Source organism: Lagopus muta, chromosome 6 (assembly GCF_023343835.1).
Source record: "Lagopus muta isolate bLagMut1 chromosome 6, bLagMut1 primary, whole genome shotgun sequence".
Lineage (NCBI taxonomy): Eukaryota > Metazoa > Chordata > Aves > Galliformes > Phasianidae > Lagopus > Lagopus muta.
Genome location: NC_064438.1, coordinates 19,634,564 through 19,778,742, shown reverse-complemented (window position 1 = coordinate 19,778,742; position 144,179 = coordinate 19,634,564).

Below are 144,179 nucleotides of genomic sequence, written 5' to 3'. Positions count from 1 at the left end.
ATCTTCCCGTATTTATTCACTATTTTTTATCTCCTAATTACCTGAGTGGCAGCAAAATACATTGATGTGTGTGAATCCTGCCATGCTCTGAATCAACAGTGGCTCTGTTATAGGACACTTCCAAAATAATTATTGCAATAACATTCCCAAAATTTGCCCTTTATAAGAGCAGCTACAGAATTCTTCATAATTAGAGAAAGAAATTAAAGATAGGAGCCTCTCAGTTAGGTAGTCCAGAGACATCTCATCTTCAGAGAAGGCAAATAAAATCTATTGTCTGAAGTGTTAGAAGTCTCCTTTACCATCTATCCTTTTAGAGTGAAAATCTTTAATTTAAAGATATCACAACAGCCCACTGAGGAAGTAATTTGAACTTTTCAACAACAGTGAAATAATACCACCAAGTTTCTCTGAAGTGCTGTAGTGGAGAACTTTCCAAAAGTATGAGAAATTCTATCAAAAGGACCTTAAGTCATCAGTAGGACATCCTTATGTAGAAAATGGAATTTATGGTCTACTGTCAGAAAAATCTTAACATAAATCAGAAGATATCAATGTTTTGAATCCATGTACTTCCTTTTCATGTTGCTGAGTAATGCATGCAAATACGGAGAGAAAGGGCAGGAATCATTCTGGTGGGCTGGAAAGAAGGTCTTAAATTTCATGTTTTCCATATCATAGAAAACACATCATAGTATTGAAAGAGACAAAGAAAAATACATAGATTTGCAGCCAAGCAATATATTAGTTTTCAGATGGAAAAGGCAATAAAGGATAAATAAAAGTGTTTGGCAAATATGTTACTTTTTTTAATGCTTCCACTTCAAATAGAGAATTCCTCTGTGATATTATTATAAGTCTCCTCACCATGGCTCTTAATTTGGGAATTTTACATTTTTTTTACAGCTCTGAAAAATCTGTAGGTCATTTTTATGCCAAATACATCTCTACAGATTTTTTCAGGAAGGTTAAGGGAATTTGATTCTTACATTTGAATTATATCAGAGAGGAAATGAGATAGAAGTCTAACTAGAAAGTGCTGCTGTGAGCTAAAAGCAAAAGGTGTAATCATTTTTCTGATACTTATAATTATTACATTTTTCGTTTTTACAACTCTTCTTGATTAGTTCCATGTACCTCTATGGTACTTTTCAGTACTGTCTGTGATGAAAATATTTAAAGAAAAAATCAGTTTGAATACTCATAGCTTAGCACAGTGTATTTTAAATTCTGCAGAACCCAGTTTTATAAAATCTTTAATAATAATAATAATATTCTTGCAGGGAGTCTCTAGCAAATAATTTTTCACTTTTGTGTAGCACTTGTTATCTCAGAAATTCACAGCACATTAATTAAGCCTAACAATATTCCACTGCGTCAAATAAATATTTTCATATGCAGTAAAATATTTTTACATTAGGCAGATATTATCAGGTTCCTTTGGTGGGTCAATAATGAGATTGAATATAAGCACAGTGAAGTTTAGATTCTCAGTGTCTTTGCATAATTCCCTCTCATTTTAATACTGTGGAAGCATTTTTACATTATAGGAAAACAAATGAGGCTTTATCCCATCCTAGAAATGCAAAAAAAAAAAAAAAAAATTACTATGAATTTGTACTTGGCTGCAGCTGCAGAGGCTGGAATGCTTAGGAATACATAAATTGTCTCCAGCCTGAGAACTTTAAAGAAGCATTAATAGTCCAGTTACTGTGTAAAATTGTAGGTTAGTACAAAACATGCAAAAGAAAATTAGATTCCAAAAAAGAAAAATTGATTTGAGTAAGGAATATCCAGTGTTGAACCAGAAAGGCTACCTAGATGCTATAGGATAAAAAAAATAGTGAAAATTTAGTGTATGGGAAGATATAAGTGCATTGAGAAATCAATTTCAGAACTTCAGAATATTAAATTGGAAAAAGTCAAGTTGTTTAGTTTGTATTTCAACACTCAATATTAGAACCAGATGCAGTGAAAACACTACTGCTGTAGTAAGTGTGAACAAGGGCCTACACATCTCTCAGGTAAAATTGTAAACTGTTGAAGTATGTTGTATTGGAAATGCTAAGTCATGGCTTAAAACGGTGATTGAGCACCTGGTGGGAAGGCGGGCCAACCCAGGGGAGCTCAGCTGCATGCAATGCATCTGAGTGATCAGAAGAGGTGGAGCCAGGATCCAAAAAGTAAGTTTTGTTTGTTTGTTTGTTTGTTTGTTTGTTTGTTTGTTTGTTTCCCATTGTTTCTGTGCTTATTGCTGTTGCATTTGAGTGGATTCTCTCTTGCTATAGTCTGGGTTTTTACTGTTCTGCTCTCTTGTTGCAAATGCAAGTACAAACAGAATAATATTTCTGAATTCTAACTGATATGGAATAGGCTGCTGTCTAGGCTGGAATAAACTGGAATAGTCAGGTTTTAGCTTCAAAGAAAACATTCGGTATGTTAATAGTATTCACTATTCATAACAATAATAGATGTTAAATTAAATTTAGATGGCTGGTGTGAAATGATCACTTGTTTTTAATAATGCTAGTGTTGTTTACTGACTTCATTCAAGAAATGATGAATCTGGTTTGAAATTAATAATCAATTTTATTTATATTTTTTTTGCTGGATTACAAGTCTCCCAGTATCTACTTCCTAACACAGCATCCCTTCTAAATAATAAAAAAATTCTGTGTAGACTGATCTTATCTTTTTTGAAGTTTATAAAATAAATGAAACTATGCTGAAAGTAATGTGATTTTGATGTTTCCATAAGACTTGCTTGAACGTATTCTGGATGTGAAAACCATGGCTGGAAGGTGATGGGTGGTGGGCTATTTTTCTCCTGATGTCTATGGTTGATTATTAAATATGCTTAGTACAGTGAGTTTCTATAGAAAGTGGAGACGATTTCTGTTCTAATTTTTGCCCTCTAAACAGTAATCTTTAATCAGTTCTTGCATTAACTCCAACAAAAATACATCCCTGTCTCTCAGACACCAGTAGTGTTGCAATTCATTTCCTTGGCTTCTGGAAAATGTTACTGAGGGGAACTGTAAGGTCACAGCTGGATCTGATTATTGAGCATGTGGTGAGGGGGTGTGGTTGGCCCAGGGAGTACAGGCAAATTGTTTATACCCATATGACCAGAAGCGTTGGACCCAGGATCCACTGAAGGGAGAGCATCTCTTGGACCTTGGCTTTTTCTTGAGAATTGCTGCATAGCCTAAGAGTCCCTTCACCAATTGGATGAGTTCAACTCTTCTTTTCTTTTGGTGTATGACTATTGGCCTAATTTTGAATGCTTTATAGGCTCTTGGCAATACCAATTTTGTTTTTTGTATGAGCAGAACTGGTACCAAAACAGCAACAGTAGTATTAATATCATTCTTTGTCTTTTTTTAATTATTTGATAGAAAATTGTTGCAAGTAATCTGAATGCCACACAACAACCTGCATTAGAGATTTGCTTTAGCTACATATTTGTAAGCTGTGCAAGTAGAGAAAGTAATAGTTCTGAATGGTTTGCTTGCAGCATTATAAAATATTTTAGTAGAAAGATACGAGGTTGGTTGACCTCTTCTCCTTCAGAAAATAAACATCATTATTCACTGATTCTGAACATGCACTGAAAAAATTGCAGCAGTTCAGAAATGCTTATCTACCAAGATTATCTTACTGCTTTGTCTGCCCTAATTGGAGTAGCCACTTTTCAGAAAATTCATCAACTCTTCTTTGTCTCACTAGTATAGGAGCTTTACATTGAAACAAATTCTGTTCTGAGACTGGACCTGTTGTTGGTACTCTCAATTCTTGTGTCAAACGTTTCAGGGAATAAAACATGGGAAAAATCATTTGGAATTCATTCTCCATTTCCAAAATTATTTTTTTATTGCTGGATTGAGACAAGGATGGATGCAGAGGAGAATAAGAAGGTAAATAATATGCCAGAGAAAATTGCAGACTAATCAAAAAACAAAATAGAGGCTATGCAATGCAGAAAAACTGAGAACAAAAATATGGTTTCACATTCTGACCACACAAACAACATATTGTGCAGGTGCCAAAACTGATATTCAACCTTGTTTTTGTTAATAAATGGATACAGGATGTTGAATCCTTGATTTTTATCTCAGAACTCTTTCTGATGCTTCCATCTCTTCTAGCTTCCCAGTTCTTAGTTGAAAGTAGTTCCTTCCTACAAACTATCATAATAATACTATCATAATCAAACTTGTCAAAGTTAATAGGTGCATAAATATTTAGTAGATAATACAAGAGGCATTTTGTCTGAATCAGGAGGAAATCCTGATGGAGAACTTCTTCACTATTTCTTTACTAGAGGGAGATGTGCTGATTTGGGAAACACAGTCTGATTTGACAGCAGTTCCTTTCAAAATTTACTAGTATCCTGTGGGCTTCAGACAAAAGTTCTTCTCTTTTGTCCAATAACAGAGATATGACCTCTGCATTATTCTGTTTTTTATATAGTGATGGCATATTCTCAGCATCTCCTCTAAGACCAGCTGAAGAGCTGTGTACTGCGAAGCAGTGAGCAGTATAATATATACCTTGAATGGCTCTATGAAGAGGATGTTGCTGTTGTCACACAACCAACATTCTTGATAAGAAGATTGGCTCTAATAATTTTGTTTTGCTTTGTTTTGTTTTAAATGAACCAATAAAAAAAACCAAACATAGTCATGAACCTGTTGCCACCATTCAAAGCAATATTCAGAAAACAAAAAATATTATTGAAGAGTAACTTAGTGGACTGTGCTGTTATCTTATTATGGGATTAATGCTTTAAACTTGTCCAAAATCCTGCCTGGAGAGGCCATATTCATGAATCTATAACTTTCATTTTGTTCTAGTACTGCTGTCTCTAAAATGCATATCTCTCCATCTCTAAACTTAGATCTTTTCTTGCTTCAATGTCTCCATGTTTTTGTCCTTACATATTTTGCCATTTGCCATTACATGACTTTGTTTACCAGAATCTAAATTTCATGACCTAAACATGGAAAAATTGATAAGAGTTCATTTTAGGAAAAAAAAAAAAAGAGATTGAGTAATTAATAAATTGGAAAATGTTAAAATATATTTCTATGGATCTCTTGTATACTGGAATCTGGAAATCTAATGGTGAACTCTGTCAATTTTACCACATGGTCCCTCATAGAAATATGGAATGATTTGGGTTGGGAAGGACCGTCAAGATTACCTAGTTCCAACCCCACTGCTATAAACAGGGACACCTCCTTCTAGACCACTTTGCTCAAAGCTCCATCCAGCCTGTTCTTGAATGCTTGTAGAGAGGGAACATTCACAGTCTCACTGGGCAACTTGTGCCAGTGTCTCACCACCCCCACAGTAAGGAATTTCTTCCTAATATCTAATCTAAATCAACCCTCTTTCTGTTTAAAATCATTTCCCCTTGTCCTGTTGCTACATGCTAAAATGCTCTCCCTAGCTTTCCTGTAGGCCCCCTTCAGGCACAGGAAGGCTGCTATAAGGTTTTCTTGGAGCTTTCTCTTTTTCAGGCTGAAGAGCCCCAGTTCTCTGCCTGTCCTGATAGAGGAGGTGCTCCAGCCCTCTGATCATTTTTGTTTATCTCTGGACCTGCTCCAACAATGTTCTTCTTGTGTTCAGGGGTTCAGAACTGGACAGAAAGATATAAAAACAACTAAATCAAATGGGATATTCAAAAATCCTGTTCTTGTTATGCACCTCATATAAACAAACAGCACAAGTTAGATCACAAATATTATGCTCATATCATTGTTCCTCACAGACCTTTATTTACATGCATAGATGTTAAGATTCCCTGAAAATGAATCAGCGACAAATCTAGTAGATTCACATCTTGTCATTCAATCCTTTACACTGTCCTCTGGACCATGCTGACTACTTGACATTTATTCAAGCAAAGAAAGACCTTTTTAAGATGATGAAGGCATTGTTTGCCTTAAGCCTGTTCTGGTAAGCATGTAAGGTCCTTCCAAGTTGCAGACAAACCTACAAAATAAATTTGTATGATTAATAGCTCTAGTAGAAGCACTAGAAGAAGACTTTACATTGCTAAGGGGATAACAATCGTTATGCATCATGGGGGGGGGGGGGGAGGGGGTGAGTGGGGCAGGGAACAATGCAAGAAAATAAGTTCTTTCTTTGATGATATTGTAAATCCTATCAGTTTAAAGACAGCCATGCAGGCATACAAACCAATTTCTGCAGATTTTATGAAATCAATTGAGTAGGAGAGTGTTCCTATCAGACAATGGCATTTTGAAGCTGTGATAGACTCTCTAATTCTTCACATGCAGCAGAATTCAGCAGCACCTTTGGAAGCACTGTATGACAATTTATAGTGAAGGTACTCTTTCAGCAGCTGGAAAGGTTTATTTTTTCCTTGAAATGGACCGTTTACAAAGAGGTAATAACAAAAAGGGATTAATTGGAAATGCTTTTAAAATCTCATTGGCTTAGCTATCAGAAATATGCAACTTTAGAATATTTGAAAAGTAGCTGTCTTGCTAAAAAAGCAATTTAAATAGCCTACCAGAAGTTACCCCTGTGTATATTTCTCGTATGTCAGTGCATGGTGTACATGGAAGTTATTTATTTCATTAAGAATATGATGTTCATTGCATTGCTTGCAATAAAATGTTTTAAGTAGTTCATATGTTTGAGAACTTGGATTTCCCTGTGGATGTTTTTAATATTTTGACAAGGGACAAGAAGTTTTTTTAAAAAAGGTATAAGAAATCCCTTGTGTTTCAATTGGTAGTCTCTTTACTTTCTGCTCACCCTTGTACTATATTTATTCAAAAATTTGAGTGGAATCAGCTGTTTAGCTGCTGTGCTCAAAATCTTTAAAGAAGATTAAACTACTTATTTCTCATTAGTAAGAAATCAGCATTCCTTGCTATGTTTCTTAAGCAATCTCAGGTAGAAGTATGAGTAGACTCTCAACTAAATTATTATCTTGGATCTATTGAAAAGAATAAAACAAAAACAAAGTACAAAAAATTCTGTAAGTGCATTATCTATCTTTAATCAAATACAGGGGTACAAATAATAAATCAAAAGGCTGTGGGGGTCTTTCCCTAAATTTTATTTCATGGGAAGTTTAAAAAAAATCTGGAAAAATCTTAAAAGGCAGCTAAAATACTGGTGCAGGCATATAATGATCTGTAATATGTTATAGTGCAATTAAGGTTTTGAAAAATATCCTCCAAATGTTTCATCATAAATATTACAGAAAACAGAATTTTTTCTGTAAAATTCTGTAAAAAAAAAAAAAACTCTTCTGCTGAGAGTTTTACGTATTTAAATAAAATAAAAATAAAAATAAATAACAAAAAATGGAGAAAACTGTTCTAAATAAGGGATTTAATAAGCAGGTAGAGACAAAGAGCTGCATCTGCCAGTGCAGTGGGTTTTTTTTGACCCCATTTAGCAAAACCATTGGTCAGGTACTCGTCTTTGTTGAGGTAAGGTTTGATCAGTTTCAACACAAGACTCTCTTAACAAAACCGAGCTCTACTGTCAAATCAAAGTCTCATTTCTGTAATTTCAGGGTAATCCAACATGTCTATATTTTTAAGACATTTTAAAAACTTAAGATTTTAAAAGAGGATTTAGTACTTAAACACCTTTTAATCCGTAAAGCAACTAATACACAAACATCTTTAAGGAGATAAAAATGGTTTTGTTTCTTAACTGCCACATGTTTAGGTGTTTTTGCTTTTAAACCTTGTACAATGGTTTATATGCTAAAACACGGATACCTGTATTCCTGCTGAAAAAGTCTATGGCCTTGGGCATGACCCTTGCACTACATACCTGTTTATTTACCTGCTAAGTGGAAATAAGAACATTATAAATATAGTTTTGAATAACCAGTTGCTAACTGCACAGGAATATAAATATTGGAAAAATAAGCCTTAAAATATGTGATGGTTTGGCAAAACAAGAAATTAGTGATCAACAGATCAGAATGAAATCAGCATAAATAGCATTGGAAGCCATTTCCCAGCAAATGACAAGAGTTCAGTAATGTTAAATCAGTATGTATGTACAGTTTCTTGCCTTGTACAAAGTAATGATGAACACTAATAATTCTGTGAAACAAAGTTTCCAGGATGAATTATACCTCTGAATATATTATGAGTACTCCCTCAAAAGATTTCTTCCAGTTTTAAGCCTGTCTTTCACTTGCTTTTATTGCAAGAAAGCACCTTGCTGTTTTCAATAGTTTTATTCTTTTCCTGTGAGATATGATCATGACATGAAAATGATGTCCTAAGCCCAATGACTTATTGCTGGGGAATTTAAGGTCAATATAATTATCTTGAAAACAGGCTAATACACATGTATTAACTATTTTGTGTTGTTTCATGTTTTGTTTTGTTTGTTTGTTTGTTTGCTTGCTTGCTTGTTTGTTTTCATAGAAAACCCTACTGGAACTTGGTTTGTAAAACAAAAGGAAAAAGAGGTGTGTTTTTCTAAGGTTCTGCTTACAGAGCTTAGAGATGACAGTTCTTAGAAAGATTGGCACTGTAGCACTTTATTCAGTAACTTTTCGAGAAAGAGGGAGAAGCAGACAATGTAATGCTGAGAGACAGGTGAAGTGACTTTTGGTAATCAAAGTTAAAATAAATAAATAAATAAAAATTTCTGCTTGACAGAATCCCAGCAGAAAGACATTTGTTTTCTGAGATACCTGATGAGTTTTTGCAGTGTTACAGTGATTGAGTTTTATTCCGTATGATATTCACCAAGTGACATGGTGACCCTCTTCTCACCCAAGATGTTAGCACTTCTCTATGGCAAAGTAATTCTTTTGCTGTCATACTGGAGATGAACTCATGAATCAGTGATATGAGTAGGGGTGGCAGTCCACATAGTGCTCTGAAATCTATACATTCTTTAAAAAACACAGTTTTTCTGCTGCCAGCAGTTATCACGTTCCTATCAGCATCTTCATCCTGAAACACTGGGTGGTCTGGACTTGAGTATTAAAAGGACAAAAGCTTGCAGTACGAGCACACTAGATGATGAGAAAATTGGCAACAAGTCCCATCTGCTTTCATCTGCACTTTCTAGTTAGTAGTGATCACTGGTCCAGTAAATGCTGCATTTCCTTTAAGTCATAACATTCAATCCCATCTAGCAGAAGGTATCATAAAGTTTTAAGGGAACAAAATATTGTATTTTTTCCCCTATCTTGCCTTAACTGTAGATTCACATGCAATATATACCATGAAAGGTCACTTCAAACAAACAGCTTTCAAATCTCTGTATACATAAAACTCATTTAAATCAATAAATCCTCATGGACTTGTTTGTGCAAGAGTGAGTAAGAGGGAATGTATGATGAACTGTTCATGATGATCTGCTGTGGAAACTGTTTGCTTGCCTCTTTAAGTTGTAATCTTTGGAAATTTCATAGCTATCACAGTGGGTCAGTGGAGCTTGATGGGATCATAGAATTTTTTTTAACAACTTTTATTTGATTGTTGATTAACTTTTTCAAGGCTGTTAACCGGTTTTATATTCCCTGTAAGATTTTTTAAAATACTTAGAAGAGAAACTACTGTGTAGTTTTCTATTGAATTTAGTCTGCAGAAATGAGAGTATAAGGGGAGGTTTTGCAGCAATGTACATTCCATTAAAATTACTTTAAAAATCAATTTCCTAGCCATTTAGCATAGGTAAGATTTCCAATATAGTATGGATGACTAATGTTTATTAAAAAAATAGGTTACTAGCAGGCTAGAAATGAAAGGGAATGTTACGGTAAATGGAAAGAGAATGAGTTTTCACCACTTTCCTTAAGGACTCAGGAAATTAAATGGAAAAAATGCCTACTTGTGGTGCTGCATAAGTTTAAAATATTTTATAAACTACTTAGAAGAAAATGGGAAAAATAAACTTCTCTAACAGGGATATAAGGAGCACAACAACATCCATCTTAAATGCATTATTTGTGGCAAAGACAATTAGAAGGTGGAGCTTCATGAAACTATTGCAGTTCTTGCAGTACAAAAAGTCTGTTCAGGATACCTCACCCTCAAAAGACTTCTCACTCCGTACCCTTGAGCTAAAGACAGGCTGTACTTACTCAAGGGGCAATATGGGCAGTGTTTTGCAAATATGTTTTTTTACGGGCTTTGATTTTTTAAAGGTTATGTCAAGTATGACAACAAGGATGCAAACTGCCTATGCATTATTAGCTGCCAAGAAGGAAGAAAGGGTGGACTTTATCCCCAAAAATGGATGTCATGAATGGAAGCTGGTTAGCAAACAGTTTGTGACTAAAACTGGAAACAATCAGGAGATTGAAATTCAGCTACTGTCTCTGTCAGCAGCATGTTTCAGAAAGCCAAACTTATAGCAGGTTTCTCAATCTGGATACCTGAAAGGTGTATCCCCCTGGGATGAATATCCTTTGCTAATGCAAAAATATGCCTTTGGGATTGGCTGTGACCCAAAGGCTTTATTCTGTTTTCATTCTAATGTACCATCAAACCCCATGAAATATTTATAAATGCAGAAACTTTCAAATTATGTTCTATTTATAACAGTAATAAAATGACATAGTTCTAAGTACATTTCCTTTAAATTTTTAAGTCATGTCATACACCAAGGCTAAGATGATAAATTAAAGACTGTTCCACAACTTATGAGAAACAATGAATAATATTCAGCTGAATAACAGTTCTGATTCCTTATCACATCTTAAAATATTTATTTCCCCTTTCAATTATTCTAGTGCACTCTTCTCTGCCAGTGATATGATGTTTGACTCATAATTTTGATGTTTTGCTGTTTCTCTGTTGTAGTTGAAACCTTTTACCATTCAGCTTAATGTCTCTGCTTTTGTTCTATGTGTGTATAATGACTCTATAAGCATGATTCAGTTATATCCTTAAAGAGTACAAAGAATAATGCATAGTTCCTCAGTTATGGAAGGCTTCAATCTTCCAAAAAAATTGGAGTAGTGAAACCATGAAAGGAAACCAGTTTCAGTAGAACCATCAACTGGTGAAAACCAAAGCAAACCTTCAGTCCAAGTATCAGCACTTAAAATTTGCCAGTAGGAATGAAAGATGGCAGCACACTGGCAGACTGTGGAGGCAGAGATGTACTATTTATTAGTAGTAAATCTGTCCTTCTTGGATTGCTGAGATTTATCCCCATTTGAGAACTTGTCATTTGAACTAATGAATTGGAAAAATACTGAACAAAATTGTTCCAGTTAAACTTCTAACATTGAGCCAGGTAGGAGCAGTTGCAATTTACCAACAGAGATACCAGAGGGAAGGGTGAGAGAATATGCACTGCAAATGTGCTTTTCAAGTTACATGAGATGCAATCATATGTCTATTAGCTTTAATCTACTTTATTATTTGAGAGAAACAACATAATGACAAGCTCTCAACAGAGCCAGGACCATTAAGATTTACAATATATTTACAAATACTAATAATGAGATGATTCTCAAGAACATCCTAACTGAGAATGAACAAACTCATGTTGTGCTTATTATGATTAATGCTCTGCACTATAATGCTGGTGACCCCAGTTAGGTTTCTTGTCCTCATCCATGTCAAAGAGACCCATTATTGTAAGAGTAACATTTATGATTGAGTAAGGATTTTACCTTTTAAAGTGTATGGGGAATCTGCTTTGTAAATGTTGATGTTCAAGCATCTACACTAAATGACCAAAATAGGAAGCAATTGTTCATGAAATCATGAAGATTAAGAAAAAAAAAAAAAAGCAGGATTTTGCCCAGTGCTACTCACCTCTAGCTCCCAGTGCTACACAGAAGTGTAGCAGTAACCAGTGAAAAGATTCAGTGAGGGAAGATAAATGTGAATTTAACAGAGAGTTGCTTTTCACTATACAGGACATGCCAACAGAAATAATTTGAGTTCATCAAGTTTCATAAGAGAGCTGAGGAAGCTTCTAACACTGTTTTTATAGGACAGAAGTAGTTTTGATTGAGAACATTTATAAGGAGGTTGATATTGTGAAAAGAAAAAACCTTATGTGATATTCACCTCTGTAAATACTATTGAATTATCTCTAGTAGTCTCAATTTTTTTTCTCATCGATATGTATAGTCATTATCACACATTTATTACAGTAATGTTATTCACAGGCAGAAGCAAGCAGTACTCAAAGTGCCAAACAATTCACTTACTTTGCTTCTGTTCTTTTCATGCTAAGGCAAACTCTTTTGAACTCAGTGATAGGAAATAAAATAAAAAACAGATGCAGAAATTGGTACCTAACAAAGCACGACGAATCTCCAAACAAAATGTAGACCTATTTTCTAAGATGTACAAACAAGAATTCTACCTTAGCTTTTCAAGAGCTGACATTTTACACAAAATAATGCTATGAATATCCATTAGTTTCATACCAGCCTTCATTCTAATTTGTTTTATGTGACATAGTAGCCACTAGATCTTACTTTGCTTTTCTTGATGTTTAGATTTTGCTGTTGTAAGTTGTCTTATTTTGAGAGGAATCTTTTAACCAGAACTAAATTCAGCTCAATTCCATGTATAATTCCAGAACAATTATAACAATACTTCCAGGAAATCTACTATCCACTGATATTTGTCCAGTGCTACTTGGGAAAACTCGTTCCCAGGTCACAATTACCACTAAGATTCTACCAGCTTACGTTTAGTGTTTTCACTGCTGGTATTGACAGCTCCTATTGAAAACCAACAGGGAACTGCTTATGTTCAGCACTTCTGAAATCATGGATTTACTCAGAAAAAAAGCAAAGTATTACACCTACACATTTTCTTTACTTAGTGACTGTTGCCTGTGCAACATGCACAGAATAGGCTTTCAGCAGGAGCTTTTTCTTCCAGTGAGTTTATTTTATTAATGGAAAATTTTGCTGAAAAAACTCACCCTCTCTGACCTCTTATGGAGTGTAATGTGCTAGTCTTGCGTGGGTTATTGAAAACTCTTGAGCTTCATCCTGTATTTATTAATGCTAACTCAACATTCTACAAAGGGCTGTTTTTAGGGTAAGCAGTGAAAGCGGGATAGAGGGCAACGGCAGTAAAGAGTCTGTAATTATTTGCAGAAATAAAAGACAGAGCTCTTGCACAAGAAAGAATTCTCATAGAGATATGAACAGTCATGACAAGACTCCATGTAAAGTTTTTTCAAAGTTTTATAAGGAAGAAAGGGGATTGGAATAGGAATTAGCGAGAGCTGAAACAGCTTCTATTCATTAGTTAAGAGCAATAAGAGACAGTAAGTTATCTGCACTAGCTAGTCTAGTCTGTAACGCAATGAAATAGACAGCCTCTTCCTTGATAGTTAATGATTTTCTATCTCTGATTTAGTCTTTATACTATAATAACACAGATATTTAAACAAGATATGTTAGACAAAGAAATGAGTAAAAATATGTTTTAAATGTGAATGTAAAATACTGGCTATGTTCAAAACAGGAATAAGTACAAGCCAGCTAAAATAGAGATATACCCTTATGTTTTTCTTTACTAGAAATAAAAACGTGTGTATAGTAAAGTTGCAAGACCTGATGAATAATGCATTTAGGGAAGGTTTGAATCAACTCTGGTCACTTCACCTTGCTGCTTTCTCCTCTGAAAAATTCTCAACATCTCTCTTGCTCTGCTGACTGTATAAACTTTGATACATGTGTCGTTTGACCAAGAGACTTTGAACAACATAAGTTGGTAAAAAAAAGTAGTACACCTTCACCTAAAGCCTGATATACTAAAATAGAGCAAGTAATGATAACAAAGGAGTAATTATGCATATCATATGAATGCTTGCAGTGATAGTGCATGTCTATGCACAGATATTTCACTACAAATTCCTGCAGGATAGACCTGTTTGTGCACACTGTTTTTTTTTTGTTTTTGTTTTTGTTTTTTTTTTTAAGTGATATTGCCCATTGCATCACTGTTCATCAAAGGAAATGTCTATTTTACTCCAATTCAGCATGATAAGAGGTGATTGTATATTTCTTCTTCATCAAATTACAAGATTTTAGAAAAACAAATTATTTTATCATAGTGTTGTACTGCAGTATTTCATTTAGAGTTTTAAATTCAAATATATTTTTATATAAAATAATTGCATATTTCAAAATACAGTGTTTAAAATTGTCTTGAATATTTTTTATAGCATTGGTTACAAGCTTGTAACTATATAAATGTTGAGGGGTTTGTTAAAGACATTTAATTATACATACAGATCTTGAACTCAAAAGATCAGAAAACACATAGCTTAATGACCTTAAAAAAATATGATGAAAATACTTCTTAACAATATAGCTTTCATGAAGAAAAAAATAACTCAAATTTTACAAAATCGACTGCTGCATCAGCGTTTCTTTTGCCTAGACAGAAAATCTTAAAATGCTTCAACATACGATATTGCTTATTGCTGTGTTGTATTAAGGCAAGGTGTGATTATAATCACAGATGGATTCATGACAGTGTCTCTATACTACAGTATTAAGGTCTCAAGCTGCATCAGTTTCAACAAGAACTGGAGCTGGCATACAATTTGCTGTGTTGCTTTAATATTCAATCTGTATACATTCTAATCTGTGTCTTCATAAGCATCAAATGTTTTTTTATTTAATATAGTTTCCATTTTTGTACCATTCATATGTGTCGTGTCACTTTGACTCTCTTCTTGCTGAGAGAACTAAAATGGGCTTCTACTAAAGTTAGGTTAGTGCCATTTCTGATCAGCCTGTGCTGTGAAATGATGCAAGGCTAACACCTTCTCTTGGAAGCTGAGGTCACTGCCAAGAGCAAAGACTTCTTTTGTACTAAAAAGCAAAGCTGACACCTTTTCTCCTCTTTTCACTGTTTCCATCAAAGAGTGAAAAAGGTTTTCCACAAATGAAACAAACCATCTTCTTTCTCAGGTCATGCACAAATAACACTTTTACCCTATGGGGACACTAAAGGTATTTGTCTGTGTGCTTTTACAACAGATCCAATAAACTTTATAATAGAAAAAATGGGAAAAGATTAGTGGAACTGCTACTAATACCTATTTTTTTTCTTTTTCCCCGTAGAATCTTGACTATCTTAAATTAATGAGTGTATTTTGTTTAATTCCACTTCTTTCTGTAAGAATGTCAAGAAGAGATCATAATTTAAAGTCAGCAATAAATTTTCTACTTTTAAGTTATTTCCCATGTACTAAGATGTTTCATGTCATCTTCTACCCAAGAATCTCAGAAGACATTTTAAAACTAGACTGGGATTCTGATCTAGAAGATAAACGTTCAAGCTAGTATTGCATGTAATGCAACAGAGGTAGGAAAGAGGCTATAGACCTATACTAAAGTTATCTGTGGCCTGCCAGACAACAAATTTTTTTACTGATAGACATGCATTTTCCTTGACATGTCTTGGAAAAGGTCGTTTTCACTATGATCACTGCAATATCACTCAATATCTTCTCTATACTTCTTTTTTTAGAGTTTGGAAGCAAGCAGGGAAGAGTTTTTGCAAAAGATCTCTGGCAGGATTTATACTGTCTTACATATGATATGACTTTGGAAGATTAATCAGTTCTGAAATAATGTATCTCTTCCTCACTGCCAGAAAATCAGTTATTTGATTTTGATTCTTTTAATCTCCCAGATAAATTCTGTTCCAGGAGGCAATTTAATATCCAAATAACTTTTGAGTTCATGTTTGATGTAGCACTAAAGGAAGCAATCAACCAATATTTCCGTGGGAGGAAGGCTGAGGCAACAAATATATTCTTCAGGTTTGACTTTCTTTAGTAGTGTCTTTGAGCATGTAGCCTTAAACCTTTGTGTTCACTAGAGGTGTGACAGTGTCTGTATTTACAAGTATTCTGGTACAACAGCAGAGTGAAAGGACTGGAGTTGAGAATGCAACTTGGGCACACACTTGGGCTGAGGGCAAGATTCTGGGAATTTATTTTCACTGCCATTGCATTCATCCCTAAGACTAGAAGACTAGAAGCAGTTGGTTCATTTGTTTCTGTTTGATTACACCAAAGGTAATAGAGCTCAGATTAGTCTGTGATGCAAATCATAGCATATGATGTGATGACAACTTTGAGGTTGCTTAGAAAACACATTTTTTACCTGAAAACTGCAAAGTAGAGGCAACATAAAGAAATGAGAAGCAAGCTATTCAATTTCCCTGCATAGGATGAAAACAAAGATTGCAAATCAATTTTAAACAGTGCATTAACAATATACATTTTCAGAGATGTTTATTACGGGGATACAGCAGATGCAATATTTATGAAAAAATCTATTTCTTCAACTGCTATGAAATAATATCATATTTTCTTAAAGGTTTCTCTTCAGTCCCTCTGTTTCCAGTGCATTCCAAGTCTGAACATAAGTGCAGGTTTCAAACTTCAGCTTTTAAAACTTCAGATTTTTCCAGTTCTGTTGACCTTTGCTTCCTATCTCTGGATGGTTAAATGCTCCTATACAGTCTTACCAGCAACAAGTCATTTGTACAGCAATAAGAGAACATTGTAGTTTTACAGAACATACTTGCTCCTGAACTAGAGGGTAGTGGCTAATGATTACCTTCTCTGTAACGTTTCTTAAATTGCCATTTGGCTTTGCAGTTTTTAAGTGGAATCAGGTTAAATGTGGCTAACCTTGGGCAGTTAGGCAAAAGGAAGAAAGACAATGCAGATAATTGGAACAAGATTGCTCTTTTACCCTTCTTAATATGTCAATGAACTCATCCTACTTCCTAGAAGGCATTTTTGTGGTGCAGATACAGTATTTCAAAATTTCACATTGTCACAAAGAAAAAAATAGGAGCAAAGCCTGAAGATTCAGGCTCTCATTAAGGACACAGATACTCTACCTTGTTCTAGAAGTGTAATTGCAATGTGGGTTTCATCTGCTTCCTCTTTCATGTATTTTTAGTCTATAAGAGTATTATGAAATATTTTCCAGTAGTGCTTGATCTATGATCCGGTGCCTGATTTGTGGTTTGGCAACTAGGGATTAGAGCTAGGTGATCTTAAAGGTCCTTTCTAACATTCAATGATTCTTTGATAAATTCACCAAGACTTCATCTGCCTTTATTTTTAAAGATTTAAAGAGTGTAACATGTCATGAAGTGTTTAGAATTAAAAAATCAACTAGTTTTATATTAGTCAGGATGGAAGGTGAGACATAGTGGTCTATCAGTGTTGATAACTCCAAAGATTTCTTTTCATGAGCTGATATGCATCATCCAAGCCTGACTGTGATACTCTATGCAGAAGTATCCCCTGGTTTATCAGTATACCAGTGGAGGTGTTTAGTTTATGTAGATATCTTGCACATATACATATATTGATGTATGCAAATGTGTATGTGCTTAGATGTATAAACATGCCCTACTCTTGTCTAAGAAGTAACAACTGTTCTGCTGACATTAGTTCAAAGACTGATGAAGCACATCAGCACATCATCTATGTGTGACTAATATTATATCTGATCATTCGGGAAATAAAAGACATAGATTTCTATTACAATTTAAATGGGGCAAGAGGTACTGCAACCCCCCAACCAACAATTTTGTTCTAAGAATTCTTTATTACACCTCACTGTATACTATTGCTCTGATGATAGATTGGCAGATTGTGAACTTAGTAAAGATGTATACGAAATGTAATTTGGATGCTGGTACAAAAGATTAGAGAATTGCCAACAGAGATAGAGGAAGAAGCTCTAATTAATGTCTGATCCTAAGCTGCATCAGTATGTTTCAGTTTTCATGTGAAAGAGACTTTGCTCAAATGAGGTAGAGAAATTATGGGATCGTGAAATTATTGGTGAGCTCTGCATGCTCATTACAGAATGTGAGTGAGAGGATATTTTACTTCCATTTAAGGAGATACTTGATAGCATGTAGCATCTAGATGTAGCAGCTTCCTTTTTTTTTTTTTTTGTGAGAAATGTCAAGTTTAGTTTTTGTTTTCTTTCAATAACTTACTTTGAGTAGTTCATCAATTTTCTTTGAAAATATCTTAACTTAAAATTGTTATTAGTACAGTATCATAGTGCTGAAACACACTGAGTGAAAACTTTTGCTGATGGCACTGGATGAGACAGCAAAGTGATAATGGTATTTTTACACTTCTAGAGGGAAAGTTCAGACATTAGTCCTGAAATTAAAATTATCCTGCCAATTTTATTTCTAACTTCAGAGCTGAAAGAACGACAGACAAGCTTCATTAAAGACTAGCACTTTCACATATAACTTCTTGGTAGAAAGGGGCTCATGTGACTGTCCTGTCTTTATGTTACTTCTACCGGTAGAATTCCACAAGGAAGGTGTGATGCTGTGCAGAGACTAGATTAGTTTCTTCTCCTGAAGGTAATTCTGCCACAAACTGTGAACACCTTTCACAATGAACATAGAAAACTCCCAAATTACCACTACTGTATTCCTACCTGAGTATAAAAAATAATCTATCTTCTACCAGATTGCTTTATTCTCAATCCCTTTTTACCATCACAAAATGACTTTTTAGCTTAAGAAATAAATTCATACTGCAACTGAAAGATGTATCATTGTACTGACAAAAATGCATAAAACCTCTCAATATGTACACAGTACAAAATATATTTTTTCAGTTGTTTAAAAAACTAGCTTTTTATTAAGACAGTTGCAATGGAAAACTTACTAAATGCATTTCTAAAAAAAAGGTAAAAACACCTTCTGCCTATCTGTAAACATATTACCTAATGTTGTTGGCAGCTGCCAATTTAAAGGTAAAAGCTTGTTGGGAAAAAATATTATATACATGTAACAAGGTTGGGTTAGACAGATTCTTATGTTAGATTGGTTCATTTGTGGAGGCTGCTGAGATTGTCAGAGAGATGGAAGTTTCTGAATAGGTTAAAATAGCACCTATAGAGCTACGGAAAAATTCAGAGTGCTTCTTCAAACTCCAATCTCTGTAATTTCAGTAGGGAATGTTTATATAGTGCTTTAAATGTATAAAGTGCTTTTCATGAAGAATTGTTGTTTACTTAGCATACATAGTATAATACTGGAGTTTTCAAGGAGAATACATTTAAAGACTGAGTAAGCAAAAATGTTTGAAGAGGCAAGAGGAGGAGACACGCTAAGTTTCTTTCTCAAAAGGAATAAACCACAGCCCTAATTGTCCAAAGAAATAATTATGAGCTATTAAGCTTACATTGACTCTAACCAAAGGAAAGATTTTTTTTTAATTAGCAATGTTATTTTTGAATAAAATCGGTATGGTCCTCATTCTTCTGCCTGAAAACTTTGAAAATAATGTATTTATTTTCTTCTTTCTATACAACATTCAGTTTTTATTTGTTATGGCGCTGAAATAAACTCCATCCATTTATATATCTTGCATTCTTCCTTCTGTCATGTGGATCGTAGCTGTTCTGCAACCTATAAGAAAAAAATACCTCCTGGTACTGGGAAGTTTCACTAGGTACGATATTAGTCTGTGAGTGAGAATGCTGATAAATATTTACATTTCAATAACCACCATGGAATTTGGCCAGTAGGTGGGATGCATTTCTAATAGATAGCCTATAGCACAGTTGGAAATGTGATCTTGTGCATGGAATAAAATTCTAGGGTTGTTTTTTGTTTATACAACAACATTGAAGAAGTTATTGCTAAAATTTCACCTTTCTGCCTGCTTTTATGATTTATTTTTTTCTTTTCTGGTGTTAGGAAAGGGAGATGGTAATGGATAAAGGATTATATTTGTTTGCTCAACTAATAATGTGATTGCATTATTCTTTGTCTCTATTTCTGAGCATCTTCTAATCAATCTTCTATCTCAAAACAAAAAATCACTTATGTAAAGCGATGAAAATAAATGGGGGAAAATTGATTCTCTTCAGAAGAATAAAAGGTTATCAACTACTGTGTTGCCCTCTTGAACAAATTCTGATGAGGATGCTTTAAACAAGATTCTCCTTGAAACTCCAACTGGGTGTAGTAATCGTCACTTTTTCTCCAAATGTGCATAGAGATGCAAGTTGTAGAAGGTATTAAACATCTGTTATCTTCCACCCAATTCCAAGTAAACTTTAGTGCTTCAGGAGTACTGATAAAATTGAGTTATGGCTGTTAGTTTTGTGGTTTAGTTTTTTGCTGTGTTTTTTTCCCTACAAATGCAACAGAAGTGCCAGGTCACAATGAAGCATTCCAGTGGTCAGTTTGTTGCATTTGGTTGAGCACAAAGACTCTCCAAGCAGAATATACAGAAATTAAAGGTATCAACCAATTATTTATTGGCTAACGTACAGCTGATGAGGACTTACAAATCATCTGAGTTAAGCATTAGTGGAATCATTTCCTCTTCTAGAAAACCTGAAAAATCTTTATTGGCCAGGCATTCCAGCCAAGTATGAAAGGACTAGACTCTGCAGTTCATGTGAATTAGCTCCTCCAAGTTCCTGAGATGTAACTTACTACCAGCTTGTTAGCATGTGTGATGCTGATGAACTCGACACAATAACTCAATAATCTAAGTCCCTCTATGGGTTGTGGCTCCCTATGTGTGAAAGTTAAGTGAAGGTCTTAGCCTTCCAGTGGTGATTTAAGTGAACGCATGGAAGGACTTTTATTACTACTGACCTAGGGAGTACAGATATCCAATTTTTGCATTATTAAATGCTTTTTATGCTCAAATATACTTTGACAGTAGTTCCAATTTAGATATTGAAGGGTTTATTAGGAAGATACAACTTATTCTAGTTTAAGCATCATGTAATCTTTGTCAAGCTCTGTGCAGGGATTCTCACTGGTGTCATTAGACCACAGTGATATAACTTTGCAGTAGCATCAACTTTGCTTGCAACCTAAATAGATGCAACATGTTAAAATTCAAGTCACACTTACAACTGAGACAAACTCAGGAATTGGGCTCACTTGAAAGCAAAGGGCCCTCTTTCCTGGTGAACTGAAAATGACTTCTACGTTTTATACTTATTGAACAGAAGTTGTTGCTGAGAAACAACAGGAGGACATAAAGCAAGACTCATCAACACTGCTTCTGTGCATAGAGATCTTCACTGGAAAGCAAGCCCTACATATGCTGTGTGGAAATTTAACTTTGTATCATGTTACACTGTTTAGGCATTGCATTCACTTAATTCTCCTTGAATCTCTGATTGTAATTGAATTTCTCCTGATGTTCTCTGAAGAGGGTAATAAATAGAGATGACAAGCCTAAAGGGAACATCTATTCCAAAAGCCCCAAAATGCATAGCTGACACTGGTCACAATAAGTTACTCTCTAAAAAGTTACATGGGCAGCTCTTTGTCTGCCAGCTTAGTCCTAACGCTCTGGCTTGGACTGGATCTGGGCAACTGGCAAAGAGGAAACCTACATGCAGAGTGTCAGAAATAGTGTTTTCAGTGCTCTTGACGAAGGAAAGCAGTCATTTTTCAGAGTCAGTTGAACAACTTACACACACACACACACACACACACAAGAATTTTAAATTTTCGTATTTAAAATGCAGTGTAACAAAGACTATAATGTTCCTTAACTCATATATTCTTTAATTCATATTTCTCTTCTGCTTTCTCCACTAAGTTCATTATGTTACTTGCTTGGTTTGTAGTCTTGAATATTATCTTTAAGAAAAAATAGAACCAATACTCATCACTCTCAAAAGTGTTTTCCTCCATCTGTGTGACAACTCTTACAATTTTGCTCCTTGAAAAAAAAAAAACTGATTCTGTCTTTTTGTCATTCTCCCAGGAGAATCTCAGGTCACTTTGCCAAGGCCTTAATTCAATAGATTTTTTTTTTTTATTTTTTTTTTTAGTTTAGTATTACTTCTTTATCCTTTTGGTCTTGCTTTGCTTTTGCCATTAATACAAAAAGATGTTTTCTTTTCTACATAGTAGTTGCTGCTTTTTTTTTTTTTCTTTTTTTCCCGCAGAAATTAATTTTCTTAAAAGTTAGAAACCATCCATTGTATACCTTAAATAAATATAAATAGACTATAAGTATATATATTTGCCAAAATTGTCCTTAAGATTTAATAGCCTTATTGCCTTTCTTGTTCTTTCATCCCCTGATGAACTGATAGAGAATGATAAACACTCCTTTCCTCTCTCTGGACTAAACAGGCCAAACATTTTTATTATCCTAAGTCAGAGTCCCAAACTACCTATTTATCTTTGAAGTGTTCTGTTGCATACATTCTTTTATAAATTCATCTTTCTTGAATGACATGTCAGGCTGAATATTAGCAAGCAAGAGTTCCAGAAACTCTCAACTGTAGCACACGTGGGTATTTGCTTAAATTAAAGGATGTAAGTTTCCACCTTCAGTGGAAATGTTGCAAGATTAAAATTAAACAGTCCTCAAACGTTTTGGGAAGTGGGAATCTGTATTAGAACAATTTTCTGTTGATGTTTTCTCATCATTCATTTCAATCTCAATCCTATTTACTTATTTTTAATAATACACAGTTGTTCAGATTTTTGAGGCATAATTGAGTCTGTTAATTAAGTGGTTTTGACTTCAAGCATGCCAATTTTTAGTACATATGACTTTCCAATTCAATGAAGTACTCATCTTTTTTTTTGTTAAACAAGCAACCTCCTAAAAATGTGTGTACTGCTTTTGCATAGGCATCTGAAATGCAGTTTTAAGACAACAAACCAATCCATCTTTTGTAGCTGGACAATGAAGACTTCAAGTATTGTTGTGCAGGTGGAAAATAAAGACTTGAACAATTGTTATACAGGCCTTTCTGGGTCATCCCTGATTGCTTATGCTAAAGACACTACAGTTTTCAAAAAGCCCTGGTTACAATATTCATCCATTTTTTTTTGTTCAGATTTTTTTTTATATAAATGTCATCATCTCCTTTCCTGTCAACGCTAGTAGAAGGGATCATTGTGCTGAGATTTGAGAACAAACCATATAAACTGTTTCAGAGTGAAATCAGGCAGGTAATTATACTCAAGAGTAAGACAGACAATTCAAAGACCAAACAGCCTTGTTTAGACATATTGCATGGTTATATATATACACAGTAGAGATTCTCCTTTGCAAATCCAAAACATTACTCCAGTGCAGCAGAAGCAGAGGTGATTTGATAATTCTAGCAAGGTAGAAAAATGTAAAGCTCTCTACTCTGTTTTATTAAATGATCCTATTAAATATTGTACGGGGGCCTTTATTTGAGCAAGAACATTATGCTATGCTGTCAGCTCCTTTTCTTTTTTTTTTTACTGATTTGTCTTGTAAACATGAAAACCTACAAAAAGTGTTCTGAGCACAAGACATACCAAAACTTTCCTTTTCCTTGTCTTACTGATACACAAAATCACATAACTGCTCAAGACTAATAGATCTGAGGTAATGTAAATTAAGGAAAAAAAAGCATTTTAATATCTTTTCTCTTTTGAGCTTCATTTTCTTTTTTCTATTATTCCATTAAGTAATGAATGTGCATCACAAGAATGAAATCTGTTTTTCAGCAATGTATGTACATAATTTAATCACTGGTACTTCCTATTCAGCTTTGAAAATCAGTGTTTTTTGAAGATATTTCTCTTGAGAAAAAAGGCTCCTCTGATTTGGATGGGGGAAAATACATTCTTTTAATCCTTTTCACATTAGAAAAATTACTTAATGCATTTTTTTTAATTGGAATTAGTTTTCATCATATGAGTCTGCCCTTTTCACTGGTATCACTGTTTTTTATCTAGTTCTCTTAAAAAATAAAAACTCTACAATATAGAAATGTTAATACATGTGGTACAAATATTATTCTGAACCCTATTTGGATTTTACAAAAAAAAAAAAATCAACCTTGAGTGTATGGGCTGTCATATGAATATACTCCAATCTCCAGAAATAAATGTGTACAGCTTCATATTTACAAACTTATTTTTCTTTTTAAGAGGCAGAAGCCAGATGAGTTGTGAATACTCAGGGGAACTTCTCTTAGATCTCAAGCTGAAGATGTACCCATAAAGCACTTCGAAGAAGTGTTAATTACTTTATGGCTTTTTAGAAGCTGAACATGTCAGATACACCCACAAGCTATTTCACAGTGATGAAATCAATACAGTTCATACTTTATTTTCATTTTATATGTTGAATGACTTAGGCCTTCAGGCATACAAATACCAAAACAGTAGTTCATTTGCCATTGTTGAAACTGTTGACCCTTAAAAGGTAGAGGAAAGGCAGGGGATTTTCAAGGTCTTGGTGTAACTTGCCAAAGTTGTAAAGCGAGAGTACTTTATGAACTGTCTTCATAAATAGCCAAGTGTGTTTCTAAGGTAATTTTGTTAAAATTCATCCAAAAAAAAAAAAAAAAAAAATCAGCTACTTGCTACAGCCTAAAAGAAAAGGGTTATAATTCTTTTCCAGTGGTTGTAATGCTGTCCCATAACAGAGTATGGATAAAACATCTATATCAACAACTTGAAGCAAAGAGACATACAAATAATGTAGTTTTGTGCAAGTCAGTGTAAATAAAATATCACAATGTGCACACACATTCTCTCCCCGGAGTTCAACAGGAAGGTTACCTTAGATTTAAACATTTGTTCAACTAGCAATAAGGAGGGAGTGTTACCAATATTTTTTTCTGTGAAAATTCATAGATACTAATTTTTTACTTTGTACTATATTCAGCATATGCAGGATTGGTTTTTGTGTCCCATCTCTGCATTGTATACAATTGATGGTAGTTTAAAGGATGGTTTAAAGGAAAATTTTGAGAGGTTTTGTAAAAAGACCCTTTACCAAACACATCTTTACTGTCAGCAAGGACTACCACAAAAATAATAAATTACAAACAGGTCTGTAAATTCTCATAATCTGGTAGTTTTAACCCACTGATTCATCTGCACTTTGTCCATCAGAATTCACAGTGTTTTCATTAGGCTTAGAATCAGGATTCATGAAAGATTTTGCTGAGGAGAAGGAAAGGTTCTATTCTGGACCAGTAGCAAGCTGTCTTTCAGAATCCTAACCCATGAAGATGCTTGGCAAGTTTCTGGCAAGAGGTCAGCATTATTCAGATAAAGGTCTACATACAGCTAAAAAATGAAATCATCACTGTGACCTGAGCTGAAAATGATAGCTTAAATAACTAAAGAGGCAATAACAGGATACTTTGTTTAGATGCTCACTTCAGCACACCAGCCCATGTGCTAGCTTATATTTTTGGAACCTAAATGGCACACTGCTCTGGGCCTTTGCAGTAATTCTTTTCTTTCAAAGGAAAGAAAACCTGTCTGTGACTAACTGCCCAGTCACTTCCATATAGAGCTCACAGGGATAATCTGCAAATCTGACATGTCTTGTGGAATTGGAAGGTACAGCTAGACACTTACATTTGGATATTTGCACTCACTTCAACCAAATTCCATTAGCTTTTGAGTTTAATGGGTGTTTTTCTTATGCTTACCCAATCTGTTACTAGAGGGAAACTCCAATTCTATGGAGAAAAACAAAGTGGCATACACCCTTATGCATGATCAGGAATCTTATTGTCAGACATAAAGAATATGAAGTCAGAACAGGGAACTTTACAGGGGAAAACGTTTGAGAGCTTACATATTATTAAAGCTTAAATTTCTTATATTTAGACAGTAGATAAGCCAGTCTAGTAAAAATACCATTTTTTCATTTATTTCCTATTTATTTTCTAAGGATCTTCATACTTATTAAAAATGAAATGTCTCTGCTGTAATGTACATATATAAAAGCCTTTAACCTGATATCCTCATATCTAGTTTATCATAGTCTAATTTATGGCTGAATGCTATAGTTAGAGTGTCTTGCAAGATATCTGTATCACAATACATATGCTGTATTTCTGTGAAGCAAAGAAGGATTTGGCTTCCGCCTCTGGTGGCTGTATCACTTAGTAGATGGACATATCACGAAGCCTTCTCTGAGCGGACTAAAAACTTATTCATAGAAACACTGAGGAGTAATATCACTAAAAATATGAAGTAGGGCTTGATTACTGTTAACAAACAGTCAAGAACAAACTTAGAGATTTCTAGTTCCCAGACTGAAGTTCATCTTGATCCAACAGTCAAATATTTTGACAAGTGTTTAATAGAAATCAACATACAGAAAATTCCCTGAAGGTCATCTACAACAACCTTTATCAGTTTGGGGAAGTGCTAAATGTTCCTTTAGGTTTTAACTGTGCTGATGCCTTGTGCGTGCATGCTTTTTCCTGCATCATCAATCACAGTTTCCAGTGACAAATGTCATTTCACAAAAACCACATCCAGAGAATTAAGAGAGTGTTATCATTTGAGCCTGAATATATAAATATTGATGTGAGGCTTGGTGACAGCTCTGTAAACATATACAAGTATCTGCATTAAACTTGTCAGGAAGATGCTTTCAACTTTCAGCAATGTCTTTGTCCACTCAGTGGAGCAGACTGCATTATTACTGTTGAAATGCTGTTATCCATTTATCAAAATGATAACATCAGGACACCTTTTGAACAAATACTCTCACTAAACTTAATTATATTTCCTAGGTTTTCTAAGATTTTTAATTTTCTGAATCAACTGCATTCAGCCTCTCTTGTAAAGCATGTTTAATACAACCATAGAACCATTCTTGTATGGAGTGGGTTGAGCAGGTCACTTTCACAGGTTAGCTGTGACCCTGGTTCCAAAACCTCAGTGTGTGATCTTATTTCTACAGTGGTAACGAGTCGAATATTAACTTCCATTTCTAGTTTTAATTAACAAAACTCTTGATTAAGAGAGCAGTTGAAGTAAACAGTACATTTCCAATGATACCTAAATAACTCATAGCAGCAGCTGCCTCTCTTGTTTGGGCTGAACACTGGACTGACAGACATGTTTCCTGTGCTGATTTACTAACTCCTTGCAGAAACAGACATAGCTGGGGCTAACACTGAGGACTTCTGTTGATATTTCCCCTCCCCCCCAGAAAATGAACAGATTGGTTCAGAAAAATCAGTTTTAATCATTCACAGTCAGGATGTTGAGATTGTCCTTTGCCAGTCTTGTGGTTCAGGTAACATTGTTCTGGCTGCCACAGCGCAGAGCCTAGACTCACAACTCTACAAATTTAATGTCTCTATTAAACCTTTACTTTGCTTGTGACTGATGGCATTTTCCAGTCAGTCCATTTATTTCCATTTATTTCCATTTATTGTGGAAAGGAAATGGTCACAGTGAATGTAAACACCAAATTTCATTATTTTTTTCCATTATTACTTCAAAAAAAAAAAAAAAAATAGTCACTGTTAAAGAGGACAAAGCAAATCTGGATTTTTGCTCTTAGAAATTAAGATACCCACTAGATCACCAAAGAATCTTTTTTCTCTTCAGAATATCTCCCGAGACTATACTTAAGGAGCAAGCTATAAATTAGGCAGCAAAAGTGCTAATATCATATCTACTGAGGGTAGGGCTCCAGTAAAAAGAAATATGCATAGTCAAAACTGTTACATCAATCAATCATCTTGATATGTGCCACATTCCACGTGTATCTGAAGGAATGGAGTTTGTTTAGCATTGAGAGCATTAGCAATTTTGCTACTTAACATTTTAAATTTTAAAGAATAGGAGAGGGAGGGTTCCTGAGACCGATCAAACCTGAAAAGCTTAGTATGGCTAGGAAAGCACCCTCCAACACCCCCTGCAAGGCAGTAAGAGACGGCCCAACCAGGAAGAGCCGGATTCCGTGACTTCTGTGAAGTACAGGGACAGGTACCTGGAACTGGAGCATCAACACTTTAATTCCCAGTCCAATACAAGATGTTATCGTGTGGAATATCAAAAACCAAAAATCACAAAACCACAACAGTTTTCTTAAGGAAAAAACTTTGTTAAGGATTTCATGAATTGGAGTCATAAGAATTGTAACCTATTGACTAGTTCCACTGACTTAGAATTTTTCAGTGTAATGTTTTTTCAGATTCAGACTTCTAAGTATTTTATGCATTGATATTCCATAAAATTGCAGGAAGGAAACTTATTAAGAACAAATGCAATGAATAACTCTTATTATAAAAGCTTTGATGAGGCTTGTATTTTAGATTCCTCAAGATGCTCACTGTAAATCAGAAATATTCATCATTGCATCCCAAATGTCCCGCTTATTACTACATTCTCAGATTATTGTTGGATTCATTCCTGGGTATCATTCTCAGGCAAAATTTTTTCAATCTAGATATCTAGAAAATTGAATTGATTAAGGCATATCAGGGGACTGGAGATTTTTGTATCTATTTTGCTGCTCTGGAACAAAATTCCCTGTATGGCCTTCAGTTCTTCTTTGCAAAATGATTTCTTTAACTCAATTTCTAGTAATCAATTTTTAGATATAAACTCCTTTTGTAAAAGGAGGATGATAGTATTACTGCTCTTAAATTAATTGATAGCAATAAATCAACACCAGAGTGGGGTAATTCTGAGTATCTGAGAGTAAGTGAGTCCCAAAGGCAAAATACTATTGAAATACCAGAGGCGGCTTAAAAATTCTCAAAAGTGCAGCATCTTAAATATTCCCCTCAGAAAATATTGCTTTGGTTCTAAGATATAACGGTACTTTGTTTTTTGCTAACGATGAATCTATTTTCCTGAATCAAGATTTTCCCTTTCCTTCAGAAATGTGCAGCAATTCACAAATAGAATGCCATAACTCTAAAGAAGATAATTTTATCTGGAAGTGCCTAAGGTTTTTAGAAATTTGTTTCATTTTGAATCAAAGCAATTTTTGTACAATTTGAAGTATAACATACAGATTAAGGTAATTTATGACAACAGGATTTTTTTATTACATTCACATTTTACAGTGTTCTCAAATTTATTGTGGAGCACACTTTTAAAATGTTAGGGAACCTTTCTCAGTAGAAAAAAAGATGAGGTTTTAATTCTTTTTCTAAGATATTTGAATTAAGATGTCTCAGTACTGACAAACTTATTGTTTCCTCTTCAGTAAAAAAAGTTCTAGTAGAAGGTGTACTATATGCAGAGAAATCTGTCTTTCTCTTTTAACTTTTTATCAATGTTTCCATCCTCAATTTCTTTATAACATGATAAGAATGTGAGAAGTCATATTAGTTTTGAAATTTTCACTGATAAAAGCTTATCTGTAGAAAGACAGTTCTTTCATTTGTGTGCAGAGCATATGTGGGCTTTTTACCCCATATTCTGATATTATTTTTCTAGGATATGTATTGCACAGTGCAGTATCTTAAATTATTCTCTATCACTCTGAAATATCCTGTATCCATAATAGAAAAGGAACCATTCTTATTAATGCAGTAGTGTACCTTGAACATCATGTACATCCTTTTATTTAAGAAGGTCTGCTTGTTTCCCATGGTATAGCTGCTTACATAGCGTGTGCTTCTATATGACAGCAATGATACCAAAGAACCCAGACGAGAAGTTGTGTGAGCTCTCTTATAGATAGATTTGTGTTTGTGTTCTGATTTAAAGTAAACTAGAATTTCTGAGCTCCAATAACAAGTAGACAATAGGCAAAATAATGCAGAAAAAATCAGATTTTACCCTTGTTTCACATCCATGAAAGTAATAAAATCTATCTATTCCAAATATAATTTTTCCACATGGCTAATGATTTTTTCACAATTAAGGGAAAAGTATGTGGACAACTGATTTGTGTCAGTCTAAATTGGTAATTTTTTAGCTCCTCCTAACCCTCTTACTAGATCTTCTTTTAATTACTACCATCCCAAGGGGTTTTGTTTGCTTGATTGTTTTTCTAAAGTACTGATAAATGCTGTAGAGGGTCTATATAAATAGTTGTATGGAATTTCTAGACACAAAACAGGCAGTGTTACAAGTCATTCATACACATTACAGATAATTTCACACAAGTCAGCAGGCCAGAATGCCTCTTACGCAGAGCTTTCAAATAACCTAAATATTACATAGAAAGTGTGCATGATATCTGTACAGGTGCACAGTACACATGACCCACAGGCATTCAACCTGGCTTCCTGCAGGCTGGGGTGGGAAAGCACTGGCCTGCTGTGCTGGGCAGAATCCCCAGAAGGTGCTGTGCAAAGATACCCAAACTGCAGCAAGCAAATTTCACATCTATTTGTTATCACAGGCTGTTCACAGATAGTAACCGTGTTTGTTGTACAAATTGCAGCCAAATTTCTCTATGGCTCATTTAATTAAGAGGAAATCAGAGGCACAGCAGCATCCGTGTGAAACAGTGCCCTCTCCTGTTCCTTCAGGTAGTGGCTCATCCTGAAAAATACCTTGTTTCCTTTGTAGATAAATGTTTCAAATGAGCACTCAGAAAGATACATAAACCTCAGCAGCTCATGCCTAAAGAATACACGAAAATGCTTTAAACAAAATTTTCCACAAAGTAGACATCATTTGTGGGTTTTAAATGGTTGCATCCATTATGACTACCATAACACGCAGAGACAGTGACCTGATCATTGGGATAGGGACTTTGGGTCATCACTTTTACCTTGTAAAAGAAAACTCTCTTTAAATAAAAAGCAATATAAACCTGCAGATTAGAATTGTCTTTGTATTGCTTTCACTCTGTTTTGATTCTTTGATAATAATTTTGAAAGCCTTAGCTGCTGTGCTTTTTACACAAAGCAGTAGTCACACTTCTTGAATTCCTGGGCAATCACAGGACTAGCAGTTGATAGGCTCTTACACCTTTTCACTGAGACTCTGACAGTACTTCTTGGAATTATTCCTTCAAAATGCTTTTGATTCAAGAATCAACAAGAGCAACCAAAAATCTATAGTAGAAATGGTTGAGGGACAAGGCTGGTAAGGGTGAGATTGCAGCCTACTCTTGTCTAATAGTTACCTGACTCCAGTTCTGAAGCAAATGAATGCATTTATCAAAAGGTCAGAACTTCATCTGGGTGATTTTTTCCCCAGAATAATTTGCATTTCTTCTTGTAGTTTTTAATTTCTCACTTATGTGGATTAATGTAGCAAAGACAGTATTGTGTGTTGGGTGGTGGGGAGAAATTCTACAGAATTTGAAGAGGAGCTGTTGAAAAAATAAAAAAAAAAACCAAAAAAACAAAAAACCCTGCTGCTTTAGAGCACATACACACCCAGAAGGAACCTGACGCTAGGAAATCCTAGTATTGCTAATCTTTAGCTGCATCCATTCTGTCACTGTTACTGGATAATGACTCTCATCTCCTAAGAATATCTCTAATATCAGGCAATGAGGACTTTGTTCTGGACAAAAATTAGAAAAAGGAGCACACCTTGTATTTAAGGCAGCCTGAAAAGCTATTGCAAGTCCTAGTTTGATTTCAAGGGAGAGAATGTATTGCATCAATCCTGAGACAGCTCCTCATTTCCTAATATTTTGCCCTTTGTTTTGTCAGCTGAGATCTGCCTTCTTTGTCTTCTTGACTTTAGTTGCTTGTTTCTTAATGTATTTGTTTCAAAACAGATCTCATTGTCTTTAGCTATAGACCAGAATATAGTATGGCAAAAGTTGAAGGTAATGTTTTACTCAGTGCACCAAGCATAGCTACCAGAAGCTTATGTAGATTTTTTAACAGAAACAATATCAAACAGTACTAAAAGTGTGATGTTCATACATTTTTCTTAAAAAGATCTAGCATTATTTCATTCTGTGTATATATAGTGAAAATCCTCCTATAGATGTCAGATATATAATCAGAATACCTTATCTGTGTTCTAAGTCCAACTCTGGCAATAATTCATTGCAAAATATCTTATTTTATTGAGGGGATATTATTATTATTATTATTTATTGAGTTCTTTCTTTCCCCTTTCTTTGTCTTAATAATAACTACTTGGGCAAGATAGTTAACAAGCAAGAAGTAACTGATTTATCTTGCTAATTGTGTGGCATTTAATTCTGAGCCCTTCTGACTAGATTTTGCTCCTGTTCTGCAAAATTCTCAGTGGACTCGAGGATAAGAGTTTTGGAAATCGCTCAGCAGTTGTTTTGTAAAAATTGATGGGTGACCTTGAAGGTGGTTATGCAGCTTCTTTATTCGTCTATGTGGATAAATATGTATTTAGGCTTTCATTCTTTTTTTTTTTTTTTTTTTTTTAATTTATTTTTTTTTTTTATTTTTTTATTTTCCCTCCAGAATTTCTCTGTTGATTTTTCTGGACTTTTAGGGTAGGCTGGTTTTATGTTGTTGTCGTTGTTGTTCTTGCTGCTTGTTTCATTGTTTGATTTTGATCTGTTCTTCCTATCCTTATTTCAAGTTGAATGTTTTTCATGGTTGGTGCTCAGCATATTAGGTTTCATTATTATTTAGTATTGCTTCATTCTAAGTGAATGAAATAACCATGGGACTGCTTGGACTATGAATATTTGTGATATGCAAGTAAGTCATCACAGGTGCCCAAGTATATAATACAATATTCATATATCCACATGTATTCCCATTTCTGGACATAAAAGCTTGTTTTTCACAATTTGTAACTAATGTGAAGCAGTTTCTTCAAGTACAATACGATATATTCAGTGAGATCTCAACCCCCTGTAGACAAAATGAAGTAGCTGTGGTTTTTTTTTTTTTCCCAGTTTTGTTTTGAATAATTCAAATCTTCATATAATGTTTTCGTCAGTAAGCACTAGAAGTGGATTCATTTACACCAAAGTCAACCTATTGATAAAAACAGGGTTACTTCTAAGGCTTTCTGTTTTTTTTCTCTCTGGCTGCCTGCGGACAAGAAATATTGATAATTTTGTTCCAGTACAGGCTATAATGAATTCTGAATTTAAAATTCTTCTGTCTAAGAGGTAGCAGTTGTATTTTGAAGACTTTAGACATTTGGTAGAACTGTCCATAAATGTAACTCTCCAAAGACACATCTTTAAATCTGTGTAATTTCCACTCAAGCTCAGTCTGAAACTCGATCTTTAGAAGAAAAATGTCTTAAAATGCCTTGAAAAGGCAAAACAATAATACATACACTGAACACCATACTCTATAATATCACTCTGTTTTCTTGATTATGCTTTCAAGTACCTATCTAATTATTGAATAGGAAAGGGAAAAATCCCATGTGGTGTAGACAATTGAGATGTGATACTGAGATAGATTTGAAGAGCTCTTCACTTATATCAGATTTATTGCTGCCATCTTGTTAACCTTTGTCCTCAGTCACTGACCATTTTGTTTCACACTCAGACACAGGCTTCACATTTATGGCTTTTTTAAAGTGCACTTGTCAGCTTCCACTATAAATCCTAACATTCCTATCATCTCAGTAGCTTGATACAAAATGCTATGAATACAGCTGTGAGTACCCCGCATGGTATCACAGGTATAAAAAAGCATTTCACAACTATAAGAAGCTATTATCAGTGTCCTTTGCTAATTATCAATGGAGCAAATGGAATTAGATTAACATGGCACAAGGCAAACATTGCAGCTTTTCAGACTGGAAAAACAAATTGTGCTTTAAAATGCTTGTTATTTAGAGATAACCCTTGGAGGACTTCTGGCAGCATCATTTTTAAGCAAAATTGAGAGAATGAAAATAAAAGGCTGTTCCTACCCATAGAGGACCACAAGAAGAAAGTGAATTTTTCATTCAACTGTTTATCATAACACAAAAAATGTGTTCCTCTGTAAAAATGGTCAGTCCAGAACCCAAAATTTTATATGTGAAATTGGAATATTTTTATTCCCATGTGCATCACTTTAAAATCCCCCACAGTAGATTTCATATGCTATTTTCATTATTCAGTCAGTCTTCTACAGTCCTGTAGCAGTGCTTCATGGTCTGCCCTTATCTTTTCCATCTTGAGTAAATTCTCATCAAAACCAATCTTTGTCAGCTTCCTTCTCCCCCATTTTCCACATCCTTTCTTAAAGTGTTAAGCAGCACAGACTGTGAGACAACATCTTGCAGAACTTTACCAGTGACCTCCTTTTGTACCAACAGTTGACTAACTATTATTGTTTCTGTCTTCTATTTTTGGAGCAGTTATTTGCCCCTTGCAGGTTTTTCTTTCTTAGCCCATCATTGCCTGTTTTCTTCAAAATCATCCAAAAGACAAACACTGAGGTATAAAAAGAACTGAGGGTGAAGGAAAGGAAGCTGGTGCCTGTTTCAGGTTTCAGGCAGTGAGTTCCCTACCTTGGAGTCCTGGCCTTTCAAATTTATTCTTTTTTTTTTTTTTTTTTTTTTTTTTTTTTTTTTTTTTTCCGTAAACTTTGCCATTGAAAAGATGATTTACAGTCAGATAGACAGGAAGAGATAAGAGAAGTTAGAATATAAGTACAGATGGAAAATTAGAGTAGCAAATAATATTTGCCTTCTATTGCTACTTTCGCAAGGGTTGAAGTTGTTTGAGAGTTCTGCACTTTTCACTGTCTGAAGTGTTCATTAGCAGAGGAAGTAATTGATTATTAGTCAGGGTTTTTAAAGTCCTTTCACTGCTTTCACTCTGCAAAAGCTTCTGCCCTAATTTGTTCTTGCATCACCTCTGTCCATCCTACTCTCATTTCTGCCCGCTCCATTCACTTGACTCTTCACCACACTATTTCCCATATTTATATTTTCTCCTACCAATGACTTTCCATTTTCTTCATCTTCTTTCTTACAGCTTCTTGGTTTCATGTCTCTGTTGTTTTTTTTTTCTACAAACCACTACCGTTCAATTTAGTCTTCCGGGTGCAATGTTCTAAGTAATTCAGTATTCCACATAACACATTGAAATAAAGTTTCTACTTGAAACAAATGTAACCACAAGACTCTTCTGAGTACATTTCAGGATGTTCTTCTCTGTTCCTCAGAAGGCTGTGCTTGTAGCTACTTAGGATGACTTCAATGAAGACTGAATGCTGAGTTTGGTGTTATCTGTATAAGATACTACAGCCTAGGAAAAGCATATGGAGCTCAAAGCTAAGTTCACCTTCATCTACCTGAGAATTTAAACTGGTTCTTAATTTAGACTTTGTTCTTAACAAGCTTCTTTCTTGGAAGGAAATAAATTATCTAGGCTTCTGAAGAAAATCATATATAATTTATTTGTTCTTAAGATACGTGGAGGAGTTTCTAAACTGCTTTGACCTTATATTAACCACTTGAGTGGTCAAAAGTAGTGTAATAACTGTAAATCAAAACCACTCTGGAACAGAATGTTTTGTAAATATCAGATGCAGTGACATAAGATATGCAAGATATAACCCATTTTATTTTGTTCTCTGAAAGGTACACATCATACTGTTACTCTTTCATCAAACTACACAACTGTGACTGTTTTCATTCTGATGAAAATTAGTAGTTTTATTTTTCAAAATTTCCCAGTGCAACTGCATTTTCTTATAAAAGCAACATAATTGGAACGTGTAAAATGAAGATTGAGGTATTCATAACCAAACATTTAAATATCACAGTATTAAGATCTGCCCCATTAGATCAACTGAACAAATTCAGGAAAAGAGAAGTTATCCCTCCAAATTCTTGTATTTGGGTGCTGTAAAAATCTTAGTGATAATAAGCTTGCAGTTAGGGACATTGCACTGAGAATAAACTGCTGCTCACCCCCACTGAATTAAAAATAAACAAACAAACAAATAAATAAAAGTAGGCAGACTGCTGAATCCCCATTAGGCACAGATGCCTAATAGAAATGCAGAGGTCTTTGGAATCAAAAAGGCTTAACCTATTTAAGGTTTTATAGCTAAGAACTGTGACCTTCAAATGGATACAGATCTGTAATGAACATTAATTTAATGATGAAGTAATGAGTTCATATGGTAGAGAGGAGGTTGTTTTGTGTTTTTTTTGTTCTTATTTTTCTTTCTCAGAGCAGCTTGCTGAATTTTGTTATTTTTATTTCTGGAAAGTATTATGTGAATTTAAGGATGGGATTATCTGAGTGTTATTTAATATATCAACCTCCTGCTATTTCACTCTTCAAAAATGTTTTTCAGATTTTCTGTTGAAAAATCTAAAACTTTAGTATTCGGTTTCACTCCCTTTAAATGATAGTGAAAACTGTTGAGAAAATCACTATTTTTACACAATTTATGTTGTAAAAATTGTGCTTAGGTAATAATACTGTTCTGGGAAAGAAAAAAGGGAAAGAAAAAAAAAAAAAAGATTTTCCAGATCTATACTTATTTTGCAACTTTATATCATCCTTTGCATTAGAAAGCATTAATATAGAGCCTTCTTTTAACAGTCTGTCTACTCTGTTGCCCATAAGTAATTTCCTGTAATTAGCACTGAAACTGGAATTGTATTTTCAGTCCCAACTAGGCTGATTCTTAGTGAGTCCAGAATGCTACAAGTCCCAACATGGGATGGCAAAGAAGTATTTTCACCAGCAGCATCTTACAATTTCAAAACTGTGGGGATCTAGAGCTAGTTTCAGGCTCTACTATCCCAATCCAATGTAACTTAAAATAGTTTTTTATCAGTTTTCTTCTCCAATTTCCTATCTATCAGGAATGTCTTCAGAAGTTAGTGAAGAGTTAATGCTTAGCTGACATTTATAAAGTCTGAAATCAGAAACTAAAAAGTTCAATTAAATGTTAAAAGTGAGAAAGAATATTGAATTGTTCACAACTGTCTTGGCACACACCAGTGTTTCTGTGAGAACTGCTTTCTATCCCAAAGACCAGCTCTTCTATAAACAAAAGCATTAGGCTTGCTTTGAATTTAAGAGATGTTAACAGTATATACTTTCTTCCACAGAAGAATATATTTCTTAATATATATATTTACTGCCCTGATTATCCTCCTTCTTCTCTGTATCTCTGTATAGCCTTTCACAGTGTTTAAATTGGCTTGTAATTGATTTTTGTATAGTCACAGGTGTCAACAGAAAATACTTGAGACAAAGAAAGTTTTCATTTCTTGTATGTAAAACTAAGAAGATAAGAAGAACTGAAGAACACAGCATTTCATGCTTAAAAACAATAATTCTGAGCCAAGAGATAGTCTTGCACATTAGAAAGGCCAAACAATTAGATTTCAGAGTTAAGCTAATTGATGGTTGGAATCCTTCCTTAATTTTGATCATCACATTATACAAAGTGACTTGGGTTGCAAGGGACCTCAAAGGTCATTTAGTTCTATATGTATGTATGCTTATAGATACAGAGACTTAAGCTCTATAGATACTTCCTTAAAATCTTATCAATCAAATCAGGAAAAGCATCAACTTTCTCTTGTCTGCTTCTTAACTACTGCTTTCAGAACAAGGCAAGAGCTGTGCTTAAGGCCCAAAGCTGTTAAAAAAAGACAACAAACAAACAAAAAAGAAAAAACAAAACAAAACAAAAAAAAACCCAAAGCTATTAAAAAGCAGTGTATTCACATCTGAGCAAGGCACGAGGGTAAAGCCCCTAGTAAGGTCTAGATGGAATTTACACCCGTATTCCTACTGATGGCATGAAACCATTGAATTTCAAGTTCAGTACACAGATTAAATAAGGTGTTTCTTTCAACAGTATCCCACTTTTGTTTTGAAAAATTTAACTGAGATACAGGTCACAACCTATTCTATGTGAAAAATCTGAGTGGGCTGTTGCTCCCAATGACTTTCTGAAATGAATATGCAGTTAACCAGTGGTGCAAAATGAGCAATACTCATGTGGCCAATATCCACTTTAAGGCACCTGATTAAATTTCCCTGGATCATAAAGCAAAGGATAAAAGTAATCCTAAGTGGTTATCACAGTTATAAACATTTTGCATTAATTTCTAGTCTCTTATATTTATGAAAACTAAATTTTTAATAAAAAATCAACAGTGTAAGAAAATGAATTTCATACTAAAAATCCAATATCTTAAAAATAGTTTTTGAAATCTAAAGACTAGCAATTCTAAAACTTTGTGTGTGTGTGTTATTTTCATATTTTAGAAAATAAGATTGGGAATAGTTATTTCAGCTGAAGAAAGAAAAGTACTTTTAATTTTTATTTGGGCAAATACATTAACATTTACAGAATATCCCAGTGTGTGGTAGTATGCTTCTCCCTCTCCATGACCTCCTCCTTTGTCCTGGCTATTACACCTTCATGTAGAATAATCCCTTCCTCCAAAGAATTTGCCATAAGCCAAGAGATATCTATAAATGTTTTAAATTCTGCTGAACAGATCTTGTTTACAGTTAAAGTAATTACCACAAAATATTCTGTTAACGATTTCCATTGCATCTTCTGCTGTTCAGTTCATTGCAAGACATTTGCACAGTTCCGCAAATTTGAATGGACATCAGAAACATACTGATAAATTTATATGTCCCTGTCAGTCCTAATAACAGTATGTGATTAGTAACCCAAAATATTACTGATTGCAGCGGGCTCACTTCTGTGTAATTCTAGGCAGCCTCCAAGTTGGTGTGCTGACTTTCAGGACTCCTGGATACCAGGAAAGGAACCGCCCATGTGAACATAAGAGGTGACTCCCAGGGAAGTGTCTGCCCAAAATGATAATCACACACTCTTCAATACCATAATTGGTGCTGGAAAGAAAGTAGAATGATCCATTTAAGATCTGAGGCACAGAACTTTCTTCATTTTGAGGATACTGATTGAAGAATTTTTTTGATACTGAGTTCTGACATGCAACAAAACATTTGTTCAGTTATAAACTGCAAATGAAGTCAGAAATTTCAGAAGAAATGATTTTAAAAATGAAGAAGAATTAAGTTGATGTAAGATAACAATTAAAAATGTTTTGAATATACTCTTCTTTGAAAACACAGAACTCTAATTGTCACTATTTCTTGTTCAGTAAAACAGCTTGAATACTTGGTACTATTCAAACAAAAACAATGTTTCAGCTAATGTGGAGTGAGCTTTGTAAACTTCAGCCTCTCCTCTATTTAACATCGACTATTTTCATGTTCATTTCTAATATTTATTAATATCTACATTCAGTTTGCAGCCCAAAAGTCTTAAAAACTAGAAATAACCAGCCAAATAACTGTCGGGCAGCTGTGAGAAAAGAAAATTTGATTACCTATTCAGCGAAGGCATCCTGGCTGAAGCACTGTTAAGCTGTTTTTCATTTAATGGGCAATAATTAGTAAGGCTAGAGTCCTGATCTAATGCCAAGTTTAATATATATATATATTTTTTTTCAGTATTGCAAACACCAAAAAGAAAGCATTGATTCTATAACAGTTGATGACCTCATATGAAGACAAATCTATTTCTGACAGAAAATATTTAACCACACAAGTGTCACATATTTGATAAAACCAGTTTCTTGAATGAGTAGAAGACCAATTGGCTATCAAATTTGAGGACTGGTCAAAAATAAAGACTTTGATTAGGTGATCCTAACACAAACTTCTTGAACTGAAGAGGTAAAGAAGTCTTTTTAGCTTTTCTTAGTTTGTCTTCAAGTTTTAGGTTCTTATATTACACCCATATCACTAGCCTTTTGCAATAAACCAGTTGCCACTAGAAGAAATCTTGAATATAGATATAAGTTTTGTTCACAACTTTGAAGATAAAGCTGTTCACTTCAGCAGTCTTTTATGCTTTGCTCATTGTCCTCCATTATATATCTGTAACTGAAAAAGATAAGTGATCTTGCTACATTACTTGGTACAGCTATTTAAATGATTTATACTCATGTGTATTGACAGAATCTCCTTTTAGATTTCCTCACAGCATTTGTCAGATTTGCCTATCAGACCTGCTATCAAGGTCCCATTTATCTGTACACCACATTCGCAGTTCTTAGTAAAATTGCCTGATTTTTCAATGCCATTTTATTGTCGCTATAATTCTTCTAGTTTGAAATCCATTCTATTTCAAGACTTTTGTTTCAAGTCTTGTGTGCTACTGAAGTATCACCTGAGCTTTCAAAATAAGGCTTTCTGCTGATACATATGCATACTGTCGCCATAGCTATTTTTTTTTCTCTCTCTCCTTTTTCATTCTTAGTAAACAGCTTTTATCTCAACCCAAATTCTAGGTTTTTTGTTTGTTTGTTTGTTTGTTTTTGTTGTTTTTTTTTTCCCCCCAGTAGTGTCCTTGGACTAGTCTTAGTACTAGTTCCCCAGTACTACTCCTTTTAGGGAGTGGAAGTGAAGGATGAGTGAACAGCTGTGTTGTTCTTAGCTGACCAACAGCTTAAAGCACAACATGGATAAGTAGGATTCCAACCTCTGAAGCTATCTGTCATTTCTTATTAACTATTTTATAATTCAATTTAAAAATCCTTGGAAAAAAATTCTATGTATTTTGTTTACTAAAAAAATGTCCCAACAATTATCTACTTGTTATTCAGAAATTAAATATTTATGTCAGGACCTGTGGATCTTGTAATAAAGTGATGCTAATGAAAACACCTGGAAATCTAATTGCCTAAACAAAAAGCTGTATTGAGTTGGAAGAACCCAACCTCTACTAACCATGATATAGGCATTTTCAGTAGAAATTAAAAAGAGGTTCTCCATAAGGGACTAGATATTCCTGTTTCATAATACACCCTAGTTGTTGGTTTATTTTTTATTTTTTATTTTTTACTTTTCTTAACATATGTTTATTTTGTTTGAAATTAAATTTATTTGACTAAAAAGGGTTAAATAAAAAAATTTCACCATACAAGTAAAACATATTAATTCCATTTATAAGGACTACAATAGATATAGCTTTGAAAACTTATGTAAACATTCCTCCAAAACTGGGATTCATTTTCTCTTTGTCAGACTCTTACTCTGTTCTTCAGTTACAAAGTCAATTAGAAAGAAAACAGTAGCTTAGATTTTCCCTCATTTACTGTGTGATTCAGAGATTTAGTGTTCACTTATTCTAACATAAGATGGAAAACATTCTATTTTTCATTGCATGAGATTTTCTATTAGCTATCTCTCAGTTCTCCCAGATAAATCATTGGTGTTTATGCCCATGGATTTTGTCTCCCAATCAACAGATAATTGAAAAGACGAATCATAAAGAGCACACAAGCAAGAGATATCAAAATTGTAATTTGAACAGACTATATTTCACTTAATTTATGCATACATGCTTATATTCCAGAGTCGCTCACCTTCAACACACACACACCTATTTCTTGAGACTGACTTCTAAGTTTAGGATTGAAAAGTTTAGTAGTATAGTCTTCCTATAGAAATGATTTTGTCCAGAGGACTAGCATTACTTTTAATTTACATCTATCAGATCTTGAGTTAAATATTGGACATATATATGTTATTTCTTATTTTAACTAAACTTGACCAATTTATCATGTATTTTCCAGTGTAGATTTTACACAGTATTTTACCTTGTTGCAAATACATCCTTACAGTTAATGTGTTGAACAGTGTAAAATTTGTTGAATAAATCAGAAAGTTCCACACAGTTCACTGTGCACTTAGCTATTACAATTAGTGGTTGATATGTTACTGAGAACTAATAAATATTTAGATGCTTTAAGTAATTATCATTAGCTACTTTGACAGTACTGTTGAGATGCTTAGAATATATTACAATAATAACTTTTATCATGCATCATTTTTCTTATTGTCTTATAATTGCTATGTAGTCGTCCTTCAAAAAAAAAAATTCACTAAAGAGAGGCAACAAAATAAATACCAGTGATAACTGATAAACCTATTATTTCCCTCACTTTAGCAGTCACTAACTAACATACTTGGAATCCCTTGATAGTTGAACAAATGAAGGTACAAGAATGAGGGAAAACACAAAAAAGACATTAGATGCCAGAGTAGAGGAGAAGATTGTGAAAACACTGGGTACAACTATTTAATATAGGGACAAACATATCAAGAAAGGTATCAGGTTTTTTTTGTTTTGTTTTGTTTTGTTTTGTTTTTTGTAACATTTAAATGGCATAAATTTTCTGAAATAGCATTCAACCAGGCGATATACTACTGTGCTTGTCTGCTATGTGTTAGAATCAGCTTTTTCAGCGAACAAACTTCAACCTGATTTGATACTAGTTCTACTCATTATGAGTCACTTTTTGAAGCACTGCTCACCTAAATCCATTATTTTTATTTTTCACTGATAATAAAATAGAGCAGCACACTACTATAAACAGTTACGTTTATATATTTTGCATACTGACCTTTGCAAGCCAATGTGCTTTGTAAAAATGTTACTTTATGGGGAATTTTGCATAAATTTATGTTAATATTACATTAGTATAGCAATTGTATAAACAAGGACAGAATTATTTAAGTGAATGTAAAATTTATCTGAATGTTATGTATATTTATATATATGGCCCTCACCATACAAGAGCTATATGTATTTATTTTAATAAGAATGAGCAGTTTGCTTCAACATGAATGCATTTCTTATTGAAGGACATCTACCTGAAGACTCCTTTGGCTATCGCATAAAATATTCACAGAGTGTTTTTATCATTAATTCTCTTAGAATACTTGAAATTCTTTCTCTTCTATTTGGGATATAAGATCAGAAATACAGATCTAGACAAAATAAAAAATGTTGCTGAAAGAATAATGTTAGAGATAAGAAATTGAATCCAGTTTCCCTGTGTCACATATAAACCCTTCTTATTTTCAACAAAATGTTTTCTATTGTTTGTTTGTTTTCTGATTCCTGGTTGTGGTAAGGCATTATTAATTAAAGATATGAGATACCATATTAAATAATTGGCCTTGCCCATTTTCTGAGACTGAGAGTCAGCTCTAATCTCAAAATTATCTATCTCTCTGTCCTTTGCAAAGGCAAGTTAGAGTTATGGATGTACTCACTTTATTTTGCCCAAAAGCTGCAGTGAAGTTTCCAAACTTTCAAATCACGTCCAAACTCAGAATCTTTTAGTGCTGATCCCAATTCTACTATAAACAATTACTTTAATCACACAATATATACTTGAAATTTCCTGCAGTGTCAGTGTTTGATTCCCCAAAAATTTCAGAAATGAGAGTAAAGGTACTCTATCATTTATTTCTGTGTGTAAGTTTGCTGTGTCCTTTCCAAAGTTTTCAAGGGGTATTTTGCACATCTCTGAAGGGGCTAATCTTGAGGTAAATTGACCCCTTCATTAAATTTGTTGGTTTTTTTTTTTCAAGCTGTGTATTACATCTTGTTGTGTCATCAACCAGAGCATCAAGAGCATTACTGCACTTGACTTTCCTTATTTTCTCTTGACAGTATCCTCAGGGTTGATAAATGATCCTGCTTTTATGTAGAAGACAATGTATTTATTTCAATCCTATTTATAAGTTTACAAAATCACGACATTTTGAAACAGTAACTGAAACAGCAAGCAAAGGCTATGATCTCAGTTAACCTGTAGGGGACAATCGCTGGTATCTGATCTCATGTCATTAACTCCTTTGAAGTCTGAAATTGTGTATTTATAATGACAAATTGCAATACAACAGTTTCTAGAGAAGGGCCAATATTACTGCTATGGAAACTTATATGTAATATACATATATGTATATTGCCTGTATTTTAAAGAGTGTAGAATGGCATATATGTTTCTGGAAGTAAATATGGAAGAAAAATGTTGCTTATTATGTCAGGAGAGAGAATTGGAACCACAGAAGTTAGTATCAGTTTTAGATCTCACTTGCTTTTATCCTGCACATTAAGCTTACTTCAGCTAGAATCAGTATCTCAGTGATTATTCAGAGAATCAGAAGATGAGCTTCAGGGAGTGTAAAGACTGGATTGCCTGCAGTAGCCTTTGAAACAGTTTTCATTTAACTGCAATTCTCAGGTCTAACTCACAAAAACTGCTAAATTGATACTGCATGTCAAGTGAAGCTGAAGTTAATGGCAAAGAGGGCATCATTATTTCGAAGTCATAAGAGCATGAATTCCAATCATTTTGTCTCCCCATTCAGCCTTGTGCCAGGGCTGCTGATCATCCCTAGCCAGCCTTTCAGACCCTCTTTGCTACTTGAGATACAGCAGTCATGCTGTCACACATCTCCATACATCAGTTCTTTTGTTGCTCAAATGTCCATTTCCTGCCAATGTCAGTCCATTCAATGGTCACTTAAAAAACAGCCATAGAATACACTGTATTGTGAGCTCTTGGAACAGGGAGAAGCTCTTTCTAAATCAGTTCCTAGACTGTAGACAAGAAATCGCTAACCTATCTTGCATTACAATAGGAATGACAAGTGCTTCTAATAAATGGAAGCACATTTATTTTACAGATGCCAAATTTGCATCTGTGTGTCCCAAACAGATGGGTTCACAAATCAATTGGCTGCAGTTCTGGAGGAACACTGGAAGGTTATCCTATGGAGAGCTTGTGTAGAGCCCAGGCCTCTCACAGGAGCACCCCAAGGTGCTGCCCTGTAGCTGTTCTCGCTTCACCTCTTGCAGAAGTGGGCCAGAAGCATGGAGCAATTGGGCTGGAAATCAGCATGGGCTCCTCACCCACTTCTGCTGCTACCAGGGATCGAATGCTTTAGATTACTCCCTAACCAGGGAATTTGTGCTGATTACTGATGCCATGCCAAATGTGTGCTTACTAACTCTTCATCTTTTACTATAACCAAATTAGGAAATACATTTTTATTTGTGGTGTCACTTTATTATGTGCAGTAATTGAGTTTCATGTGATATGTCACCCAGGGGGTTATTTGTACATAAAAGGAGAGATGTTGAACTCAATCTCTCCTATCGTGTTTGCTAATGAAATTAAACCACAGCAAATAAATTGATGTAATTTGCCAGCACACATAAATTTACATATTGGGATTGCTGAGGAGTAGAATGTGCTAACATGTACAGTTAAGAAATGATCAAATGTTACTTTTTTGGATGGCCTCTGAAGAAGTATAAGTGATTAAACAGAGTCTTAAATAACTTCTGAAATATTTTGGAAAAGCTGCTACATTATGCATAGGAAGCAGTACAATTCAATTCAGTTATTATTTCTAAAGTTGTTGTCATTTCAGGGCATATACCAGTAGTTCAGGTTATTTGTAACTAAGAAGTTCATATGGCATATTCCTTTAGTAGTCATCTGTAAAAATAAGTTGATCCTCTCTTTTGCTTTTGTAACACAAGCAGCAGCCTCAGTAAATTTGCTGGGAAAAATTCCTTGTGCTCATGGATTTGTTCAATCAATTGAATAGCCCTGTTTGACGCTGCCAGCAGATGCTGTCATACGTATAGTATAACAATTGTTCTACTGAAGTCCCCTCTGATTTTGACTCTGAACATTTTGAATATAGACTGAATAGATACATTATAGTTACAGAATTCATCCACTTACATGCCAGCTACTATTAGTCCTTTTCTTCTGCTCTTCCCTTTTACTCCTGTTCTATGTTTTTATTCACTATTGACAAATAGTGGGATCTGTCTGCAGGTTATTTTCTCCTTTTTTTTTTTTTTAATTTGCAGAAAAAAAAAAGGAATTCTTAGATTTGTTTGGTTTCTGTAATTTTTTATCAGCCTGGTTGACAGTTGCTTTGTAATAGAAATGAAATTCTATTTCACCTCTTGGTGATATAAATCTTTTGGCAATACAACACAAATTCACTTTTGCCTGTCCACAAAGGAAATGTGCTGCCCACACCCGATGCCTCAATGTCCTTGATTCATTGCATGTCGTGGTGCATTCGCTGCCTGGATGGCCTGGCTGTTTGCTCATTCCTCTGTGTCAAATGTAAGCCTGTGGGAAACTGCCTTAGCTGTTCCAAACTGGAAACTTATTTGTCAGCCAACACTTCTGTACAGCCTGTTCTCCATATATATGTCACTCATTGGAGTCAAGTACTGAGAAGGATTTTTTTCAGTACAAACAAAATGTTGATAGCTGTTAGTGGTATCATGCAATGGAATTTATACTTCAGTTTTACACTGAAAAACACAAGGGGTCTAATTAAGGCATAATCTAGATGTCAATGGATCTAAATGTAACTATCGCAATAAATATTGATAAGGAGCTAGAAAAAATCATAGATTACGCTAATTAAACACATGGTCCATGGACCAAGGAGTGGAAGAAAGACTTTGTTAAGATGGCTTTGGTTCAGTCTCTAAGAATATCTTGGATCAGAGAGAAAATGTAAGAATTTGTGTATGCAGCTTTATTTTCATACAGAAATCAAAGGAAATACCTCATGGTATTGGACTGCTTCAGGCATAGGACAGTGTTAGAAAGAAAGCAAAGCTTTATGCTGCCAAGGCTGCAGACAAACACATTTAACCTGAGAAGCAGTGGTGTGAAAATGCCAGCTACTTGTTTAATTGCTAGCAATGTCTGCCAAACTCCCTTTCGCATCCCCAGAAGTCAGAAAATGAATAACAGAGATTAAGCACTCATATTAAGTGCTAAAATCAAATGTCAGACATCTACTGAAAACTGTAGTATGCTTATTCCCTTGAATGTGACTTCCTGAAATTTCTGCAAATGCTAAACAAACCTGCCATTTCTTAGCAATGTGGATGTGAGAAGTCATTGTATTGCTGTACTGGAAGAGTATATTTGTTTTCAAGTTGACTAAGCAATTAAAAAAATGTTCATTAGTGCTTCCAGCTATAAACAGCATCTGACAGGGTCTGTAGTGTTTGTCTTATACAAACTAGTGTTGTATTAAGTAGGCTGTTCTGAAAGTAATGCCTTCTACTTATTTCCATCGAAACTACAGCACATAATAAGAACACGGTACATGGGTATGATAAAGGTACAAAACACTATTTTTCAATACAGTCATCACAATTAGCTGATTCATGTGAATGAGCTGATCAAGAATGCTCTTCATTTTGTGGGACAACAAATATGTATGTCCATCCAGAATGTGGCTTGTCCTTCACAATGCTGTTGCCGCTGCTGAGACACTACCCACTGCCTCACTGTGTTCACATCCTCTGTTTGATCTCCAAAAATTAGGAAGCATCAATGAATGTCAATGGATGCAATTTTTTTTTCTGCATGGAGGAACTGTGAGGATGCTGGAACAGGTTGCTCATGAATGTTGTGGATATCCTCTCCCTGGAGGTGTTCAAGGCCAGGCTGGTTAGGGCCTTGAGCAACCTGGTCTAGTGGGAAGCATCCCTGCCAGGGGATACTGCAGGAGGATTGGAAATGGATGATCTTAAAGGTGTCTCTCGATCAAAAACATTCTATGATTCTGTGAGTCTATGGTGATTCTATAAATTCAATTCTACTCCTTTGCTTCATCTGCACTTCCATGTCAGATGTCATTTTGTCATACCGCCCCTCTGCTGCCAGCTGCTGCACAGCAAGCAAATGTAACAGAATACTGGTGGGAAGGTTCAGCCTCTGCTGCCATACCACCAGCATCTGCCTCTGACATGGGCCAATATAATAAAATAAGAGCCATTACTGTCAGATCAGCTCTTATATCTACACATTAAAAACTATCATCAATTTATGGTCTTCTATAGTAAAATTAAAAATATTTCGTATGCAGACAGATTTATATAATAAAACCCTTGGCCAACAGGCCTTATGTTCAAACACACAAAGCTTAAGTATGGTTTTAAAACATTCAAAGTTATTTGATATGGTAAGCTCCAGGAACTGAGTCATGGCAGCCTTGGGTGCAGATATTTAAAAAGGAGGGAATAGTTTATACTTCTTTCATCTTGGCTTCTGTCATTCAAAACCACGTCATCTTAGCGTATATGTTTCAACAGATATCACATTTCTTTGCTTGTGAGATACAGATAGGATTTCCAATTTAAAATACAGAATATAAAATGTTAACAATACACAATTTCATTAGTTTGACTTGGAAAATGAGGCAAAAATATGTATACTGCGACGATCCCGATCCCATAAGGAAATTTTTTTTCCCAGTGGCCTTCTGATTGTTGCAGTAACAGCTGGCTAAGGAAAAAAATTTACACAGGCTGTAAATAACAGCTTTGAGAGGATATACTTCCAAAAAATCATGCAACTTCGTCACCAAATGTCAAAAATATATATTAATTTAATATTGCTTATGTATACAGGATGACAGTATTGACATTCAATTGCTTTTTAAAGCATGAGATAATCATCAGGGGAATTACTTTAAATGCTTTTTAAGAGTCAAAGAAATACAAATAATTCTCAAGAGATGCAATTACTAGTATTACAATCACTGAATTACAAAATACTGTATTTTCTTCTTTCTTATTACTGTATTCATAGGATGTACTCTTTATAAACGTAGAGCAGACAACATCCTGAGACTGTTTGGCTGCTTGCAACCCTGTTTATTCTATGGACTAATTTAGGACCTCATGAGGTTTGAGCTAAGTATATAGCCACTTCCAAATGCATCATGTATTTTATTGTGCTTTAAGACTTACCTGTTGACAAGATGCTAACTGTCAGGTTTCATCAGGTTAGTATCCCAGTATCCCACAATAATTTGTATGCTTTTTATGTTTTACTGCTTTGCATGAAATAGACTTACGTGTTGTACTAAGACATCTTTCAAAACATGAACAAAAGTGTAATCAGTGAAATGTGACTCAGATTCTTACTCATCAATAAGTTTAAATAAAATTTAGAGATACTTTACATGCTATGACAAGTCTATCTAGGGAGCAAATTGCAAGCAGTGCACTGCAATACAAAGAAAATTAGAAATTCCTAGCTGTGGCCACCTCAGTTCCATGTATCATGCATTATCACCAGACTTCCTAAATTCTAGCCACTGGAAAATTGCTAAATAATCCAGTTTTGGTAGTACACAGCTCACATGTGCCTAATTAGAACTTCCAAACCTAAAGACTATGGCTAGAATCATATTTCTCTACATAACTCATATTCAGCTAAAAATACTCGTTCATTAACTGATAGTCATTTGTTGTCTCAGTCAATTTTGTGCCTGATTTGGTCAGAAGAGGGTCTATCAGGTAGTTGTCACATGCATATGGGTCAGAGGCTGATACACCTCCTGTGCATCTCCTACAACCAGAATCTCTCTTCTAGTTGGCTCCATACATTAGAAATTCACCAGCAACTACATCTGTTTTACCCACTGCACAACACATATTGTAAGAATGAAATAAATTCATATCAAACCTGTTTGTCCTTTGTTCCCTGTCTGAATTGAAGTTCCATAATTTATTCCAGAGATATGAAGTATTGAAAAAATGTTGGCACAAAATATGCCATCATTATTTACACACCAGGCACTTAAAGAAAAAATATTAAACGAATTGAAAGACAAAATGGAGGCACTGATTTATGAGCAGGTTAATTCACGCATTAAACTTGCATAACAGTAGCACTGATGTGAAACTAAAAGCAAGTAAACTTTTAAATGCAGTGTGGATGAGCATTAGAGTAAAAATTTTTTTCTGTCCATTGTGTATGAGAAGAATAAAATCAGAAAAAGACTTTGGTATCCCTTCTAATGGCATAACTCCTTAATGAGAAGATACGAAGAAAGAAAGCTGTTCAGGGCAAATTTTTTGTCATCTTCTTTGTAGCAGTATATTGCATTAAATTACAAATTTCCTATATTACAAGTTATTTTCCTGTGTAAATAGAGATAGAACTCGAGGGAATGGCCTCAAGTTGTACTAAAAGAAGCTGGCTATTTGGAAAAATTTCTTCTCCACAAGAGTGGCCAGTGCTGGAACAGGCTGCTTGGGGTTGTGGTTGAGTGACTATCCCTGGAGGTGTTCAAGAAACTTCTAGATGTTGTATTAAGGAACATGGTTTCATGGGGAAATATTGGTGGCAGATGGATGGTTGGACTGAATGATCTTGGTGATCTTTTCCAACCTTGGTGATTCTATGATTCTAAATACATAACAACAGAGAGTAAACAGTGATTTATCCCAAGTCATCCATCAAGCAGAATGGGGAGACTCATTTGTCAAGTAGCCAATCAGTGGCTGCTGCTTGCTCAGACCTCTCCCTCCCTAACAAGTGCAGTAATTTTAGGCAGCAACATTCCCACTAAATTGTCTCTAACCATAGCTCTTGCTTCGAGTCTGTCTTGCCCTTAGATCTCGAATATGACTCTTGATCCTGCCTTTGTCATCACAGACCAACTTGCTCAGTCTTGATCTGCCTGCCTGTTCCTTGCCTCAGATTATGTCTCTTTTGTATAAGCTCTTCATTCAGGACTTCAGTCTGACCACGATGATGCTCTTATCTACGTCTCTAGGCTTGGTGTACATAGGTGGTCTGCTTTTAGATCCTCAACCAAAACTCCAGTGATATTCTTGCTATTTCCCTTGAATAAAATGTTAGTCAGTTTTTCTAGCCCCTAAACTCCTGATGCAGGTGATCATCATTATAGCACCTGGGTTAGGCCTACGCATCTGCAGGTGTCAAATGATATCTATGGTCCTAAATGGCCATATGAACCATCAAGATTTATTTAGTGCATTTACAAAATTAATGTCCTTATGATTTTTCAATTGTCATTTAATTGCTTTTTATATTAATACATTAGAGACCCTACTTGCATTCCCTGGGTGTTCATCTCATATACTACTTTTACAAATATATCAAACTGTTTTTCTCGAGAGTCAAGCTTGCAGCTACAACAAAGGCTCCATTGCTTAAACTTGGAGCTCTCTGCTTATACTAGCAGTATAGTAGCTAAACTGCACTGCAATCAAGTGAAGGCTGTAGTTTTTGCAGACACTGACGTCTGAACAATCTTGAGCTGAGCTGAAAAGTGTCTGTTTTCAGAAACCTCACAATGAGTGTAGGGTTTTAAAAACGATCTTTTCTGGACTTATTCCCTTTTGTGAAGAAGGAAGCAAAAGACTCTGTGATAGACTATTGCAGAATAAGACCAAAAGTAATAAAAACAAATTTTATATTATAAGTATGTTGGGAAAGGCAATGTTTTAAAAAATAATTTCCTTGTGCAGCTTTCTTCAGTAAACATATGTTTAGAAATCCTGTTAGCCACTGCAACCACAAACAACAGGCAAAAGCCAGAATAACTGTGGAAAGATTTGCCCTTTAGTATAACAGTTCATCAATTCATTTTGTCTAGCCAGTTGGTGAATAATAGAGGGTAAAGTTCAAAGATTTAAGAGCTTGTTGTGCATTAAATTGGAGATTTCACACCACTGGAATGTTGCTGAAGTTATGTAATAGTAAGCAGGCGAACACTGCCAAATGTAAGTGTAAACAAATTTGTAGGGGATTAAATATTTTGAACTGTTTACATACAAACATGAACATGTATGTATTTATAATCAATCTTGCTTAGATTTAACAAATCATAATATATTTATTCTCAATCTCTTTTTCTTTGATAGCAAAGAGATGCAAATCAGTAAAAGCGATACGTAAAAACTATGATGCAATGTAAATTAAAGGTACAAATAATATTACAATGAACAGGATAGATAGTATCTGACTAAACTATGTAAGTATAGTCAATTAAATATTATTTATAATTTAACTTTGAAGCAAAAACCCAATAAAAAGAGAATCTGAGCACAACACAGGTGGTACCTGTAGGCTGAAAAACATTTCACCATTCTATATGAATTTCCTGTGTCTTGTAGCCTAGACAGTAACCAGAAAGGCCAATAGCAAGAGGTTACGTAGCATGCATTGCTTCATTACCTTATATTATTTAATCAGTCAGTAATTGAATACCCGTATACTGCCATTAATACTAAACTGATCAGGGGTCTTAATTATTTCTTGTCCACCAATAACCATTGTTTATCACAGCTATGACAAAAAGAAAACAAAAAAAGAAATAACCCTCATAATTGAAGAAAAACTTCGTTTTTGAAAAATACATGCTTATCAATTAATCTCAGGATAATGCATGCTGATTATTTTTGCAAGAGGAAGACTGGGATTTTAAACCCAGTGATCGCATATGCTGACTGAAGCGTAATAAATACTATACTTACACAAAATCTGCATTACCCACCTCATCACACTGTTCTGTTCCCAGTCATGCTTCAGTACCATTAAAAAAGCAAGAGGAAGAATCGTCTTGAACACTGGTGGAGATCTGAGGAGGTTGATACTCAACATAAAACACTTCCTCCTTTTTTAACTGAGAGTCAGTTCTGAGAAGTATGACTGTAGGAAACATTCATTTTCCCACAGACTTAGAGTACTTGTTTTATTAAATACACCCCTAATATGTACATGCTTTTAGTACTTTTAATTTTCAAAATCCAGATGACTCATCTCAGGATTAATATTCCCTCTCATGTGAAAATAGTTCATCACTAAGTAAGCATCATATTTTTTCATCTGGAAGACAGTTTTACCAAGAATGAATATTTGCTTGTAAATGACAGCAATAAACTTTTCAGACAAAAACAGACGCAGCATGTCTTAGAATTTCATTTTAAGTAAATAGAACTTACATGCCCTTAGTGAAATGAATGAGCTTTTTGCTTTATTGCCTTTTGAGAAAGCTGTAGAGACAAACACATTTGCTGAAGCAGCAAAAAAATGTTAAAAGTTAGTTCCAACATGAATTATATTGCATTTGGTAAATCACTCAAAATGTAATATTGTTTTCTCATATTAAATACACACTGTAATTTTAACTAAAATGTTCAAATGAGTCCTATCATACCTGAGCAAACTTTAAAATTCTCAGTGACTTGATAAATTAATGTTATATTGTCACCTATTTGCACAATGCTTCTCTCACATCAACACTTATTATAATGCCTTGAACTCTAAGCACACTCCATCCCTTAATTTACTCTCCTAATCTTTCCAGACCTAATGGTAATATCTATGTCCACTGATTAAGACCTCACACTTTGTGTATCACAACTAGTTGACAAATTATAATCTTACAAGTTCAGTAAGGTATAAATCAGAAAATAAGAGTAAGAAATAATATTAAAACAAGTAATTTGCAGGCTGGATGAAAAGGAAAAGGAGGAAGTTTAAAACATGTCAGAAGTTACACCTAAATGTTCAGAAACTCAAAAGAAACAGAAATTATCTAATGTTGTTTCAGCTGATGGTTGTAAGCTAATTTCATAATTTATTCATAAAGACATGAAATGGCAAGTTTTCATAATGCTGCATCTTAGTTACAGTCAACATTTTAAAACTCTTGGACAATAAAAATGGCCGTCAATCAGTTTTTATTTCCTTTCTAGTAAGCTTTATTTCTATTATATATTTTATATATAGTAAATTATAATAAGCCAAAGTAAAAATGATGCTGTTTTTGAATGTGCATAATTAAATACATGATATCTCTCTTACACACACTCCATACACACATACATAAGGAGGCACACTCTTTTAACAAGTAGTTATAAATTTATTAATTATTATGAATTAGAATACATTTTACAACATTGTATTTCTATGTTCAAATGGAATTTTCTTGGTTATATGTTTATTGTTGTCCCAAATATATTTTTGCAAGGCTTTGTTTACTTAGGATTTTTCGAAGTGTTTGTAGGCTTTTTCTTTAAAAAAAAAAAACAACAGAACAAAAAACGAAAAACAAACCAACCAAACAAAAAAATCTGGGTTTTTTCATTTCCTTGACAGCCTGAAGGAATAAAGGATTATGTTAGCCAATAAATAATTATATTGTCAGATACAAGGGAGCAGACAACAGAAAAACATTTGGCGCATCCTGAATCTGGGCCATGTGGCAGAGTTAAGGAGCTTCTGTGTTTCACACAGAATCATAGAATATCTTGAATTTGAAAAGGCTCACAAGTGTGGTTGAGTCCAACTCCTAGCTGTGATACTTCTTCCTGGCACCTGAGTGTTTCAGATAAACACTGAATCTGTGTATGCTGACATGTCAGTGTGATAAAGAGATTCCAAAAGACTAAAGATATTTGAATTCCATTGGCCTAAAATGGAATTTGAAAGCTGTATCTCAGAGCATGCATCTGCCTGCTTGCTTTTCTTATCCCCAGCCTGAACATTTATAAATATTCCACTTGTGGATTCACTGCTGGAAGATTTAATTTTCTTGTCTATGAACTGTAAATGTTTTTAAGGAAACTGTTAGCCTTTTGATGCAACAAAAAATGCATCAAAAAAAGTGTTTTCTGGAGAAATGGTAATTCCAAACTTGCCTACAAAGAGTTTAATTCTCCTTCATTTGGTAATTCTGTAACACATCTGGTGAATGACACATTTGGATATTGTATTCTGTGATCAGAAAACCAAAACAAGCTTGAAGACAAACCTTTCTGATGACTTATCAGATTGCAAATAATGGGAAATCAAAGCAGTCTGCAGAACTGTAACAGATGTCTTGCTTCCCTGATAGAAATGTAGAGTGGGATGAATTGCAAAAATAATGGACAAATGAATAAAATACTGTTTGTATTGCATTAACAGACCAAAATATTCCCAAAATTTTTATCCATGTGCTGCTCACCTCAAGTTTGAATTCTGTTTTGTTTCTTTATTCTTCAGACTAATAATAATAATAATAATAATAATAATAATAATAATAATAAAAATAATAAAATTTGATTTTAAGGGCTAAGAGGGCTGGAGTTTTTCAGCATTGAAAAGAGAAGGCTCTGGGGGGACCTCACTGAGGTTTTCCAGTAGTTACAGTGGACTTTTTACATGGGAAATTAATGATGTGACAAGGGGGAATGGTTTTAAACTGAGACAGGGAAGGTTTAAGTTAGATATTAGGAGGAAGTTTTTCACGCAGAGGGTGGTGATGCACTGGAACAGGTTGCCCAAGGAGGTTGTGGATGTCCCATCCCTGAAGGCATTCAAGGCCAGGCTGGATGTGGCTCTGGGCAGCCTGGTGTGGTGGTTGGCGACCCAGCTCATAGCAGGGGGGTTGAAACTCGATGAGCTTTGTGGTCCTTTTCAACCCAGGCCTTTCTATGATTCTAGCTATAACTACAATTTCCTAACGTGTTAAATTTCTTTAGAACAGCTAGTTATCACAAATTTAAAAATATGAGGACTCAGTAACTCTCAGGAAACTTTTATGTGAGGTGCACTTAAATTTATTTTTTAATAGAGTAAGTGGAAATTTTTCCAGTGATTCCGGATGGTACTATAAAACCATACACCACAATGATTCCTCTTACCTTTGCAATAATCTGTTTCATACATACATACTCTAGAAATTGCTCTGCATTTGTGACTTTTTTATAAATTCAGGAAGCTGTGTTACTTAGATGCAGAGTAATTAAGCTATACGGTCTTTGTAATTAAATTATATTGTCTTTAGAAGAACAGAAAATTTCTGTTCTCAGTGTGCGTGTAGTTTCAAAATCCACATTTTGCAATTTCTGGTCACTCAGCCTCATAAAGAAATGTCAGCATATTTTATTACATACAGCATTTCCAGTGAAGGAAGTACGACACAACCAAATAGTCAGTGGTGCTCATGTGAAAAACTAATTTTATCAACTAATTACAGCCAAAGACTTATTTTATCGTCTTCCCTGCAACCAACCCCTTTCCAGCAGTGTCATCAACATGCATGGCCCTACCACAGCACATAATTATAACAGGCTGTAAGGGTAAGATATGAGAGGTATTCTGCTACAGGTAACATATGGCTCTGCAGAGCATCCCACCTGTGGTGGCTTCAGCAATTGCAGGCTGTCACATGAAAGGCTTCCAAGCTGCTCAGCAGCTTTGAGACTACATCCTGTTTTCTTACATCCCCTCATCCTGATTTCTAGTTTCATGCAGTTTTGATTCAAAGCAATCTGCGTTCTGTTTCACAAGCCATTCAACAACAGTAAAACAGGCACTTAGAAAATGGTACCTGTACTTGTTCTGAATGTAGATTGAAATGCTCAGAGCTCAACTTCAACTTTCTCCTACACTATTACTCACACTTTTCATTATATTTACTATTATATTTCACTATTTGTCTCATTACAAAGGAAAGAGACTACACTGTTATATTTCATGCTCTATTTTTTTTTAGGCAAAAAATTATTTCAACTGCCTCTTTACAAGATGTGATGACCTCTTCACTTTTTAGATAACAATGTGAACAATCTCATGAATGATTGTTTTAAACTTTCACTCGTATTACTGCATGGAGACAAAGACTAGAAGAGGTGTTCAGCTTTCCCTAGACCTACTATTTTATATGAAAAACTAGACATTTCTAGCCATGTACGTGCACTATTCAGTGCAAATAGTTTTCTCTTGCTCAGTTCTTGCCCACACTGAAAAGCCAGCCCATGACACTGGCACATAAGGAGCACTAGCAAGGGACAGCTTGTTCTTCCTTTCTGTCCTGGTTTTATCAGAATTCCCTGTCATGGCATCATGCAGCAGACTGATACTTAAGCACAGTGCTGGGTGCACTTCCTGCATTCTGTGCTGTGCTTCTAGCAGTCAGCTATTTCATGTATGTTCCAGCCCTGGAAGACATGATCTTCAAATTCCGGGTGAGGGGGAACTGTTCTCATCCTTTCCAGGAGGCCTTGGGTGAGGGCCTGCCAATAAAGACTCAGACTGACTCTCCTCCTGTTTATTTTTTGTTTGTTTGATTTATTATTCTTAATTATTCTGTATTATCTTGCATTCCTTTTAATAAATTAGTTTCTCTTACCCCAGTTGGGTCTCTTCCCCTTCCTCCTCCTCCTGAGGGGAGGGAGGACTGTTGCGTGATTAACTCTTCAAACTGTGGCTCTACATTGGCACGCAACATGGGGCAATGACCTTACTGAGATTAGGAGATTTGCTGCTCTGATTAGCATAACAGGTTTCCTGAACTTGCATTAAAACCTCCGTTAAAGTTTTTTGGTCCTGTGCCAAGTTATGTTTGTTTGGTTTTTTCCTTTGTAAAGAGACAAAAATGAAAATTTTTACTTTTAAAACAGCTCTTTAAGATACTGTATTCCATCATGTTCCAGATTTTAGTACCTATAACATAGTGAATCTTCATTAAGTCTGCCACTACGCTCCTTGGATTTATATGTATACATAAAAAATTAGAAGCACTGGTGGAAACACCTATCTAGTGCCTGCATACAGTGTGGTTTGTCTTGAACATTGAAAGTTAGGCCTCAGAGGGAGTTACCAATTTTACAAAACTTTCAAACAGGCTTCCATTTTCTCCCTTGGATCTCTCAGAAGTTTTTGGAATATTCAGTTGATAATTATGTTGTTAATACAAATACTCAGTATTTATATTTACAATATCGGAATGAACCCTTCCCCAAAGCCAGAAAATACTGAGTGGCAGGGAGTGTGCAGGGACATTGGTGAGACCTGAGAGAAATGAGTCCCCTCGGTGTTGTGGAATTACTCTACTGAACACCTGCAAAACCCTGAAAACTTAGGCAAGTATTGAAGGGGGGATGTTTGCAACCCTGGCAGATCTAAGGAAGGCACGAATTACTTTGGGCCTGAGTTGTGCTTACCAAGCCTTATTCAACATTATTCCAGAAAAGGAGAGAGTCTCCAAAACTGAGCAAGAGATTATCTAAGTCAAAAGTGAGTCTCCAAACTGGGGTGGAGAGTCTGAACTGAGAAGGCGACTCTTAAAGTTAAGAGATTCTTTTAATCAGGAAAGAGAATCTCTGAACCAAGGGTGAGAGTCTCTGAGCTGACAAAGAAAATCTCCAAGGCAAAAGGGAAAGTCTCTGAGCCAAGGGATAGAAAGTCCAAACTAAGAAAGAGAATCTCCAAACTGAGCTAGAGAGAATCTGTGAACTGAGGGAGAGGATCTCTGAGCCAAGAAAAAAAGCCTCCAAGCCAAAAGGGAAAATCTCCAAGCTGAGGGAGAGAGTCCCTCCTGAGAGAGAATCTCTGTTTCTCTTCCAAAATATCAGTCATAATTTCTTGCAAGGTAGATTTTCATACATATTAGATATTTATTCCACTTTAATTTCAGTAGCAAGTCACATAAATGATATTATAAGTAATTATGAATGGTTACATTCATCTCTCTTTTAAGAAGCTAAGAGACATGTTTTTCTATCTCCTGCTTCTATTATCAAAGACTGCCTGAAACACAAACTGGACAGCTTTGAAAACATTATATTCCTTATAACTGCCATAGATCTGGAAGTCAGATTTGGCTCTGATGACCGCAAAGAATCCGCGGAGATCACATTCACCTCTTTCACTTGTTTTCTCTTCTTTTTGTTGATTTTATTCTTTGTTTATTCTTGTTCAGTACTTTGACAAAAGTTTCTCTTCTTGTTTCCTACCACAATGATTGAGGTACAACCTGATTTCCTGTGGAAATATTATCTCAGAAGATTGAACAATTAGTCCGCTATGAAATACTTTTATCCTTTTTTATCAGTAATATTTTACTATTTAGAGTTTATACTTACATTGAGTCAGAAAATAGCCTTTCAAGGCCATTCAATGTCTTCCAGGTTACGTAACTAGACATAGTACATTTTAAAATTCTATGTATAATTCCAAGATGTCAGAAGTGAGCAATTGAAACAGAATATACTTTACAAATGCTGGTTTATTTTGAAAATTGAACAATTTTAAAGATTTTATTGAAGAGATAAATAACAGGACTCTAAAATTACAGGGCATCATATTATGTAGTTTTTTGGTGATTAAATATTTATTTATAACCACTGTAGGTTGAATTGTAAACATCATCAAATTACAGGTATAATAACATTATTTCTTCATCTCCACTGGATAGATATAGTTTTTCAAAGTTAAGTCTGACATCAGGACTAGGATGAAAGTTGTCAAGAACTTTAATGCTTGCCAATGTCTCTGGCAATAAAATATTATGCTGCACAATTGTAGATCAAAATGGGAAGTAAAACCTTGTGTGTCTTTAGTGCAAGCTACTGTACTGAATGTTTTCAATAAACCCAAGTTTGATTTTCCCCTTTTATAGAAATATGTGGCTTTATTAACTGTATAAATTGTGTTGTATCAGATGTAGACTCCATGTCCTGATACTGCGAACGCATCCTGGCTTTTTTTCACCTTTTACTTTAGGATTGACTAATCCCCTTGGAAAGCTTAGACTGCTAGTTTAAAAGGAAGATGTAAAAGACTTCTGAAACATCCTTCTTTTCTTCCCACTTCAGCTGATGACTTAGACCAACACAGTACCTCTCCAAATCTATTTTCAGTTAGCATTTTCTCATTTGTAAGAAAAAAAAATTAAAACACACAAAATTACCTTCTACTTCCCTGTGCAAATCTCAGACTAATAAACTGCAGCTGAGATCTTTTTTGGAGATCAAGTTTCTCTCTGAGATGAGGACACAATCACAGCTGTAATTGCCATCATACAGAAGGCAAAAGAGAGTGTGCGTGCCATAACAGGGGCCTCTCACTAGCAGTTCTGTGTACAAAGCAGAGGTGGGATCAGACAAGCATAAAGGTGAGATCAGCAAGTCTGGTACTCTGTGCATCCAACAGCTTGCAAACATCTTTGTCGTTCCTCACTGAGGTAAAGGAGTCAGAAAAATGAACCAGAAACTCCCTGCAAAAGCACTTCCCTTGTAACTCTCAGTATTATGCGTGCCAGGGAGGAATCTGAAATTTTTAGAGAAATGTGCTTATTCACATAGCACAGATGTGGTCACTAAATCTCTGCCCTACATGTCTCAGTAAGGAATTCTGATTTCTTCAGCCCTAGGATATAGGGATATATGCAAGTAAAACCATCAATATGCAAGCAGTGCAACTCTACTCCATAAGCTTTACTGTAGCCAATGGTTACACCAGCAGCTGCTGCCAAAGTAATCCTTCCTACACAGCTACTTTTCCCCTTGGTTATGGATGTTATTGGACCATTGTTCATATCAGTATCTACTCCAGGCATTATTTCAGCTCACATTGCCTATGAAAGAAGAGCCCTGCATATCATAACACCTAACACAGTCAGAGAGACTTAGACATCCTTTTAATACTCATCTATGCGGTATCTCAATTAAGGCTCAAAAAAGTTAAAAGCTCACCTATATGTATAATTGAAACGGACACGGACTACAAGTTCCCACAGTGCCACAACAAATAGATGTGCAGAATGGCTTGAAAGGAATCTTTTATTCATTTTCCTGCTTAGTTCCTCAAGATTCACTTGCTCTTGCAGAAGGAGTACAGTAGCATTAACTCTTATTCTTGTTTGGCCAGTGGCCCACTGTAATGAGTATCCTACCTCTTTCCTTACTGTCACTTTCCAACTGGATTGCTCTTTCCCATTTGCCTTTTACCATCTTTAGCTTTTTCAGCATCAGCCTTTACAGTAGTGTTTCTTCGAAACAAAGGGTTGAATAGCAAATATAAAATCCCAACTCAAGTCACAACACTGTGTATGAAATGTAGCACTTCCAAACCATGCACAGCATCAAAATTATGCTTTGTGTTAGATTCATCAAGTTCATCAGAGAGAAAGCCAAGATAGGAAAAAAAGTTTTGAAGACAGTCAACTAATTAAGCAGCTTTTTTCTGGAATGATTGTAAAACAGACTGCCTTCAGGCACTGCAAGTTGAAAATAATTTGTAAAAAGTTCTGATACAACACAGTCTGCAAATAAAGCAAAATGTACTGGAAATTAGCATGTTAATAAATACAAATGACATACTAAATCTCTACAAAAATATGAATGGGTTTTAATGAGTGTTCTAGAATAACCAGAAATAAACCTTTGTGCTTTTAAAATGAGAAATATTTGGCCATGGTACAGACTACTGTCTTGCTGTATATTTGTTTTCTCTCAGTCCTATCCCCCTACCTCTCTGTCGAATGACTTTCACATCCGTTAATAAATGTTGAAGAAATCTGGTATAACAGTAGGGCTCTCCAAAGATAACTCAGTCACTTGTGTTTCCTGAAATAGATCTATCAATACAAACTTGATGCTTTGATTTCCTCACGTGAATGATTGAAATGCAAAAAAAAATGTTGTCCTGAAGATTCATACTGTATTAGGCACCAAGCAGTTCACAGGAGAGAGAGGGAAAGAACTTGTAAACACTCAAACTATGGAAAATGCTTCAGAGGGACCTACAAAGCAACCACAGAACACATGTGAATGAAATCAGGGTTCATTAGAAAATTCCATATTCAAACAAGGATATCAGAAAGAAGAGGGGGAGACAAAGGGAACTGTAGAGATTGAATCAGTGGAAACAAGGAAACCAAGTCTTAAAAACCAACTGTGAGAAAGAACAACTCAGAATGGAAGGCATAAAAAAAAGAAAGTTAAAAATATATTTTGGGAATGTTATAGTGACAACAGTAGAAAGTAATTGTAGCGATTAATAATGGAGTTCCAGACAGCACAAAACAATAGGGAAACAAAATTAAAGATTTCAGTTATCAGCTTTATTTTTAAGATGTTATGCAAAGGAGAAATTTAAGGAGACTAGAGAAGTGCTATAAGGATGCAGGGAAAAGATCAGGAGAGCAGCACCACACAGTATGATCCTCAATTATGGGCATGGTTGTTAACCCAACTAAGCATGGTCTACCTTTTGTGATCTAACTGGTGTCTTTCATATTATCTTTATAGAGCTTAAGAATAAAATTTTAAATTACATCAAAGCCCAGAAAACTATTAAGGTTCTTACATTTTGCTCACTATTAATACAGGAAAATTGAAAATTTGTAAGTAGTGTAACATTCCCTCACTAACTGGCAGGCTTTGGAAAAAGATACCTACTATTTAATGAACAAAATGACATGCCCTTCAGTTAGTACAGTTGAAGAGAAACTTCAGATGTATGAGAACAGAGCATAGTCAGCCTAAAATGACATGCTGTGGGAGAGAGACAGCAAGGAAACAAGACTGCTCTTTGATTTACAAATGCTTCTCAGCAATGAATTCATTTCAGGAGCAGAAGGCAATCTCTTCTGGAGAAACAAATAAGCAAAAAGCAAAACAGAATAAAGAGTCAGAATGTAAACTAAACACTTGGCTGGCTCAGAGCCTCCAATTTGATGTCTCAGGTTATAAATAATCGAGGGCACTTGTATTATCCATGTTGTAGAGCACTGGTATTCATGAATACTTAAAAATCCTTTGACAACTGGTAATGTTTCATCAACCAGAAAGTACAAAAGGCAAATTAGTGTTGTTTTTTCATCACTCTTTTTGGGCAGAAAGATCAAAGAGTTTTTCATACTGGCATAGACCTTGCCAGTCATTTTCCCTGCTTATACATAAAGATGTATTTCTGCAACATGACAACGAAAGCTGGCAGATGTTAAAAGGAAAGTCACCCCCTACAGAAACTGCAACTTCAGGAAATGAAGTCTCTTATGAGTATTTTATAAAAAGATTTAGTCTTATTTCATGTTTATTTTATTATTTCATACCAAGAACTGGACAAGATTTATTTATTTATTTATTTATTTATTTATTTATTTATCTATCTATCTATCTATCTATTTATTTAGAGAATTTTGCTTCTGGCATCTTTCATTATTTTGTTTTTTAACATAAGAATGGAAAATTACTAGCTCTAGCGCAGAACAGTTCTCCAAAATGTAACATTTTATATGCAATATTTAATAGAATTACAATACTAATTTAATTACAATATCAAGTATAGCAAAATGCAGCAGAATTGAAGTTTGTCTTCAAACTGCAAATCTTCATATGCCCATGCCTCCCATGGAAAGCACTTCAAATTACAATTTCCCTCCTAAGAAAATTTATGCGCATTTTTTTTCTTTTAACTCAGATCTTCAGAACTATGTGTTAGTGATCATTATGACCACTAAAGAGATAAGGAGGAAATGTAAAACCATACTAGCAGCACAATGTCTGTTGTACTACAGTCATTTTCTCTCTTCGAGTCTATCCACTTTCTTCAGCTGCTGTCTCAAAATATGCACATGCCAATGCATGCATACCTTAAAGACTCAGATGGAAAAAGTGACCTTCACTTTCTGCTTACAACCATCCAAAGGAGAAAGTAGCCCTGAATCAATACCTATCTCCATCACTTGTTTGGGGCTGCAGCTGTGTGTGAAAGTAGGGGTTTTCTACGGCCATTTCTATGGGATATTTATCTGCTGTGTGCTGGGTGTGTGTAGCCTGGGGTGGCATGAATGTGCTCCCATGTCTACAGCTTGCTTGAGCCTGCTGCCTCAGGACCTCGGTACACAGTCCTGACAGGGACAGTTGTTTTCAGGCCTCATCTCACCGTCTGAAACCAAAGCTGCACCCTGCCTGAAACAAAGGTGTGGCAGGATCTATGAGCTGTACTTTGAACAGTTCCTTACTCAAACAGGAACAGACTACGCTATAAAGTAGGATTAGATGATGCATTAGATGGTTTTGTGGAAGCCATCAGACAAGTATCCACTCTACCTTGTATTTAACATTCATCTGATGTGTTTAATCGAGAGTATAAGCTCTCTTTGTGTGACAAATTGGCTCTGGTTAGCATCATTTCCTTTCATCTTTCTTAAGAAAGGGCATTACAATGAAAATACAGTTTTGCAAGAACTGGAATTCTAAAGAACTGCAGTACTCAAAGCCCAGCAAAAGGTGCAGAGCTAAAAATAAAAATGGCTATGGAGAGAAATTGCTTTTCAGATTTCAGCCATATAAAGATTATTCTCTGCCAGTGAGATGTGGCCACTTCTGAATAATTCACAAGATATTCTGTGCCACATAATGTATGCAGAAATGTTTTTTTATGTCTGATGTAGGAAAGGGCAAGTGAAGAACATCTCCTGTCTTCCACCCAGCTAAACCTACAGACCAAATTTGAGGAACATGGAAAGCTGGGAACATGTTAGCAAAACAGCTAGCATCTTCTTCCAAAACAAAATGCTTTGGAGAAATTTAATCTAAAAAAAAAAAAACAACAAGTCATAGAACACCTTTCTATCTCATTAAAGATACCTTTGTTTAGAAATATGCGCTCGAGCCCAAGGAAAAAAATCTTGGCTACTTATTTATAATAAGGACAAATAAGTAAACAAGTGTTGTCTGGCTTCATGTTTTGCTTTGGCCTTCACTTGCAGACTTCTTTATTTCCCGGCTGTAAGTGGCAAGCTGGTGACAAACAGCATTGCATAATATCTCTGCTGCTTGTTAATGACACTGCTTTTACAGTTTTATTTCCTTTTATTTGTTTATTATTTCAGTATTGGCTGAGGCTTTCCTCCTCACACTTTCTCTGTAGTTCTCTGCTGTGCAAGATTTCTTTTTGGGTATTTTTAGTTTGATTATTATTATGCTTCTCAGATTTTCTTCTCATAACTTAAATCCCAGCTCTACAAATACTATTTTAATTTTTCTGCCCAGGTAAAAAAGAGAAAAATATTTATAATATAATGACCAGAAAACTGATGAGAAATGAAGCGGTCACTGTCATCTGCAGCTAATGGCCTTAGTGACTGGGTCATTATTCAATCTGCTTGTACATAGCTAGAACCAAGAGATAGCTTTCCAATGACATGGTGAAAAAACTCCATCTGCAAGCTCTTGCCTTGCTCCTTACCTGGAGCTGATGGAGGCAATTTGCATTTCAATTTCCTGGGGTCACTTGTCCTGCGGCATTGAAATCTTGACCTGTGGGGTAAGATGCCAAGCTTCATTGTGATCTCACTTGTTTGAATGGAGCGCACTGACACAAAACATGTGTCCACAGAGCACTGGAGGAAATAGTAGGGTACAACCGGTTTCAGAAATTCTCTCAGGTGGATAATTACTGCATGTACTAGTTGTGTACAGAAAGTCTTTTCCAAGATACATTAGCAGAAGAATAGAGCTTACATATATACAAATGTATCAGAAGTATTCATCTACCATGTTATATTTTAATAGTTAGTAGCAGAAAATATACATACACATTACAGGTAAAATTATACACAGAAAAAGCAAACACTGTGACACTCCTGATCAGGACAGTTGTATTACTCAGCTCCATGTAAAGATGACTTTGGTTTACGTAGAGGAAATTTTTTTAGAAATTTTCATTTTTCATGATTGACAAGAGCATATTTGTATGGCATCATTTTTAAAACTCTTGGCCTGAACCTGTGTCTACTAAAAATGAGTATACATAAAATACACATTCGAGCTTCCAGTATAGGTAATCATTATTATGTTGCAAGGAAGAATTTTTACATGTGATTTGATTATTACTTTTTCCCTTTTTTGGTAGATGACAAATATCTCACTATCTAAATGTACTTATTATCTGTATCTAAACATTTTAAATCATCACTTTGCTGGTCAGTTTTCACCACCTATTTCTACTCCTGTAATAGAAATCATTGACGTGTGGAAAATCAAACCCTATAGCCTGTAAGGATATAGAGAATGTATGTTTTATTGGCAATTGCGTAAAAGCCCTGGTGCAAGGGGGATAATTCCTCCAAGCTTGCACAATGTCTGGAAAAATCATGCTACAGATATAGGACAAACTAATACATAATCAGTAGTTTCCTGGAATTCGGATACATATTCATTATACCCCCAAAAGCATGCAGACCCTCCCCTGTTGCTCATGCGTAGTGGGTCATGGGTTGAAGAATTTGTTGTCTTTTTGTGAAGGCTTCTGATCTTCCTCGCCATAAATTCCTGACAGTGAAGGGAGGCATCCCCAAACTAGTTTTGTCTCGTTCTGTGGACACCTAATCACCTCCCTGCCAGATGTCTCTGGGTTCTCAAACCTAACCAGCATGGCCTTCATCCCCCTCACTATCCGAGACCCAGTGTCTGCAATCCCCCTTCTCTAGCGAACTCTACATTCCTGCTTCTATAAACTATCTCTAACTATTCTCCTCTATCCCCTCCCTATTCTCAGTTACTGTGAAGCCTTCTTTCTGCCTTTTACTTTTTCTTATGGGGCTCCTTTTCCACCTTTCATCATAGATTCAAACCACGCACAGAATTACATCAGTACAAATCTAATTTTCAATTTGTGAGAATTGTCACAATGTAACAGAAGGAAAAAATCACAGAAGAGCATCACCATTTCTGCAACTATTAGGGCTTTAAATTCTGGGATTTTGAAATACTATATGATCACAGAGGAGTTAAATTCAAGGGCATTCACAAAACACCTGAAATGAGAGCAGGTACCACAAATAAAATGGTTACTTTCAAAGGCTGGGGACAGGAGGGAGCAGCTAACATCAGAATTGCTAAAGAGGGATAAATCTGGGGAAGGCAGAGCTGTAGAAGAACTTGCTTTAGCCATTTATTGATTTTCTGATGTAGTGAATAGAACAAAGAAGAAGAGATTTAGAATTGAACCTAAGAGAATGGTGGTGTTCATGCAGCAGTAATTAGAGGTGAATTATCAGGATGTAGAGAGGGGAATATCTGTGGATAAAGGTCCCAGGCTTTTAGAAATTATTATTTGTAGGACTGGAGAAGAGCGCTCTCGCTCCTGAATGGTCCATTAAGCTTTGAGCTGCAAGGTGAATTGGCAGAGAGGCTTACAGATAGGGATGGAGCCTCATCAGGTTAAGGTGAACACTGAGTATGAAATCCATTTACACCAATACTAATGGAGAAGTCTAATTTCAAACAAGTTTGTCCTCATCTTTTTGAAGCAGAAAGGGCAATAGTATTTTAAGATGTCATTGGCTGTCCTATTTCCTTTCCCTCATTTTAAGAAAGGAAAAAAATACTTTATTGTCTGTGGAACTGTATTCCACTGTGGTAGTCACCCTGAGCTTCTCAAGCTACTCGCTGGATTGTGGCATTACTGCTGGGAGCATATCAGTCCTACTTTGCATGTGTGGGGAGGAAATGCAGCACAAGGGAGATGAGCTGAGATCACCTAATTTGAAGATAAGGAAAAATGCTGGTGCTGCTGTGGGCTAGTGCACTTTAATATTCTAAACTTAACATGTTTATTTGGGATTTTGTGAATTCTTTAAAACAATAACAACTACAAAAGTACCACGCATTCACCATGCATTTCATAGACTTACTACGTCTGATCAATATTATGCCTTACTCCTGTGCCAAAGTTGAATGAGTTCCAAATTGTTACTGGGAAAAAAAAAAAAAAAAAACTATCTGAGATTTTACTTGGATTTAATTTCTTAGGAAAGATGCATTACTTAGAAAAGAACTTTGCACTGACTTCCAAAATTTCTGTATCTTGTGTAAAGATAATAAATGAATAAAACCAAGACCTTTTAGTAATAATCTCACTTGGTGATAGTTCCATGGTTCTTGTTGTATTTTGTTTGTTTGTTTATGAGTTGTCAGTAAACTGTCATTTAATATGTCCATAGTTTAAGTGAGTAAATCTGAATTATGAAAGATTTTCTTGCTGTTAATGCCATGTGAGAGCTGTTTTCTCTCCATGGGGTTTTTATCACTCCCTGCAAGACATCAAGTTTTTCAAGCTGTGTCAGTGCCATTAGGAATCAAAGAACAGATTTTGATAGCATTTGAGACTGAAGATGGCTAGATGTAGATATAAGGACTGCATATCTTCACCACTAGAAATAGTAACATGCTTATTCTAAAGCATGTGTGTACATGTGATGCCATGAAAGAGTAGGATCTTGAATTATATTCCTATGAGAAAACATTAGGGAATAAGATGAATAAATCAAATTAAGGAATATAAATCAAAATCCAAAAACAGTAGTGCCTCATTTTTCCCTCCTGATGAAAAAATTTAAGTGTAATTAAAAACAAAACAAAAACTTTTTTTCTGTTTCTCTCAAAGCAATAACAGTATTTTTCCATTTTCCTTTAACCAACCTGCTTGGTCCATGAAACCATGAAACTAAGAGAAGGTGTCATCATTCTGTTTTACGAGAAGCACATTTTAATCATATAGAACTTCTCTATTTGCCTGAAAAAAATCACTGGGAGACAGATGGATTTTTTCTGCTCCAGTACAGAATGCTATCAAGCAAGCTACTATGCTCCCTTTTGTGAAAATAAGTTGTTTTTATAAGCTTAAAATAAAACTTAGTTGTTTGAAGCTACTCTCTTATTCTTAAGTATATTATGATACCAAAGCAAAAACACGTTTTCTTTCTCTTGAACATATCTATATCATTTAAAGTCAGCATGGAGATTTCCACTGATTCTTGTCCACTCACAACCAACATCAAAGAACAAATACCTCTCCTTTTCCCACTCCCCAAGAAAACTCAGACCTTGCTGAACTGGAGACATAAACCAGCTTTCTACAGCTATGGGTGCAGTTAAGTAACGGAAGAATATTTTACATATGAACTAGGAATCAGACTGGTTTTGAAATGTACTTTAACACCCCTAGAAAAATGATTGTGTCTTGACAGCACATTGTATTGCCTAGAGGATATCTATCTTATAGCTAGTTTCAGATTTTGCTAATATGATACTGCAGAGTTTGAGTTTTTTTTCATTCCTGTGCTTCTTTCACAGTCAGTGTTGCAGTGGAATCCAAGAGCGGTCTTTTTTTTTAACATTTATTGCCTATTTTTTATATAGGTTTAAGACATGAGCGGTAAAATTTTGCTGCTAAAATTAAAGAGAATCGTGATCACAAGACAGAGCTACTTTGAACCAAAATTCTTCTCATCAGTCTTTCAATGCAAAAGTTGCTTGAATAAAAAGTATCTCCAGAAATATGGTGTGAAAGATATATTTCTGTAGCACAAAGAGATTAGAAAAGAGTTTATTAAACTTCACACTTCTTGGGAGAGAGAATTGAAATGCAATTCATATTTTTTAGATGAGCAATCAGGAAGAAAGGGTTTACAAAAAGAAAACATGCAGCATATCTCCCTGCAGATATATGTGGAAACAAAATCTATCCCTGAGACAAGACAGTGAAATGCAGATGAAATGTGAATGAACTATGTGTGAACTGTTAAAAGGCTTGATTCTAGACTCACAACTGTTAATATCATCTAAATCATGGAAAATGAAATGTATGTGTGTGGAGTAGGGGCGTAAAAGTCAACCCTCTATTCCAAGTAATAGTCTAGAATTAGAACTTTGAATAGATTTAAGCTGCAATTTGAAAAGGGAGAAACATGAGTTTCCTTGTTGCATTGCTATTTCTGCAAGAAAAGCATCCACTTAGCATCAGTACTACAGATGTAAGTGCAGTAATGAACCTTTTAAAGTGTCACTTTTTTTCAACACTAGTCTAATGATAAGAGGGAGAGAGAATTGCAGAATTCATTCTTTATTGTACCACTTAGCTCCCAGAAACTTCATCAAAATCAGGAGGGACCCCTTTTTGCTCTGATTACCTGACCTAGAATCTCTAATCCCCTTTCATTAAAACCATGCCATTTTGTTTCCTCATGAATTGCCTTCTGCGCTTTTGGAAATCACACAGCGCAGATTTGAAGACTAGGCTAGAGCTCAGCTCTGGCACCTGAATAGCACCACTCTGCACTGAGGCAGCTGTTGTTCGGATGTGAGACATAAAACTGACATCCTATTAATGAATGACAGCATTAAAAATTTTACCATACTTGATTAAAACATCTGCTTAGACTTCAAATGAGGTATACAGCTTTCTTCAATATTTCAGTAGCCCTTAATAGCATGTCAGTGTTATTCAAAACTGATAGGAGAGGTACTTGCATGAATGCATTTGTTTTTATGTTCTGTCTTTCCCTTTACAGTGTTTCCAGTTGAGCTTCTTTTTTTCCTTTATTTATTTATTTATTTAGCGATACTAAACTTTCATGTTAGTGTTAGGGAAATAAGAGTGATAGTGAAGGAATTTTAACATTTTAAACGTGTCATTTGTTGCTCTGTCGGGACTCATGCATCCCTCACAAGAGGTGAGGTAGCAGTCAAACCAAAGGCAAAAGCAGTGCAGACTTGAAAGACCTCTTCTCCACTTCCTGATATCAAGCAGGTCAGCTCAAACACCCTGTCCCAAAGGGCAGCTGAATATGTGCATTTTACAAGCACTGCTGGTCTTTGTACTGCTAAAATGTTGGCTAAAACTTGTCTGCATTACGACTTGACCACTGGGTGATAAACTAGATGTACTCCATGCATACTCATTACATTCATGCAATCCAGAATTCCCACAACAGTACACTGATCCAGTTTATCTTAGAAATCAGGAGCTTCTGAAGATTTGCCATCTGGAAGTGTCTGCAGCACAAAATGTCTGAAGCTCTCGCTGCCCACATGGGAGAGGGCACGTTATGTCCATTGCCAGGAGGCTATCAAAATTTGCATTCTGCTTTAGAGCCAGAAGTGCTCAGGGCCATAATATTTCTCTCAAAAGACTGTTGGAAGCTGAGTCACATTGCTGGACTCAGTGATGAAATGACAGAAAGCAGTGACTGTGCCAGTCTGTGTGGTGTAGAAGATCCAGGGCCTTTACAATTTTATCCCAAGCAAAACCTTTTATGATGGGGTTATCTCTGTGAATGTGTTCCATGGGTTTTCAGCATGCCTGTTGTTTCTTCTCACTCCAGTAGCTGCTTGGGATAATTTCAAATCTCTGGAACAGGCAAAAGGCAAAGCTGCTGCCCTAGCACCCAACCCAGCTCAGCTTTCCAAACACAGAAGCTTTTTTGCCTTGCCAGGAAAAAACAAAAATTGTAACTGCTTGTGATCAGTCTCTGTTAAAGATGCTGTGAAAGAAAATCCCTGAATTTTCCGCTAACACCATATTCAGCAGAACAAGTAATCTGATTTTTCACCACTCTTCCCCTTATGAGAACTGTACATAAAACCAATAAGTGAAAACATTGGATTGTTTTAGAGTCAGTTTTTGGAAGTGCGCAATCCTGTTAGAAGCGTGTGGTCCATCCAGAGCAATGTCCTGTTCATAACAAGGGATGCTGTTCTGGCTTCAGAGCTTGCTTAAGTTTATCATGCAAAATACTAACAATGGTGATTTCTTACCCTGTAAAATTCAGGATATGTTATGGAGCAGAAATTTCATTTGTCCAGACTTACTATAAAGATACATCTGCATAGAAACATACATAAAACTAGTGTGAACAATTTGATTTTAGCATATCCACATTCTTGCTTTTTTTTCTTTCTTTTTTCATTTCCTATCCCCTTGGCACAGATGGGTCAATGAATGCTTCAGCTGTCTAAATATACCCTGAGCAGAATTGCCTCATATATCCTACCTGTAAGAGTTCAGAGTAAGAATATTTGTGCAAGTGTGCAGCTAAACCAGGATTTTTCACTCCATAGAGTCTAGTCAGAACTCCACAGGATGTATTATGATCAAAGAATTGGAAATTATCATACAATCATATACTGATAGAATCATAGGATGGCTTGGGTTGGAAGGGATATAAAAGCCCTAAAGATCATCTGGTTCCAATCTCTCCCAAGAATTGCTTAGTCTGTCACTTTGAACCTTTGAATATTTTCAGTTGTTCTTTGAGCGGAGTCAAGCATAAGGTTCCTAGCAAATATATGTGATTGCATGTATACAGGAGATAAAGGTTTTAAAAACCAAATTCTAGTACAAAGCTTACTCACAAAAGTGCAATGTCTTTTCACAATTCAATATATTACATACAAGGTTATTCTGTGAAGTGTTATCCTAATAAAAACATACTGCTATTCTGATAGATTATTACATATTCTGATGCTAGGGAATGTAGTGATGCTATATATGACATCTTGGCATTTCATGGGTTAGTACTGCAAATCTCTCTTGCAAAAACATTACCTGTATGGAATAGCCAGCAATACTGGAATTAAAAATCACAGTTTAAGTAAGTTTACCAGGTAGAACCCATGGAGATACATTTCACTTGCTTTGAACATGAAAAACCAGAAAAGTCACAGCTTTTAACTTTAACTGAGCACAAAGAACACTCAGGAAAAGACTGTCCCTCGTAAAGACTTTAAACAACTCTGTAAAATTACCTAGGTTTCTAGACCTGTAATAGATACATACGCATATTTCATGAAGTCCAAAAGAAGCTGATCTAGAAACACTTCTTTTTTTCCCCCCACAATTGTTATAATGAACCTTTCCAGATAAAATAAGAAAAATTTAAAAGTTCACATGGGATTTTGTTCATTCATTGAGAGCTAATAAATTTAGGAAGAAACCTGTAAAATACATTTAATCTGAGCATTATTACTCTACTAAAAAAAAAACAAACAACATAGTGACAATGTGCTCAACATACTACTTTCTATTATTTTATTTGTGATTATAAGTGCAATAAACAATTTTTGTAATACTGAGCATAAAGAAGATACTGTCTCCTTTGATTGAGATGAGAAAAATGAAAACATTTCTTGAAGTGAAGCTATTAGAAGTGGCAAGATACTAGCTATAATAAAGAAATAAATGGCATACAAAAATTGATGAAACTGTTAGAATGAGTATTCTTCTATCTGTCATATAAACTAAAGGATTGCTTCAATGTGTGATTATCTTTGTATGTGGTTTAAAAGTACACTGTCAAGCCATGTCCTACTGAATCTTTGTGAAGAAAAACAAATCTTTGGATGCAATCTAAATGAAAAATGAAGGATAACTTTCAATACTACCTTCATACATCTTTGAAATTCTCTCACCTCTATATTGCCATTAACCAAATTCAGTCTATAAAAAGTTTTCTACCTGTTACATTTCAGGGATCTATGAAATTGGCTAGTTCTTCAGGAAAGCACAAACACAATTAGTTTAGGAGCCTGGTCAGCAAGTTCTGCTACTAAAAAATCTTGGCTTTATCAGCCCTGTTAGTTTAGCTAGCTTTCTTGACAGTATAAAGTTAAAGCTATAAACAGATGGACTTCAGAAAGTTGAAAATACTCCATGTGCTCTATATTGAAGTTACAAATTAATAATTTTAATTTATTCTCGGGTGAATGTCATATGATATTTTCAAGAAGCAGAGTTTTAACACCTTTGAAATTATTTGGGATGAATGTCAATAACACAAATAGTGTATGATGTTTTTGCACACATCAGCTATGATTCATTATTTTTTTACCTTTATATTTTCTAGCATTTTACCTTGGTTTCATGAGTATAATGTAGTTTTTCTCTCTATTTCTTTCTCTGCATCAGTAGTCCACTACTGATTTCTGCTCAGTTTTGACTGTTTGATAAGCAGAATTTAAAGGCTGTGTGATTTCCACTCTGTCAAAAGACACACTGAGTTAGTTACTGCTGTATTGACACCAGTTAATTTTTATTGTCTATACATACCTTCTAGAAAGACACCCCAGCCTGTTTTTCAAATTTGGTGCAAGGTTCATAAAAACTTTATTTGCTCTTTCTGTCACTAGTGTATACTAGTAGGTAATTCAGAAGCTAATTATTGTGAAACTGAGTAAGTAGGACAGCTCTCAGAAGATTCACTGCAATCAATTAACAGAGGAAATGAAGTCACCAGTGTCTTTTGACACTTGACAACATCAGTACAGCCATTCTCCTTCCAGAACATGGAGGGCTTATTTTCATGGAAAGAATATCTGGCTACTGGGCGCTGACTGCCAACAGGAGAACCAGTTAATTTTGGAAGCTATGAAGGATTTTGTCATTTAAATACCTGTCTCCAAGGGAGAACAGTGAAATAATTGAAGGATTTCATATTTTAAAATTAAAGCATTCTAATATTGATAGGTTCGTTGCTTTCAATATTTTTTTTTTCACTAGAGTTCTTGTTTATTAATGGTTTTGAGAAAGGTTTATAGTGATGGGCATTTGATGCCAGGATGTTACTTTCAGTGTAATCAGAGAGCAAAGTAATGATAAAGACAATATGTTATGTGATGTTTGCTGAACTAGTAGCGGTGAAAACCCGTATTTAGTTAGTGCTCTGTAGTCAAAGAAATGACTACTCAAATGTTTATGGGAAACAGGTAAACAAATTCCTTTCCATGCTTTCATTTTCTTCTCCCCTTTTTCATACACTTTCTTTTAGTTACTATTCTTTATCTTAAAAACAAAGTGAAAATCTACCAAAATATCAGCTTATTTTATACATATTATAAAGCTCTCATATATATATATATATATGAGAGAGAGTTTATACTTTAGTTATTTCATATGTTCTAATCAGTTTTCACTCTGTTGTTTCCACTGTAGTTTTAAGATCACACATAATTTTTCAGAGCACGGGGAGGACCTAGACATGAGAAGGCCATTCTCCTTATTTTCAGTGTATTATCAGCCTACACAGTTTATGTGTGCAGCATGTCCACGTGGTAACTTAAATAGCAGTCTTTGGTCAGATACTACACATGTTCTGATGCAGAGTAATCTGATTTTCTCATTTATTTTTAATACTTTTTCATGTACTTCTGAGAGAAGAACTTCACCTTGCTATCTCTTGGTTTACATAAGCTGTGACACATAATGTAAGATTTAATCAAAGATTAATCTTAAGATTTAATTTTTTTTTTCATTGTCAAATATATGTTTCTTTGAGATGTAATTTATGTATTATGCTAATTCAAATATAATATGGGCATTAAATACTTAAGGATAGATTTTCATTCAACTTTCTTTTACTAAGACAAATTGGAGAAATGTGTCAATATTAGTATGGAAATATTTCTCTGAGACTTGAGTAACCCCACTGCAGCAAAGGTAAAACTACCTGGCAGTTTTCCCCCACATTTTCTACAACACTGCATTCTTTTTGTGCATGTTAATTTACCTATCATGTTGACTTCATAGATATTTGGATGCAGGAGACATGAACTGCTTCTCAGATTACTTCCAAGAATTAAAAATAGCAGTGGTCAGCTGAGCAGAAAACAGCCATGTCTCTAAGGCTTTGAATTTGTACGCTGAATTTCCTAGATACACCTTCTCTAAATTGCCCTCAAGTCATTTTCAGTGTCTCAGAATGCACAGGAAATTCATCTGTAACTAGAAACCTTGGTCCAGCTGTCTGATCACTGTATCTGTGTGGCAGCCCATAAATATAAGTTTCTAATTCCAAGATGAAGAAACACGGGAAAACAAGTTTGGGAGTTCTCATAACAAGAATGGCAGTTCTCATAATGACTTTAAAAATATATATAAAAAAATTTCTGACTCACTTTCCCATGCACAGAATTGATGCAGTGGTGTTATAATAACTGTAACACTGTCTATGATGTTGGTGTTGTTAAATCTGTGGGATTGGCACAGTAGCAGTGTTTACAGTTTAATGGAAATTCCTATTACTCAGTGTTATCATAAATCCTAAGGCTTTGCAGACAACTGAAAGGGTAGATTTTAAGCTCTTATAAGATCAACGTCCAGTTTGGTGAAGTCAAGAATGAGGTTATAGACATATAATATTATATACAGTATCATATTCACATATTCTATCTTTTATCACATAAAAGTTCAACATTCTTTAAGAAGGAGCTCTCTTTTAATTTCTGCGAGCTTATTTTCCTGCACTAAGACTTGTTTATATTTCTTCTCGGCTTTATTGTATTCACATTGAAAAACAACATCAAATTATGATTATAGCTACTAATCCAACACACACAGCATGAATATTCAGAGTTCTGAATATTCTTAAATTGCTGTGATGTTCCAATGTTAGTAAAGCAAATTTTAAGAGTTGAAATTCACACTAAGAAGGAACTTGTGAAGGCATGTGTTTATGAATGCAGTCTTATTTAAACACATTTAGCACAGATTGCTACTTGTAAATAATTATGTTGCATTAATTCTCATAACTTTCTTCTAATCTTCCAGACCAACAGAGAAAAGTAATAATACTACTACCTCTGTACAACAGGAAAGGGAAATTTTAGCTTAAACTCAGTACTTAATTTATTGTTATAGAAAATTTAAGAAACAAAATTAAGAATAAATATCTCTGAGATGCCAGTTTGGTTTTCCTTTTTGTCTTCTGCATTTTTTTCTGATTTTATCCTATCAGGACAATTCCTTTCTGTCTTTCTCTCTCTGTCATGCACTAATCCTTTTCCAATTTCGGCTGCTACTGAAAGATGGAAATCAAAGCTGATTGCCATGTTTCGAATGCATAATTAATGCATGTAGGTGAGGAAAAAAGTCTAGATGATGTCATCCTTTTGATGTCTAATTTGCTGTCCTCTGTCAAATCAAAAATACCTCAACCATCTTGGGAAGTTTATCACAACAGGATCCTGTTATCATTTTTGAAACTCTTATTGTGATGGGACTAGGTGACAACAGAAATTTATTTGAAGAATTCAGAGAGATACACTATAATTCTACACACCCTGAATTTTTGTTTTCAAACCAAAAATATTAAAAATGCTGACATCCATACGTCAAGGTCAAACGTAAAGTAAAGGACATACTTTTAATGTAACATGGTAGAATGAAAATTACCAAGTTCTTCAGTGGTTCTATAGAAAGAAGTATATCCCAGATTCAGTGATAGAACAGGAGTAAAATGGGAATATATTGGAGCAGTCTGGCCTTTGTATCTGGTTTTCAAAACTAAATGCTGCATTTATCCTTACTCATAAAATCTGATATTTTGAATTTTTGAACTCCCTTTTCCTCAGACTCTTCATGAGCATTCAAGCCTTACTGATTCAAACAATAAAAGAAAACAAATGATTGATATTTATTATATAATTGAGTCTTATAATAAAATATAGCTGTCACTCATAGATCCAGGCCGATTTCACAGTTTTAACTTAACAAAATGCATTGTTCTAACAGAATATTGAGATGTTGCAGTGTAGCTTAGATGCTTTTACATTTCCTCCAGAATTATGATCTTATGGTTTAAATCAACTTATATTTTTATGCTTAGTTCCATAATGAGCACTTTTCAATAAATGGTTATATTAATTCCTTCTGCTGTTCAGCTACTTTATCTTCATGCAAAAGAGTGGTGAATATAAACAGAAATAATGCAGTGCCTAAAATGCAGGAGCAGGAAATGTGAACTTTTCATCCTGCTGTAACATCACAAACAAACACTGTGCAGCAAGTAGAACAGGGCAAAACACTTTTTGCTATTCTGAAACATAGGTATGCACCCACTTACTCTCAATTATCTTCAGAATGTCTTTGGAGGTGGAACTTTTTGTACAACAGAAACACAGTCTCCCCTTGACTCCATCTGCGGTTTCTTTGTTTGAAAGCCATTACCTCCATCGTTCATGTTGGACCTCCCATGTCTCTCAGTGAGAGCTCTGCCTGCAATATGAGCACGCTTTCAACTTTAATGCAGAACTCAGCATCTCTATAGTTCTCAGTAGTGTAAAATTGAAAAGTGAAAATATGAAGGCTTAAATTTATCTGTTGTGAGAGTAAATGTATTGTAAGGGTAAAATCATATTTAGAACCCAGTTTACACAACTGTTGAAGCTACCTGTTTCTTTTGATTCCACTCTTTTTACAGAATATTGTTTTATCAGTATTCAAGGTACATAATAATAGTCACACAGCAAATAAATATTTCTGCCAGATGTTTACAGCATACAGTAACAGATGAGAATGAGTTACAAGGAAGGTAGGATAGAGTAACACCTTCTATATGAGAATGCAGATAAGGATTTTTCCTGACCAAAACAATAACAATTATCCATTTCTGTACATCACATCAGCTATTCAACTATTTTATAATGAAGTGATTAATTACATATCAAAAAGCAGCATTTTCAGTTGAAGATATAGACGTCAGGAAATACCCTTTGTTTTGAAAGTAATACCAGCAACTAAATTTAGTCTTGTGATTTATTTTATATTTTGCATGATTTTAAAAGGTGGGATACATTTCATGAGAAAATTGCTTCTGAATATCACTTTCCTCTTATTTCCAGAAGTAAAAACGTGAATAAATGTTTTAGGACAATTAATAACTTAAAAAAACCATTTGAGCAGATTGGTCACTTTCTGACAAAGAAGAGCAAATCTGCAAAGTTAGCTTTTTTCACCAAATTGTCACCAGCTTGTAGCAAAAATTATATTTGCTTCTCTTTGCTGAATATTACTCAAAAGTCCATAAATCAACTTATGAGACACAGAACTAAAGTCATCAGTGGTTCTTCCCAAATAATAAAAAAGAGAAACCTACAAACTCTTTACGAAATGCCTCCAATTTTCTATGACAAAATCATTTTAAGTTTTTCAGGTTATGTGCTGTGCAGAAATATTTTCCTGAGGAACTAAAATTTACCTCCAGTGGAGTGAGTCATTTCTCATCTTTTGATGATCAATTCACATTCAACTTCTGAGGTTATAAGGGGATAAATTTATGATTTAAATTCTTTTTTTAATAAAGTCTTTTCATATGCACATAATTCCTGATCACCGTCCAATATGCTAAAGACTGGTAGTATGCATGCTCAAAAACAGCTTTGCGGAGTTTTCTCTTGTCCTTTTTGACATTCAGTCCAATGAGTATTACTATGGGTATTATTATGAGTATTACTACTAGCTCCATCATCACCTTCTTGCAAGACCAAAATGAAACGATTTTAAAGGACCCTTTGCTACAAGATGCAGTGGCAGAAGTATTAGTAGTTAGTATCAAACAGGAACATAACAAATACTTCCATGGCTTGATATACAGTATGATGGGGCAGATAGGAATTTCTGAATTGTAACGTTTTGGCCTGCAGTTTGTTCCATGGTTGATCAGTATGTGGTGAATCTGCGACAACTTTCCAAATTCCAATTGGTACAAAGCTGTAGAAATTACACATGAGGGAATCTTATCAACACTTAATATCTAATGGGGTAGGCTCTTTAAGGTAGAGGCCAAACTCTTTTCTGCGGTACCCCACGACAGGACAAAGGACAGTATGCACAACCTGGAACACAGGAAGTTCCAGCTGAAGTTGAGGAAAAAAAATATTTACTTTGAGGGTGACACAGCAGCTCTCTAGATAGAACATGCTGCTTGGAAAGGCTGTGGAATCTCTTTTTCTGGAGATATTTAAAACTGGACTGGACACTTTCCCATGTAACCTGCTGTAGGGAACCTGTTTTAGCAGTGAGTTGAACTCGGCGGTCTCTAGAAGTCCCTTCCAACCCCTACAACTCTGATTCAGTGTGACCCTCTTAGCATATTTTTCTGATCTGCTTCTTTTTCATTTTACAGATCTGTGAAGTAGTTAAGAAAAATAATTAAAATAAAAGTCATTAGATTTCTGAAGGGAGAAGGAAAATTATTTGTACTTGTGTCTACTATAGACTGATTAAACACATTTAGTTAATACTTTTTTTACTCTTTATGTGTAAGTTTCTGTTTCTTTGAGTCCTAGGCTGGTGCACAAATTTTAGCTTTCAAGTTTGACTGTTCTAAGGTAATTAAATGAATTCATGGAGGATAAATCCAGCTGCGTGTTGTTAAACACAATTACCCATGCATGCTATTATGCTCAGGGAGTCCAACTAGAAACAGATATAATAATTACTAGCTGGGAACAAAGTACACAGATTTCTCTACATACACCCCTTTCTTTTTCCTACACTTCTCCTAAGCATCCATTGCCAGACTCAAAATATTTATCTAAATTAATCTTTGGTCTGAGCCAAGCAGCCTGTGCTTCAAATCAGATACATGAATACCACAGTCTCCTCTTACTCCATACTTGAAATGTACCCAAACACACTGTCACACATTTCAAAATATTAGAAAGAAAAGCAGGAGAGAAACAACACTAAGTTGGTCCTTTCCTCAAAACAACTTCACACGCATCTGGGTCCTTCCTGAAAAATATTCATTTATTCTGCTCCCTAGAAATTATTACTGGTTTAAGCTTCTAAGTCATAGAAAATTCAATATGTTACTTCTGTGTGCTTTAGATTCATTTTTACTCCACAAGTTTTAAAGTAGAATCTTCCTTTCTGCAATTTAAAGCTTTTGTTTCCTTTTTGTAGACTTAATAACTCTGGTACGTTCTTTCTTCCTCCAAAAGTCATAACTCTTAGACGGTTGATCAATCTTTTTGCTGTCCAAACAGTCCACTTCATTTTTGAATTGTGGTGCCCAAAATGAACACAGTACATCACCTAAGGCATCACCCATGCTGAAAGCAGTAATTACTGTATGTCTTGCAGTCTGTATGCCTGTTTATACTTCCCAGTGTGATGCTTTTTCACAACAGCATGACTTTGTTCACTGTAATGTGTTTTCCTCTGCAGAGATTTATTATTTGATAAATAACATGGTACCATGTGTAGTCAAATACACATTTATATTTGGGAAAGGAATTTCCAGAGAGTCTTTTAATTTTTCAGGAGAAAACATACACTCTATATTTTATTGACTTTGGTAACAAATTAAAGTTTTATCGACTCCTCCATGGGGACATTTCTATTCTAACTGTTCAGGAGATTTGGTCTTTGAATGTTGTGCATTTTCCTCTAAGTAATTACACACATTTTATTTTATAAACATGCTTTGAATCTTCGCATAAGAATAGAACTACCTAGGCAACCTAAACATGGTACATATTTACATACATCATAAAAAGCAAAATTAAAGTCTTATCTAAATTCAAGTCACTTCTCACAGAAGTATAAGCTTCCTCTCCTTTTATGGCTTTTCCAAATATGACCCTCCTCCCTTCCAGTTCATCCAGAACAGAAAAGCATCCTAACCACCTTCTTCCTGGCTCCTTTCCAGGAGGTAAATGAAAGAAAACATGTTTTCAGGATTCTGAGAAAGAGGTAACCTCCAACTGAGTTTTCACTCTTGCATCTCTGTATATACCTCTCTGTAGTGGAGTTCAGTAAGAAGCTCCTGTCCTCATTAACAGGAACTAAAGGGTTCACAGTAGGACTGCTGAAATCTGTTTCCTCAAGTAGCAAGTGGCAAGTGAAGTGTTCACCTTCATGTTTCACTGGGATTGCTAAGTCTCAGTCCACTGTTTCTCTGATGCAACAGCCTGTCCTAGTCAGTAGTTGTTTCCTAAGTGTTCAAGAACATACTTGTTCTTTCAGAAAAAAAGTGAAGAACTACTAGAAATCATCTGAGTCTCTTCACCAGACATATTACTTCTCTTTCAAACTGTGCAGATAACCGCCTTGGAATAAAGTACAATTTCGCTGATAACCTTTGGTTTTGTCAAGGATGGACAGTATTTCATTGGGCTGTAAGTTTTTAAGAATGATACCTAGAATTCAAACTATGGAGAAAAATCATCATTTATATTATATTTTATCTCTTCCACCCTTTTTCACACTTAGTTTTGTCTCCCTACCTAGAAGCAGAGAACAAGTTGATTCCTCATTTAAAACCCTCCTACTAATCTACATCCTTTTTTAGACCCTACACATATTAATTCATCTAAGTATTAGGTCGAACACTGTCCCAGCTGAAAAGGTAGCTCTGCAGTTGTGTATCTGATCATATAGAGCAAGGAAATGGTTGTGGATTCTGCTTTTCTGAAAAGCTCTGGTCTATAGAAGTCACTGAAAAGATATGGTGCCTCAGCCCTGACTGATAATGGTTAGAGGACGTGATTCAATCACTTGCTTGTTTCCTTCTGCTCATACTGTGTGTTATGTCAAAATAGGCATGTGCAGATGCTGGGCATTTACATAGTGTTTCACTATTATTCAGGGAAAAAATGAAATGCCTAAACATATTTCAGAAGAATGCAATTATTAAACAAAAACTTGTGTTTTCTAGTTCAGTAATCGTGGGTTGATCACACTTGTACATGCACATCGTGCCACTCACACATATTCTTAATTGACCAGTTACTGCTACATGGCCAGGTCTGCTCCTATCTCCCATTCAGCTGTTTGTATACTTCTGAGTAAAAATATAGTCAGATATAAACGCAGCATAGTATTTTGAAACTTTATTTTAAAAATTGCTCAATGTTAAGTTACTACAGGATGGTCACAGCTCATACCTGAGATTTTGGAGGTGAAGATAAATTTCTAGCTCACTTTGAAACAGGTTAGGCAGTCTCACTTGAAAGGGAGTTAGAGGACTGCAGTGCTCGATGAAAAACAGTCCATCTGAGACGATAGCACAAAGCCTTTTTTCAAGGGCTGCCTGGGAAAGTGACTCAGTGATGCCAGTCTTTATATCAGTCATACCTCCCATTTATTTTTATTGATTCTGATGTGGTACTTAGCAGAATGTATCAAGAGCTCTAATCTATATTCAGTGCTGCACAATTGCTAGCCCCAAGATGTGATCTATTTCTCATTTTTTGTTTTCCTCTTTTTCATTTTAACAGTCAAGGCTTAGAATAATGAAAGAGGTTAAGCAGATGTTCAAATAAGTCTGAAACATTTGTTTGTTGACTGATACATGCTCATGGTGCATTATAAATAACAAATAATGTTGCCAAGAATCACAACAGCTTGTCCCCAGGGAACAAATAATGATATTTAAACCCTATTTCAGCAAAATACTTGAAAATACACGTACTTTCTAGAATTCACATCTGATGTACTACATCAAGATAGACTTCAGTGTAGCTAGGGCACCACAAGCAGGGATTTGCTATGTGCAGAGCTCAGAAAGAAGGGAAGTGGTTATAGTTTATGAAACCACGCATAAATCTGGCATCTGCAAGGAGGTTTGTGGAAGCTCCACAGAAAGAGGCCTAGGATGAGCTGAGAGGAAGATGAAGGTGTGGATGGGTACACCGAGGAGCATGCAAGCAAGCATGTTTCAGTTTCCACTGCGTTCCAACATGACTGTGGAAAGAGAGGGTGGAATAAGAGACATGCTGCTGTCCTCCTGCTGGTGCAGTGGCATGAGATTCAGTTACAATGTCAGCAGAAGCATCAGTATAGTTTTTTCTTTAGGCAATTAATGTGTCTACAAAATCGATCTTACTAAAATTATTAAGTAATTTTCTGTGAGCCACTGGACACTGAGCTTTTCCCTGTTAGCATAAATAAAAATTAACAAGCCAAGAAAACACACTTTGAAATCTCATGGCTTGTAAACGCAATAAATTTTTAGTGTGAAGATGAAAAAACGGTACATAGTGCTGAAAATTCACTATCTGGATCTTCTTTATTCCCTGCTTTAATAATGATCTAAACCTTACTTTAAATCTGTGCATGGAAGTATAGGCAGCTGATGTTTTTTAAGACCCTTATTACTCTCCTTCTGTTAGGACAGCAGACTTTTCCACCTGGAGTTTGGCTGAAAGTTACTGAGTTACTCCTCAGAAAATAAAACTAGCATAGTAATCTACTTGATTCTTCATTGAAAACCAAATTACATCTGCTCTACAGAGCTATGCTATTTTCTTACTACTGATTGGTAAATTAAATGAAAAATTCTTCATTTCATAGCACAGTATGTAAGATGCTAACAAGGATGATAATACAACATTTTATCACTCTCAGTTATTTACTTTAGTGTCTTCTGTTATTTCAACTTTGCATAGAGATTTGCCATCATATTCTAGTCTCGTATGATTTCAAGAATGATCTGTAAACTGGAGTAATAAACCGAGACTCCTGTGAGATTAATATTCTCTCTGATGGTAAACAGCTCTGGATACCCTTTAAAATTTAGTTGGAAAATATATTGGTCTTTATTGGTCTGAATAATGTTCTTTCTTTACACATTGGTTAGATGTAGGTGATTAATACAGTGTTAATGATAGAAGAGAATTTGTCTTCTGCATCTACAATACTCAGATAACTCTTATATGAAATCTGTCTTCAAAACTCAGAAAATTCCAGATCAGGATTTTGAATGCCATCCTTTTTTCCCAAGTAGAGGCATATTCTATGTTATTCTTATGCAGAGTGATATCACATGCTTTTTGTGTTTTTGTTGTTGTTGTTGTTGTGGTTGTTGTTGTTTCTTTGTTTTTTGGTTTACATAGGTACATTTTATTCATTTTAAAAAAAAAAACAGGCGTTTGAAAGTTTTATTTACTAATTAATATGTCTAAATGCTTATTGTTTTTGTTTGTTTGTTTGTTTTTTATCAAGAAGTAAAGAGAAAAGTGTTACAATGACATGGAACAAACACTGCTCACAATTACAGGGTGCAATCTTTGCAAAGGATTTGATCTAAGTGCTGAATAGTTCCGCATTGTGAGATTTAATGTTGTTAGCATTCATTGAGGAACTGCAGGTATCACATTCCTTTTCCAACTCCAGCTGTGTAAATCCAGTATATGATTTAGATGTCTCATAATTTTATTCTTACTTAACAGACAAAGATAGATATCGATCGTTAGATATTTCCTTTTTAAGAGTTTGTTTAAAGTAAATAGAGTAAGGCCTATGAAGGAACATCTTCCCATTGATTAAGCATAGTTGAAAATAGATTAGATGAATCCTACTTTGGGTGTTTTTGTCCTTTACATTTTGTCCATTGTACAAGATGTTGCATTAAACAATTTTCAGTTATTCCCTTCAACACAGGTAACAATCTGGTTATTAGATTAAAAATAATAATAATAATTAATTAATTATAATTATTATTATATCATAATTAACAGATCCAGGCCATGAAATCATAGCCTCTTTAAACTTAATGCAAAACTGAAATCATAGAGGCAATGTCTGAGACATTACTAATAGAATACAAATCTACTGCTAGTCCTTCTGTTCTTCCCACACTTTTTATCTGGCATGCAAACTATTCTAGCTGGGCAAACTTATCTTAGAAATACACTGAATGCTTGTTTCCTGATCAAGAATTATCTGCAATTACTTTTAATTTCCATAAATGAACACCTCAGATAGAATGAAAATTTTATGAAAGCTCAAGCCTATAGCCTTTCAAATACTATTTGGATCTTACAGGGCTTGTGGGTAACTTAGGGTATCTATTTCTCCCTTAATTCTGTGATTTTATTTTTGATAATTTATTTTTACTTCTTTACTGGAGACAAATCGCTTACTTCTATTTTTGTGTCTTATTTAAAGGATTAAGAGTACATAAATAGGCAAAAGATAGCCAAGAAGAATTCATAGGTCTATATAAAAAATCTGGCAAAATGTTTCCAAAGTAAGTGTTCACAAGAGTCTTGTTTTGTCTTTAAAAAAAAAAATAGCATTTCAGGACAATAAGAGTGTTTTATTTTCATGGCTGTTCTGTTACCAGTGTGATGTGAATGGATTGTATCAGCTTATTTTCCAGGAGAAAGTTATTTTTCATCATAAAATGCACCACCAAGACTGTCTCTTTGATGTCTCCATGGTCTGTCTTTAGAATGTACTGTCTTGGGCAGCACATAATGCCATCAAAACTGATCTCAACTTTGATCATAAATCATTCTGATATCAGAATAGACAGAAGGAACTTAAAATACCACTACCTATATTGTACTGAAATTAAGGAAATAGAGAAAGCTTATTTTTCCTTATCTATTATTTTTCTATTTTTCAATATTACTAGATTCTCTAGAAGAAAATTAATTTCTCAATAACATTTTTAAAGAGTTAAGTAAACTAAATGCAAACTCACGCTGCAGGCCTCTGAACCATTCAGTTTGAACAGATTGAAAAGTAAGTCTTAACCCTTCTTGTTTTTACATGATCTAATCAAACCATTGGCATATATGAGACTGAAAAAAATAAATTCACAGTTAAAAGTTATGCTGAGTATATGAGAGAAAGATCACTCTTACGCTGAAAGTTGTGAACAGCTGGAATAAAGAAAATGAGTTTGTTATAGCCTGACGTTGTCACTTCCCTTTATCAGTAGGCAGTGTGTTTGTAGCTGCAAGGGAGAATTATCTATACAAGATGAATGCACAGTGTTCGGGCATGGCCTGCCAAACATCCTCTGCAACATAAAAAGAAGAAAATGGTTCAGTGGTTTTTGCCCAAAGACAGTGAAATACATTACCCAAATATTGTCTATCATCTCTCATCCAAAACCAAGTCTGGAAATCGATCCCTGGTTGCAACAGATTGTTATGTGTGACCCTCCGTGAAGGTTACCTCTCAGAGTTACCATTTAGAACAACCAACAAATTTGCTGTTTCTCATTTTACCAAGGTTTCTGGAAGATTAGCTGTTTTGCTTGCTGTTTCTTGTGTCACAGAGTTTGGATTTCCTACTTCCTACTGTAATACTATTTCTGCATTATTCTGATTTTTGTTATAACGTACTGAATGTTTTAATGTCATGGTGATATATATTTGGCAAGAAGAATGGGGGGGAGGTTGAACGAGTAGCATGACTTCCTTTTTCTCAGTCATTACTTGTGCTTCATCCAGAACAATTTTAATGAGGCTTCAGATGAAATATGTGAGTCTCATCCCCTTAAGCAATATTTTCAAGTACAGAAATATAAAAGACGAGATTACACAGTACCGGTTGTTAAAGCATGTATAATTGCTTGTGTTTTTTAAAAAACAAATAGAAGTAAGAATAAATTGTGTTTCTTAAAATATAATATCCTGATCGTTCAAGCATGACAAGAGAAACTATTTGTGCACATGTTATTACAATGCGGAAAAACAATTTGTATGCATCTGCTGTATTTACTGTACTATCTTTTCCAAAGATAAATTGCATGTATTAATGCTCATAGAAGACGTATGCACTGTAATATATTTTTTAATGTTATATTTTAAGGAAAACCAGAGGTCAGAATGCAAATTGGTGATTTTACAGTGCCTTTAAATAAGAATTGTTGGAGTATGGCTAGATTTAAAGCTTGAGTGGGGCACTACCACAAGTCATTTTTTATAGTTTCCCACTATTTCCAGGCTTTGCAAAGTCATCATCTACAGACAAGGTTACCTTCTGCCTTTGCAAATATTTTACTGGGTTTTCATGAAATGGGGTTTTAATGAAACATTCCAAGTATGAGGAGTAGAATTTGTAACATATCCCCTGTCCACTGTGGGATACTCTATCAAGATGTCAGGAAGCAAGGATGTGATCCTAAGAGGTTCAGAGCACCTTTAACTCATATTACAGCTTGTCCTAAGATTTGAGTGATGATTGGCATTCTCCAGGGGTTGGTGCTGGGACTGGTGTTACTTACATCTTTATAGGCAACATGGATAGTGGGATCGAGAGCATCCTCAGCAAGTTTGCAGACAGTACTAAGATGAGTGGTGCTGTCGATGCTCTAAAGGGAATGGATGCTATCCATAGGGACCTGGACAGGCTTGATAGGTGGGCCTATGCCATCCTCATGAAGTTCAGCAAGACCAAGTGCATGGTTCAGCCCCTGTGTCAGGGCATTCCCAAATCATTCGCAAGTTCTGTGGAGAATGGATTCAGAGCAGCCCCAAGGAGAAGGATTTGGGAGTGCTGGTTGATGAAAGATTCAACATTAGCTGGCAGTGTGTGCTTGCAGCCCAGAAGGCAAATGGTATACTAGGTTGCATCAAGAGAAGTGTGACCAGCAGGTCAGAGGAGGTGATTCTGCCCCTCTACTCTGCTCTCATGAGAACCCACCTGGAGTACTGCATCCAGTCTGGGGTACAAGAAGGACATGGAGCTGTTGGAGCAGGTCCAGAGGAAGGACATGAAGATGATCAGAGGTCTGGAACACCTCTTCTACAAGGACAAGCTGAGAAACTTATAGCAACCTTCCAGCACCTGAAGGTTGTCTACAGGAAAGCTGGGGAGAAACTTTTTGGAAGGGCAGGTAGCAACAGCATGATGGAAAATGGCTTTAAACTGGAAGAGGGTAGGTTTAGACTAGATATTAAGAAGAAATTCTTTACTGTGAGGGTGGTGAGACATCAGAATAGGTTGCTCAGTGAAGTTGTGGATGCTCCTCCCGGGAAGCATTCAAGGCCAGTCTGGATGGGGCTTTGAGCAACCGGGTCTAGAGGGAGGTGTCCCTGCCTATAGCAGAGGGGTTGGAACTAGGTGATCGTAAGGGTCCCTTCCAACCCAAACAATTCTATGATTCTATGATTTTATGATTCTACAATTCCAGTCCTATTTCTCATCATACTGAGGTCCCTGGTTAACGTGTTTTCAGAAATGGAGGTGCTGATCAAGGGAGAGCAGGCTCTGCCTGTCCAGTCATGCTGGGAATTCATCGCTGCAGGCTTCCCACAGAGAGGTCTGAATTCTCTTTACTCCTTACCAAGAGGTCTGTCAGTCTGTGGGATAATTTCCCCCTGGGAGATAAGTAGAGTTCCTGTCTGTGGATGCTTGTAAAACCTGACTGCACAAAAACATGAAAAAAATTTCATAGAAACCATGCTGGAAAGATAGAAATGGTGAGCTAAGCTGGCTTTTCTCTCTGTGAACTCTGAAAATATTTGTAGATTCAATAGCCTGCATATTTTCAGAAAGAAAAGAGATATTTTAAACCTTAACCCTGAAGGCTTAAATCATTGTGACTGCATGTCTTGCATGTGGACAGAATCTTCCCACTTGAGAGTTTTTCTTAGAGTCAGTCACAAACAACAACAAAGAAACCACAATTGAACAAATTTTGGTCGATCATCCTATTTATAATGAAAGTTTTCTCTAGGAGGCTTTGGCCAGTAGGTTATTTCTTAAAATCTTTTTCAAAGATTTTCAAAGACTACAGCTTTAGTCTTAATGTGGCCAAAAAGTCCGTAGAGAATAATAGACTCTTGTGTATTAGACAAAGGATCACAACGTATTGAAAATGTAAATTGCAAGTATTTAATGTTTATAATGAAAGAGTTCAGGATAAATGGCATATGCATTGAAGCAACAACACTAATTCTGCTCTTGATTTTCTGAAAGATTGATCTGAATACACAAAGTAACAGCTGCCTGGTCAAATACCTTCAAAAATTCACCCTAGTACTATTAATAAGAGCTCTCAGTGAAGTGCATCATAACACCATGGAGATGTTACCATACCTCAGCAAGTAACACAGCACTGTTCAACATGTCTTGCTTCAGTGGAATTCTTCAGTTTCCCACAGAAAAGAAAATGAAACTTGTGTGTAGTTTGAACCAGCTGGCAGCTCTTTCAATTAGATAGGCATGAGATACTGATAAGATTGGACGCTCCTCCAGATGCTGCCACAATTAAAAAGAAAACAGTTTTCCTTATAATGAGACGCCCACATAATTTCTAGATGTCAAGAGACTGGCATATTTTGACAATTTTATAAAAGATATAAAATGGTATCTTTTCTTATCTAGGATCTCGGTTTTTTCCCCTAAGCAGTGCTGCTCAAAAAAAAAAAAAAAAAAAAAAAAAAAAAAAAAGCAAAAACAGAAATCCAAGCCCAAAAACCTGGATTTTCTTGAGAACTTTAATGGGAATTATAAGACTTGCTCAGAATGTAACAGCAATGAACTACTCTTCTCTAGATGAGCAAATATATGAAGGCATTAAAATACCTACCAGGGGCTTTTGCTTGTGCTTTGTTAAGTATGCAGAATAGTGACAAGGAAAACTCAGAAGATTCACAGGTTTTATTTCCTTTTCACTATGGCTACAATTTGAACAAATGAAAGAAATTATCCAAAATTAGGTGAGACACCTTGTCCAGACTAGACACTTGGTTTTAGACTGCTTGGTATATTTCTCCCCTTCTTACACAGAAGGAAGCACTTAAAGTATCTGGTATTTCAGATGGAGAAACTGCATTTCTTCAGACCTTTGCAAGCCGTTGCACCAGTGCAAAATAAAAGTGTTTCTAGACCGGATGTGAATCCCTCTTTGTGTAGCTCTGCAAAATGTAGACGCACTCCCACATTCTAATTCTTGCTACATACTACTAATATTACAAATTAGAGGTGTCTCACCTACACTAAGGTGGCCTCCACCAGCACTGATTGAACTATAAGCCGAAGGAAGATGCCAGAGTTCATAGAACACTGGTAGATTACTTCAGGTTGTTATATATATATATATATATAGAAATAATCTGCATTATGGTTAGTCAGTAACTATGAATTTCAGTATCCTGCACCTCTATGAACTACTGCTGTATACTAATTAATTTATTTATAGCATTAGTAAAGAATATGAATATAGCTTATCTAGCACACTGTCTGTCTGTAATATTCCACATCTTTCACATAGAATTTATCCTGCAACAAACTTATATCCAAGTTATTGTGTTTGCTCCAGTGTGAGAAAATGTCATCAGTCTGTAACTGTGACCAGCCTGACAAAAACGCTGTGCCTTCAGCACAGTGTAGTGACACATCACCTAACACTTCCCTGGCACTGTGAAAGAGCAGTTCTTCCCACTCTTTGGAAAGAAACATATCCTATGGAAACTCCTGTCTCATGTCATCTCTCTTGAAATTTTTCCAATTCCTGAAGCTGAATGAAAATTATATTTGCTTTTTAGAAACAAAGATTAAGGTATCAGCTTGAATTTCGCATGTATATGATAGCAGGGTATGGTAGCAAAGGCAAGACTAAATATTCATCAGACTGCTGAAGTCATTCACTAGTGTAGATTATCAGCTGAAGAGAGGCTGCAAGATTTTATTATTATCTACCACAAATAAACAGGATTTAATGCTGACACATTGACATTTGAGAATATTACATAAAATGGTCTTAAAAAACACAAAATTAGTCTTGGTAAAGCTATCCCAACAAGTTCCCATAGGTGAAGCAGACAACTAGGACCTCTATTATTGCCTTTTAGCATATGGTCAATTTCAGATAAATAACATTTTATCCAAACAAGCAAACACATCGCATGCTGGTTTAAATTCTATAGTCGGTTTCTTATCAGCATTCTAAGCTTTTAAAAAAGACTTTAAAAAAAAGAATCTCTCCTTCTTAAAGTGTATTTTTAATTGCTGAATAACAGCTCCTAGGTAAAACTATTAATCAAACTGTGAGTCGGCATCTCCTTTTCATAAACTCCACAAAGATAACTCCGTGATAGCCTCGAAGTTAGTAAACTTGGTCATCAGTCAGTTCCTTGCAACTCCAGACTGCCAGTCATTCTAGAGACTCATTTAATACATCTCTCCATATATTTGCTCTCTGATTTTAATGTTCAGAATATCTGCTGTCAACAAAGAAAAATAAAGGGAAATGAGTTTTGATTTACATCCTTTTATGATAAGGTATTCCAGGAACATATTGTCTCTATTCCTCTTACTGATGGCATTTGGAAGCATGCCTTTATGAGTAATTTCTTTTTGTTCACTTTATTTTGTTGTTTTATCCTTTTTTTTTTTTTTTAATGGTAAGGTTCTCTCTGTTCCTTGAAGGTAGAAAGTTAGAGAATTTAAGTGAAGATAAAAACCAGAGCATTGCTGGGATTGTAAAAAGAGAATGTGTTGGGCCAGAGAAGGGAGAAAACTACATGTGGGGTAGGGGGCAATTATTGTCCAAGCCAAAGAATCAAATGATTTTCAGCTTAGATAATGACTGGTGGCTAAATGAAAGCAACAGTACTAAACTTTCCCTTTCCATCCACACCCACGGGAAAGCAAGCCCGGTGTCAGGGAGAAGTTGGTCCTTGTGAGGTTCAACAAATCCAAGTGCATCTGGATTGAGGCAATCTCCACTACCAATACAAGCTGGGGGATAAAAGGATTGAGTGCAGCCCTGCCAAAAGAGATCTAGGGGTGCTGGTGGGTGGTAAGTTGGATAGAAGCCAGTAATGTGTCCTTGCAGTATTGAAAGTCAACTGTCTCCTGGGCTGTGTGAAAAGAACCCTGGCCAGCAGGTCAAGGGAAATAATATTTCCCCTCTCCTCTGTGTTGGTGAAGCCTCATCTAGAATAGTGCATCCAAATGTGGAGTCCTCAGTACAGAAGAGACATGGATCTCTTGGAGTGCATCCAGAGGAGAGCCACAAAAATGATCCAAAGGATGGAACATTCTCTCCCACGAAGACAGGCTGAGAGAGCTGGGGTTGTTCAACCTGGAGAAGAGAAGGCTGTGAGGTAACCTGATAGTGGCCTTTTTGTGTCTAAAGGGGAACTACAGGAGAAAAGAGGACAGATTCTTTAGCAGGTTCTGTGGTGATAGAACAAAGGGCATTGATTTCAAGTTTAAAGAGGGTAGATTTAGGTTAGGTATAAGGAAGAAGTATATAACAATGAGAGTGATGAGGCAGTGGAACAGATTGCTCAGAGAGGTGATTGATGCCCTGTCCCTGAAGACTTTCAAGGCAAGTCTAAGTCAGGCCCTGGACAACCTGGTCTAGCTGTGAATATTTCTGTTCATTGTATTTCTGTTCATTGCAAGGGAGTTGGACTAGATGACCTTTAAAGTTCCCTTCTAACTCTAAGGATTCTATGATTCTATAAAATGACTTAATTGTTTGGAGAAAAAAGTTAGAATAATTGTTTTCCATGATCTTTTGGAAGATTTAGAATTAAAGTTATATGTCATATGTCACGTAGATTTGATTTCCCATAATGCACACAAGGTTATTTTTCTATTGTCACTTGGTTATCATGATTTGTCCATTCAGTTATGAAGTATTCATTGTCATTTATGTCTTTTCAAGTTCATTCTGCATGTCTGTAAATTATAAACCTTTATTGGAGTTGGCAATGAGCTAGAATTTCACTAATGGCTTCAAAAATTGTCAGCCTATGCTTCCAACTTCTTCATATCAGTGCCAAATTTGGAAAATAAATTCTTGTCCAGCTTTCTGTGCCAGAAAACAGTTGAACAAATGATAGTGAGGGGAGAAGAGTACAGAGAAGAGAAAAATGGAGAAAGGGGATTGAAATTAATTTGGTTTTCAGGCTGAGAAAGGAGTACTTTTATGACAGTAGACTACTATATGCTGAGTCATTAAATAAAGATAATTCCAATGAAAAGGTCTTAAACCCAGACAGAAACCAGAAATATCCACCACTGATTATTGCCTAGGATTAAATCTAACAGTAAATGGAAATTTAGGACCATATTCCCTCAAAGAATATTTTCTGTTAGATTAAGCTGAAAGTGTAGGACATCATCTGGAGCATAGGAAAAAATTATACTTCTAATAAAAAGATACAGGGAGATGCTTCCCAGGAGTGGGAAAGATGAGCTTAAGCGCTTAGCCCTGGCTGTACACTGGCATGTTTTGTAACAGCAGGTCAGGAAGCAGTCTATACCGCAGCTCTCAGAGAAGTCAGGGCTCCTTCCTCCTGACTGACAATAAAATTTGCTCTGACATATTTATCTTTCTTTTTCATTCCTCAGTTTTGCATACACTCAAGCAAATTCACATACTTTAAAGAATCATATTTCAGTGTGCAACTTTCAAGCTGAAACACAAGTGATCTGAGGAGTTTTTCTAAGAATAATAAACTTATGCAAACTTACAGTTGGTGTTCTAGCAATGCACAAAAACAACATGATGAAAGAAATTCTCATTTGAAACCAAACTTGATATCAAATCCTTACTGATTTGAAGTTATGCTTTCTTTTCTCTAAAGCCAACTAGACTCTTAGCTGTATATCATTGATTGCTATTACCCCGTTTGTCTTCCACTAGCAGTGTATCTTTAGCATAACTCTGGTTGAAGTGCTTTATTTTGTTGATTAGAGACTCTGATTTACAGACAAAACCAAAAGAAAGAAATAAAAGGAGGGTATGCCAAGATTGTGTTTTTCAGTCTCTTTCCTTCTTTTTTTTTAATTGTGATTTTATACTTTTTTTTGTTTGTTTGTTTCTTCTTCTGATTGGTCACTGTGGAAAGACTCTAAACAAGCTATAATAATTCATGATGACACATTGCATAATGCTACTCTTTTTTATTCTAAATGCATGGCCAGTGAAGAATTAATCAGGCCAATAGAAAAATTTACTGTTATTCCCGGTTACAGTAATCAAAGAATCCCAGTTCCCATCACTTCAGAACTGCCTGATCCTTTCAATGTGAAGTCTGAACAAATCTGTGACCTTTCCACTTAGATTTATGCCAAGGAAGGTTTGGAGAATAAAGCTATGAACATCACAGACTAATCATTTTAGATTGTCTATCTTTAGTCTTTTCTGCATTAAATGAATTTTTAAAAATATCTTGAATATTTTAATGTTGGTTTGGCTGACTCATACTTTCTTTGTGTATATTTTTATCAGTTTTAATGGGAGGATTACTACTTTCTTGCTCAAATATTCAAACCTAACCTGACAAATGGATCTGAAAATTTCACTTATCAAATTCAAAACTCAAAAGTGAGCAACCTGGAAGAAAATCATAGACAAGTATCTCTTCTTCAGTACGTGCTTTATGGTTTGATTTTTTTTTTTTAATTTTTATTTATTTATTTATTTATTTATTTAAAGTCCTCCTGTTTTATGAACTTTCCTTCTGAATGTTTTACATAGCTTTATGGCTGTGGATTTCACATTTACAAGTACACATTGCTACATCTGGTTTCTAAGAACTAGCAAATACAGCTATTTGAATATTGGACAGCAATAAAAGACCAAGCCCTATGATGCACGTAGATGGCAGAAGGACAACAAGAAAAACAAAGGTAATTAAAATAAAAAAAATAAATACTTCATTCTTTCATGAATGACAGCCCTGGAGACAGTACACTGCAAATACATAAAGGTGGTCTTGGGCTGTTAATAAAATTTAGAATCAATTTTTTAGTCATTATTTCACCTTGCTTCAGAGATGAAGTCCTATAAGTGTGGGTAAACAACAATAATTATGCAAATATAGTTTGATTCAAATTTCAGAAAAACAATGGAACTAATTTTCAATGTATTTTTTAATGTATAGTAGACCTCTATGGACTTTAAAAATCAGCAGCCATTTAGATATGGGTTTTATATAACAAAGTCAAAAGAATGGGTTAATATGTGACATGACAGAACCGTACTTGGAACATTATTTCATAATCCACATTGCTATTTTTTAGAGCACTTATGTGGATTTAATAACCCAAGTAACACTTAAAATCTTCACAGGACATGATGCATGTTCTAACGGAGTTGAAGCCTTATAATCGTGCTATCACAGTGTTCCCCTTCTACTCATATCATCGTAGAATTTGACCAAAGCACTTTATATGTACACATGTGATTTCTTGGGTGCTAGCAGACTGCTTTGCAGCCATTTCATGGTCTGTGCTGTAACAGAAGACCATCTGACAACTTAAGCTCCCCTTATAAGGAAGAAAATAAGTGCTAGCTCTATTGTCTTCTTGTAACTATTCTAGTTTTATTGTACTTCCTCTTGCAAGCATCTGTGTTGTAAACCACTCTAAAGAAACTGAGCAAAACATGATCTATTATTCAGAAGATAAAAGAAGCCTCTAGCCCAGAGACATTTCTCTCTGGTCTTTGCAATCCTTGGCAAGAGCAAAATTGGATGCAGGAGATGAGTTAACGAGATGGAAGTTACACTGTTAATGACCACAAATGAATGAAATGATATTCTGATTGTGATTACATGTTCCTACGGCTGCTGTATAAGTTAGGTTGTGCTACCTTTTCTTCTTAGCAGGAGGAAAAGCGGTGTTCTGTTGACAGCTGTTCCTTCAGTGGGAGTGTTAGAAATTTTATATACAATGTTTCTGCAGACCACTTGCTTTACAGATGTTCCTGACGCCACTTTAAAACTTAATTCTGTTTCTACTGCTATGTTTTCTGTGCTGTCTCTTTTTACTATTTTCTTCTCTGTAATTGAAGTACTTCACTTTCTACATGTGTAGTGTTTGTTGTCTCTAGATCATTTGCCTTGGTATTTGTAATAGTTCTCTGTCCCTTGCTTTTTCTAGTGTTTCCATCAAGCTATGATTTCAATACACTTCACTTCCGCTTCCTCTCTTGAACAGAAAGGGATAACAAATCTTGGGATGTGGGAATGTTTTTTTCATATACTTAGGAAAGGAATAAAAGTTTCCTTACGGCTTTCATTTTCCCGAGATGTCTATAATAGTCTCTGGCTAAGGATAAGCGACTCTGTCAGCTGATATCTATAAGTTTACCTTTCACTTCTATTTCTCTTAGATACTTGTTAGAACAACACTTTAATTGTTGAAACCAAGATCTTATCCACTTTGTATTTACTAAACTTGTCCTAATTCCTTATAATGTTGATTGTAGCCCTGTGCCATAAGTGTTGATTTCTTTTCACCATATAATCATTGTTGAAATATTCCTTATGTTCAAGCTTCATAAAAATTGCCCTCTTGACAGAAGTCACTTTGGAAGCCACAGAAGACAGAAGCCTAAGAAAGAAGCAGGAAAGTGCCCTTATTGATGATAGTCCCTGAAGAGTAAGATAAAGAGGGTTATATGTTGAACATATACCTTTTTACCACGTTAAAAAAAAAAAAAAAAAAAAAAAAAAAAACATATACCATATGAGATTTCATACAATTCCTCTATTTGCAAATTTTTTTCTCCATATGATCCAATAATTCTGTTTTCCCTTATCAGAACCTAATTAATTGGCTTTGTGGGCTGTAGGGTATTTTATCCTCCAGTCTGATTCTGTCTGGTAGGCTTCCTATCCTTACAACTATTGAAGATCTGTCTTATGGGATCTGATGTACACATCTCAGAGTGTTTTAGATATTACTGATTTCAGGTATTGGTGAATGAGTATATTCACAGAAATGATGGGTGCTTTGACTGGTGTTAATTTGCTTCAGACTGATACTTGTCATCATTATAAATATGTCTGATATATTAAAGTGACTAGTATGCATTTGTTATATTAATCTTAGTTTCAGAAGAGAATGAATTTTGAACACTGTGAATTTCTTGTATGCTGGCAATGAGCAAACATTGTTTATAACTAGTCATCTGAAGAAAATCTTAGCTGCTTACAGTTATTGCTTGCTATTTCATAAAATAGCTACTCAGCAGTTGAAGTTCTTAAAGTTTAATTACCTCCATGAAGCTATGTTATCAATTCTACATCTTTTATGCAGGATTGTAAATATTCATCTTCTTCACCAGAGGCAAGTCAGTTCAATCCTTTTTCTATCAGAGATTCAAACTATTCCAGAAGTTTATTTGGAAGCCAAATAAAACTGAGTAAAATGGAAACCATATATACTACCTGATCTATGCTTTAGCTACTTGTTCCTTTAACTTACCTTCCTACAGTTTCTTCTTCTATTGTGTTTTAGAGATAGTGGAAAATAAAACACCCTTAAGCACTACATTTTTCTCTTTTTCCTGACTCTTTCACCTAATGCAGTTAACAACTGCAGGAGTTTTTACTGTTTAAAAGTAAAGAGATGTATTTCTATGTTCACCAGAAGAAATTAATAGGGCTCATTAGTTAATTCCCTTTGGCAGTTATGATTGTGAATGCCAATTAACTTGACTGAGATAACTCTACAATATTATGGAAGATTAGAATTAGTTTCTGAAGCTGTAGATATCTTAAGCACAAAGAAGTAATAGAAGTAATTTCCAAATTATGTAGGAGATATTGACCTGTTGATTTTTCTTCTTCTTAAAGCTGACATAGAGAAGTATTTCTTAGTTAGCTAACAATTCTTTGTGAAAGATATTAAAAGAACTATGACCAGCCTATCATGAACATCATAAAAGAAGGTATGTGGCAAGGGAGCAAGGAAATTGTCCTAGCAAGAGTTAAATGTATATTTCTCTGGAGAAGTATACAATTTTATGACTTGTGATATCCAAATGGACAATTTACTTAGATTGCTTTTTCTCCTTGTAGATTAACAAATTCCTTGTTGATGAGTGGGGTTGCAACATTCTCCCTAGCATAATTAGTATCTATATACTGCATTCTGTGTATTGCTTTGTTCACTGTTTTTGTATTCTGCTGATTCATATGCCTCTGTGAATTGAGAAGGAGGAATGCATTTAGATTTCTTTCAGTGAAGTCTTCTACTGTCTTTGTGAATACTTTCTTTCTCAAACAGAACTGTGTCTCTTTACAGAATTTATCTATAACTGTCTCTTTATCCTCTACGTATCTTTAAATTGAATATTCTAAGAGTTGCATGCATCCCATGACAATGCAAAACAGTTTAAATAAATTGAAATTATTGTGCTTCTAGGAGTAGTAAAGAACAAACATTTTTGAAGAAAGGTTAAAAAACTCCATGTTGCAGTGCAACCTGGCTTTCAGCAGAAAAAAGAATTAAAACTCTAGAAGATTTTCTTCTTTATAGAATCTTAATATGACAAAGATTAATATTTTTTCTTTTCTAAAAAAGTAGAGAAATTAACAGAGCTTTTCACCGTGAGAACTTAGTATGATCCAAGAGCTTATTTGCTCTCATTCTTTAATTTCTTTACAAATAAGTAATTATGCATTAGTCCTTGTATTTTATTAATCCTTTGCATTTCTAAGAATAACTTCTGTTTGTCAGAAACAGCTAAAGTCAAGCATTCACTAATTCCAGATCCAAAAGAAAGAGGCCTGTGACCAATTAGTGGATCCCTCTTGGACATGTGGAGGATAGTAGAGTCACAAAACGAGATTCCAAGTCTTAATACTCTTATCACTGTCTTCGATCAGTAGTTGTATTCTTCATTTTCAGTTCATGCTATATCATCAACAATAATGCAAAAATTGTAATATATTTTTCTGAATAGCACATCACCTCTTAATTTTACCCAGTTTCTAAAAGGAACTATAGTCACTATTAGCTGACTTCTTCTTGACAGCAAATGCAGTAGGGAAGCAGGGGATAAAAAGACCTGATTTATTATGTTTTCTTTCTGTTTACAATATCATGCATCATTTAGTCCAAAACTGAATAAACCAAAGCCATAAAGTAAAATCATTCTAGATTAATAGTTACAAGATGTGCCATACACTTCTTTTTAGACAATGAGTGCTTTTGGGACCTGAGAATGCCATTCCTCATTGGGTAATTAATATGTGGAACATATCACTAAGAATATTTATGTTAGTAACCACTTACTAAATGTAATTTCAGTTTGTCTTATTTGCATATCTGAGTTGAAAAATATGGGAATCTGCATCTCATTTTGTTGTTTCAAATAGTTACTAAATAGTACTCATTAGTTAGGATAATGCAGCTAGAAACAACAGTACAATTTTGTTCTTATCAAAGCTATTTTATCTGTTAATAAGAATCTTTAGAGAAGCAAGCACTTTCTTCCTTGGAGGAGATTGCTGTTATTAAAATAAATTCAATTTTAAGCTGTTTACTTATGCATTTGTGTAAGATATTTTTGTTAATTCCCTTTGATGCGAAGAGAATATAGTGTTAATTTGCAGGCTGTAAAATAGAATATTCAAATTTAAAACATATTTTTAAACATCACAGCATCATGCATGTGATAGATTGTTAGTGTAGCATTAAGTGATTGTATTAATGCTGTCTTTCATTTACTGTTCAAGACTATTATAAAAGCTCAATAAAACAGCTTTTCTTTTAGAGAGAGGAAAACATCTATACTGGTGTTAACGTACGTATTTAAGATGGTGTTATTAAAGTCCAAGTCACTTTGATGGAGTAACAGCTTCTGGAGAGAACATAAAAGGTTTTAATTTATTACCTTTAATCTGCTTTTTAAATAGAAGTAGTCAGATTGTTGCAAGATCAGTAAGATCTATTTAATTACAAAAGCAGAGGAGCATCAGAGTTTACTTCCTATAATATCTCCTATTTAGAGACTGTAAGCTATACTGTAGATTAGCTTGATGTCTTCTAGAAGTGCTTTTATCATCACTTTGGGGATCTTTGCCTTTGACTGTGAGGGTAACTAATGACCTCTGAACACTCCTTTCAGCCCTCCAGAATCCAATTTTCTAGTAATACATCTGAAAGAATCTCAAGAATGAAACTATGAAGAATTGCTTGCTTTAAAAACACTTGTTACTTTATTTATTAAATGATTGGCTTAGACCTGGAGATATATGTATACAAACGCACGCAATTATGTTTCTTCTTTCCTGTGGATTCTGCCAGTTTTCATTTCAGAGTATTATGTGAGACTAACAAATTTTGTTTCACAAACATTTCCTATCGCATGCTGCTTCTATTGCTTTTGTGTGGGAAGTAGAGGAGAACCAAAACATGTGGAAATTTTTTTATTATTTTTTCTATTCCATTTATGACACTAATTAGACAAAATTATTGTAGAAGTTAATTTAGATAGCAATGGAAACATAACTTCCTTAGAAAGGAAACATAATTAAAAAACGTTCTTTTACAGTCAAAACTAATCTACATTCTCTCCTGTCACCAATGATGCATTTATAAGTTAGTTTCATTATACTGATGCTTAAATTGTTCTTTAGTTAGTTCTTGTTGTAGGCTTTCTTTCTGCTAGTGTCCTTAAACTTTACGTGATGGCAATGCCAACACAGAAAACTGTGACCAAAGAGACCATGCATTACATCTCTTCGATTTGAATACCTTCAAAATGTATGATCTTCCCAATCATGAAATACAGCTTTAAGAATTTGGAAATGCCTTCTGATGGAATTGCTGTGATTTATTAGGCACTCTGAAGAACCTGTTTCAATCTATTATTATTTGGTACCCAATCGTTTTTGATAATTCTATTGTCATTTCCAATTCACCTACACAGGCTCGTGTATGTGCACAAACACAACTAATTACAGCCTTTGCTTTCATGCTGGTGTGCAGAGCACTTCACTTGGCACCTGCTGTTTTGTGCTGCCAGTCACCTGCTCAGTGCTAGGGTGCCTCCTTCTCTGTGTCCTTGGACTTTACTTTTACATACAGATAGACAAATATTGTACCAGTTTATTTAAATGTTTCCTGCTTCATTTGTGTACATTTTTCTTGTCAGAAAATGGTTAACTATCCAATCTAACTACTTGCTGACTTTATTGAATTCTTCTCTTATAACCAAATTACAGCGAAGCCTCAAGGGCAGGTGTCAGACATGAAGAAACAGTAGAATGCAAGATAAAAATGCAAACAATGAAAACATTTTACTTTAACAGTAGTAAAATAATGCTCCAGGCAGATGTAATATGGATGCACTCTTAAAAAGAATGGGCGCTAGAGTGACCAGTTCTTCAAATCAGAATTTTAACATGTCATTGCATAAGTAATGTTTCCTGCTGATGACTGCTTACCCTACTGGCTGCAGGCAACATTCAGCTTGTAGGCAACTGGATACGTGGATTGCTTATGTCATTCTAAATAGGAGGTTTCCTTTCCATCTTGTGAGATATAGTTTACTCCCACTATGAGATCCTTGTTTCTTTCTCAACTCTCTTCAGTATATTGCATTTTGATAGCATAACTGAAGATTTCATTAGCACAAGTCAGACTTTATATTCTGCTTTTTTAAACTGCTCCTACTCCATTTTGGATTGAAACTTAATCCTGATTGCCATGTATGTATGTACATTCATCTGCTTCCTTTACATATACATAGGATTAAAACCAAATAGTTTTGCAACTTTTTGCTATAAAGATTTTAACACTTATCTAATTAAAGCAGTGTTGATGTTTACTTTATTGAATTGATTTATATTTTATTTATATTTACTTGATTGCCTTTTACACACTTCCGTTTGATTACAGAGAAACAGAGCATTTTGTTCTTTATAATTATGAAGTCTAAGAAGAAAAAAAAACAAAAACAACAACAAAAAAAACCACATTTACCTGCTTTTCCATACGGTGTCTATGAAATATGAGCAGTTTATTGTTATGAATTCAAAACTGTAGAAGTATCTAGTAAGATGGGTATGGATTTTTTTCAGAGCAGTTATTTTTCAAAAGTGTATGAAAAAATTGATGTAGTTTTAATTGTCACGACAGGAGTATTGTCACTAGGCATATTTCAGATAACTCTGCAAAAAGGATAGGATACATATTATTCATTGATGTTTTTTAAATGGGGAAAAAAAGTGTTGAATACGCAACTGAAAAACTGGAAGTTTAGGAATAGAAACATTCTGAAATCAGGAGTTTTAAAGTCAAATGACAGACCACACTTTTATCAAAACAGCCTTCCCTTCTATCTGTCCAGGACATGTAATCATAAATCCCCATTTACTATGTCATGCTTTACAATAGCACTGTGGTTTGCTCACAGCAAAATTTCAGCCAGAAACCTACTGTAGTACTCACTCACTGACTACTTTTGTGGAGAGAATCATAATATTGTTTTCTAATCTTGGTACATTTCTATAAATTAACAATATTGGAAGTCTAAAGAAAAAGAAATGCCAGCCTACATCAGGACTTTACAGTAGGCTTATTTCAACTGCAGAAGAACAAGCATTATCCCAGCATTACAAGCTTAAAAAAAAAAAAAAAAAAAAAAAACCAACACATTTAAATACACTTAAATACTGTATTTCAGCATCAAAGAGAAAAAAAATAAAAGGTTTTCAGTTGCATTACAAAATTTTTGATGTATCAGCTGCATAATTTGTCAGTAAGAAGATATAACTTTTAGCAAGCAAATTGTGTTTTCTAGCTAATGGTCTAAGTGTAATGCATAAGATTTGATTGTGAGCAACCAAGATACTTTCTTTTTAATCTAAATTGTATTTCAATTCACTGAAATAATTTATTTCCTCTAAATGGATAGCAAAAACAACAACAGTTACTATGTATCATTAGCAGCAATTCTAGGGAAAAATAAATGGTGTACGTAATGTGATCTTCACTTAATGTTAATATCTTGAAAATTTATGCTCAGTAAGATGATATGCCTGTATGGTAACTGAGATCTATATTTCCCATAGGGTAACTGAGATCTATATTTCCCATAGCCTGAGCTAGCCTGTACCAGGAATGGCTCTGCCAAGAACTCTTAGGTATCAAGTGAGTCTCATGGTGTGTCTGAAGCTGAGAGACAAATGATCATGCCTGAATAAAGGGATTAACCTCTCTAATGAAATCCAAACATAAATAGATAAACCATTAGTAGCTCATGTCCCAAGCAAGCAGTGAATTCCTACATGCTGAATTGATACTTCCATTGATATTTAACACGCATGTGCTGCTGTTGAATAATGGGGATTTTGGATTCAAAGAACCCACAGTTTCTACTTTTGAAAAGGTAGTGAATTTACTGCCTGTGAAAACCACTTACTCTTAATATCTGCTGATTGCTCCTGTGTTTTGTGGGAAAACAATAATTCTTCTTCCTCTCTCTTTCTGAAGGAAATAATACTCTGGTACCTCCGGATTCCTCCATTTAAGAGATGAAGCAAAAATACAGCTGTTGCAAATGAACAAATGTGCCTAATTGCAAAAAAATGAATTGTTAGTGACAGTGGATAATTCTTACAAGTGTTTTTACCGTGTGTAGTTATCACTAATTTAGAGTGTAGTACCACAGAGATGATGCTGGGTAGTAAGGACTGACAGCTGAGGTCCTTGGTGTTCCAGAGGTCAAGGTGAGCAAGTTTTGCAGTTCTTCCATGAAGACAGTCAGAAGAGGAGGAAGTTGTTTGTTTTGTTTTCCCCATCTCTCACTGAAGTGTGGTGTTTTTATATTGCTTGCGCCCCATCCAAATGGATGACTTTATCTACTCCTAGTTCAGCTTATCCTGTGTATGATTTTGCTAGTTGTCCTTGTGCATTCAGCAAGATGTCCTGCTCATTTGCGGTCTCTTTTGCTCTTTGTTCTCTTTATTCTTGATCTTGCAAATTGCTGTTTTGTTGTCTGTGTTTTCCTGTGCTGGCTGAGTGCAGCTATACGAGTTCTTGTTTGCCTTCTTTGGAGGTCACAGTGCTCACATATTTATGCAAAAATGCTTCTGTAGTGTGACTGGACATGAAATCACATTTCAAAATACATTCATTACAATATCTTAGTATGCTTATATTTGTGCTCAAGGCAAGCTAATATTCTTTCTATCTTGATTCATGCAGTTCTCAAGTATAGGCATTGTAGATATCTTTTGCACAGCTGTAAAAATAGGCTGCTATTGGACAGACATTTATTGCTGATAAGGAAAAGTTATTGTGTGGGCATCTGCATTCATGTTATCTGTGAACAGCTGCAGAGCTTCTTTACCAGCTTAGCAGCCACATGTTTTACCCTTAATAAATGATCTGAATAGCAATACAACACAGGAATCAATACTGCAACACTGATCCCTTGTCCTTAATGCTGTTGTGTTTACAGAATAGTAGTTCATGGTGGCTGATGATCCTGAGTAAAGTAATGATGATATGCAAGCAATTGGTGAACAAAATACTTTCTCTTTGTAAGTAGTAGTAACAGGTAGGGGAAAAAAAGAAAAACAAAGCAAAAACAAACAAACTCACAAACAAAAACATGATAAGCTCTGTCTTGCAGATAGAACTTTCATCAGGAATAGAACGTCTAACCTGTTACATCTATAATGTATTTTCTCCCATTTTGGGGCTATATTGACACAAAGCATCTGTGTATCCAGCATATCTAACTTTCTGTTGCCTTTGGTGATGCACTGAGAGATCTGTTTAAAAATAGTCTTTTAAATATGATTCTATTGGATTGATCTCAGATCGACTGGAAATAAGATGGCATTTTTGGCAAGGAGGATTTCTTTGAACAGTATCATCTACAGACTGTTAACTTTTCTGAAATACTCTCCTGATGATGTAGGAATAGAACACAGTTAAATTGAGTTTCATAGTTGCCAGTGAAACACTTGCAGCTCTTCTGGGAGTGTTTTCCTTGGCTCATTTGGCTACATTTTTTCAAGGAAGCTTTACAAATTTTGTGGTTCACATCACAGACAGTGAAATCCGTCTGGATGAGAAAAGAGAGTCCAACTTCCTATCACTAAGACCTATGAGTACCTTATTCTCTGTTTCTGCAGAGTTCCATTGCAAGGTTCAAATACAAAATTAGGTTTATTTGTTCAGTATGAGACCTAACATGCTTGAAAAGTCCCTCTCAGTGGTTTTCAAGTAGATGATAACTTCCATATTCCAGCTGTAAGCAATCTTGAGAGTGCAGTAGATGCTATTTATGTTCCCACAATAACATCACAGATCTCATGGAAATAGTTGAGTTCTGCTAGCTCATCTCAGATGATTTCAGATGCATTTAGAGTATGGAGTGCCCACTAGTGGATAAAAAATAAAGTAAATAAAACTGCCTCAGCTGCCATGACTGGTTACCTAAAAGCCAACTCCGCAGTCACTCCTACAGCCCTTGCTCCAGAACTGTTTTAGAAAATAATTTAGAACTAGCAGACAGAGTTGCATTATGAAAAATCATTTACTGATGGCCTAGAGACAAAAATGTTTATTGACTAAGATGTTTTTCAACCCTTGTTTCTTAGCACACGCAGGTGCATGTTTCTGGGGAATGCAAAATAAAAAAGTGAAGAGCTGATGAAGCAATTATAGGTTTATTAGCCATTTCTGATATTACACATTACTTTAGCTACTCAGAGAAATGATCATTTAGGAAACATGGTGATTAACAGCTGAAGAGTCAAGCTACTGCTTAATATTCATCTGTATTAAATCATTTCCACTCTACTGCATTCAGGATCATTAAAATATAACACCTTCAAAATATATTTCAGATGTATTAGGTAAACCTGGTTTAGAGGGAAGAGAGAACCTTGTTTCCTTTTGCATAGTGTGAACCTAGGGCTGATCAGAAACTTTCAGCTCTTACAGGAGTTGCATAGGGTTAGTCCCTTGGTCAGGATTGTTCTTAGTTTGAGTAGTCCAAGTAATGTAATGTAAACTGTGAGTGCTGAGGGGCTTGAGATGTGTGCAGCTATAATTTTTGTACTTGTAAAGCTATTTTTTTAATAACAAACCCTTTAGAAGGGATAAATATGTATATAAAAAAATAAGTCTTTCATGAGTTTCTATTCTCTTCAATTATTAGAGTATTATTAGAGTATTTAGAGTATTAGTCTACAATTTCCTGGTTGAATTTTTATTTATTTATTTATTTATTTATTTTGCATGACATGATCCAGCTGTTAAGCAGGCCTGTTTTAAGCAAGCTTTTGGTTTGTTCTAAAGCTTGAAAAGAAAAGTAAATTTCTAGCCCATGAGAAAAACAAACCATGAGGACTCTGCCCTGGTGTGTTGTCTCGCTCCAATTTATAGGAGGGAGAGGAGGTTTTTTTATTATCTATATACCCAGTGTGAGATTAAGAAACAACGGTTCAAATGTTGGTCCGACCAGTTTATTACAGATCTTAATTAGGGAAATGGGGAAGGGGTGGATGGACACTATTATGAATTAGGGTAATGGGGAAGGGAAGGAGGGCAATAGAAAAGATAGAAAACAAGAAGCAAGGAGTCTTTATAGAAAGCAAGAGGGAGATAGTCACCACCATGGATCCAGCGTGCTTAGTAGTTCAGTCTTTGATTTTCAGTAGTGGTGGATCATCGGGCATTGTTGTTCTTTTGACGACGATGACGATAACGACCATGGTGATGATGGCCCTTTTTCAATGTTTTCAAAGTGGTCGAGTCAGCTGTCTTTGGAGTGACAGCTCAAATCCAAAGTGGTCGAGTCAGCTCTCCTTTGAGTGAAAGATCAAACTCAAGGTGGTTGAGTCAGTTCTCCTTGCAGTGGCAGCTTCTGGCTCCGGGACCTCAGCAGGAAATTCCTTTGTTCTTATCTTCCTGGCCTTGCCAGAAGATAAGAGGAAGCAGGGAGGCACCAACTTGTATCTTGCCTTCACAGGATACAATGACATCATCCCCCAGCCTCCCATACCAATCTGGAGTGGTTTAGTCACGGGCCAGATCTTCCGCCAGTGAACACTCCCGAGCACTCTCTTCTGCTCTTCTACAGAGCAAGCAGCTCTGGGGGAAGGGGCTTTCAAATGTTCCCAAAGCGATTTCGATTGTCACACAGTTAGCACCCATCAGTTGCCTCCTTGACAAGTCACTCAGAGTCTTATCACAAGAAAAACCTCAGGAAGCAAGCTTTGAGCCAAAAAACAAAGAAGGATTCTCACATGTGTGCACTCTTGTTAGAATGTAGGATGTAGTCTGTAGTTGAACATCCAGCAAAGATATTCCATGAGATTTTCCTATGTGCAGCATCTGTAGTTCCATACGTTCAGGTAAATAATTTTCAACATGCATGAAAATTATCTAACTGCACATTGATTATCATGGGCAAAGTTAGAGAATGTTTGTATTTAATATACTATCAGCAATTTGATTTCTACCATTCTGTTTCAAGTTTATTAGAATCCTTAGCTAAGTTGGAGCTTTTTATTAAATTTAGAGAATGTCACTCAAACAAAAGATGTTTTACCAGTTGTGTGAAAGGTACATAAATGGGAGCATTAGATTTAAAAGAGAAAACATGACAAGAAACTGCTCATCTCCAACCATTTGATATTGTTTGCAGTTTTGAACTAGAATACATATATGTATCACATAAAAATATACTCTTTTATTGCTTTTTCCTCAAGCCACGAAATTTTACATACAACTATACAGAAAATGTTGAATTCTCAGTGAAAATGTCTTAACCTCTCACCAGCACAGATTGGGTATTGTCTAAGTTTTGGTATGTAAGGTGATAGGAATATAGCTAACCTTGAATTTGAGTTCTTTCTGAAGGGTAAAATATTCCTGATAACACTGTTGGCTGAAAGGCTCACAGTGCTGAATTATCTCACCATCCTTTAGATTCTAATAAAGGTCATTTTTTGATAACATATTTCATACAAGTACTGATATTCCAACACAATTAAATATTTCTAGAGCAAATACAGGGGAACAAAGTTTGTAGTGAGCAAGAGGTCATCTATGTCATCCTTTTCTATGGCTATATTAGTATGGCATAAAAGATCTGTAGAGTGCTTTTAAGGAGGATTGGATGTCTGTAATAGGCCTTACGGGGGAAACTGCTTTGGACTAGCTTTACTCTAGTATCAGGGATTGCGTGGATTAATTACTGAAGTGCATCAGATGAGCACTGTATGCACATATTTCAGTATAGTTTCACCCAAAAGAAATAAAACTTGAACGCTCTGGGACAGTTCTGTGAGGCAAGCTGACGCTCTGTGACTGGACACAATCAGTTTTGTTTCAAGACTACACCCTTGATCCTCACTAAAACGCTAATGTACACATTGCACTGTTTTACTTTATTGAAGAAGGTTTAGTTTCAGTTGTCCCTGAATGAAGTATCCAGACAATTTATCTGAACAAAGACTCTGTTTGTTTAGTTTACTAATTGCCACAAACTGAATCAGAGAAATCAGCTCTGTAGGAAGTATAATCTGGGGGACATATTTGTAATTATGACCACAGGATAGAAAGTTCTTGCATTTTAATTTGCTGCTGCAAATTCAACTTAAGCTGGAAGAAGTGTCCTGTAGTAGCAACTAATCTCTCTTTGGGACAGCAGTTAAAAAATAAAAGCAAGCCTTTTCTCATCCATTAGTTCTCCACAAGATAAGGACTATTAATGGGAAATAATGCTTTCAGACCTTGACAACAAGAAAAGGTTAAACAAAAAGGATAAAAGTGATTGAATATGAATGTTCTGTACCATTATCTCCCTAACATGCTCATGAAAATGATAGGACTAAGAGAAACCTATAGAATAAATTTCATATTTTCTAATAGATTGCTTTCCAATGTGTGTTAGTCCTGAAACAAAAACAAACAAAAACAAAAAAAGAAAACTTGTAAATTTTGTATTCAAGGATCATTACTTATCTTTTTCTTTCTTTCTTTCTTTCTTTTTTCTTTTTTTCAGATAATTTGTGTGAAAATAAAACCATTCTGCCTCTATCTGACACAAAGGTAAGACTTTAACTCTTAATTTTTCATCTTTCATGCTTCTTTCTTCTGTGAGTATATGACATAAAAGCATAAAAGTGGGAACAGATTTGTTCTCTGTAAAGCTACTATAAACGTTTTTGAATGGTAATAGGTGCTGAGAAATTAGGAAAAAAGTGCTTTGCACTGACAAGCAGATAGAATGTGAAACAACAGATAGGGATGCATTCAGGCAAACCAGTCTTTTTGCCTAGTCTTTAGCTGGTTAATATAGCACCAGATATTGCTGGTTTACTAATAATGTTTCAGTTGTGGAAAAATCATATAGAACTAAAAAGAAGCGTTCACTCTAATTTGCATTGTTAGTTTCACAGTCTTTATGTCTATCCCAGAAAACTAAGTGATGATCTTTCAAAGTGTTCTACATTTCTGTAACAACTCATCTAACATCTTTACAGGTGTAATGAGCAACCAAGCAATAGTTGCTAACCTAACATTTCTGGGGGTCATACTTGTCTTCAGATAGCAAATAGCAAGCCCTAATTTGGCTTAGTCAGTTATGGCTTCTAGCAGATTACACACACAGTTCCGTTGTTGACATTATTCTACATGTTTGTGTTTTCTTTTGATTGATTTTTCAAATTTCACTCTCAGAGAAGCCATTTCCCATTTGAAATATTTATTTAAAGGTGGAAAATTTATTTTGGAATTGGAATGGTTTCAGAATTTGTATTTGTAGTATGATTAGCTGTGGTTAATTACGTAGAGCATCTTTATTTTTCTCAGTTTATCCCATCATTAAAAGAACTAGTTTTTCCTTGCTCAACTGAAAATTTAAAGAGTCCTTGTTAATATGGGTTGACCTTATAGCATACTGTTGTGGTTGTGGTGACGAACAAGCATCTTTTCTTAAGTATCCATGTTATATTTTACACTAAAAAGTAAGACTCTGAAGCACGTTCTTTCTGATACCTATGAGAGTTAGAAAACTTGACAGATACGCATACACTGTATGTAAATATCGCTCAAACGAGTACATTAGAAGATATTTGGAGTTTAGCACTCATTAAGATATTCAAACATAACTTTAAAATATTTTTTGAAATGCTGTTCCCCATTTTGGATTCAAAACATGAAAACATTGTCACCTTCAACTTGTAAGCACAAGTAATTCTGCTGTTCGGATGTCTACTTTACCCTAAGAGTTTTAAATAGGTAATTGAGGTCATATGTCCTTCTATGTTATAGAGAGCACAGTAATTTACTAACTGATCTCTTAGAGTTGAAGGAATAATGTGGGTGATTGGATGAAGCTCATTCCTAAAACCTAAAGGTTAATGATGTGCTCATCTATTATTTTGTTGTTAATGTCCGTTTCTGGGTATGTGCTAAATAGGACTTCTCAATAAGCACAACAGTAAAGTGTGACAAGTTTGGTTTAATAAATATATAAATTTGTTAGCTATAATGTACAAATATAAACTATATTTACAAATCTTGCTTATTTGCTCAGAGAAATAAGGTGCTTTTGAAAAGGTCAGATTTTATTTTTGTACTGTTAATGATAGAATGCCTGCATTTTGCTGACCTAGAGCTCTGTGTACCTGTGAAATTATTCAAAGAAATTATAAATTTGTCATCAGTTTACCTAATATGAAGTAATGATTTGTCTCCTGTCGCTCCTAAACATTGAGTAATATTTGAGCAATAGCACTGTAAAGTGTTTCAAAGGTGAATCCACTTGGTTTTCAGCAGTGATGAAGGGAGAAGACTCAAGAGTGCAATGCTAGTAGCCATTAATAACAAAACTGTGGATTAGGTGAGATTAGTTCTGTTCAAACTGTTCATCTGATTTATTTTTCCTTATAATTTTTAAGCAACCACAGTAATTATATTAAATAATATAGATTTTTTAATATGTTTTCTAAGGAAAAAATACAGGGCAAATATTCCTGTAAATTGTAGTCAGATACCATCTATCTTGGAAGACCCTACAATAGCTGTGTTTTTAATGGAACAGTATCATCAGTGAAGGTAGCTGATAGCAGAGATGGAAGGATCTTTAGCTGGAGTACTACACTGTGATTTATCACTATCCATTAACTTGCAATAACTCACTGGAAAAAAAAAAAAAAGAAACAGAATAAAGACAGGGGCATGTGTAACTTGATGGCTTTTAATTCTAGGCTTAATTACAAGTAAACCTATCATCAAATACTCTCTTTAGTGCATAAGAGAAATTATAGTGAAGCCTTGTAATGACCTGTTTGGCTGTGTGGAACAGAAACTGCCTAAGGAGTTGCTGCTATATGCTTTAAACTTGCATATTACATGGAGGTTGCATGTAGAAACAAATTTTCAGTTACAAGCTAAAGAGCAGGAGACATAAAGCCATGGTGGAGGGAGAGAGAACTAGTGTAAATTGTCAGTAGGTCCTGTATTCTGTGTGCAATGCACTGCACAATTTAGTTCCTCTTCTCTGTCGTCCTGACATTCTAATGAGGGGTACAACCACAGTTTGAGATTTTGAAACAGAGATAACTACTTCCTCAGCACAGGAACAGGAATTTAAGTAAGAAGCCAATTTTTACAGGAAAATTTGAAGACTGTTTTCTAAAACAAGAACAGTACTCCAGAAGGATCTGAATGTTGCCTTGTTCTTGTTCCAAACACTCCTATAACAAAGACTTCAAATGAGTCAGAGGAAAAAAAAAATTCTACCTGTCAGATTTTTCTCAGAATCTTTAGGATCAGTACAATCTTCAATTTTTTCTTAAACATATTTAACACTGCATGATGAGAATTCTGTATTTTGTTTTTAATATTCTTGTGAGTATGGCTGTAGAAACTTTTCCTAATAGAAACCATCAAAACCGCAAACAAGTTAGATATGCCGTTACTCAAGACTTAGATCTGTGGTACTGATAAGCAGGCAAAAACCCTACCTCGGTACTGTCATTTATCACTAAATATCACAGAAGTAGAAAACAGTCATGTGGTTTGGCTGTAAACAAGAAAAACAATTATTCTGCTCTCGCTGATACGTTCTGGTCATGGACAACAGGATATTCCTTGCCGTATTTCTTGGGGTTGTGTGTGTGGCTGATTCTTTGTGTGGTGCTGACTCGTGAAGTAGTTTGCTGTGTTTTGTCAGAAGTTACAGAACTTTTTTGAAACTTTAATAACATTGTGTCCTTTTTTCAAAAAAATCTGTAGAGAGTGATGAGCCCGAGTGGGATCTGGCCCCTTCTGCTTTCTTGATGTCTTAGAGAATACTAAACATATATTTTATGTATTTTGCATATGCATGAAATTTTGCTTTTATTTCTAAGTATATTTGCATGAAGACAGGATTTATGTTGCCTACTTCATTCACTTTTGCTTCTTTTTCTTCTCTGAAAGTCATAATCTCTGAATGTGAATTCCAGACTTCTCTACTGCTAATTGTGATGAGTAAAACAGGATTATGATCCTAGATGAAGAATAAGCAGCTTGAACAGATGAACAAAATGAAAGTCATATTTGTGTGAAATATAAAGTGTATTTTTCTTTCCATTTGATTTTTTAAAGATATCAGAGAGAATATGATTGTAATCTGAGGGCTCTTCCTGATTTTAATACAAAAGGAATTAAAATATTGATTCTCCTGTCGTAACATTGATAAGGGACAGAAAATATCCAGCACTTGAAAGACGTCTTTTATTGGTTCAGGTCACCAGTTTCTGTACCCATCTAAAGCTTCAGATATGGAGTGAGGGCTGCTCTGAAAGTAATGTCTCCTATTCTATTACATTGGCCCACAACATGAGGGGTGGATGTTGGTGGTAGAGTTGGTAGAGGTTGAACTTACCTGTCAGTATTCTGTTACATTTTATTGCTGTGTGAATGCAACACAGCAATCACAGATGGCAGCCATCAGAGATGGCTGTGGAGGGGAGTCTGACAAAATGGCATCTGACAAGGAAGTGCATATGAGGCAGAGGTGCGGTACTGAATCCCTCTGTGTGGAAAAAGTTGTACCCACTGATATTCATCAACACTTGCTGTTTTTTTATGGAGACCAAACAGTGGATGTGATCACAGTTAGGTGGTGAGTGTGTGTTTCAGCAGTGATGACAGTGGGTCACCTTTGCTGGTGCAGATTTTTTTTAATTGTGGCACACAAGCATTTGTTCATAGCTGGCAAAAATGCATAGCTAATGGTGGCGACTATGTTGAGGAATAGTTATTTTGTAGTTAATAATTTGTGCTCTTTTTACCTATTGTAATTTCCATAGAAATAAATAGGAGGCATTACTTTCAGATCAACCTACATGCATAAGCCAGAGTTGAAGGAAAGGCATTTATTATGTCATGTCTCAAACTGTATTCAATATCTTCAGCCATTTAATCATCCTCCTTCTATATGTATAGAGCACAATCATAGGTCAGAGAAACTTGAACAGAAATGTAAGTTTTTAAAATATCCACCTTCATATCTGCCAATCCTTTATGAAGTCTGGATTGTTTCCTCATTCTGTGAGGAAATGTTACATGCCAGAGTTCTGTTTTATTTAGTAAAGCCAGGAAAATTTTTCTTTTCATCACATACATTAAATAACTGCTGTTGTACAGAGAAAATGAAGCAAAATTGGGATGAATATTTTCAGAAACATATTGGAGTACAGAGTTAATATGCAAATTACTTGAGTATAAGAATACCAGAACTGCCTCTTTCTGTCAAAATTGTCAAAACATAACTATGAGATACTTGTCCAAGCAGTTACTTCAGCCTTATATAAAAGCAGGGTATATACTGGTTAAAAAATGGAGGCAACACATGTATTCTAACACTCCTCCAGGGAACTGCAGTTGGTATCCCTAGAAATATCTACTTTATTCCACATTTTAGTGAAGTATAGTATAATTTTTGCATTTCATTTCCTAGTATTGCTCAAGTCAAGAGCTTGGACACTTGGTTATAGTCGACTTCATCCAAAAAGCAGAGGATTTTCAAGTTAGCAGCCAAGTATTGCTAAATACTGCTAAGAGGAGGTAAGAGGAAAGAGAAAGTATTTGCTGCAAGCAGTAACTGTCAGTAGCTTAGACTTCCTCCCTTTCTGCTCCTTCTCCCTTTCCTGTAAATGTACAATATTGTCTTTTTCAAATACATGAAGCTCAAGGGCTCTCTCTCTGTCTGAGCAGAAGGTCAGAAATGCTTGTCTGGAATGTCTCTTTTCAGTGGCAATTAACTGTCTTCCACGTACAGAGTACAATATAAAAAAAAAAAAAAAGAAGGCAGAACAGGATGAAATATAAAATATACAATGCAGAACTTGGAGTGATCTGACAAGCATGACAGCAAATTGGTGTAAGTTATAGTGTTTTGCATTAGCTTGTAGGCTCTGAGCTGGATTCACCCCTTGCCAGTGATGAGTCTGGCAAAGGGACTAAAGAATTAGGCACAGTGGCTGCTTTTGGCTTTCAACAGAATATTTCAGCAGTAAGAAATGCATGAAGCGTGAAAAATGACCAAACAGGACAAGAACTAAGAATCTGCCTGGCATGCCCTCTATGCAGAAACATTCTGAGTGGCAGTGAGCCAGTTCTGTTGTCCATTCTCAGTAAAGACTGTGAGATTTTTTAGTAGATTCAGTTTGGATCATCCTTGGAAAACCCAGGTTTACTCTCAGTTTTGAATTATAGTTTTTGTTATTTCTATCACCATTTTATGTAGAAAAAAATAATTAATTGAAACTGGTTAATGAAGCAATTGTAGCAGGAGATGTAGCTTTTTATTTTTGTATTGTCCACCTAATCTGTCCTCATCATATACTCTAGTCTTTTGTTCCTGAGCACTTCAGGGTGCTCTTTAAGTGCATTCTGGGCACTTAATTATGTCAGTTAGTAAGGCTAGCAGCTCCTGATACGCCACAGTTACCCAGCAGTACATATCTTGCCTATGAACATGGATTGTGCAACACAAGTTGTCAGCTTTTAAGTATCATTAGAAAGAACTTGACATAATTTGCAAATGTTTACAAGCCATTGTATATTAACTCCTTGGAACAAGACCCAGAATTCTGTTTGCATATTTAAAATCCCTAAAGAATGCAGCTTTTGTCCAACAATATGGTTTTCAGGGCTGCTGAAAAACAAATAGCAAATACTAGAAAAACATGAGAAATGCACATAAAGTTCTCACAAATTCTTCATTTTCACCAGTTTCACTGCTGGGAAAGTGCTAGGCACCTAGCCTTTCCCAAACCTAGGCAAGATGTTCTTTTTGCTCAAATTCCAGCATGTGTTTATTTTTCCCCATCATTTTGCACCAGTGCTTTAAGCAGATGGAAATGACTCCAACAAAAAGCCAGGTGCGTGCACTGGCAGCTTCCCTGCTAAAAGGGATTTGTCAGATGTTTCTTCCACCTGTGAATTGACTGCCCCATCTCAGCCAGCTCCTGTGAATGCAATTATTATGCTCTATTTCAAAAAGCCGAAACAAATTCAAGTTAATTCTGTCAAAAAAAATTGGCTACCATTAGTATTTCTCCCATTTATTAACAATGAAATAAGTTATTTGACTACTAGATTGATTTTGAATTTGAGCACATATCCCGATCTAATTTCTTTAATGTTATTTCAGATGTAGACCAGAGTAATTTCAATCAGTGTCCATTCTACACTCTTTAAGTGATAAACAGATATTTATGTTTGCATCTTTAACTCTGTTTCTAAACAGTAAAATCTCATCATTCTCCAAGAAGAGATGAGTCATATTGAGGCAGTAATAGGAGACTCTGCATGCATGGCTTCACATGGAGCTCTGCTACCTGGAGGGAAGGCTGTAGATACTGAGCAATTGTGGCCTCCATGGATTTCAAGATCCTTAGGCTTGAAGATACCCCCTTCCCTTACAAAAAACAAACTCATTTTCTCAATAAGAAAAACTGAAGGAAGATCTATTCTTTTTCCTGACTTTTCTAGCCTGACGTGAACAAGCTCATTAAGCAGCATAAAAAGTTTCAAAATGAAATAAATTTCTATCCTAAAATAATAATAAAAAATCAGGGTGAAATGTGGATCAGATTCCACATTAATGAAGTGAAGCACAAAACTTCACATGTAGGTTACTACAATGCAAAGATCATTATATTAGCTCTTTGATCAGCTCTTTGTGCTTATCAAAAGCACTTGGTTTGAAGCAGCAATCTTCACACTTATGTACTGCCAGATAGATTTGTGGAAGTTACAAACTGAGAGCAGAAAAAAAAAAAAACAGCAGCCCAGCATGAGCAAGGAAAACTCACAGTCAGAGCACTAGGCAAACTGCTTAGGACTAGGTTTCTCTGATGACTGGTCGCCCAGTCCTCTGCAAAGAAAATGGAGTCATGATGTTGCACAGACTCCCAGGATGAAAATCCGTAGTGGATCAGAATTTTCACCAAGCTTTCTGATATGGACTGTATGTTCTAGAGTTAAATCCTGTTCCATTTATGGCATAACAGAGGCAAATGTCCAGTCTTGCTTTTGAACCCTCCAATCATAATATAACAACTATGATCTAGGTAATATGCAGTTTAGGTTGTTGTAGTTTCATTTTGTGTGGCATCATGTTTCAGCTATAAATGTGTTGTTGTCTGCTAGACAGTGAATCAACTTCTATATTTTTCCAAATGTTATCCATGTTAGCTTTTTTAAATTGCCCAAACCAGGTTGTTGTTTTTGTTGTTGTTGTTTGTTTGTTTGTTTTGGAGGAGGAGGAATAATAGTAAATGCAGCCATGGTTTTGTTTCATCTCAGAAGTAATATGATGCAACACGCAGAATTTGTTTTAAAGCTCACTGAAGTCCTTTTTAAAGATAACTTTCAGTATTTGTGGAAGCCTTATGTCCAGCCAGTCAGCTGAGCATGTTCACAGTCAAAGTTTTCCTTCCAGCTTGAAAAATTCAACATTAAAACCCATCAGCAGCTTAGTCACACAAGAGACTCGCTTTTGCAGCAGAGAGAAGCAATATCAGAACTAACAAACTGGTGACTGAGTTTTGTGATATTTACTGGTCGAGATAGATATATAATTGGGCTCAGGTTTCTGCTAATAAGTTCGTTGCTCATTTAATATTTGTTCTGTGACTTACGTGAGCAAATGTCAGCTGGTGGGGTATTTGTGAAACGTTTGCTTTGATTGTTTGCTATGCCACTGGTCAATTTGCCTAACTGGCTGGATGATGGAAACACTTTAAACAGGTGAAGAACAAAAAACAGCAAGCACTGCACATCCCAGTGTGAAAACGCAGACAAAAAAAAAGTCTACATTAGAATGCACTAAACTGGTGGAAATTTCAGACATTTCTGTGAGTATGTGATACCCTATTGTCATCCTCTCATGCCTTGAGTAATACAACACAGTAAGATGGAGACTAGTTAGTTTATTGTACTTGATAGAAGTAACAATTACACTGATTCCTATCAAATCGCCAAGAAATGGCAGCCTAGAATTCCATGCGAAAAATAAAGGGAAACCTCCAAGTCACTGCAATGAGGAGTAGGGTTTATTCAGCCAAAATAGGCAGAATGTGACAAAACGTGCTGAACTATATTGTGGTTCTATTTGGAGCTACTTCCACAGGGACAGTCTTAATACGTTATGTCTAGACTGGTGATGTTTACACTGAACGTATTTTCTCATAAGAGGATTTATAAGAAGAAAAGACAATAGTGTTTGGAAAATAAAAATAACCAGCATTTTCTTTCACTTTTGTTATACTTCCTAATATGGTTACTGACACAAATTGATATTCTTGTTTCTTTTCTTGATTTAAAAAAAAACGGCAGTATTATTCTTAATGGCTATTGAGGCAGATCTTGAACTTAACAGAGTTACAGTCAGTTTGTCACACTGTAGTTACACTGACTTAGGCCAACTGAGGATCTGATGTGTGCTGGCATAATCCAGCAGAAAAAAAATGAGGATTCAATTCCTTAAGCATATTCTGAAGAAGTCTACAAGATGTTAAGAATCTTCTGTACGGCATAAATATTTATACATTGTATCAAAAGGAATTTTTTATCAGCCCAGTAGTAGTTTTCTGAGAGTTGTCAAGAATGTGAACACTGACCAGTTTATGGAATACTACTTTTTTACTTGAATAGCTAAAATTAACATCAGTATCTCTTTTTTGAATGTACGTGAAATATAAGACGGTATTTTCAGATTTGTTTTGAAAGGCATTTAACTAGTATAAGATGCAGTATTTTTTCTTAGGCTACCAAACAGCTTCCTACAAGCCCTAGACCTTTGTGGTTACAACATCACTGTTGTGAAAAGAAGAGATTAAGTTGAACAGTAGGGCTCCTGCAAGGCTCATCTCAAGTTCCTGGCCTCTGTTAAAAAAGTGAAAGCATTGACAGTGATACTTTTCATCTCTCTATGTGTAGCCGCATGTACTGTGCTTGATATCTTTGTATGGTTAATTCAGTTTTTAAGAAAGCTTCTCAGAGTGGATGGGTTCTGTTAATTAAGTGCTATAAATAAGAAGTTCAAAGAAAACTAACTGAGCTCAATAGCATGCAATAGCACCATTTTTTTATGTTGTCAGGATTTGAGGTGTAATTAAAGCTGCTTTAGCACTTGATTGTTGTAGTAAATACATAGTTATGTCCCTGCCCTTTTTAGAGGTGTTAGACAAGGAAAAACTTCCCCAATCAAGAAGAAAGGCACAGTGGAGCTGTTTCAAACACAATCTCACTTGAGGAAAATATAGATTGATTTGTTCACTCGGTCTAGCCCAGAAAGAGTATTACATTTGTTCAAAATCAAGAGAATCTGTGTCAGAAACAAAAGTTCTCTTCTATGTTTCATTTAGTATCTCCTACTACAGTGCTTATCAAGGTGTAGCTGAGTAATTTGACCACTAATCTCTCACAAAATCACAAGATAGTTCTTTTTTAGACTGTTTGCATGACAGCATATGTTTTGACCTCCCCATATCCCAGGAAGACATTCAGTAGCATGCAGCAGGGGATGTAATTCTGTCCTAGATATCTAGTCATGCCTTTTGTGAAATTCATTACTTGACTGTAGTGTAGTAGCCATTGTATTCACTTGTTTTGTTAGGACACTAAAAAATTAAAAAAGCACAAATGATTAGGACTAAGATCAGATGGAAACTAATGATCAGGAACTCTACAAAACATAGTAGCTAAAATACTATAGCATACTGCCCAAATCTTCGTCAGATTTGCCAATATTTTAGACCATACACTGTTTTCATATATCTAATCTATCTTAAATGCAGCTTCTTGTGTTATACAGATCTAAGAAAAATCTACACTGAGCCCAATTTAAGGTAGTGAATAATACAGCTATATTAACCAAAGAATATCAACATAAGTATGTCAGGAATCTAATGTTTGATTCCTGCCATTTGTAGACAGCTAAGAACCTCATCCCACCCTACAACACCCTCCAAAAAACACCTGCAAGAGATTTAGCAGTGGAAGATAATGATCTCAGAAAACAATCATTAGCAAATATAATGGGCTGAAAGTATAAAAAATAAACTTACCTACCTAGTATTTCTAGCTAACAAGCAGAGCAAGACTTTTTTCCATTTATAATTTCTTGAAAAAATAATTTTGTTTGTGCAGAGATCAGAGATCAGTCAAACATTATGGCATCTGTAATTTAAAGAGTGTTCACTGGATCTGTACCAGAAGGTCACAGCATGTGTCCATTTGCCGTTTGGATGTGGATATTACTGGAACTAGGTTTCTGGAGCAAACACTCATAACTGTATTTATTACATTTCCCTTAATGTTTCTAAATACTTCATAGATTTTTGTAAAATTGTTTCAATTTCTATAGTAAACAGGGTACATTTTACTATTTTCATACATAAACTATATAAAATTTGGAGATACAAGATAGGCATCATGCCTCCTTATTAAAATTAATGACTAAGTTACTTATGGTATTCACTTCTAGTAAGGAAGGGTTTTATCTATATACTAGCTGAATAATAGCTGAATTATTTGGATGCAAATCAATCACACTGGTGTTGGTTGCCCAAACAACAGATGGTCAATTATTTCTACTTCGAACAGAAATCACCATGATTACCTTTATATTTCCTAAAAGATCAATGAAATATCATCATTCTTGTCCTACAGGTGTTTCCCTATGTTTTCTGTATTGTTGGGAGCACACAGTGACTACTTTGACCTTCCCCTGTTATGATTACTGCAGATTTTCTGTCAATAAATAAGACTCGTCAGTTTCAGAGTGGATAGTGATTTATAAATGATAAAAAAGAGAGAGGTATTGATATTTGTGCATGGACTATTTGATGGTGTATGATGATGAGCCATACCTACCAGGGAAAGTAAAATTGAATCTTGTCTTTGATTGTATTTATTTGACATGCAGTATGAAAAAGTGTCCTGAAAGAATAAAGGGTAATCGAATGAAATGACCATACTTGATCTGATGATCACAATAGTAATAAGAATCCCAGCTGCCTCAGAAAATAATATAAATGTTTTGGGGTTTTTTACTTCTTCTTTTTCATTTTTTTAAATCATCCATGCAGATGTGTCTTACATTAGTGAAAAATAAACATTATTTTGGCAGCTAGTGCTTTGGATGTTAGCTTTTGAAACAGTACGAATCAACTGGAGCCTGCCATTTAATGGGCAACAGTCTGAGAAGGAGTGAATTTAGAGCAGTTCTGTCCAAATCTCTTTCTGGTATTGAGCCACCCTCAGGGCCAGTGCTACACGAAATGTAATAAATGTTGGTAAAGTACCATTACTGCTGTTCTTCATGCTTGCTACATCAATTACAAGAACTATATATTTGCAAATAATAAATATTTTATCCTTGCTACTTACAGTTGATCAATAAGCCCACAAATGCTAAGTTATCCATCATAAACCACAATTCAGCAGTGTAATATTCACAGTTCTCAAGAATATATTTCATAGAAAACCCGAAGCTTTGAATTTCATTGTGTTTATGATAAAGGCAGATCTAAACTTTGCAGAGAAACAGAGTTCTGGATCATAAATCACAGTGGACTACTCAAAGCCCATATTTTCTTTCTTCAGACTTGGCTTGGAGATTGTGATCTGTTAATTTTGTTACTTTAGTTTGTGGATAAGACTAAGGTAATAGCCTATTGATTATATTACGCACACGACATTTAGAATGGGTTATCACATGAAATTTGGGCTCGTATATGCTACTGCATTTCTGGGATTTACTTATGATCAACAGTGTCCATGAAGTTGGCATTCATCCTAAATCTTTGTAGGCTTATTTTTCCCAGTTGAAAGGTGTAAAAATGAAATAGAGTGGAAATGAAACATTCTTATCTGTGTACTTTTTTTCTCCTAGTCATTTAACTTTCCAGATTTTAATTTGTCTACTGAGGCTGTAGCCATTGGTAATGACATACACACCACTCTCATGCTTAGAGTTAGTGTTGTCCAGAGAGGCTGAGCCAAGTACTGCTTCCAGTAATAGCAATATAAATCAACCTATTTTGTCTGTGAACATTGTTTCCAAAATATGACACAAATTTCTGAGGACTTATTCTAGATATATTGCAATAAAGTTTTGAGCAGAATTTGTCCTTTATAGCTTAAATACTGCAATGGTACAAACAGTAACATAGCTTATATATTAGGTGTGATTAAGTCATAAAGCAGAATTATAAAACATTTGTCCAGTTAAAAAGCACCCAGTAGTGTACTTAAAAGCTCAAATGGTTGTGGGGCAGCATAAATGTTTGTGGGAGATTATTCAGTCAAAAATAAGTTAGATTGGTGGTTCACCAGTGGAATGGCATATTGATGCAAACTCTGATAAATAGAGCAAAACTATGCCTTCCTTTATGTAGGTGTAATTCATACTCATTCTATTCAACTCTATTTCATCTAGCTCTTAATCCATACTTTCTTTGAAAAAAAGCAAAAAACAAAACAAAACAAAAACAAAAAACCAAACCAAAACACAAGTCTACCAATATAGCAACAATTTCAATAAAAAAAATTGGAGGAAACTGGATCTCAGGTAGTATCATTTGAATCACTGCAGTGTGCCAGCACTTCAGTGATGTACTTGGAGTACCCCAAACAACTGTGTTGATTGGAAGTGATCAGCTTTGTTTTCCATGTGAATGAAAACCTTAAGCAGATTTTGGCATGCTATTTTTACAGAGCTGTTTCTCCTTTTCTCTTCACATTGCAGAATTCAAATCTTCTGCTATGAGCACTGTGTTCCACACATATTTCCCCCTCCAGTTAGATTATATTTCAGCTATGTCTTTGCCACAAGTTCAACATTTATCTCCTCCGTCTCATTTTTCATGGATTTCTGCTAGTTAGACATGAACAGCAATAACACTTGTCTGGAGAGCACATCCTTTTCTCTCATTATGTATAGATTCTTGCAAAATCGTTGTTTTTTGTTTTTTTTTTTTTAGCTTTTCATCCTCAATTTTACTTCCATTCCAGAACTAAGCCATACTTCTTATTTGAATTATTTTTTGAAAAATTGGAACTGTAAGTTGACATGCAAGAGTAAAATAAGTTTAGCAGAACTGGTTTGTATTTATATGATTCACTTCAGTAGAAAAGAAGTTGAAATGACAAAGATTGAGTTGATTGTGCTTGGGGGCCTGTTTGCAGCAATGTTTATGGTGATCATGATTGAGAACAAAAATAAAGGGTCAGTCTTTCTCTACACTAAATTTTTAACATCTGCCATATTGTGTATCTCTGGATTGTAATTTGGATTCACAATCTAGAAAAAAAAATTGATAGTTTCTGTGCATTACCAAAGTGAAAAAAATCATTCTTATCTCTCCCCACATGATAAATCCCTCACCAAATGTCTCTGTGTATGTCAGGTAGCCACTTGTTATTGTTCCATTCTCTCTCTTTTTCCCCCAACATGTGCTGACCTTAACCCATAAGTTAGCATAATTATAACTCTGTTATCCATCATTTTCTTAAATATAGCCAGAGTTCTCTATGAACAGTTTAAAATATGTATCAACTGTTTGAGAAAGTTAAAAGGAACTTGCAATTGCTTTTCTCCTACACTCTTAAATCTGAGTGGTAATTTGCAGAAGTCAGTAACAGTATTTGACAATGATATTCTTTTTACCTTGTGCTAGACTAGCTGTTTTAACACAGCTATATGATGAATGCTCCAAAACAAAACAAAAACATACAAACAAAAAAAAAGCTACACATATTGGGTGTTTTTCAATCTCATGCTTTGGTGAAGAAATGGGTAAGCATTCAAAACCCATTTGCCCCTTGAAAATGATAATTTGTGCAGGGCACACATTGCTTCACAGGCTGTAAGGATGAGAAAAAATGCTTAAGATATTTCACAATGTTTTCCTGGGACAATAATGATAACATTAATTTACTGAGTATACTATTTCACTAAGTATAATATAAGAAATCATGTTTTTGTGAGATTGTTTTAAATTGCTTTAGAAATAATAATGAGGAGGTGGGTGTAAAACTTTTCATTGCAATGTTGGAGGAACGAACACAACTTTGTGCTTGACAAGAGAATTGAAAATTTAAATGTGAAAATTACAGTGATAAAGCAAGTCAAATTTTATGTTTAAGTTAAACAACTGAAGCTAACTTTTGGTTTGTGATGTTGTTTTTTTTTACCTGCTGTACATCAACCTACAGAAGAAGTGAAGCGAAGGGAGTCTATGCTTCTCTTAGAGTAAGGCAATAGCCGGTCTTGAAACCCATGTTACAGCCTGTGCAACCCTTGTTCTACCAGTTAACTCTGATTAGCAAAAGTTACATGGTTTAACTGGCTGAATCTGTCACTATATAGGAAATTCAGTTTAGAGCTGTTTGTTAGCAATTTCATTTGGTTTTACAGCCAGGTATTAATATACAAGAGGAGCTGGGATTTGAGTAAAGGTTGTTGTTTTGGTTTGGTTTTTCTGTTTGTTTGTTTGTTTTTTTGAGGGGGATAATTAATATGTTTTGCACAATTTTTCAGATGAAGTTTTCTTTTTAAACTATTTATGAGATCTTGTTTAAGCATATACTAATAGAATTGCTGTACATTAATTATGTCCCCAATGAAATGAAAAATTTTTAAGACCTTTTTTTTTTCCTTGCACAAATGAACCTCAATGAATGTTTCTAGTATTAGTATCTGGTCTTTTTCCTTCATAAGAATAAAAAAAGTAAAATACTAAATAGAAAGAATTTTCAACAGCAGAGATCAACGGTTTCAAAAGTGACTATTTGTTGTGAGATTTCTCAGAGACCTGATTTTCAGGCAGCATTTAGGAATGGTCTTCTGATAAATGAAAGCATTAGAGTCTAATACAAAATATGAGACATACTTGCAATCTTACTTATCTATTTTGAAAGTGTCAGTCATGATCTATGTATCTCCAGGAAAACAGCTGAAATTATGCTGTTTTAACAGTCCTGTGCAAGAAAAATACCGTGTGAGTACGAGTGTATGCAGTTGGTATAGATTGGTTCTCCACTTCTAACAGCTATCATTTGAAATCTTTAAAGTAGACTGAACATTCTGCTAAAAAGTTAATCCAAATAGCAGGCCTCTTACTGGAAGCAGAAGTAAGTCATTAATAATTTTTTTCTTATCTCTTACTTCAGTAACTCATACCACTACTAGAGAAATGAGTAGTGTCTTGCCATCCAGAATCATATCTCTGCATCCTGCTCCTACCATCTTCATGCTTGTAGATATTGCTATCATATTCCCATCTCACAGAGCTGTTATGTATCTCTGTCTTTTTCTTTATTTCAAAATATTTTTAGAGCTTCTTACTGCAGGAAAAAAAAAAAAAGAAAAAAGAAAAAAGAAAAAAGCTTGGAAACACAATTTAAATGGAACCCAAGTCTCAAAAGATCAATAGAATGTTGTTATGGTAAAGCAAGCCATATATTGAAATCAGCCTCTTTTCTATGGGGTTGTCTTTTAGTCTTTGAATGATGAGTTTTAGGAAGACCTAAGTGCTCCTTTACATTCTGCCAGTAATTTTAAGATACAAATTTTCAGTGACAATTTCTTCTGAGAAATGCTTTGCAAATTCTTTGTATAGCATGGCACTGTCTCTTTTCTGTTCTTCCTCTTTCTCTAGTGGAATCAGTGTGTAATTTAGTAGTCCATGTGAATGGCAGCTCCAGAGAAAAACCTAAGCCTGCTTTTTCATGCCTTATCAGGAACAGGTTAGCATAAAGGTTATCATAATATAGAAGTACTGAACTTCCAGAATTATTTCTCCCATGAAAATAAATATTTCAGCCAGGCAGAAGAAAGTAATTATTTTAGAATTTTGAATGGAAGCTAACTTCTAATCATGTAATCATCAGTCACATAAGGGCATGGAAGGACACTTCAGACCTCTGTTAAAGGTGGCCTTATATGAGAATGTATTTTTCATTAGGCAGTGCTTTCTTGTCCCAGAGGAGAAAGTGAAAGGTGCCAATCACGTAGAAGTAAAGGACATTTATGGTATGTAAATATTAATTTCAGTAGTGATGGAAAAGACAGCTTGTTAGATTTATAATCAAGATCATGCTAGAAAAACACAGTGAGGAAAACTAACTTCTACATGAATCTCAGTTTGAGGAGCTTTAGTGTACTTATTCATGAACCAAATGTGCAGCATTTTGTTCATAGTCTAGTACTATGTCTGACTTCATCAGCTTCATATAGGTGTTATCTGCCTTCTAGCAGTTCTTCAGTATTAGTAAGTATCTTTAAAACAACTGTAAACATGCCCAGAGGCTTATACAATAGGCACAAGATTTGTAAATGTAAATAACAAATTATAATAATAATTCCTAGTAATGTATTTCAGAGCAGATCTAAACAGAATGCATGTTTAGCCCTGTCAAACAGCAAAGAATTCCATAATGGTCAATAATCACCTTTTTCCATAGCACCTACCTGTTTTTGGCCTTCAGAATTCAGAGATCACCATTGTTCTGCTGTTTAGGTTACTGACAGATCCATTAGGCACATTTGATCATTTAATAGTAGAGAACTTCCTAAAATCATATTTCATACAATCTTAAACAAATACACTACTGTGAGTATTTCTTCCATAGTAGTTGAGAAATAGCCTTGAGGAAAACAATATTTGATTTTCTAGTTCTGTTGCTGGAGGCATTTCATCTCAACAGGACTACACAGGGAGGTCCAGTTCTACCATGAGCAGTGACTGAACACAAGATGGCATCAGTTCTAGCAGGGTTTGGGGCACAACTGATGCACAAAATATAACTATTAATGAGTAATACACTTGACAAATTTACATTTTAAATAGAAGTTCATTTCCTTTCAGTGACATGTATGCATGAACTCTATATTTATGGACAGTTTTGAAATACTGCATTAGACAATGGAGTCAGGTCCTGCCAGCAGGAATTAGACCTTGCAGAGTCTAGATATCTCTTTTGTGCTCATAGTAGTGCTTTACCATATGCTAGGTCTATTTATTTACTTACCCATCTGGAAATTTTTTCCCATCCTTGTTAGCTTGTCATTAGACTGTTTATGCTAAACACACCTGTGCGCTTACTTCCTACATTCTGTAGCAACAAATAACTCTTCTAGATCAATTCATACTCAGGTAAACTTCCAGGGTTTCCAGACAGTTTTCTGTAGCTGTACAAGTACATTACTGTCTTGTGCAAGGACTTGCGGAAGAAACTAATTTCTTTAGTTGTCAGGTTTGATTATATTTTCCTTTGTATTCAGGAAGATAACAGTGAGGCCAAGGCAAACCTGCTAGCAAATAGCCCATGTCCAGGCAGCCTTGGTCAGCCCAGGCTGTCAGACTAATTCCTAGGCTGGAGCTGGACCTGGAAAAAGTTCTGAGGGGAGAGGAAAATGGTATCTTTTTCTATCAGAGAAAAGACCAAGAAATTTTCTTTTTCCTGTCTGCACAATTCTTTAAAAGCAGTGTTTCTAACCAAACAGAACTGTTCTTCCCATGCCTGTGGCCCAGCTATAGGCTGAGTCCCTTCTATGGGATGTGGCTCTGAGCTGAGTGTCCACAGTATTGATGCAGGATCACACCATCTCACCAGCACTCAGGCTGACCTAGAAATGCAGGTGGCACTTGCAGTGAATGGGAGGTTGCATGTTCAGTCTAGCTCTCCTGCCTTTGCACTGATTTCAGAAATGCAAATTCAATTTCAGAGTTCTAACTGGAAATTTCCAGTTACTGCTCTGTTGACAAACACTTTGCAAAAAAAGACACTCTTCTTTATACTTCTGTTTTACTTTCCATTGTACCAGTTAAATTCTTTTAACAGCTGATAAATAAATCCCTGCCTTAAAACAATTTAATTTCATTCAGTACAAGGAAATGTAGGGGCTGGACTTCCATATTTTCAGGCAAGATCTTCCACTGAATCTCCTTGAGCCAGACAGATGTAGTGTATCTGTCCTAAATCAAACTCATCACCCTTATTATCTCCCTTTATGCACAGGAATTAATCCATCTAGTGACAGCAGCAGTTTCACAGATAAACAAGTCACCTGGGCTTTTATTAAGGTCTGCAAAATGTAATGGGAATCTTCACATTGATTCTAAGGATCAGCTTCTTTATCACTACCTGCTTCTGGTGCTGGAAATAATCTAGCAGGAAATGGATTTAAATCATCTGAGACTGTATAAGTACTGCTAAGAAAAAAGGAGACCGTGGGATTTTTCCTGGAACCAAATGGCCCAAACTTGTTCTCAGCCATCCTTCATTGAGCTGTTTCTCTAAAGGAGACTATACAAATATAGAAATTACAACAAATACAAAGAGCATAGAAAAATTCTCAGCTACAGAATGATGTTTTACAGCAGTCATCACCATTAGCTATGCATTTTCAGCAGTGATGAACAAGAGCCTTCACAAAAATCTGTAACAGTGAAGGTGACCCACTGTCACCATCAGTACAGCTGAAACAAACCTTCCACTGCCTCACTGTGCTCACAGTCACTTTTTGATCTCCAGAAATGTTCAGCAAACGTCAGTGAATGTCAGTGGACGCATTTTTTTCTACATGAAGGAATTCAGTGACACACCTTTTCTTCATACAGACTTCAACATCTGATGGCAAATTTGTCAGACTGCTCCTCTGTTGCCATTTGTCACATGGAAACAGAATGTAATGGACTATTAGCAGGATGGCTGAACCTCCACTGCCATACCATCAAGACCCACCTCTAATGTTGTGGGCCAACCTCATAAAACAGGAGGTTTTTTTATTTTTGAGAAGCTTGTTTTATGCTAAGTGGTATACATAAACTGCATAGGTGGCACACATTTATACACGAGATGCCAAGCTGATCTTAAGATAATATTTCCTATGCTTTTTTTTAACATTTAAGTATCTGAAACACTGGAGAGTTTTGTTGCAGACAATCCAAGCGGTATTTCTATAGCAAAAAAACGAAACATTGTATGAAGAGGCCATACAGATTCACCTAGGTTGGCACAGTTATCCTAACTTTTCTGTGGTTATCTAAATGATTCGGAAAGAACATGATGAATCATACATCATTGAGAATAGAACTTACACAGTGTTTTACTGATATAAGAATAGCATAGCAGAGCAATGCAAAGAGTGAAGGATTACTTTTATGTCCTAGGAAAGAAATGACCTTCTCAGTTTTCATTTTAGATTGGAGAGCTTTTCCATACCTTCAGCAAAGTTGGGTCCAGTTTGAGTTAGATCAGAAGTGCAGAGGTGCGGGGTCAAGTGGATGGTTGACAATCTCTTAGCAAATGCAAAAACATCCAAGGAAGATCTGTAACACTAGTTGGCTACCAAGACACCTTTTTCACTCTTGGTTATTTCTGTCCCTAAAAATTAAATTCATATGCAGCTGGTAATATATAAATCACAAACATGCATATAGAGAAGACTGAAATCAGTTCAGATTGACATGAACATAGAAGAAAAGAGGTAGCTGAAAACCATCATTAGGGGAATTAGTCTTGAGACTCTTTTGTTCCATTATTTTGCCAACACATTTGTTTCAGTGATGGTAGTGCAAAATTGGTCAAAGAAACAGATACCGATTTTTTCAATTTTTGTACTGGATTTTGTTTCTGTTGTTGGCCTTTACCTTATTTCTTAATGCTTTTGTATTATTACCACACGCAAAGTTTTTGTTCTATTAATATAACACTTCTTTTCTCTCTAAGTAATAGAGAGCTGTTATCCAAAGAGAATGTACTTTATACTTGTGAATTACATTTTCATTGCTACTGTTCCTTGGCAACTATCACAGCAAGACTGAAAAATGATGCATTAAGCATATGTAACCTATTCCTCTACTAAACTAAAGAATATCTCCTTAGAGACCTTCTTGGATGCAGCACTGCAGAGACATTTCAGCAATCCTGTCCTTGATGACAGAATCATAGAACCATAGAATCATAGAACCACTAGATTTGGAAAAGACCTCTTAGATCACTTAGTCCATCAACCCATCACCGCTATGCCTACTAAACCACATTCCTAATGCCACATTTTCATATTTCTTGAGTACCTCCAAGGACGGTGACTCCACCACTTCCCTAGACAGCCTGTTCCAGTGATTCACCACTCTTGGAGAAGACTTTTGTCTTAATATCCAACCTGATCCTCCCCTGGCATAGTTTGAGGCCCTTACCTCTCATCCTTTTGCTGGGAAAAGAGGTCAACCCCCACCTCACTGCAACCTCCTTTCAGGTATTCACTAAAGCCTATGTAGACTACATGCACAGCCTATCCCTCATTGACTAGGAGGGTCAGCTGGTCATAGAATTTGGTCAGGTTGGTTAAGCAGAATCTGCCTTTCATGAATCCATGCTGGCTAGGCCTAGTCTCCTAGTTGTCTTGCATGTGCTCTGTGATCCTAGTGGAGATGATCTGCTCCATGACCTTCCCTGAGGTCAGGCTAACAGACCTGTAGTTTCCTGGATCCTTCTCTGACCTGTCTTGTAGATGTCGCATTGGCAAATCTCCAGTCATTTGAGACCTCCTGGTTGACCAGGACTGCTGATAAATGATGGAAAGTGACTTGGTGAACAAATCCACCAGTTCATTTTGTTTCCTTAGGTGGATTCCATCCAGCCCTGTAGACTTGCACTAGTCTAGGTGAAGTAGTAATATTGCTGGAGAAAGAAAAAATATCAAAGGTTTTACCTATTTAGCGTTCAAAAATACTGGTTATTCTATCACTGCATTCATTCCAAAAGATTTGAGTGGTTTGAGGACAATAAAGTATTGTTTGTCTATGTGTCTTTGAAATCTCTCTAATTACGTACTCTGTAGACTATCAAAATAATGTTTTGAGTTGTTTTTTTTTTTCTCAAATTTAAAAATGTGCTTGTTGGCAGACTTAGCTGTGATTACTTTTCCCTTCATTCTGGCCATTATGTGCTAGAGCAGAGAAATTGTAGAGGGTGAAATAAAATGGATATACTTCTATACTTTTAAACATAACTAGCACTAGTTAGCTATTTCAACATTGCAGGTAGTTGAATTAATATGTTAACATCATATGTTCAGTGAATCACTGAACATAAAAAAAACAAATCCAGACAATTTAAATGAATCAGTTTGTAAACACTTATGTTTAGCAAAGAACTTCCCTGAAATTAAAGACTGATTCTAGAATGTTTTATTAACCTTCATAATATCTTGACTGCATATGTCAACAATGTTCCACTGGATTCAGTGGATTTCATTTTTCAAGTTAATACAAGTAAATTCTTTAGAAAAATTGTAATAGTGATAATCCATTTTCAAACTGGCATGAACAACAAATTCTGTCTCAAATTGAATGATAAAAAAGTCAACTAGTCTAGCCTTAATTGTATGCATTTAATTTTTTTTTTCTTAATTCAAACCAAATTGAATTAGAGTACTAAAGATAGTGAAATAAGGCTTGTGTTTGGGTTACTGTATTTGAAGTTCAGGATAATATTATTTTAATAGTATCTTTGTTGTTTATGTGAACAAGAACTTCTAAATTGCTAATTCCATAGCAGCATTCTTATTTGACAGAATCCAGAATTAAACCTGAGTGAACATGAAAAACTGTACCTTCATTAGCAGCTATCCAATTAAACTGTCCAATTTCTCAGGATGCTGACTGATGACAGCACATTAAGGCAGAAATTATTCACTGCAAGTGATTCTGATTAATGCCATCCGTGGGCACATGCTCTCCACTACCTCTGCATATGCATACTATCACATGTTTCTCATCTTTTTATCACTCTTCCAAGCTCCCAGCTCACCATAGGAAGCACATCAGGGCAAATGCCCAGGCTTGGTTTCCTGGTTTTATCCATAATGATGGTAATTCTCCTTATTGAAGGAAATTAAAGATAGATTTCCAGTCACATTGTCTGGGAACTTGAAGTGAGTATACAGTACAGAAGACTCCAGATGTTTCTGTATACTGAGCAGAAATACTTGAGATCAGTTGCTGAGATTTGAGGGAAATAGATTTTTGTGCAGGTAACTGAAAAAAAAAAAAGAGATCCAAACCTCTTGAGTCTGCAAACCCACGAGAACCTGTGGAACTGTGGATACTCTTTTACTTAGCTTATAAGTCAGAAGGGAGTGGAGGTTGGCAATCAGAGAAATGCGGCAGCTTGCCTAATATTTCAGCTCCACTGGAGCAAAACTAAAACTGACTTGTAATATGCAGATCATAAATTCCTTAAATTCCAGTTTAAGTGCATTGCTGGTGTTGAGCAAAACAAGTTGAGCGTTTTAAACGTACAAGCTCCTTTGCAATTCAGACATGAGCTTTTTCCTGTGCATGTATGTACATCAGAAGTACTTTTGTTCTAAACAAAATGAAGTTACAGTGCTGTAAAAATTGTAAGAAGTAAGAATCAGCTTCTGACATTTTGATTTGAATTCAGACGTAATTTCTTGCATATTTATTACCTGTACATTACTTTAACTTTCTATTCATTATGTACATCTTTCCACATGCCAATCACATTCCTTTCAATTTTAACTTCACATTTTCCTTCAGAAACACTAACAGGGAAAAAAGTCAGAGTTAAAACGAGATCTGTATTTATACAAGAGTCACTGCAGGAAATGCTGTGGCTGATATAGGAGTAAGAGATCAAACAGAATGGTTGCAGTGGTCATCTCTGGTCTCAGGCACTCAGCTGCACTCCCAGTGTAAGTCTGGTGTTAATTCCTGCACTGTATACTTTTATGAAGAACAGAACAAAGCTCCAGTGTTTAGTGGACACCAGGATCCCTAAGGCTTTTGGCTGTTATTTACAGTTTTTGAAAGTAGAACCTCTGCAAACTGCTCTATAGTTATGTCTGATTGGGGAGACACTTTTTAAGTTATTTTAGGATGAAACACTGACACCAGAAAAGCAACCTTCTGTTTGATGAGGCCATTTTGGAGTCTGCCTACAAAGTTATTTCTTGAGGCAAAAGGAAGCAGCTGGCAGGAGTTAGTGTACAGTATCTTTTTATTTTTCTGAGACTGCTGGGAAAACTAAGAGAGTTCTTAGGGTATAGGAAGCATTCCCAGAGCATTATCATGGGATATCATCAGCACATCCCAGCTCACACAAAGGAAGATGGCTTAGCATCTGTTTTGGAGATGCACAGTGTGCAAGCCAGGAGTCATAGATATTGGCAATCAGACATGAGGTTGGATAGGAGTGTGCATGCCAAGCTCTTTGGATACTGCTGATCGAGCATGGCAATGGATATTTTGATTGGAGGGCACATATGAATAGCAGTAAAACTGTGTTCCCTTCCAGTGTTTTGAATGTGAACAAATGAAAGAATTTGCTTATCTACTTGTAAGCTCAAAAATGTAACATATTAGGAAAGAGGTAGAAATAGAGTCAAAATGTTAAATAAAGGAATCTTTTTTGAGATATATGTCGCACTCAACTCTTTTAATCTTTCTCTGCCTTGATTCTCCATTACTTTTTTAAAAGAACAAATAAATTGTAGTGATTGGGACTTTTTATATGAAGACAGAAATATATGCATATAAATGCATATATTTGCATATAAATATGCAAATATAGAAATATAAGCAACCTTATTGAAGCCAACAAACTTAAAATGGCACAAAATAATAAATTAATCACAATCCCCTGATCATAATAACACTTCAGACTCCATAGAAAGGCTTTCCTGCAGGACATAAATTGTTACTGCAATTGTGTATAGGCACACATTTATATATATTTATTTTTAAAGGAGAAGCAGGTATGAGTTTTAGTATCTCAAGTTTACCTTTGCTGTACTACGTCTCCTTTTGTATCCCACCTATGTCTCTGCCCTGATATCCAAGGGATGGCACCAGTGCCTGCTGAAATAGCTCTAAGGAATATTTGACCTGCAGTATTTCTGTAGCAAGCTTCTGGAGAGGAAGAAGAGGATGCTACTGGTGCCAGAAGGAAAACAGATTTGGGCCATCCAGGGTCCTTAGCTGTTGGAGGCTCACAGCACTGTTCAGGCACATGGCAGGGTTTCAGGAATGTTTTTACAAGGGCAGCTTCCATGGATTTTGAAAACTGAACAAGGAAGATTCCATTTTCCTGGGCAGATTGATTAATAGACATTAAGTGGTGATAACACTTAAGAAATAAATTTGTTTTCAGGGAGTTAAAAGCTGGAATAAAAGAGATAAGTTAGAGAAAAGTGAAGATGTTTTCTAATATCCACTGTACGTATATATATATATACGTATATATATATCAACGGTACATATATATATGTTCCAACATAACATAATCCATACTAATCTTGGAATCGTAGACAGAGTATACCAGGAACTGAGTCTTGCCTGGAAGGAGCTGCTGTCAACAGAGAGACACGAGTCTATTTCACGCAGCAGAATTTCACAGCACACAATTTTACTTATTATGTGGCTGATTAATTGTTTCTCTTATTATGTTATCACCTGAAATTCCTGCTGCTATATAAAGTGTCAGCCCTGTGCAGCAGAAGTGTACTGGTGGCAGCTAATGGATGTCTGGGGTAAAGCTGTCATTTTGCAGCAGATGTAATTTACCCACACACGGTTATCCCCTGCTGCCCTAGCTCAGCAGAAGCAGGCTAGCAGCCCTGCCTGCATCACTCCCAGCTCTGCTGGTGCTCAGCAGCATCTGTCAGCTGCCATCAGGTGTCCTGGAGGATTCAGAGACACACCAACATGCCCGCATCAACCTTGGGACAACAGACAGATTGGGAAACCGAATGGCAGCCTGAACAAGTAGAGCAAATGGAAAAAACAAAGTGATTGGCACAGTAGGTAAAGATCAAGGAATTTCAAAATGGAATTAGAGATGTTATCTGATTTGAATGTTGTGAGAAAATCAACTGAGATCAGACAAGTCAGCATAATAATCCTGTTTCTTTGTTGCATCAGATGTGAAATTCCAAGCAAAAGAAAACATGCTGTTCCAAAAACCTCCAAACAAAGAAGATTTTGATATTTAGTGATGTTGATCAGGATCTTTTAATATCATTGATAATGAATTTGTCGCATTCGAAACCATAGATTTCAGGAAATATCTGCAGTTCTTGTGTTTTAATTTATCATTACCTGCTATATGTACATTGTTCAGAGCTTCCTCACAGTCTCTGCATGCCCTTGTTTTACACCTTTTAAATAGAGCTGGAGCAGATTTCTTGAATTGTCCCTTTAACTCCGCTACTGAATTGTTTGGAGACTTTGATCCAGTTATCCATTCTCTCTCCCCTGTTTTCCTGCCTACAAAATGTATGTAATACTCATTATTTTCTAAATGCTTTGAAGTCTTTACGTGGCAGCAACTAATTGTAAAATACTACTTTATAATGCCAGGAATGAGAGCTAGGAGTCATCTGTAAGCACAAAATAGATGAAAAACCACTAATGATCATGTCAGAGTTAAAAAGTTACCTGAAGTACCAGGATAATACCTGAAATTGTCAATATTTAAATCAGAAAATAATTGTCCCTCCCATAGTATCAGCCAACAGCATTACCTTTATTTTCATGATTAAAACGATGTTTCATAAGGTCAGACCAAACAAACAAAATGTCAAGCCAAGATCTTGAAAGTAGAGAAAAAAGATAGAAGAGATTTTTGTCAAAATTTCTACTTATAGAGGAGGTCCTGAATATTTCAATAATGGAAAAAGGAAAGGAAAGGAAAGGAAAGGAAAGGAAAGGAAAGGAAAGGAAAGGAAAGGAAAGGAAAGGAAAGGAAAGGAAAGGAAAGGAAAGCCCATTTTCAAGAAAGTGAAATTTATCATCCTCCTGAAAGAATGTTGAAGATCAGGTAATGTAGCAACAATTTTCCAGCCACAAAGGCACAGTAGCTGTCGTATTAGATATAGACTACCATGATTCAAAATCATTTGGTCGCATCAACGGTGGAACATAGAAATACTCTTAAACTCCTTACAAGCCACAGACAATAGCAACTGCTATAAATGATCAAGGCAGGATAATCAGTCAGAAAGTAGTCTGCTGTCCTGATGTTCCTCTGAAAGAACAACATCTTTTCACCAGTGAATAAAAACTCCAGTTGTATATCTTTGTGGGCTTCGGAGATGCAGTGGGTCCTGTATTCACAACTGTGAGAAGTTTCTTTCTTAATCCACCTTACTGAAAATATTTAATTAAAATTTCTTAATAAGACATTATAATTGATTTCCATACATGAGGCTGTATTTCACATTATTCTATGACTTCTGCTGATTTTCTGGCATGAAAAATAGTAAATAGCAATGAAATATGGGGAAAGATCATGAAAATAGCAATGAAATCATTTTCATCTCCAAACTAAAATTTTGGACCAAACTGCCAAAAATAAAACCCAAACCACATCATGAGATTTCAAACATGAACTCCATGCAATGACTGTGTGAATACAAGATATACAGTTGAGTTATACGTCAGAATTCTAAACCAAATACAAGCATCTTCTCAGTCATTTCTATTTTGGTCTGTTTCGCTGATCAGAATCACAGTAGTAGGAAATTTCAATTTTTTTTAATTTTTTTTTTTTTATTAAGAAATAAAGAAATATCAAATATGGGGCCTAAAATGTATACATTCACGTTAGAATGTATCTGCTGTGCTTAGCCATCTAAAATTAAGCATCTCTTTCAGCTTCTTTTCTTGAGCAGCTCATTGAAAAACATCCAGATCAAGTATTTAAATATACTCCAATTTTATTTAAAATCATTAAATTGCTATACTTACTTTAGCTTTCTTTAGCTTTCTTTAGTTTACTTTAATTTTTGAGAACTTCCCTATGTCAGAAACGTGCACATAAAATAGGAAGATCTTTCTGCTAAGTAAAGATATAGTACATAGATATTCACTATTCTTAAAAAGAAAGCCTTCCATCTAACTTGATCTGTCTTGGTTCCTCCTAGCTGCTTACATTCATATAAAAAAAGGAAAGGACTTCTATTAAATTTAATAATAAATCTTACTTGATTACAAGAAGATCAAGCATGATATTCAGGTGCTAAGTGTTACTGTTACAGCTGCCTGAAGGTCTGGCCCAGTTTGTACCTTGACTGCTTTTGTTCAGTCAATCATGATACTTTTGACCAAAATTATGCATGACCAAACAGACATTTTTAATGCCAACCACTAGTACGTATTATGGTTGCCAAGGAAGGCAAATAGCACAAATTATAAACTTCATCATTCTCTTTTTTGTTTCTTCACTATGGAATATTAAACTATTCTCAATGTTTTATTTTGTTTTATTTTGTTTTGTTTTTACTAAACATTCAACTGCAAAAGCAAGTGGGTGGCTTTCTGATACAATAGTTTCTGGATTTGGTTCTTTTTGGTTCTAATATCACTGCTTTTTCTTCTGTAATAAATTAGACTAAAATACATAAATTGCATTAAAACATGATTCATCTGTGTAAAAAATGCTTCAGGAGAGAAAACGACCTGTCAGTAAAGGGATTTAGAAAAAAACATTTCCAATTGACCAGCGATTCATCTCTAAAATACTGTTTTGATTCTGGATATCAAAGTAAGATAGTTACTGGATTTGATTTGGAAAACATTGGTATTCTTTCTTAAAACTAGAGAACCCTCTGTCAAATTTGACACTTTTGAGATTGGATGTTGCTAATCCCTCTATTTCAGCATGATCTTTTATTTTTTCCATGCAGAGTAACATACTGTGACTGGTTGCTTGCTCTGAAAGTAAAGTCTCTGTACAACCAAGATGTTATAATTGCAATATGTATAACCAAGATGTTATAATTGCAATATAATCAAAAGAGTGAGGCAAAGCAAACAAGGATCACAAAGAGAATAAGTAGAAGAGCTTACCCTTGGGTTGAGCTCACTAGAAGATATCAAAGAGGAGGATCTCCAGAAGAGATCCTTCCCCTCTGGTAGCCAGCTCTTAAATAGGTCCAGGAGGGGTGGAGCCTGGCTCCACCCCTTCCGGCAGCACAGGTGAATTGCCTTCACCTGTGCTCCTCTGGCTGACTCATGGCTCACCTCAGGTGATCAATCAGAGGTTCAGGCCGTGACTCAGCAGTTCCCATACACTCCACCCCTTCACGGCGTGAACCAATGATCAGGTTAACAAAAGGGTAAGCTTTCCCTAATACAGAGATCCGGTATATCGCGACGCTTATACAATTTTATCGCGACGTATGTTGGTACAGTTCAAGACAAGTGATGATTAGTGGATGTCCATATTCTTCTATGGGCCAGTGCTCGATGATGTGCCTGGAGGTATGAAGTCCTGAGGTGCAAGTCCATTCTATGTTCCATCAGTCCCATGCAGACCATCACCGGGTGTTGTACGTGATCTGACAGCAACACTGGAACGCTTGATGGCATTTTGTTCCTTCCGGTGGTCCTGAAGGCTCACAGACTCACGGGGAGTAATACAGATGTTTTACAGGTACCAGGAGGGGAAGGTCTGCTCTCCAGGGCAAGATACAGGCCGTATTTCTGTCTTGGGTCAACACTTCCGCTTGTACTGGGGCACGTCCTGGCCGCCTGTACCACACCTTTTTGCCGGATATCTGCGGCTGCATAACGATATCAGGCACCAAAGGAGGTGTCCTGATCTGCCATAGGGACATGATGGGGGTCCCTTTAGCAATAAAGATCGGAGTGTTGACCATAATATCAGTAGGCCATGTACCTATTACTGGAGGGACTACTGAGCCTCCCACCTCCAATAGTCTCCCCCAAGGTGCAAGTAGGCCACACCACTTGGGTCCTACCTGCACCTTCCAGGGCCATTTTATTTTATGGGTACCTGGCTCTAAGTTTTCAGGGGCAGGGAGCAGAAGATTATTTTCATTACCAATTTGGGGTCTTACCTGATGATCAGTGCCCGTAATTTGGATCCTAAGCGGGGTGGCCCATGTCGTCTGCAACATTCTCAGGGCACTGGGTCTGCCATCTCGAGGTCTTTCATTCAGGTCCCGCAGGGTTTCATACAGTCTTTTTGTCCACCCCTGCAAGGACTGGGAGTCTGTCTTCAGGGCAGCCTTAAGAATACCATTATAACGTTCAATGAGGCCTGCCCCTGTTGGATTATATGGCAGGTGGAATCGCCATTCGATGTTATTTTCTTCTGCCCAGCGCTGTATCGTTGCACCAGTAAAATGAGTCCCTTGGTCGCTCTCAATGACTTGAGGTGTCCCGTAGGCAGACATCAGTTTAGTGAGTGCCTTGATGGTATATGCCTGGTTTGCTTTCGGTACTGGATAGGCCTGCAGTAGCCCACTTGCAGTGTCGACACAGGTCAGGGCATATCTTGCCCCTTCGGAACGAGGAAGGGGCCCGATGTAATCGACCTGCCATCGCTGGAGAGGATTGTGTCCCCTAGCAAGATGGGCTGTTGTTTCGGGCAACGATCTCGGTCTCATCTTGGAGCAAGCGTCGCAATCCTGGCATGCCTGGACGATATCAGATAGTTGTATGGGCAGTCCCCATGCTTTAGCAGCTGCCCACATTGTCTTTTGTCCAGCATGCCGTAGCTTCTGATGTAACCAGCGGGCGATGTTCTCAGATGGTGAATTCTCAATCCATCGAACTCGGGCCAATGTGTCGGCTTCATCGTTTCCCGGTGACTGTAGGGGCTGATGACCAGAAACATGGTAGACACGTACAGTCCTGTGTTTGACCGTATTCCATATATCTAACCACATGTCTTTGCCCCAGATCGGTCGGGCGTGGATAGTCCATTCCTGGGTGGCCCACTGTGCAATCCAGAGAGTGAGCCCCCGGTACACAGCCCAACTATCTGTGCAGATGTTCAGGATACCATCACCGGGTTCCTTGGTTATAACCATCCACACGGCTCGCAGTTCTGCCCATTGGCTGCTCTGGCCATCCCCCTCATCGAACCAGATTGTCTCGGTGGAAGGATGGTATGCTATTGCTCTCCACTTGCTCGGGTTGCCCTTGCTGGACCCATCTGTGTACCAGGCATCTTCAGGGATAGGATATTTTCCCTCCTGAACGGGACTCTTCTCTGGTGGAGCAACCAGTATTTCTTTTGGTGCATCACTGTGATACGTAACTGGGCCTAGGATCTTCTGAAGTTCTTCTTTCAAGGGGGATGAAGACAGACTGCTCCTTTGGCTGAGATAGGCGACCCATCGTGCCACTGTTTGTGCTTGGGCCACCCCTGTCTTAGGAAGGTGGGTCAGATCCTTCACCCACCCCTGAATTGGCAGAGTGGTCTTAACTATAACTGCAGCTGTCTGAGTTATTGGCTCTACTGCCTGTAATGCCGAATAGGCAGCCAATAACTGTTTTTCAATCATACTGTATCTTTCTTCTGCTCCGTGCCAAACCTGAGACCAGAAACCAATGGGGGTCCGAACAGAACTCTGGCGCTGCCACAGGCCCCAACCGAAGCCGTCTTGAGTAACATGAACGTCCAACTCGGCTGGGAGGGTAGGATCGAATATACCCAATGCCTGAGCTTGTTTAACTGCCAGTTTTGCTTGTTGGAAAGCATCCTGTTCGGTTTTCCCCCAGTCCCATAGCTGCCCCTTTTTTGTGAGTCTGTATAGTGGCCTTAGCAGCTGCGCTAGGTGAGGTATAAAGGAACGCCAATAACCCAATATACCTAGAAACTCTTGCAGCTGCTTTGATGTTGTAGGGACTGGGAATGCCTGAACCTTATCTATAACAGCACTGGGTAGCACTTTGGTCTTTCCTGACCAAACCACCCCCAGGAATTTTACGGACAAGCCTGGACCTTGCACCTTTTGGGGATTTATAGCCCATCCCCTTTGTTGCAAATAGGCAGTTAATGAATCAGCTGCCTGTCCTACTACCTCCAGTGAGTCGGATGTCAACAGGAGATCATCAATATAATGATATAGGTTAACATCATCAGGTTTTCTCCAGTCAGCCAGGTCACGCGCCACTAAATTGTGACAATATGTTGGTGAATGCACGTACCCCTGTGGCAGGACCTGAAAGGTCCACTGCCTGCCTCCCCACGTAAACGCAAACTGATCTTGCGATTCCTCAGCAATTGGGATACTGAAGAATGCATTTGCTAGATCTAGGACACAATGATAGGTTTTTATCTCCCTACTCAATGTGTCCATTAGGGAAGCAATATTGGGTACGGCCGCATGAATAGGCGGCGTGACCTTATTTAATTCTCTGTAATCTACTGTCATCCTCCATGTGCCATCCGACTTTCGCACTGGCCATATGGGGGAGTTATACGGGCTGTGTGCAGGTCTTATAATGCCCACTTTTTCTAATTCCTGCACCGTTCTCGATATTTCATCTTGCCCACCCGGGAGTCTATACTGTCTAACGTTAGTAATCCGGCGCGGTTTCGGCAGGCAAACAGGCTCATGTTTCGCATGGCCTCTTAATATTGCCTGCACCGCCCGGATACTGATACATCTTTGTCGAAGTCTGAACTCTCCCACAGTTGTTTGGAGAGCCAGACCCCATAGAATGTCTATGCCCAGGATGTATTCTTGGACTGGGGCAATAGACACCTTGTACTCCCGGGGTGGGAGACGCCCAACCCCCAATTTTAACCATGTTTGGGTGACAGGAATAGTCTGTCCCCCAAAACCACCAATCATCACTCTGTCGCCATGAAATTTTTCCGGATCTCCATAGATAATTGATGTTTCTGCTCCAGTATCTACTAGTGCCATCACTCTCTGAATATTTTTTCGGGACCAATAAATCGTTAATTCTACATAGGGCCTCCGGTCCCGTCTGGAGGCCCTACGGGGACTAACACCCCTTGTCAGTGCATGAATTGTGCTAGGGCCAGTTCTTTTGCTTCTGATGGCTCAGGCATTGTGGCCCGAGACACCTGAGGTGGCTTCTTTTTCCTGTTTGGAACAATGAAATCTTCTAGGTTCCATGTTGTTGTTGGAACCCTTTCTATAGCTCTTACCCTGGATTTCTTAGGGTAGCTCTGGAATTTTTGATTGTCCTTTAGTTGTCTCCAGAGCTGGAGAAGGACGTGATTGGGTTGGCGGTCGATCTTAGCAAATTGGACCCCAGCCCGAATTAAATCATTAAACATTTGTTTTCGGGATACCCTTATGGGTCCCGATCGAGGAGCTCGAGTAGCCGGCATTCTGGTTTTATTTACCGGCAGGACCTCTGCTTCCTCCAAAAACCGAATATTGCGCCTAGTCCGCAGGCGTTCTGTTTCTCCCAAATCGGCAACTAACTGGGCAACCTGCTGGACTACGGCTTCTGATGCTACAAGGGGATTTAATATTGAAACTAAGGTACCGTACAGATGGGAGGGAGCTTGTTGTAGAATTAAATCTCTCATCCCTGCTGAAAATTTAACCATATCAGGGCCATCAAATGTATCTTCATAGATGGCCTCTCTTACACCCAGTTCACGGATATAGTTCTGAAGGTCCTCCATGGAGGACCACATACCTGTATGTAACGGTATGTCTGATTTATTCGGCCATACCATACGGCAGGCCGCCATTAACCATTCCAGTATGGAATGGTTTTCATCACGATATTGATTGCCCACGTATAACCTTTGCCTAAGAGCAGGATGGACAGTCATGGTGGCCAACTTAGATATTTCTGGGCCATTCACCACGACACTTTCTGCCCCAGAATCCCACAGTCTCAATAACCAAGCCGGCACACTTTCTCTGGGCTTCTGCCGAAATCGTTGTACTAAATCCATTAATTCTGTTGCTGTGTATGGCCGAGCTGTCACATGTAAATGAGTGTGGGCAGGGGGCCATTGATCAGGTGGCACCCCTGCCGGTCTGTCCTGTACTTTTTTTGTTTTTTGGGTTATCACAGGACGGACCTCCAATGGATCAGTTTGAATTGGACATTCAAGGTCTGATTTGGATTTCTTGTTGTCCTGATCAACGAAGTCTGTTGATTCAGGAGCCTGGTCATCATTTATTGAAATATTACGAATTTGGCTTACAGGAAGATGTAGAATTGGCTTCTTCCCCGTTAAAACGCCAAGTTCGTGCTCTAACTTTTCAATGCGATCTTTCAAAAGTTGATTTTCGGTTTCTAAAGTATTATTTCTTGAGTCCGCATGATTTAAAGCGGTTAATAGTGGCCATGCCACCATGGAGGCAGCCAATTGTCTTTCTTTGGTGATGAGAATGTCCTTGCCAAGTCCTTGAAAATAGTCTGCCATGCGAAATGGGGAGAGATTGCCCATAACACGTAAGGGACCCCATTTTTCAATGATGGCAGCTAACTCGTAATAGGGCGATCCCTCAAACCCTGGGATCTGCCCTGGAATCATTTTCTCTAGGGGAGTATTGTTCTCCCCCTTGACCCATTTATAGAAATTCCACAGGAAAGACATGTTAATTTTAGAATATTCAGCCTGCCTGGCTCGCCAAGTGTACAACCAAGATGTTATAATTGCAATATGTATAACCAAGATGTTATAATTGCAATATAATCAAAAGAGTGAGGCAAAGCAAACAAGGATCACAAAGAGAATAAGTAGAAGAGCTTACCCTTGGGTTGAGCTCACTAGAAGATATCAAAGAGGAGGATCTCCAGAAGAGATCCTTCCCCTCTGGTAGCCAGCTCTTAAATAGGTCCAGGAGGGGTGGAGCCTGGCTCCACCCCTTCCGGCAGCACAGGTGAATTGCCTTCACCTGTGCTCCTCTGGCTGACTCATGGCTCACCTCAGGTGATCAATCAGAGGTTCAGGCCGTGACTCAGCAGTTCCCATACAGTCTCCTATTTATTTTCATGGAAACTACAACAGATGCAAAGAGCCCAATAATACTATCTGATAGAGCAAATTCTCAGCTAGAAAACACTATTTTTCAACATAGTCACCACCATTAGCTTTGCATTTTCATTAGCACAGGACAAGAGAAACCAGATGATCTTTAAGGTTCCCTCCAACCTAAGCCAAACTAAGATTCCATGATTCTATGCCACAGACATAACCAGTGTGACACACTGTCACTGTTGCCACTCTGAAATGCACCGCCCACTGCCTCACTGTGCTCACATCCACTGTTTGGTCTTCACAAACATTCAGCAAGTGTCAGTGAATGTCAATGTATTCATTTTTTTGCTTGTGGAGAAAGTCCATGATGCACCTTTGCTTCCATGTCAGACACCATTCTGTCAGACTGCCCCTCTGCTGCCATCTGTCACACAGAAACAACATGTAGTGGGATATTGGCAAGAAGATTCAACCTCTGCTGCCGTACCACCAATATCCATTTGATGTCGTGGGCAAATGTAATAAAACTAGAGAGTCTCTAGCAGTGTTCAAGAACAGACAGATATTGGCAGAATGAGGGAGATATTACATCCGCACTACAATTCTGAGTGGCCTCACTCAGGGTAAGATAACGAAATGTTTTTTTTTACCAAATGCTCATGTGATATGCTTCAGCTAATTACAAGTTATCTAAAAGAGTAAAAATACAGTAGTTAGGAAACTTCTGAATCTCTTGTAACTGTGCTGAACAGCGCTAACTCCCTTGCCAGATTACTGGAAGGCAAATATTAAATTCCAGCAAAGAAGCAATTACTAAATCCATGTAGTTCATTCAGTACTGATTACTTTTGACATGTGAATGATCTGACTGGGTCTAAAAAAGCAGCTGAAATAAAATAAAGGATAAATGTCTGTGACTAGTGTAAAATTGCATCTGTTTCTTCTATGTGCAGAAACAAGGTGACAAAATGAATGCTGTTATTTTTGAGATGGCAAGATTTGTTCTTCTCCCATACTGAACATTTTGAATGCAAATATTTCATTACTTTCAATGATTAAATTAAATGCACCATACAGTATACCAAACCCTGGTCTGGTGAAAAGCATTACTGAAGACACTGGGTTCCCTCATATTATATCAGTTAGAGATGTTGTTCATGTTTGTAGGCAAATTTATTATGATCAATTATTCAAAAACATTTTCTGTTCACCATTTTTTTCTCAGTCGCAGCACTAATTAAAAAGTGTAAGTAATCCAGTTGCAAAGCTTGTGTTTTTAAGTGTCTGACAAAAAGCCTGTAACTACTTGTGTGGGAACTGTTGAGTCATGACCCAAACCACTGGTTGATCACCTGTGAAAGCAATTCAGCTGTGTGACCAAAAGGAGACTGGCTCCACCACTCCTAAACCCCATTTAAGGGCTGAATGCCAGTGGGGAAGGATCTCCAGAAAGAGATCCTTTTTCTGTGTTTTTTTTTCTGTGAACTTAGATCTTCAGGTACAGGTGAGCATTCTGTCCCTGTTTGCTTCTTTTCCCATTTTCACCATGATAATCTTTCCAGCTGTAACATTACTAGCACTGGAAGTAACCAGTTGGAAATGCTGTCTGTGATACCTTACATTACCTGGTGAATGTCAATGAGAATCTGCAGAAATAAAATTGCTGTAAAGGTATTTTTAGTATCTTTTAGCTCTCATGAATCAATTTAAAAAAATACT